A 133,569-nucleotide genomic window follows, 5' to 3' on the forward strand; every position below is an offset into this window, starting at 1 on the left:
AACCTGGGACCCCTTGTTTCGCAGGCTGATGCTCTGTCCATTGAACCAAACCAGCTAGGGCTATTCTTTTTTTTAAATCCTTGCCTATGTTTTTATTTTTTATTTATTATTATTATTTTGCCTATGTTTTTATTGATTTGAGAGAGAGGAAGTGAGAGAGAGAGAAACATTGATCTGTTCCCTCTGTAGGTGCCCAGACGGGGTGGGGGGAGTGGAGGGGTGGGGGGATGGAGGGGATTGAACCCGCCACCTTTTGGTGTTCCAGACGATGATTCAACGGAGTCACACTGGCCAGGGCTGAGAATTTTCATAATAAAATATGGGAGGAGCCCTGGCCGGTTTGTCTCAGTGGATAGAGCGTCGGCCTGCAGACTGAAGGGTCCCAGGTTCGATTCCAGTCAAGGGCATGTACCTTGGTTGTGGGCACATCCCCAGTAGGGAGTGTGCAGGAGGCAGTTGATTGGTGTTTCTCTCTCATGGATGTTTCTAACTCTCTATCCCTCTCCCTTCCTCTCTGTAAAAAATCAATAAAATATATATTTTTTAAAAAAAATAAAATATGGGAGGAAATATATGTTGAAAGCATTAGCACAGTCATTCATTGAATTATAATTTTTAATGATGAATTGCAAATTGTGTACCTATGGGGAAGTGGATTACAATCCTGATATATAATAACTGCTATTAATTGATGTGTGGGGCTCTGAACTGGAAACATTTATTTTATTATTTAAAAAATCATTAATTTTTTTTTTTTTGAGAGAGATTTGTTGTTCCACTTATCTATGTATTCATTGGGTGCTTCTTGTAATGTGCCCTGACCCGGGATCGAACCTGCAACCTTGGGATGTCTGGACAACAGGACGCTCTAACCAACTTGAGCTACCAGGTCAGGGAGGAAAAACTATTCATATTATTAAATAAATCTCTCCATCTCATCACACCACTCGTGTGAGGGATCTGCATTTTACATGGGAGGGACTGAAGTCCCGAGAGCTGATTAAAAGACCGACTTTAGGGCCTTTAGGGCGAAGGAGGAGTTTCAGGCGAAGTTGATTTGCGAAGGAGCCACGGCGGGGGGCGGGGGGGGCAGGGGGGATCACCCGCAGTTTTTGGAGACCCCCACGCCCCGCCCTTCTCGGGCTCCGCCCCCGCCCGGCCCCGCCCCTGGATACGGTCCTCGGTTTAGCTCCCTAAGGGGACTCGGCCCGGCTCCCGGGCGCGCCGCGGCCAATCGGAGCCCGCGGGTCGGTCCCGCCCGCGCCGACCTCGCCCTGGTCTTCACTGTTAATCGCAGCAGCTTCCGCCGAGCGAGCGAGAGCCACGCGGCGCGCGGGCTGAGCTGCACTGGGCTGGCAGCGGTTACCTCCCGGGGTCCCGGACCGCCGCCTTCCGCGCCCAGGGGCCCGGAGCTCCCCTCCCGGACCCACGAACCTGGTTCTCTCCCCGGAGCTCCGTTTACCGCCCCCAGACCCAGGCTCCCGAGGCCTCCGCTTCCAGGACCAGGTACTCCAGGTCCCCGCCTCCCGGATCCAGGAGTCCGGGATCTGCGCCACCGGGACCTGCGCCACGCGTCCTCCTTCCCGAGCCAAGGACCCCAGTCCTGCAGGAACTCCCTGACCCCCACTCCCACGGCCAAGAAACCCAGCTCTCGGGCTCCGGACACAGTTGCAGAGCAGGGGAGCCCCAGCGCCGGCCTCACGACCTCAGACACTCCCATCTGCCAAGAACCAGGAACTTGGGCGCCGTGAACACGCGCCTGGGACCCTGCGCTCCAGCCCCCAGCTGCTACCCAGCTCCGATCTAAGGGACGTCGGCTTCGTCCGAGGCAGAAGCCCCGAGCCCGCCCAGCTTCCAGACTCTCAGAAACCCCGGGGTGTTCACGATGGTGGCCGATCTGCCGACGGGAGACCCCACGTGGCCGGCCGCGAAGCCCTCCGCGAACGGGGTCCCGGCGTCGGTGCCCAAAGAGGACCCCGGCGCGGCGGGAGGCGGCGGCTGTTCCCGGGACCGGGTGCGCCGCTGCCTTCGCGCCAACCTGCTGGTGCTGCTGACCGTGGTGTCCGTGGTGGCGGGCGTGGCGTTGGGGCTGGGGGTGTCCGCGTCCGGCGGCTCGGCGGCGCTGGGCCCCGCGCGTCAGGCGGCCTTCGCCTTCCCCGGGGAGCTGCTGCTTCGCCTGTTGCGGATGATCATCTTGCCGCTGGTGGTGTGCAGCCTGATCGGCGGCGCCGCCAGCCTGGACCCGAGCGCTCTGGGGCGCATGGGCGCCTGGGCGCTGCTCTTTTTCCTGGTCACCACCCTCATAGCGTCCGCGCTCGGCGTGGGCATCGCGCTGGCTCTGCAGCCCGGGGTCGCCGGCACAGCCATCGGCACCGCCGCCGGCAACGCCTCTGTCCCGAGCGACGTCTCGCAAGACACGGCCCCCAGCAAGGAGGTGCTGGATTCCTTCTTGGATCTCGTGAGGTCAGAACCGGGGCGCCGCGGGGGAGGGGAGCGGGGAAGAGGGGACTTCAGCCACGTCGGGAGGGAATGGTGTTCGGGATGGCGGAGTGGGGGCGTGGCCACGAGCGGGGGTGGAGACCTCCAGGGCCTCGGGAAACTGTAGGGAGAGGGTGGGGGGAGCTCTGGTCTTATAAGGGGGAGGAGAGATTCCCCCGGGAAGGAGGCTTCTAAATGTGGGGGACTGGGGACATAAGGGGGGACCCCACCTGAGGGTGCTTACAGAGAAAAGGGAAAGTAACGCTTGGGGGACATAGAGGGGCTCTCCTCTCAGGGGAGGGGATCCTGAGGATTCCCGAGGGGAGTTTTGGTGGCCAAGGGCCCCCGGGGGAGGCTTCCGGATGAAGGTTTGAGTCCAGGGTCTGGATAGATCCCATGATCCCCACCAGGCCTCTTCCTAGTCTCAGCGCTTCCCAGGCCCCGGGCCACCCAGACCGCCGGGCTCTTTTCTCAGCCTCCCTTCCCACCCCGTTCAGCTGGGCCCGGGTGGCTGCCCTGACGTACACTGAGTGGCCAGATGATTATGACCACCCCATCAGTACAATGAAGTGAATTAGTTACGCAAATAATAATAATAAAACCTTGAGAGTATTTGCTTAGGAAGTTTTCAATATTCAGTATTTTCGGAAGTGTCAGTGAAGTGCCGATGGGGTGGTCATAATCATCTGGCCACTCAGGGTCTGTTCCTGGTTAAGTCCTGCCACCTTCCACCACTTTCCATTCCATCCCCTCCTCGGTGCCAGAAGGGGGCCAGTTACCCAAGGGGCAGATTCTTCTTCTTCTGGCCTCTGCTCCCCAAGCCCCTCCCTCCCTTACCCCCAAGAACGGTTCTCCCTCCTTGTAAAGAGGACAGACTGCTGGGTCCACATGGCCTCGCCTTGGGGGCCTGCTGACTCAGTGTCTCCGGGTTGGTGGGGAACTTCCTGGAAGTGGTGGAGGTAGATGATGAGTCACGGAACTGGGTTCCCCCAACCTCTTGCGGCCTCTGTGCCGCCTGAGATGGGAAACTCTCCCAGACTTGCAGTGGGTGGCACCTCCTGGCTAGGGGAGATTAGCTGGGGCCTGGCCCGCCCTGGCTGGCCAGGGTGAGCACCAGCCCACCTGCACACCCACCCGAAGGCTGTTGATGCCGAAGGGCCTCCCCATGTGCCAAAACGGCTGTAATTCTGTATCTGTTCTGGCCAGCCACTCCCAGACTCGGCTGAAATATCTCGAGCGACACAGCTGGACGCAGACACGCAGACACGCGGCCTGGGCTGTGATGTCGCACACTGACAGCTGGGCTCGCCCCAACTGTCACACACGCACGTCCTATCACGAAAGCGGCCGCGGGAACACGGATGCACATTCATGAGCACACAGCCCTCTCTTGTCTCCCTCTGTCCCCACCTCTTCCCAACGCTCCGAGCCGCCGGCCAGCCCCCAGGGCCAGCCTGCCCTTTTCTCGGAGGAAGTGGCTGATGCAAGATGTGCAGGGTATTAAGTTTGCGTCTTGGGGTGGAGCTGAGGCCAAAGGTGACCCTGCCCCAGCCTGCCTGGGGAAGCCAGCATTTCTGACCCGCCACGGAAATCCTTTGGGGCTAGGATGACAGCCTACTGGGGCCCTGGGAGACCAGCTCGAACTCCCACGCCCCATAAACGTGCAGGCCAGGTTCTGCTCTGCCTGACCGAACCTAGCTGAGGCACAGGGGGTGGGGGGCACACATTTGGGGGCAATGGGCGGGCCTGCAAGGTTCTGCCCACCTCAAGAGGCCAACCCAGCCCCGCAGATACTCCCCACTTCCCCCCTGAGGTATCTAATAACCGCCCCCATGTCTATCTTTACAGAAATCTCTTCCCTTCCAACCTGGTGTCCGCAACCTTCCGCTCAGTGAGTCCTGGAAGGGGCGGGGGAATCCCCACGGGGGAGGGGTGGGCAGGGAGGAAGACAGCCAGTCGCAGCCCCTTCGTGCTTGTGTGGGTGGTACCGGCTCACATATTTACAGGCACTATTTCAGGGTTCTGGGGTGACCTCTGAAACCCATCCACCCCCCTCACCCATAAATGAGGATACGGGCTCCCAGCGCCCACGGGGTTCTAATTCTAGCTGTGTGATGCTGGGCAAGTGCCTTTACTTCTCTGAACCTCGTTCCTGCCTCTGAAAACGGGGCATGAGCAGTCTTATCGCAGTGGGGCTGCTGGTGGGAAGGAATGAGATGATGTGTGAAGGGGCGTCTGGGCAGGCTTTGAGCGTTGTAGGAGCCAGTGGGGGTGGGGGGGCGCCTGGATGACTGTGACACTGACTCTTCCCAATCCCCTTGCAGTACTCTACCTACTACACAAAGGACAACGGAACCTATGTGAAGGTGAGGGCAGGAGAAGGGTGGGGGGCCCTAGCCTCTGTTTACCCCCTGGTCGTCTAGCATTTGGTGTGTAATTTGGTTTTAAACTCTGGGCAGCCTTTCTCCAATGTCAGTCCCTCTGCCTTTCTGGAGTCTCCATGTTGACCCCTCTTCTCTCCCACTATCCACTGTGGTCCAGGCTCTTGTCCCCCACCCCCACCCCCACCCCCGTCCCCACCTTCCTGGCCTCCTCCCAGATCTGCCCCAGGCCTGGCAGCTGAAGCGGTCTTTTCAAAGTTCAAACCGGTCCCTGCCTCCCCCCTGCTCAAAGCCCCGTCACACTCCCGGGTGCCCTCAGAAGAAAGCCCGGGCTCCTGGCCACAGATCATAGGACACTTTGAGGTCAGACCCCTGCCCCGTCGCCCTCCCAGTCTCATCTCGAGATTCTGTCCGACTCATTCCACTCCAGACACAGTGGGTTTCTTTCTGCTTTTTTTTTTTTCTTTCTGCTTTTTGAATGCCCAAGTTGCTCTCATTTCTACGCTGTTGCAAATTATTTCCTCTCTCTAGAACAGCGGTTCTCAACCTGTGGGTCGCGACCCCTTTGGGGGTCTGAACGACCCTTTCACAGGGGTCGCCTAAGACCATCGGAAAACACAGATATAATGACATATTGTTTTTGTGATTAATCACTATGCTTTAATTATGTTCAATTTGTAACAATGAAAAGACATCCTGCATATCAGATATTTACATGATGATTCATCACAGTAGCAAAATTACAGTTATGAAGTAGCAACGAGAATAATTTTATGGTTGGGGGTCACCACAACATGAGGAACTGTATTAAAGGGTGGTGGCATTAGGAAGGTTGAGAACCACTGCTCTAGAACTTTCTGCCACCCCTTCTTTACCTGGTTCACCCTTGCTGTTCTCCAGGTCTCCGCCCCTTCCTCCAGGAAGCCCTCCCTGATTACCCGCACCCCTGAGCTGGCAAAAACCCCTACCCCCTCAGTTCCCACACTCCCCAGGGTTCTCCAATTTCAACCCTGCCCACTCTGGGTGATTCATGGTTGTAGGTCTATCTCCCCTGGACCTGGACCCTGAGCCTTGGTAGGAAGGGACCTGAGTTGATGGGTCCCAGTACTGCTCAGTGAGTTTGCAAGTTGACTGAGCATCCCCCTTCCATCTCCATCTGTTCTTTGCCCAAAGGTGGAGGGTGAGGTGGAGGGTATGAACATCCTGGGCCTGGTGGTGTTTGCCATCGCGTTTGGCGTGTGCCTGCGGAAGCTGGGGCCCGAGGGGGAGCTGCTCATCCGCTTCTTCAACTCCTTCAATGACGCCACCATGGTGCTGGTCTCCTGGATCATGTGGTAGGTGGTGGGAGAGGGGGCTTGGGGTGTAGGATGGGGCGACCTGTGCACTTCTTAGAGCCAGAAGGCCTGGATTCAAAGCCAGCATTGACCATCCCAGGGCTGTGTGACATTGGGCAAGTGACTTACCCTCTCTGTGCCTCAGTTTCCTCATTATAAAATAAGGACAGTGCTGTATTCCATGAAAGCTTACTTAGACTGATACTAGCACCTTGATCTTACTGGAAGGTGACAAAAACACAGCCAAGCTATAGCCACAGCCTGGCGAACACATCTCAGTTTTAGATTTAAAGGTAATCACATATCTGCTTTTAGATCAATGATCTAAAATTGCACCCACTGCCCTAGCCGGTTTGGCCTTCTTGGATAGAACATCATCCTGCAGACTGAAGGGTCTCTGGTTCCATTGTAGTCAAGGGCACATATCTGAGTTGCAGGCTCCTCCCCGGCCCTGTAACTACAACTCTTACATTATGGGTTTTGTTAAATGCCCTTAGTTAATGAGAAAAAAAACATTTTCACAGGCCTCTGGCTTCCCTACTTGTCCCCTCCCCAGCCTCACACTGATTCTCAGGCCCCCGCCCTGGATCTAAAGGTCAGAAATTGGGAGGGGGGCCAGGGTTGCTGAATTTTAAAAACATATATTTTTATTGATTTCAGAGAGGGAGGGAGGAAAGTTAGAAACATCAATGATGAGAGAGAATCATTGATCGACTGCCTCCTGCATGCCCCACACTGGGGATCAAGCCCGCAACCCAGGCCTGTGCCTTGACCAGGAATCGAACCATGACCTCATAGTTCATAGTTTGATGCTCAACCACTGAGATACACGAGCCAGAAAAGTTGCTGCTTTTTTAAAACATATTTTATTGATTTTTTTACAGAGAGGAGTGGAGAGGGATACAGAGTTAGAAACATCGATGAGAGAAACATCGATCAGTTGCCTCCTGCACACTCCCTACTGGGGATGTGCCCGCAACCCAGGTACATGGCCTTGACCAGAATTGAACCTGGGACCCTTCAGTCCGCAGGCCAACGCTCTATCCACTGAGCCAAACTGGTTCGGGCTGCTGCTTTTTTTTTTTTTTTTTTTTAAAATATATATGTTTTTATTGATTTCAGAGAGGAAGGAAGAGGGAGAGAGAGACAGAAACATAAATGAGAGAGAATCATTGACTGGCTGCTTCCTGCATGTCCCCTACTAGGGATTGAGCCCACAACCCGGGCATGTGCCCCTGTCCGGAATTGAACCTGGGACCCTTCAGTCTGCAGGCTGACACTCTATCCACAGCCAAACTGGCCAGGGCAAGCTGCTGCGTTTTTAACAAGCCCTATACCCCCGCCCACCTGATTGCAGTGCAGCCGGCATCTAAGAAGCTGCTGTGCGGGAATCACTTTTCTGGAGAGGCGGTGATGTGTTGTGGGTCAGAGCTGGGTGGCCTGGGTTCCTAGCTGTGCCCGACAACCAGTTACTTCTCCCCCTGTACCTCAGTTTCCCTACCTGGCAAATGGGGCTGAGCGGACCAGGCACAAAAAAGTTAATACACCCACACAAAGTTAATACGTGTAAAGTGCCTGGGACAGTGCCTGGCCTATAGCAGGCTGGCAGAAAACCATGTTAGCTAAATATGTATCCAGTACTTGACTTATATAATTTCTTGGCACCGCTCACTGGCCAGAACGTGGGCATTTGGCCAAACCCAGGGGCACAGGTTGCTGGGACACGGTGCCTTTCTTCTCTTACTAAAAGAGGAAAAGGGTTTGGGGGACACCTGGTAATAGCGATCAAGCAGTCCAGAGGCAATCCTGGGGGGGCCTCCTGGCCGGGAGGCATAAACACCCGGGATCTTCACTCCAGGAGAGGGTGCTGAAGTTTATAGATGAATTATTAAAAAGCACTCAGCTCATTTCCACTGGCATCTCCTTTCGTCCTCTCAGCATTCTTATGAGGTTGGGAGCATTACTGTTCCTGCGTTTCGGGGGCCTAGCAAATGTTAATTCAGTGGCAGCTGTAAGAGACTCGAGAAAGGAGCTCCCTGGTGGGGAAGCTTCTGTCACACTCAGGGGCTCAGCACATCGTGCAGGCTTCACGCCGTGGAGCTGTCGTTAAGACGTGAGCCGTGGTCTTTTCCTTTTTCACGCTGTGGTGTAAGCCGTACCAGCTGCTGTAACAAGGAACCCGGGAATCATAAATGACTCACGCGTGGTGCGTGCTTCTCTCTCGGTCATGTGTTAAGTCCAGAGCTGGTTGGTGACTCTACTCCAAGTGGCGAGGGAAGCACCCAGGCTCCTTTGATCTCCTGGCCACACCATCTCCCAGGGGAGAGGGCACGAGGAGGGCAGGGGAGGTGCCAGGTTTCTACACACACACACTGCTCCGGGCGCCTCCTGACCCCGAGGGGGCCGGTGGCCAGGCTGTGTGTGGGGCCCCGTGCCTGGCCCTGAGTGGGCACGTGCTCAGAGGCTGCCCTCTGTCTCCTGGGTGTTAGGTATGCCCCCGTGGGCATCTTGTTCCTGGTGGCCAGCAAGATCGCGGAGGGGGACGACGTGGGGAAGCTCTTTGCCAAACTTGGCAAATACATCCTGTGCTGCCTGCTGGGCCACGCCATCCACGGGCTCCTGGTGCTGCCCCTCATCTACTTCCTCTTCACTCGGAAGAACCCCTACCGCTTCCTGTGGGGCATCGTGACACCGCTGGCCACCGCCTTCGGGACCGCCTCCAGGTGTGACCTCGGGCAGTTTAGAGCCAAGGGACCTGGAGCAGGCATCCCACGTCATGTCTGAAGGCCCCTGTGTTTGGGGACGTTGGGTCTGGGCACAGGGGCTGGACTTTCCCAAGTTTCTCCTAAGGTCCCGGATCCCAGCCCCCCTAAAATTAGGAAACTGCTGCCTTAGAGATCTCTTCCTCCCTGAGAACCCTTCCTTCCCGCCAAGACCTGGCCTGGGGCGGGGGGACGGCGGGGGTGCGGGGGGTGGGGGGGAGGGCGATGACTACTAGTGCTCCACTCCGGATCCAACCTCTGGGAGCTCTTTCCACCTTCTCAGCTGAGCCTGTCCCTCAGGAGGGGACCATCCCCGCGGTGGCAACCCCCAGGAAGAGTTAGTAATTCTCAGCTGAGGTCCATTCTTGGAGGAGAGAGCAGGTGGGAGTCAGTGAGCTCTGAGACATTATAGAATCTAGGTATGAATTTTTGTGTGTGTTTTGAGTAGCGGCGTGCCCAGGACGCCCACATGTTTCTTTGTTACTAATGTTGTGGCCCCCACCCCATAACAAAGAAACAGAATTTCCGGAGAATGAGGCCGGAGAAATCAGGATTTTAAAAAGATCCCCAGGTGATTCTCATGTGCAGCCAAGGTTGAGAACCACTGTTATACGGGATCCCTAGTACCCACTGGCCCTGGGAAGCCTGTGGGTGGAGGCAGGGAGGTGGTGGAGGCAGTGGGTGGGCGTGCCCAGGCTGGTGGGCGGGGCGTGGGCCGGGGAGGAGGGCCGTGTGGGCGGGGCCGTGTGGGCGGGGCGGCGTGGGCGGGGCTTGGTGGGTGGGCGGGGCCAGGCTGGTGGGCGGGGGGCGTGGGCGTGGTGGGTGGGCGTGCCCAGGGAGGCGGGGCTTGGTGGGTGGGCGGGGCCAGGCCTGGTGGCTGATCTGTGGTCCCCCGCAGCTCCGCCACTTTACCGCTGATGATGAAGTGCGTGGAGGAGAAGAACGGCGTCTCTAAGCATATCTGCCGCTTCATCCTGCCCATCGGCGCCACCGTCAACATGGACGGAGCCGCGCTCTTCCAGTGTGTGGCCGCGGTGTTCATCGCCCAGAACAAGCAGCTCCCCTTGGACTTCGTGAAGATCATCACCATCTTGTGAGTGTGGCTTGGCCCGCTGACCCCTCCCCTGAGGGTGGACACGGGCTGGCGGAGCAGGGCTCCTGCGGTAGCTTCTCCCACTGGGAGGCCCCTCCCTGACCTCCCCTCTCCCCCCTTCCCCCCAGGGTCACCGCCACAGCGTCCAGTGTGGGCGCCGCGGGCATCCCCGCTGGAGGCGTCCTCACCCTGGCCATCATCCTTGAGGCGGTCGGTCTGCCTGTTGACATCTCCTGGATCCTGGCTGTGGACTGGCTAGTGTGAGTGTGGGTTTGAGGCTCCAGGGGGGGGCCTCAGGGGTCCTCCCGGGGAAGCGGATGAGGACGAGGGTCATGGAGAGCCTCTGGGCAGAAGAGGAGAGGAAGGCAGGAGTTTTAGAGGCCAGGGGATGGGACCTTGAGCATCCGGTCAGAGGGAAGGAAGGAAGGAAGGAAGGAAGGGGTCTTGGGGCTTGTAAGAAGAACCCCAGAAAGGTAGTGTGTGTAATAGAGTGGACCCTTAGGCCAGGCTGCTTGTGTTCAAATCCCAGCGCCACCACTGCCAGCTAGTATGACCTTGGCTAGTATTTACACTCTCTCAGTTTCTCCATCTGTAAAATGGGGAGAGTAGCCCCTCCTTGAGAGTAGATGACTTAAACGCAACTTGCTTACGAGAGCCCCTAGTAAGTTGTAAATGCTGCAGACATAATTGGCAGCTGTCTGTGTCAAGCTACTAAGAGCATACAAGATTGGAAACAGTTTGGCTTCAAGTTAGGTAGAGAATTACCGTATGTCTTAGCAGTATCACTCCTAGGTTTATGCCCAAGAGACTTGAGAACATGTCCACAAACACCTGTACACAGATGTTCACAGTATGTTATTCCATTAATCACTATTCGTAAAAGCGAACAGGTAGAAACAGCCCAAGTGTCCACCAGCTGGTGAGTAGAGAGACAAAATGTCACCTATCCATCCAATGGACTACAGAATGGGGCACTGATACATCCATGTTACCTCGTGGGTGGCCCTGAGGGCATTATGCTGAGTGAGAGAAGCCACACTCAAAGGACCACTTGGCCTATGACTCCATTTCTATGAAATGCCCAGAATAGGCAAATCTATATAAAGTAGATTAGTGGCTGCCTAGGGCTGGGGGAATAGCTGCTTAATGGGTGTGGGGGGTTATTTTTGGAGTGGTAAAAATACTCCAGAATTAAATAGTGGTGATGGTTGCACAATTCTGAATACACTAATAACCACTGGGCTGTATACTTTTTTTGACTGATTAAGGTATTACATATGTGTCCTTATCCCCCCATTGCCCCCCCTTTTTAAAAAATATATATTTTATATTGATTTCAGAGAGGAAGGGAGAGGGAGAGAGAGAGATAGAAACATCAACGATGAGAGAGAATCATTGATCGGCTGCCTCCTGCGCACCCCCACCTGGGGATTGAGCCCACAACCTGGGCCTGTGCCCTTGACCAGAATCAAACCTGGGACCCTTCAGTCTGCAGGCCGACACTATCCACTGAGCCACACCAGCCAGGGCTGGGCTGTACACTATTTAATGGGTGATTTTATGATATGTGAATTGTAGCTCCATTTTCTAAAATGTCGCATACACACAGAAAGCATAAAGAGGAAAGAAAAAGATCCTTAGGATTCTGAGGAGAAAGGCCTGAAGGAGAACTCAGTGTTTCAGGGGGAAGAGGAGAGGTGGAGGTGGAGGGTCTTCTGGGGCCCAAGAAAAGGAGGGGGTGACTTTGAGGTTCCAGAAGGAACAAATCTTATTTTATTGGAAGAAGGAGCAATAGGGTCTGGAGAGGACAGAGGAGGAGACCTTTGGGGTTCAGAGGCAGAGGGAATATGATGGGACACTTTGGCATTCCAGAGGCGAGGGGGGTGGGGGCTTTGAGGCTCTAGGCCAGCGGTTCTCAACCTGTGGGTCGCGACCCCTTTGGCGGTCGAACGGCCCTTTCACAGGGGTCACCTAAGATCATCCTGCATATCAGATATTTACATGACGATTCAGAACAGTAGCAACATGACAGTGATGAAGTAGCAACGGAAATAATTTATGGTTGGAGGTCACAACATGAGGAACTGTATTTAAAGGGCCAGAAGGTTGAGAACTACTGCTCTAGGAGGAGGGATGCCCGGGGCCCAGGGCCATAGCATAGGGTTCTGTGTAGGACGGTGTGAGGGGGACTTCATGATTCCCAGGGGGGAGGGGGGGAGCTGGGCCTTGGCCCCACCCCTCCCACTCATGTCCCCGTCACTCCTCCCCTTTCAGGGACCGGTCCTGTACCGTCCTCAACGTGGAAGGCGACGCCTTTGGGGCGGGCCTCCTCCAGCATTACGTGGATCGGACGAAGCCCGCGAGCTCGGTGCCCCAGTTGATCGAGGTGAAGACGTGTGTGGATCCGATGCCCGTTCCCATTGAGGAGGGGAACCCCCTCCTCAAAAGCTACCCGAGACCTGCTGCGGATGCTGACGGCTTCGAGAAGGAATCCGTCATGTAAGCTCAGTCGGGACCTTCCCTGCCGATGGGGCACTTTGGACATTCAAATCACACGAGATGGATAAAGGGACACACCGGGGCTCTGGCGGCCCTGCCCGTACACTCCGGGGAGCCAGGGGCCCAGCCTCCCGCCCCTGCCCCAGATCGGTGAGGCTTTGCTGCTAGGACGTACGTGTATGTGGGTGTGAATGTCTCCCCAAACCTCCCTGATCTCAACCTCTGCCCCCACCCAAGGTTACCCAACAGCAAATGGCGTCCTAGCCCCCCATCTCAGGGTGTGGCCCAGGGCACAGGTCGCCACGTGGAACTGTGGCCTCTTTGATGGGATGATCCCACATGTGCTGGCTCCTTTGCTGGTTATTGTGGTGGGTGTGGGTGTGGGTGTGGGTGCTGTGACTCCACGTTATGCTCCACCCTGTCCCGGGACTCTGGGTAGGGGGAGACTGAGGACAAACACTGCTATCACTCAAGAGGACATTTTTTAGCAATAACCTTGCCAAGCCCTGACCAGTTTGCTCAGTGGTTAGAGTGTCGTCCCATGGACTGAAGGGTCACGGGTTCGATTCCGATCAAGGGCACATACCTCAGGCGCATTCAGGAGGCAACCAATGGATGTTTCTCTCTGTCTCTCCCCCTCCCGTCCACTCTCTAAAAATCAATGGAAAATATATCCTTGGGTGAGGATAAACAAAAAGAAAAAAGAGTTGTCAAGTATATCTAATCAGATGCTTTTAAGAACTTGACTAGAAGCACTAGCCACACAGGAATAAAAAACAAACAGGATATGCCCTAACCGGTTTGGCTCAGTGGATAGAGCGTCGGCCTGCGGACTGAAGAGTTCCAGGTTCGATTCCGGTCAAGGGCATGTACCTTGGTTGCAGGCACATCCCAGTGGGAGATGTGCAGGAGGTAGCTGATCAATGTTTCTCTCTCATCGATGTTTCTAGCTCTCTATCCCTCTCCCTTCCTCTCTGTGAAAAATCAATAAAATATATTAAACCAAACAAACAAAAAAAACAGGATAAGTTGGACTTCAGGGAAATGTCTGTCCGTCAACACTATGGGCAACTCAGGAGATGCCATGCACGCCTACCGGGATGGCAACACACACACCACGTCCTGTCGGGCATGTGGCGCAGCTGGACAGCCCGTGCATTTCTGGTGGCAATGCAGAATGGTCCAGTCACTTTGGAAAGTGGCTAGGCAGTCTTTTCTTTATCTTTAGAGAGGGAGAGAAACATCTATTTGTTGTTCCACTTATTTATGCATTCCTTGGTTGATTTTTTTAAAATATATTTTTATTGATTTCAGAGAGAAAAGGAGAGGGAGAGAGAGATAGAAACATCAATGATGAGAATCATTGCTTGGCTGCCTCCAGCACGCCCCTGCGGGGGGGTCGAGCCTGCAACCTGGGCATGTGCCCTTGACCGGAATCGAACCTGGGACTTTTCAGTCCGCAAGCTGATGCCCTATCCACTGAGCCAAACCGGCCAGGGCCATTGGTTGATTCTTATTTGTACCCTGACCAGGGGATCAAACCCACAACAGTGGCCTATCGGGACAACCCTCTAACCAACTGAGCCATGTGGCCAGGGCGGCTAAGGCAACCTTATCAAAATAAAACACACTTCTCATACAGCTCAGGAGCCCCACTGCTGGGAATTTACCCAAGAGAAATGAAAGCTTCTGTTCACACAAAAACCAGGGTACAACTGTTTATAGCTGCTGTCTTTATACTTGCCAAAATTCAGAAGGAAGTCTGGTACAGTCCTTGGATAAACTGGTACAATGATCATTATGCGATTGAAGGCTGCTTGGCAAAAAAAAAAAAAAGCAAGTACTGGTACACAGTTGATCCTCGAACAACACGGGTTTGAATTGCGAGGGTCCGCTTATATGTAGATTATCTTCCAGTGAAAAATGTTGTGCATCTCATAGGAAGAAATTCCTGTCGCTGTGATCACTGACGTAAGAAGGCGGGTGCCTCTTGATATCCGAACGCTCACTGCAAATAGTCCCAATAACGATTTGCTCTTTTAACCCCAAATTTGTTATTTAAATAAAAAAAACCTGCTGTGCAGCTAGTAGCCCATTGTACACCGTAAGTGTCTCTAGACCAGGGGTGGGCAAACTTTTTGACTCGAGGGCCACAATGGGTTCTTAAACTGGACCGGAGGGCCGGAACAAAAGCATGGATGGAGTGTTTGTGTGAACTAATATAAATTCAAAGTAAACGTCATTACATAAAAGGGTACGGTCTTTTTTTTCAATAGTTTTATTCATTTCAAACGGGCCGGACCCGGCCCACAGGCGGTAGTTTGCCCACGGCTGCTCTAGACGCAAGCGGCAGACCCTTCCCCACATGCCAGGCGCCTCTACAAAAATATTTTGCCTAAGTGGCAGCCCTGACCAACTTTTAAATCATTTTTCGGGAGAATTTTCAAGAACGCCCGAATTGTGAGTAATATATTTATTTTTATAATATTCATTGCAAATTGATTTTTTTAAATTATTATTAAATTCGAAATATCGTGGCGCGTGGGATGGTTTCCGTTTTGGACGCGTGGCAGTTAACTGGTGAGTCCCGGATGTGGGCGACGGCTGCTGCTCACCTGTTCCGACAGGACCCGGTCTTGTGTGTTACTGGAGGAGTTACACATTCTGATCTTATCTCCTGGGTCCCGGTGCTGCCAGGGCCTGGAGGCAGACCAGTCCCGGTGGATTACCTTTAGGATCCTCTCTTCCCCCATTTCCTCTCGCAATCATTGCCGTGTGGTAATTTACCTCCTATCTGATTCTGTGCAAACTTGCAGATTGCATACAAACAGAGCCAATTAATGAGTTTATTAGTGTCGGGTAGTTAAGTAATTGGGGTTTTTTCATGCTTGGTGGGTTGTTAGGGAAATATTTTAAGTGTTTGGTCAATATTTGGGGAAATTGGTGGTGGAGTTTTTGGAGGAAGCTGGGAGCGAGTGCATTCTTTCCCCCGCTTCAAATTGTTGTTTATCCTCAAATTTTCTATTGCATGTTTTTTGGAGGATGAGTTAAGTTTACGTTATGTGGGATGCCTGTTTAAAGAGGTACATACCTATATATGCAATATATTGCATATACTATCTACATACACAACATGTGTGTACAAAGGATATATAACCGGGCCACGTTCCACCAAACTACTTTAGCCGCCCTTTTCTGTTCCATTTTTTTTTTTAAATATATTTTATTGATTCCTTACAGAGAGGAAGGGAGAGAGATAGAGAGTTAGAAACATCGATGAGAGAGAAACATCGATCAGCCGCCTCCCGCACACCCCCCACTGGGGATATGCCCGCAACCCAGGCACATGCCCTTGACCGGAATCGAACCTGGGACCCTTCAGTTCGCAGGCCGACGCTCTATCCACTGAGCCAAACCCGTTTCGGCTTCTGTTCCATTTTTTAAATGACCTGAGCACATGCCACTAGTTTGCCTAAAACGATGATCTAAGGTCATAGAGAAAGACTGAAACCGCCCTGACCGGTTTGGCTCAGTGGACAGAGCGTCGGCCTGCGGACTGAAGGGTCCCAGGTTTGATTCCGGTCAAGGGCGTGTACCTTGGCTGCGGGCACATCCCCAGTAGGGGGTGTGCAGGAGGCAGCTGATCGATGTTTCTCGCTCATCGATGTTTCTAACTCTCTTTCTCTCTGTAAAAAATCAATAAAATATATTAAAAACAAAAAAAAAGGACTAAAACCATCCCAAGCCTCTTCAATGTAGACAGGGGCTTAGGTGGCTCCGGACTTGGTCCCTGCTAGAATGTGCGCTCCCGGAGGGAGGGGCCTTAGGCCTGTTCCCTGCTGTCTGCCCAGAGCACACAGGACCTGGCGCATAGTGGGCACCCAGTCAGTCTGCAGGATGAATGAACTGGGCCCCAGCTACACAGGAACTGCCTGGCTACAGGAGGCTGGTTCAGGTCCCTCGTCTGTTACCTGCCAGCGATGGGACTTCGGGCAAACAGGGCTGCCTTTCACTCCGGTGACAATGGCTGTTATGCCATACCCAAAGGTGAAGGTTGCATAAGAGAAGAAAAAGCACGCACCTTGAGGCCACTCCCTAGACCAGGCTCACCTCCCTCTCCCTTTTTCCATTGCCCAATCCTCTGTTATTATTGGGACAGCCCTCTTAAAAAAAAAAAAAAAATTATTATAGAGAGCCCGGCTGGTGTGGCTCAGTGGTTGAGTGTCGACCTATGAACCAAGAGGTCACGGTTCAATTCCCGGTCAGGGCACGTGCCCGGGTTGCGGGCTCGATCCCCAGTGTGGGGAGTGCAGGAGGCAGCTGGTTGATGATTCTCTCTCATCATTGATGTTTCTCTCTCTCCCTCTCCCTTCCTCTCTGAAATCAATAAAAAAATATATTAAAAAAAATTATTTTAGAGAAACATCGATTTGTTGTTCTACGTATCCATGCATTCATTGGTGGATTCTTGCAGGTGCCCTGACCGGGGATCAATCCCACAACCTTGGCACAAGGTCACCACACTCTAACCAACTGAGCTATCTGGCCAGGGACTGGGGCCACCCCTCTTGCTCCTTCCAAGGAGCCTGGCTGGGGAGGGAGGGCTCAGGCTGGGCCTGGATGGAGCTTGGGCCTGGGTTCCAGACTCAGAGTGGCATTCTGGGGGGCAGGCAGCACAGCGACATGACCCCGCTTTCTCTCTCCTGGCGACAGATCAATGGTTCCAGGCCTGTTGGCCTCCCTGCCCCCACCCCTACTTTTTGTGGGTCAACCTTGTTGAGGTATGTTACATACAATAAACTGCATCCATTAAAGTAGACAATTGGATGAGGTTTGACAGATGTAAACACTGGTGAAAATCCTCCACCACCGTCAAGATACATCAGGTCCCCATGTCCCCGCCACCCCAGACCTCCCCGCGCTCCTTTGCAGACCTGCCCGCCTCCGCCCCCGGGCCCAGGCAACCACTGATCTGGGTCACCGAGGATTCGAGTTTCACAGTGGACTCGGTATGTCACTTTTGGCGGCGGGCTTCTTTTACTTGGCGAGATGCTTTTGAGAGTTGGTTGTTCTTGCATAGGATCAGCGGTTCATCCTTTATTTTAATTGCGGAGGAGTATGCCTTTGTCCAGATGATGCACTATCTGTTAACAGCCCCCACTTGGGGGCCATTGTGTATAAAGGTGCATTTGATCACAGGTCTCACTTTCCATAGCACACATTTCGCAATGCCCAGGGCAATGCACACAATATTTACAGCTTAGTAAAAGCATTGTCCCCTCCAACAGCATCTGGGACGCAGACCCCTTCCCTCCTCCTGGGCCCAGTGTTAATCCCCTGGCTGCGGGGTCAGGGGGAGCCAGGAGGGTAACAATAGGGGACGCATGGCAGTGGCCATCTGCCAATGGATTCATAATCCATAATGGAATGTTTTCGTGTTTGTGGCCACAACAGTGCATGTGCCGGCTTGAATGTCAGCTCTGGGGAAGTCCCCTTGGCTCTCCTGAAATAAAGTTCCTGGATAATGTCACCAACCCACCTGCACACGATTTTAAAAACAATCTCACATTGCCCGAAGTGTGAGTGAAAGGAGAAATAAGAGGGCAGACATTTATAACGTGCATGTCAATTGGGAATGCCTATCCCCAGAGCCCAAGGAGGTAGCCCGATGTTTACACCTGCAGCGCAGGCAGCTCCCAACACGGCTGCAGACACGTGGTCTTGGTGTCTAATTGCCAGGAGCCATGCGACTGTGATGCTTCTGAACTTGTTGACAATCTTTGGCCAAGTTTTGAACAAAACACGATGCAGGCTTCCCTCATTTTACATGGATCTGCACTTCCTGGAAAATTCAGAACCTGTTCACGCCTTACAAAAAGCACTTTTGAGTCTGCAGGAAGAGGGAGTTAGGCTCTGGGCTCAGAGAATTATTAACCAGGCTTTACAAGTAAGGCCAAGATTTACTTAGCATGCGCCGGTAGGATGTGCTGGTTAAAATATTGAAGTACTTCTGGCTGATGAATGGTATGAGAGCAATTGAGAAAGCAGTAAAATGCAATAATGTCAAATTGTAACAGCAATTCATTAGTTCAAGTTCATGGTCGTGATGGGTTTTCTATCATATAATTAGTTGGTAATAAAGATAATATTGACAAGACAAAGCTATCAGACTGTATTATAAGGGCTAGAAAAGTTTTAAATGTAGCTGCTGTTATGTTCTGGAACAGTGAAGAGAAAACACCGAAACACACCATGGTTGACACTAAGAGCCATTTTTTATCTACTGAAATCTTAAGTCACCTAATGATTTGCAATTTTATGGGAAGTTGCTAGAAGCATTTGAATGTGATTCCCTTATCAAATCACAGCTAAGGCAAGACTAAACTGTATATAATATGAGTGTGTGTGTGTGTGTGTGTGTGTGTGTGTGTGCTGTGTCAATCAAGAAATCACACCAACAATTTCTAAATGAAATAAAATTAAATAAGTTAAAAATGAGCTGAGCTTCAACTTATGTTCTGTGCACATAACTTAAAGAAATATGAATCTATAGATAGATCATTTTGATTATTATTCTGAGAACTAAAAAAAAAAATACTTAAAAAATTTGATGCATGCTCTGACTGGGTAGGTTAGTTGGTTAGAATGTTGACCTGATACGCCACGCTGCGGGTTTGATCCCTGGTCGGGGCACATACAGGAATCAACCAATGAATGCATAGATAAATGGAACAACAAATGGATGTTTCTCTCCTCCCCCTTCACCTCTCCCTCTTAAAAAAAAAAAATCAATAAAAAATAAATATATAAAACCAAAAAACTGATGACTATATTGACTTATATATTAATTTATATTAGCATGCTAGATGCAAAATATTTTGAACATCACCTGCACTTCGTGAATGTCCAAGGGGACATTTGAGGACAGTTTGTGAGCTCTGGCCGGGCAGCTCCCTGGTTAAAGTGTCGGCCCAATACACCAAGGTTTCCGGTTTGATACCCGGTCAGGGCCCATACAAGAATCAACCAGTGAGTGCATAAATAAATGGAACAACAAATCGATGTTTCTTCCTCTCGCCCTTCCTCTCTCTCTAAAACCAATCAATAAACAAACATTTGAAAACGGCATGTGACCAGGGACCTTGCTTTATTGTGTGCAGGTGCCCTGCATATAAGACATCCTCCACCCCTGGGCTGTCTTCCAAGAGCACTGCCCAACCACAGGTAACAGCCAAGTCGCCACCATATTTCCAGAATGCTCCATGGATGGGAACCCAGCGGCCCCTTCGCGAGCTCTCTGCACGTTGAGAGGCTAAAGACAGAGGCTGCGTTCTAAGAAGTCAGGCTTTGACATCTGAGCCTTAGGAGACAGGGCCAAATTTGCATTTGTCTTTTCTTGCTGGTGTGTGAAGCCTCCTTCTGTAAGGGCTTCTTCACTCGCCCGATCTATAGGGTCGGAGGGGAAGGGACTCGCCCAAGGTCCCAAAGAAGGTAGTTGGCCACACCAGGACCCAAACCCAGCCCTGACTCCTGACCCTTTTACCCATCAGCTGCCTCAGAGCCCCCCTGTGGGGCGAGCAGGCTCATCACCCCCACCTCCCAGGGGCAAAGCAGAGAGGTACAGAGAGGCAGACTCACGGAGGCCCCGGCTCACAGCGGGAGGAAGCCGCAGCGCTGGGGCTTGAACCCGGGGCCTCCCACTTCAGGGCCTGTGGTTTCACAAGCCAGGTGCACACACCCAGAGGGTGCGGACCAAGTGGTTGGGATGAGGCAAGTCAACAAAACTTCTCTATTGGTTTTGAGTGTAAAAACGAAATAATTTAAGCCTTATGACTAATATACAGAATGACAGCAGTACCTGGATATCACTGATAAATACACACGTCAGGTTACATGCCCAAACAGTATTTACTCTGAGATGCATGACCACAGAAGGAAGGCAGCCACCACCTTCCCTGCTAAGAGACAGGGGGGCCTCTTGGGTCCCAGTAGTCAAGCGGGGCACACAGGCCCCTTCAGTGTGGGCCCCAGACGGACAGCCTGGGTGCAGGGTCCCACTCTGCCCCTTGCTAAGCTGTCTGGCCTCTGGCAAGTGACTTAACCATTCTGGCCTCAGTGTCCTCGTCTGTAAGGAGGAAATAATAGCAGCTCTCGCTTGGGAGGGCTGAGGAGAGGGACGGATCAGTTAGTCCGTGTGGAACACCGAGAACAATGCCTGATACACAGTAAGTGCTCAGTCGATGTGAGCTCTGAGTATTGATTCTGTGCCTTGCAAGCAGGCAAACAGGTGCAGGAAGCTCAAATAATGAGGTAACAGTTAAGAAGGACTGGGGCTCGGATCCAGAACCCCACTCTTAACCACAGCCAGTCGCACCTCGGCGCTCGGAGCCCGTTTCCAGGGCTCTCCCAGGAGGGAAGCGAGTGGCATTTTGGAAGAAGGGGAGATGGTCATTCTGTCTGGCCAGGCGTAGAAGCCCAAAGGCTCAGCAGATGTCAAAGCTACCGAACAGAAAGTCCTGGGGCCCAGGATCGGGCAAGGGCGCCCTCTAGTGGTAGAAGCAACCCCAGCAGCCGCGTGTCCCCGGGGCTCTTCCTGCGCGGAGATGGCGGGTAAAGCGAGTACTCACGCAATCCTGGCGGGAACCGAGGAACAGAGGAACCGGGACACCCGCCCAGGGCCACTTAGCAGGGTTTGGAATCACGATGATCTGGCCTCAGAACCTACACTCTTTCTCTTCCCAAAACTGTCCCAGCTCTGGGGCCCCGGGCACGACTTTGATGTCCTAGGCCCTGCAGGGCAGCTCCGTCTCCCTGGCCCGGCAGCGGTAACGTCAAAACAAAGGGCGGTCCCTCTGACCCCAGGCGCAGGGATCAGGGCTTCAGCTGCTTCCCGCCAAACTCAGGAGGGCCGGGTTGGGGTACTCGGGGCTCTCGATGACCCCGGGGCCGAACTTGAGCTCCAGAAAGCGGCGGTAGTTGTTGGGCGCCTGTGCCATGAAGCCGGCGAAGGGCAGGGGCACGAGGGGCTGCAGGAAGTGTTCCGGGAACTCCACGTCCTGCCGGTGGTCCAGCCACGTGTCCTTGGTCATGACCCCGTTGCGGGGGTAGAAGGGCCACAGGTCCACGTGCAGGTGGTTGCTCTCGCTGTACTGCACGCGGAAGAAGTCGCCCTCGATGGCCTTCTCCCACACGAAGCCGCGCTCGTCCACCACGGAGCCGGCCTCGGCCCCCCGCAGCTGCTCGCAGTTGCCCACGTCCTCCAGGTAGATGCCCAGGTCCACGTCGTAGTCCCACGGGATGATGTCCCCGTGGCGGGCCGCCCCCAGCAGCGAGCCGCCCTCCAGCCAGTAGCGCACGCCCGCCGCCTCCAGCACGCCCACCACGTAGCGGGCGGTCTCCCGCAGCGCGCGCAGGCAGCACGGGGGCGTCCAGCGCCCCTCGTACAGGTAGGACGGCGTGTCCCCCACCACCGTCCCGAAGCAGCGCGGGGTCTCCTTGCTGCAGCCGAACCATTCGAGGCGCCCCCCCTCCCAGCTCACCAGGCGGATGCCCAGCGCCCGCAGCAGCGCCGCCCGCCGCGCTCGCCCCTCGCGCTCCGCCTTCCAGCGCGCGTGGGCCGTGGTCAGCGGGGGCTGGCGCGCCGCCGGGAAGGTCACGTCCAGCAGCTGCACCGCCCAGCCCCGCAGGGCCGTCTGCAGGAAGAGGCCGGTGCCCAGCGGCCGGGCCAGCGGCGCCGAGAGGTTGAAGAGGTCCCGCGCGCGCAGGAGCACCACGGCATCCCCCTCCAGGGCGTCGCAGCGGGGCGCGGAGGGCGCGGGGGGCGCGGGGCCGTAGCGCGCACTCCACTCCCGCAGGCTGACGTTCAGGGCCAGGCAGCGCGCAGGGTTGGCCGAGGCCACCCGGGCGGCCACCAGGCGCGCCCCTCCGGCCCGGAGCACCTCCGCCATGCGCTCCAGCCGGCCTGGGGTCTCGGCCCTCGCGCCGTCGGGCACCAGGGCCACGAACTCGGTGGCCACGTAGGTCTCCGGGCGCGAGGCCGCGGCCGGCTGGTCCAGGGCGGGCTGAAGCAGTGCCAGGTGGACGTTGGGGACGCGGGGCAGGGCCAGGGGCGGGTAGGGGAGCACGTCGGCGGCCACCACCACGGGCTGGGCTGGGTCCTGCTGCAGGAAGGAGTCCACCAGCTCGGGCACCGCGTTGTCAAAGGCCTCGAACTCTCGCACCAGGACGGTGACGTGGGGGCCGGCGGCGGCAGTTCCGCGGCGGGGTCCCCGGGTCCGGGCGTTCCTGGGCTGCTGCTGCAGCCACGAGACATAGAAGAGGACCAGGAGGTTGACGGTGATGGCGGCTGCCAGGGCAGCCTGGCAGCGGGTGAGCCGCATGGGGCCGAAGTCAGGCCCTAGCTGGGCCTTGGCGACATCCTGGGGAGGTGGGAACGAAAGGGGAGGCTAGAGCTGGTTGTCAGCAACCCCTCCAACCTGAGCCTTGCCCTTCCTCCCAGCCTTTTTCTTATTTGGTTTCAGCTCTGACCTCCTCTCCTCCAGGAAGCCCTCCCTGATCTCTCAGACTGGGTCTTGCACTCAGCTCTGCACTCCTTCAGCGCCTCCCCCCAGTCTGGCACCCCCCCCCCCCCCCACCCCAGCCCCACCATTCCAAGTCATTGCTGTGTAGGAACCCATCCTGTCCTCCCACGTGTGAGACGCAGGGGGAGCCTGTCTGGGTCACTGCTGGGTCCCCAAGGCCACTCAGCACAGAGCCAGGTGCCCATTAGGACTGAGTTTTCATCAAATGAGTCACCTTCCCTTCTTCCTTGTTGGATCCCACCCTTCTATTCATTGTTAACTTCTCATTCATATTTGGGTTCAGTTATAAACACCCCAGCCCCCCCCCCCCCCTTCCAGGGTGAGACTGATGCCTCAGCCTGGGCCCTCAAGTCCCTCTCCTGCTGCCCCTTCCCACTTCCTCAAATCCTGCCAACCGGTCATCTCTTTCCGGATGGTCAGCCAGCTCGCTTTAGTTTTACAAGAAAAGTTAGAAATGTTTTCTTAAATCAGAATTATCCCAATTGGTATGTTGGCCACTAGTTTTTTTTTAATAGAAATGGGAAGTCGAATGGTGGCTGCCAGGGCCTGGCAGGAGGGGAAAATGGAGAGTTGTTTAATGGGTTTAGAGTTGCAGTTTTGCAAGATGAAATAGTTCTGGAGATTGTGTGCCTAAAATGCGAATATACTTAATACTACTGAGCCATACGCTTACAAATTGTTAAGATGGTGAGTTTTATGTGTGTTTTATCGCAATAAAAATGTTTTTTGTGTTGGATGGGATGGGCTGCGTTGAAAGAGGCTGCCAGTCTTAAGACTCCCCAGTTCATTGGCCAGACTCCTAAGCAACCCCCAGATGGCGCTGTCTCCCTGTCCCCGGTATAACTTGAAGTTTTGGCTGGTCTCCCGCACAGAAGGTGTAACTAACTCTGGGTTCTCAGTAGATACTTAAAAAAAAAAAGTCCCTGTGGATTTTTATAGCTTCCTTCTCCTTCCAGGGAGGGAGACATCAGCGATCCAGCTAATCGGCTGACCTTCCTAGCTCCTACACACTCTGACCCTTCCCCATTCCCACAATTCCCCCTCAACTGGGGTCCACCCAGAGAGGTCTAAAAGCGCAAATATGACCTCCCCCTCCCTGCTCAGAGGCTCCTCAGTGCCCTAGGGAGAAAGTTTAAGTTTCTTACCACATCCCACCAGGCCTTGTGTGACCTGGCCCTGGCCCACCCGCCCCCCCTTGTGTGACCTGGCCCTGGCCCGTCCGCCCCCCCTTCCAGCGCCATCTCTGACCAGGCCTCCTCAAACTCTCTGCCTAAGCCACCCCGGGCTTTTCTTCAAAGAGGTCTTATTTCTAAGCCTTTTCATATGCTGTTCCTGCTGCCTAGGACAGTCTCCTCTCAAACACCCCTTTCCCTGTGCCTTTTTCTGCTGGAGAACTACTTACGCTTCAAGGCACAGCTCAAATGGCCCCTCCTCCAGGAAGCCTTCCCGGAACCCCAACCTGGCTCAGAAGTCCCCTCTGGGCTCCCCCATCCCAGCCCTGCCCGTTCTGGTTCGGCACTGTCTGGGGATGAGTCTGTGGGCCCCGCTGGACCCGGGAGGGTAGAGCCAGGGCTGTCTCCATTACCACTGTGTGTTCCTAGCACACAGCTGGGCACTGAAAATGCACGTGGTGAAAAAAGGATGGCCCGGGTCAGGGTTTCTGTGTCTGTAAAGCGCCTTCAGGTCCCTGGAGCCAAACTCTGCAGGTGGCCCTGCGCCTGGGGCCCTGCACCAAGAATGTCCTCCCACCCCTCCCCACCCATCCCAGACCTGCTTGCCCTTTTCTGACCCGACTCAGATGTTACCTAAGAGTCTGAGTTGCACTTTAAGAGTGGCTTCTTCACCTTTAGAATCGTGGCCTTGCCTCTGGCCCTGAGGTGGATCCCTCCTTCCTTCAGTCCTTCAGTAGCTACGTGTGGAATTCCTACAACATGCCAGCCGCTGCTCTAGGTACTGGGGACACAGCAGTGGACACACAACACACAGACACGCAACATCCATGACCTCATGGAACTCATTGTTGTGGGCAGAAGGGAACTTTGGAACACAGAGTCCTCTGAGTCTTAAACATCTTAGAGTCTCGGAGCTTAGCTACGCGGAAGCACAGGCGATGCTTTTAGAACCTTCTAAAGAGAGAATCCTCACTCCACCCTTGTCCCCTCCAGTCTGTTCGTCACTCAGAGACCAGAGAGATCCTGCCGGAGCCTGAATTAGATCCTGTCCTGCGTCTGTTTAAACCCTTCTGTGGTTTAAAATCACTCGAAGGAGAGCCTTCACTGTGGCCCCCGAGGCTAATCACCTGTCCTCTTCCACTCGCTCCCTCAGCTCCAGCCACACCGTCCACCAAAGGCCATTCTCCAAATAAGCCTGGGCCAGTCCTGCCGCAGCACTGGCTGTTCCCTCTGCCGGATGCTCCCCCCTCCCCCAGGTGTCCACCTGACTCCACCCCATGGCCTTTAGGTCTTTGCTCAAATGTCACCTGTCCAGTGAGCCCTTCCTTTGGCTAACCTACTTAAAAATGCATCCCCCCCTCAAAAAAAAAAAAAATTAAAATTAAAAAAATGCATCTCCCTGTCATCCACATACATTCTCTGCCCCATCCCTGAGTAATTTTTCTCCCCTGGTAGTTATTACATAGATTTTTACTTATCTTTTCGATTATTTTGTCTGTTTTGTTCCCTGCTGTATGCCCAGAGCACAGCTCAGTGTCTGGCACATAGCAAATGCTCAATAAATAGGGGTGGAATGATCAAGTGACTACAACTGCTCAGATAGGAAATCTGTGGCTCAGAGACTTAAAGGATGCAGGGACCAGAACTCAGTTCTCCACCATCCATGTTGTCTGGCTGCTTCTGAGCCAGGAGGTACCCAGCAGGACAGAGGATAGAAACTGGGTCCTCAGAGACCAGAGGGTATGATGGCTTGATGAGGCGGTACCACCTACTGGGTGAGGGGACCAACGAGGAAGGAGAAAGGAATCCTCTGGTACCTTCATAAGATCAAGTCTTGGCTTCTTTAACTGTAAGGGTTCAAAACCCCTTCATGGAGGCAAGGTGGGTGAAATTATGACTTTTGCAGGTCTGAATGTTCTAGATCAGTGGTTCTCAACCTTCCTAATGCCGTGACCCTTTAATACAGTTCCTCGTGTTGTGGTGACCCCCAATTTCATTGTTACAAATTGAACATAATTAAAGCATAGTGATTAATCACAAAAACAGTATATAATTATATATGTGTTTTCCGATGGTCTTAGGCGACCCCTGTGAAAGGGTCGCTACCCACAGGTTGAGAACCGCTGTTCTAGATGCTCCTGATGTGCCAGCCCCTGTTCTAAGTACTCTACACATATTAACTTGTTTAATCTTTAAGTTATGATCACATTTAAAGATGAAGAAACTGAGGCACAGAGAGGTGAAGTCACTTGCTCAAGGTCACACAGCTGGAAAGTGATGGACCCAGGATTTGACCCAGGAAGCTGGCTCCAGCCCGGCCTGCGTGGCTCAGTGGTTGAGCACTGACCTATGTGCCAAGAGGTCATGGTTCGATTCCCAGTCAGGGCACATGCCCGGGTTTCAGACTCGATCCCGTGTGGGGCGTGCAGGAGGCAGCTAATCAATGATTGTCTCTCATCATTGATGTTTCTACCTCTCTCCCTCCCCCTTCCTGAAATCAATAATAAAAATATGTATTTTTGAAAAAGGAAGCTGGCTCCAGAGTTGTGCTTTAATGCAATCAATTCTGTCTCTCTTGGGCCTACCTTCCATGAGCCTTCCCTGGCTCTAACCTGACCAGTGCTTTCAAATCTGGCACATTAATGAATGCAACTCACTAACTCAACAAAGCTACTTACTGAGTGTCCTCTGTGCCAGACCATGAGTTCCCGGGACAGGAGATGAACTGGACAGTCACCGAGCAGGCCCTCCAGAGGTAGGAAAACAATATCCCAAAGGGGAAAGAAATGAGCAGGGGCGTGGCAGAGGAAAACAGAGGCTTGCTATAGAAAAAGGAGCCAGGGATGGAGAAGACAAGATGAGACTTTGTCTCTCCATCCGCCACAAAACGGTGTAAGTGGATCACTTCAGGCCTGGGCTCACCTGGTCTGAGCTCTCATCTGACCTGAGCCTCAGTTACTGCATATGTAGAATGGGAATGCAATGGGTAAAGAGGATATGTGGGGAAGCCTTTGGGGACGAGGAAAGGGCAGTGTGCACATGAGTACTGGTGATACTGAGAGACTCCTTACCTCCTACGTTGCAGGCTGGGTGAGCTTCAGGGGGGCGGTTTCAGCCCTACTCAGCTGCGCTGCTGAGGGAAGGAGAACCAGAAAATACCAAATCAGCCAATTTTGCACAGTAGAGCACAACTTCATCTTACCTATAAATCATTTTTCTTGAAGTCCTCTAAGTTCAGACACTACCTGGAGCACCTCAGGAATGGGTGGGAAGGATGTCAGTTACCATAGCAACCTATCACCATCCCTATCTCATGACTGTGTCCAGAAAGGTGGGGTTGGAAGTGATAGAAGCTGTTACTGTGACACCCACTTCCCTTAGACACACTCCATCCTGAGACAATCCTAAAAAACGTCTCCTACCTTCCTGGGTCTGGTTCCTAGGGTCACTGGAAGGGAGACTGCCTCTGTTACCATAGGAACCAGGGCTTAGCCTTGCCTGTCTTGCCTCCCTGGGGAGGGTCAGGCCCTGTAACCATAGCAACTACTCCTCAGCAGAGCATCTTCTCCTCTAAATAAAAATACCTGGTTGGTTTGGTCCATGGACTTCCCACCATGGGAAAGGAGGGGAGATGGTTACCATGGTAATGCCCACTGGGTGGTTAGGAGGGTGGGTTGCGAAAGCGGTGTTCCCCTCAGTCATCAGTGTCCTTGGGGCTGAGGGAGTGCTAGTTGAGGTTGCCATAGTAACCAATGCGGGTACGGGCGGAAGGACCACCAGGGACTTAGCAACCTCCTCCTGGTATAGGGACAGGGGAGGTTCGGGACCCCATAACCACCGAAGTGGAGGGGAGGAGAAGCTGTTTGTGTTCTAGGCTGGGGAGGCGTTACCAAGGCAACCAGCCTGGGCCAGGATCGGCGAGGATGGGGCCACGGCGGAAACCACCCGTGGTGGTCGCCCTTTCTCTCGGAGGGTGAAAGCGGGTCTGGGGAGGTTTAGACTCTTTCTTTCTGGGGCCAAGCGGCAGGAGGGGGGCAGAAAGCGGCTCCTCCCGCAGGTCCCGCTCTCCCTCCTCCGGGCGCGCGCCCCCAGCCCGCCCACCCGCGCGCGCGCCTGCGGAGTCCCCCCCGGGTGGGCGAGGCGCGCGCCCGGCCGCGTCCCCGTCCCCCGCCCCCCGCCCCCGCCGGGCGCGCGCGCGGGGGGTTGGCGCGGCCGCGCAGGCGCGCGAGGCACAGCGGGCGCGCGGGCCGGCCCGGGGCCTCCATGATGGAGGAGCGAGCGGCCGCCGCCGTCGCCGCCGCCGCCTCCTCCTGCCGCCCGCTCGGCTCCGGTACGGGCCCCGGCCCGACGGGCGTCGTCCCGGTCTCTGCCCCCGCTCCCGGGCCCGGCCCGGCCGCGAAGGGGGGCGGCGGCGGCGGCGGGGGCAGTCCCGGGCCCACGGCGGGGCCGGAGCCCCTGAGCTTGCCCGGGATCCTGCACTTTATCCAGCACGAGTGGGCGCGCTTCGAAGCGGAGAAGGCCCGCTGGGAGGCCGAGCGCGCCGAGCTGCAGGTGAGCGCCCCCCGGACCCCGACCCCCGCCCGGCCCGGCCCGGCCTCACCCGCCGCCGCCGCCGCCGCCATCTTGGAGCAATGGCCGCCGGGACGGCCGGGGGGGCGGGCGGGGACCGCGACCGGCCCGCAGCGGGAGTGGGGGGCCGTCCGAGTGGGTCCCGGGGGCACCGGGGCTCCTAGGGGCGGGCGGGCGGGGGCCCCGGGGCGGGAGGGCCGGGCCGCGGCCGGCGGAGGGAAGGGGCGCCGGGACCAGACGCGCTGGCAGTGGCCGCGGGAGCGAGCGGACCGGTGGCGGGGCCGGAGGGGCCCGGAGGACTCAGCCGCGGGTGCCGGGAGGAGGTGCCGGAGGGGCTTGGTGGCGGGAGCAGAAGCTCTGGGTGCAGAGGGACGCCCACCCCCGTCCGAGCCGGGGCGGGTGGGAGGTGGGGCGTCGGGGGGACCGGGGACCGGGGACCCGCCGCGGGCGGGAGCGTCGGGCCGGGATCAGGCCCGAGTGGGGAGAGGAAGTCGCGGAGCCGGGGACGCGGGGTGTTTCGGGGAGTTTGGACAGAGGGAACGCAACGATGGCTGTGTGAGGACCCCGGGGGTCACGGCGGGTGGGGTGGGGGGTCTGGAGGGGTTCCAGGATGATGGGGCGCGCCCTCCTCATTGGGGAGGAAACTTGGGGAGCCCTGGCATGTGTGGCTACCGAGTGTAGGGAAGTTGTCCCAAAGTCGTGCCCTCGGGAGCCCGTGCGGAAGAGCCCGAGAGCAGGAGCTGCAGGCCGGGGTGTGGAGGGGTGGGGGGTGGCCCGCAGATGGGAGAGGTGTGCGGGGTGGCCGGTGGAGAGCCCTGGGCTGGAGCGGGGGGCAGGCATGTGCACCGTGGAGACCAGGGCGCCTGGGAAGGGGGCGGTGGGGAGCCCGGGGCTCCCCGGGATGGCAGGGGGAGCGGTTTGTGGAGCAGGGAGGCAGCGGGAAGGAGCATCTTTGGGGCATCCCGAGGGGAGACGTGTTTGCGGGCGTCGTGGGAAAGGACCCCACGGTGCGTGGAGCAGCTGGGAGAGGAATGCGCCCGGAGATGGCGTGTGGGAGCCTGACGAGCTGGGCTGGACGTTGTGCCTTTGAGAAGTGTGGGTCCACTCGCGGAGTTGTGAGGGGTTGAAGGGGTCCGGTGAGGAGTTGCGGGGAGTCTGGGGTGACTCCGCTGGGGTGTTACTAGCAGAAGTCGGTGTCTTCTTCCAGCGCGTCTTTTCTCCTTCCGAGGTGCTGTTTCCCATCTGTGCGAGGTGGGGACCCAGATGAGTAACGGACTCGAATTTTGTCCGTAGGACGAGTAAAGACAGCAGCGCACAGTTCTCCCCGCTAGGGTCTTAGCTGTAGGTAGCCGAGGCCTGGGGTGGGGAGGACTCCTTATGTAAGCGCCCCTCGCTTTGGGTCCCACTCTACCCCGCACTCTTCCCAGCACACGGCCCATGAGATCATCCCCTACACGCACCGTGCAGGCAGCGCCAGTGTCCTCGCCCCCACGCAGCAGTAAGGCAGCAGCTGCTGCTGGCTGAGCACATGCTATGCACCAGGCACTGTATTCAACACCTTGTATATGTTATCATGTGATCCCTGCAACCTCCCGGGAGGGTAGGTGATATCTCCTCGCCCCCTTTTGAAATAATAGGTGGAAACGGAGACTTTGAGAGGGTCAGTGATTAGTCTAGGACCGTAGTCGGCAAACTGCGGCTCGTGAGCCACATGCGGCTCTTTGGCCCGTTGAGTGGGCTCTTCCACAAAATACCATGTGCGGGCGCGCACGTACAGTGCGATCGAAACTTCGTGGCCCGTGCGCAGAAGTCGGTGTTTTGTGGAAGAGCCACACTCAAGGGGCCAAAGAGCCGCATGTGGCTCGCGAGCCGCCGTTTGCCGACCACTGGTCTAGGATCACAGCCTGTGGGTGGTAGGGTTGGTCTGTCGGTCCTCAAGCCCATGCTCTCTTCCTCTGCCGTCCAATGCAAATGGGAAAACTGTTCTGAGCAAGCTCAGTGGCTCCCCAGGGTCATCCAAACAGTCACAGCGGAGCTGGGCTTGAATCTTGGTCTCTGGGACGTCATGCCACCACCACCTGCTCATGGAGACCAACGAGAGAAAAGATGTGCTTTTTCCCTCACTTAGTGGCCCTTCTTGCAGTTTGAGAGGATTTGTGGGAAGCACCCAGTTATGCTGTCCATGTCTTGGCTCCAGCATCACTTTGTACTTTTGTTCTGTTACTTTAGTAAAAACTCAAAGATCGCCCTGGCCGGTTTGGCTCACTGGATAGAGCGTCGGCCTGGGGACTGAAGGGTCCCAGGTTCGATTCCGGTCAAGGGCATGTACCTTGGTTGCAGGCACATCCCCAGTGGGGGCTGTGCAGGAGGTAGCTGATCGATGCTTCTCTCTCATCAATGTTTCTAACTCTCTATCCCTCTCCCTTCTTCGCTGTAAAAAATCAATAAAATAAATATTTTAAAAAAAACAAAAAACAACTCAAAGATCTTCGAAGTGTGTATACGTACATGTATAAGTGAAAGGGGAAAGTCCCCTTTGTCCCTCTCCTCCTCTCCCCCCCCCCTCCCAGCTATTATTGCTATAAAAAGAGGTCATTATATGTATCATTTTGTGACTTTTTTTTTTCACATACTCATGCCTGGTGATCCTTTCATTTCAGCACAGAGAGCTCTTTATTATTTTTGATAACTGTGGTCCATTGGATGTTCGCACCATAGCTCATTTGTTGATGGACTTTTAGCTTGTTTCCAGTTTTTCCCCCGTGAGAAATGGCTGCAGTGGATGTCCATATGGCCCTGTATGAATGTAAGTGGAATAGACGGTGGAATAGCAGAATAGATGTGTTTGTAAAGTGGTGGTTGGTGCTGCCAAGTTGCCCCATGTTTCCACTCCCATCAGCAGGTCACTTATCACTTACAGAGGTGTGACTTCTCCTGTGAGATTCATATGTGTGTGTGTGTGTGTGTGTGTGTGTGTATATGTGTATATATATGTGTGTGAACAAAAGCATGGATGGAGTGTTTGTGTGAACTAATGTAAATTCATATATACACATACACACACATATTTATTGATTTCAGACAGGAAAGGAGAGGGAGAGAGATAGAAACATCAATGATAAGAGAGAATCATTGATTGGCTGCCTCCTGCACACCCCCTACTGGGGATCGAGCCCGCAACCCGGGCATGTGCCCTTGACTGGAATTGAACTTGGGACCCTTCAGTCCACAAGCCAACGTTTTATCCACTGAGCCAAACCAGCTGGGGCCTCCTGTGAGACTTTTTAAGGCTTAGACCGAGTTCAGTGTTTCTGGTGAAGTCTGAATACCTTTTCTCTGAATGACAGTACAGCAGCTCTTCGCACAGGGCCTGCTGTGCAGTCAGGGCTCGGTGTGTATGGATTGGCAGAAAAGGCGGCCCGTCATGAGGTGCTCCCAAGAGGCACCCAAAGATTGGAGCAGGGAGGCGGTGTAGATTGGGTCTGATAATACAGTAAGCAGGACTTTGCCGGGGGTGTTAGTCCAAGAAGTAGGTGGTGTGGTTTCCGCCCTTCAGAAACTTACAGGCTAACAGGAGGCTACACAGAACGCTGCACGATGTGGTCGTGCCCGTGATCTGTGGCATTTCTAAAAGGGGAGCCCGTCCTTGAGGACGGGGGGACCCTCATGGCGGAATCTGAGTTGGACATTCATGTAGGAGCAGCCGCAGAGAGATGTGGCGAATATGGCAGCAGAGGAGGTGCGGGTCTGACCCCTCCCCAGTTCTAGCCTCAAGGAGCTTTGAGGGATCCATGGGTGCTCATCCTGGAGCTTGGGAAGGAGGAGATGTGGGGCTGGGTGAGACCCTCTGGGGAACCTGTGCCTGGGGGCTGGACGGAAAGGTCAGCAGAGGGATAGAGAGGCATCAGCTCCTTGGGAGCACTGAGATGCTAAGGCTCCTGGGAAGCCTTTGAGATGTTGCCTGGCTGGGAGAGCGAACAGCTGGAGGAGAGGCGGCAGCCATGCCTCAGAACTGTCCTGGGCTTGTGTACGTTCGAACAGCCTGGCCAGAGGAAGCGGCAGTGGGTGGATCTGCTGAGTAGAGAACTTCCAGATTCCAGACTTACCTGGCAGCCGCCGCGGCACTGGGAGATCAGGCAGTGGTGGCTGCTAACGTTTGCCAGCGAACAGGGACTGGCCACCAGCACTTCCCCTTCCCGTGGGATTCCACTGCCTTGGGATACTTCAGCCACATGTTTCTGGTTCTTTCTCCCTCCTTCACCAGAAGAACTGGGAAGCGGACACAGAGCAGAGTGGGCCGACTGAGATTCTCCACTTTCTTCACCCACAGACAAAAGTGGCTGGGTATTATCAGCCCCTCCCCATTACCTGAAATTCCCTCATCTCCTCGCTGCCCCAGCCCCAGCCCCAGCCCCAGCCCCAGCCCCAATCTTAATCTGGGCTCCTGGGATTTCCGGGACTGCCTCCTTGTGTGACTGGTCTCTCTGCTTTTAGCTTTGCCATCCCACCCTCCCACCCCCTTCCCCAGCCATCTGTTCTCCACATTATAGTTGAAATTACCTTTGTAACATTTTCATGTGGCCATACTGGTCTTTTATTTTTCTTTATGATTTCTTCTATATGCTCCTTTAAAAAAATGTTTTATTGAATTTATTGGGATGGCATTGGGTAATACAATTATATAGGTTTCAGGTATATAAGTCTATACTACATCATCCGTATTTTGTATTGTGTGTTCACCACTACAAGTCAAGTCTCCTTCCATCACCATTTATCCTCCCTGTAGTGTCTTCTGCCTCCCTCTATCTCCCTTTCGCTGGTAATCACCATACTATTGTCTGTATTTATGAGTGTGTTTTTTTCTTTGCTTAATCTCGTCACTTTTTTCACCCAGCACTGCGACCCCTCTCCCCTCTGACAGCTGTCAGTCTGATCTCTCTCTGTGAGTCTGTTTCTATTTTGTGTGTTAGTTTATTTTTTTCATTAGATTCCACAAATAAGTGAAATCATATGGGAGTTGTCTTTCTCTGACTGGCTTATTTCACTTGGCATAATGCTCCCCAGGTCCATCCATACTATTGCAAAAGTTAAGATTTCCTTTTTCGTGGCTGCGTAGTATCCCATTGTGTAAATGTACCACAGCTGCTTTATCCACTCATCTACTGATGGACACTTGGGCTGCTTCCAAATCTTCGTTATTGTAAATAACTAGAGGCCTGATGCGCGAAATTCGTTCTAGGGGCTCGGCCCCCACTGCCCGGCATCCGGTCTAATTAGCATGTTACGCTTTCATTATTATAGATGCTGCAGTGAACATAGGGGCGCACAGACTGGCTCTTTTAGAGTTCCTGAAGTCACCACGCACCTTTTGTCTGTCCTCTGCCAGCGGCACACCCACTGCCCTGGCTAACTTCGATGAGCCTTCAGGCCTTAGCCGCTGTCACTGCTTCTCACCTCCAGAGCTGGATTCGGTGTCCGTTTCCCCATAACAGCCTTTGCTCCCTCTTGGTGGCCCTCGTCACAGGAGTGTTGGCTGTCGCTGCTTTTGCCTGTCTTCTGCACTGGACGGAGAACTCTGTGGGGACAGGAACCCCTCGTCTTCTCCTTATTCCTCCAGTGCTCACACGGTCCCTGGCTTGTTACAGGCAGTTGCTGGTGTGGGATGTTGGGTGAATGTAGGCTCTCAGCAGGCTGTGCTGGCGCTGGGGAGCGGAAAGCTCTCTAGTGGAAGCCCAGAGAGCAGGAAGGATAGTGAGCACGTACCTCGGGGCTGTGTTTGGTGATCACCTCTTCCCCCACCTTCTAAAACGACTCTCGGACAGGTAGACTTGGGGGACTGAGAAGATACATAAAGGATGGAAATTCAGCCCTAGCCAGTTTGGCTCAGTGGATAGAGCGTTGACCTGCGGACTGAAGGGTCTTGGGTTTGATTCTGGTCAGGGGCACAAGCCTGGACTGTGGGCTCGGTCCCCAGTGGGGGGCGTGCAGGAGGCAGCTGATCAATGATTCTCTCTCAGCATTGATGTTTCCATCTCTCCCTCTCCCTTCCTCTCTGAAATCAACAAAAAAATATATATTTTTAAGAAGGATGGAAATTCAAACTTACAAGATGTTGATCACTGTGAATATGTATGTGTTGATTTAAACGGTAGAGAGAAAAAAGTGTGAAGGAGGGGGAAGAAGTTCCGTCCTCACAAGGGACAGATGAGGCTTCTTTTCCATGGCTCACCTGGTGACATGTATTTATTCGTTCATTGTTTGCCCCACATCCCCTCCAGAATGTCAGCCACGTCTTGTTCAGCACTGTATCTTCTGTCTACAACTGTACTTGATACATAGTTGGGGCTCAATTAATATTTGGGGAGTAGCACTGCCTGGTGTGGCTCTGTTGGTTGGGCATTGTCTCGGGCACCGAAGGTTGCCAACTCAGTTCCCTGTCAGAGAACATGCCCAGATTGTGGGCTTGTAGGGGTCAGCCAATCAATATTCCGTTCACATCGATGTTTTCTTCTCTCTCCCTGCCTCTCTAAAAAAAAAAAAAAAAAAAATCAATAAAATATTTTTAAAATAAAGTAAATATTTGGGGTAGGTGAATGAATGAATGATACTTTTGTCATATATTAATGCATGAGCGTCCCTTTTTATCTTTTCAAAAGGAACCTACCATTGCCATTGTGCCTGCAGGATAAATTCCTGCAAGTACAATAAGTTCCCATAATCCCTAGAAGTGGAACTGCCAGGACAAAAGGACTGTGCATTTAAAATTTTTATAGATCTGGCCAGATTGCCCTCCAGCAAGAGTGCATCAGTTTATGACCCCAGCGAAGGTGTATGAGTGTGCCTGTTTCCCCGGCCCCAGTCAGTGCCAGGCAGTACTCAGCTTGTGTTCAGTTCTCTGCTAAGCTGAGGTGAGACGTGGCCTTGGAGCAGGACAGAGGTGACAGCAGGGCTGTGCTGCACCCCACATGCACAGGCCAGAGAGGTCAGGGCCCTGCGAGCCCCAGGGAGAGGGAGAGCAGTGCAGGTGGCACCTGAGAGGCTGCCAGGAACTCGCAGTCCTGGAGCAAGGCTTTGAGAACGGGCTCGGCCTGGAAAAGGTGTCTGGGGCCAGACTGCGGCTTCTGGTGGGGGCACTGAAGTTCTTTTCAGCAAGCACATGATGTGCGGGGATTGGCTGCAGTAGACGCAGCTGTGCTGTGCATGGTGGCAGGAGGCCTGTAAGCCACAGACATCCCTGCTGATGGGTCTAGGGTCTCAGAGGGACCATAGCTCCCACAAAGGATGGGGCCCATGTCAACTTGTGGAAGGATGGACAGGGAGAATAAAAATAAGAGGCAGGAGTTGGCATGTATTGGCCCGTCTTCTGTGCTAGGTCTTGGACTGAGACAAACTTAACACGAGGGGCAGGCACTCTCATAAGCCCCATTTTATAGAAGGGGAAATGGAGGCTCAGAGATAGCCCATGACCTACCTGAGATTGTGCCGCAGGTGGGTGGGCGAGTGGGCCTGGAGCTGAGGCTGCCCCAGCCCAGAACAGTGGCGCCCTTGGGGAGAAGCCAGGGGCGAGTCCTGCACTCAGGGCTTTGGCCAGGGCCTCCGGAACGTGGCCAGGGGCCAGGATCCTGCCTCGCAGGTCGTTGGCCGAGTGTCTCCAGATGACCTGTTGACAGACCAGAGCAGACGGGGGCAGCCCGTGCCAGCAGACGGTGTGAAGTGGTTGGCAGGGGTCCTGGGTCATGTCTGTGGCACGTCTCCCTCATTCTGGGCAGACTCCAGTGGGACGATTGGTCCCCACAGTGGTAAAGCTTTGCATTGGAGCAGCAGCTGAGCCAAGCCACCCACTCTTGTCCCTAAACTCCAGAAGTAGCTTCCTACGCCTCCCAGAGATAGATGCTCTGGTAGGAATAGTGAGCCGCCTCCACCAGCAGTCTTAGGGACGGCACCTGCCTTTGGGTGGGGGAGGAGGAGGACCCCAGGGCTATTAACGCCTACCTTCCCTCCTTCATCCCCAAGCCCACTTCTCCCCCAAAAGGCAGGGAGAGATTACGCCCACGCTGGCCCCGCTTTGATTTCAGGGGTTAAGACTCTCATCAGCTCTGTCATTGTGGGTGACGTGCTAGGGACTCTGGCAGCAGATCTCACTTGCCCTCTCACAGGCCATCTAACCCTGGCTCAGGGTCTTCACGCCTGAAGAAGTGGCTGCTGCTGTCATTGTAGGGGTAGGAGCTGGTGCTCATTGCCCTGAGGGAGGGAGGGACACACACCATGAGCCTAAGCCCTGCTGTCTTCCTGTTGCCCTGTGTCCCCAGGCTCAGGTGGCTTTCCTCCAGGGAGAAAGGAAAGGGCAAGAGAATCTCAAGACGGACCTGGTGCGGCGGATCAAGATGTTAGAATATGCGCTGAAGCAGGAGAGGTGAGCCCTGCTGCCCGGTCCTGCCTCTGAGAAGTCAGTCCCCAGCAGAGGGTGAGAGGCCGGCTGCAGCCTTCCACCGAGGGAGAGTGGGGATCGGGCGTTCTCCCGTCACCAGTACTCTGCGGTTCTAGGAGAGGGGACGGAACGAGACATAGCAGGTGGATTCAGGTTAGACACCCGTGACAGTATTCATAGTGATGGTGGCCGCTGTGCCAAACACCATCTGTTCATAATGTCTCATCGCTTCCTCTGGCCTGATGGGTACAGTGGCTTCTGGAGAGTGAGGACTTCTTTCAGGACTCCTGGGGCTGGGATAGCAGCCCAGCCTGCCAGGCTCTGGAGAGAGGGTTCTTCACAGCCATGTGTGGCGCCCCCCCCCCCCCCCCCCCCCAGGGCTGCTTTATACTGTGGGCAGGTTGGGGAGCTCAGCCTCAGAGGAAGGAGAGTGGATTGGGGGGGCCTGGGAGTTTGGGATGCCTGAGGTGAGTGCTGTCGTGTCTACTCTTCTGTCTCATTTGTTACTCCTTTGCTCTTTTAGGGCTAAATATCACAAACTGAAGTTTGGGACAGACCCGAACCAGGGAGAGAAGAAGCCAGAACTGTCAGAACAAGGTGCGCCCCTCCCCCCCCCCCCCCCCCAACCTCCCTACTTGGCCCCTCTCCCCAACCGAACCGCCTCTTCTTCCTTTGCTCCATAGGAAGCAGCTTGGCGGGGGCTGGGGAGGGATTGACTCGCTCTCAGGGCCCCTCCCCACAGGCTGCTCTGTCAGGCAGGGGGCACGGGGTGGACCCCTGGGGAGAGGCAGGGTGGGTAGTGGTGAAGAAGCCCAGTCCTGCCTGCTGTCCCTGTGTGCAGTAGAGACAGACACACAGGCCCCATCAATATTTGATGAATAAAATGAACAGATGATCTCCTTTAATCCACACAACAATCCCAAAAGGCGTAGGTACTGCTGGCATTAGCTTTATTTCTCAGAAGAGGAAACTGAGGCTCACATAGGTAAGCTAACCCGCTCAGGGTCACCCCTGGGAAGTGGCAGAGCTGGGCTTGGACCCAGTTGAGCCTGCCCGTTCTCTCAGAATTGGGCCAGCTTCCTGTGTGGGAAAATAGCGTAACTAGAGCTGAGTCTGAAGATACTCTGGGGGTGGTTTGGGGAATGACCAGTCAGGAGACTAGAGATAAGGAGCGCGGAGGGAAGAGTAGGTTTCAAACACTCAGAAAGTGACTCTGCAGAACCCATGACAGTGACCAATTTGGGTTTGAGGGTGAGGAAGGTGGGGGTGGGGGTGATGGGTATGTGTGGTACCCTGACTACAACAGTCTGTGTCCTTTCTCTCCATCCCCCAGTCTCCAATGGCCCTGTGGAGTCGGTCACCCTGGAGAACAGCCCACTGGTGTGGAAGGAGGGGCGGCAACTTCTTCGACAGTGAGTGTGCAGTGGGACGGGTGTGGGGGCGGGGCGGGGGGATGAAGGCCATGCCTGGCTTGGGAGATAAGCCTGAAGCCTCCCCAGCCCTGCCTGTCCCCACTGGGACACAGCTGAGATGGCCTGTCACCATGTCTGTGGAGCCGCCTGGGGAGAGGGCGGGAAGATTCGATGCAGGAGGCAGGCGGGGGACCCCCACTCTTGGAATGCAATCCCAAATGCCTGTTGCTTTTCTTTTTTTAGCGGTAATGTTAAATTACTTTTTATTACTAAAGAGATTTGTGTTTTTCAGAAAATTTGGGAAATATAGGGAAACACACAAAAAATAGAAATCACTCATAATTCCACCACCCAAGGAACTTCATCCCCCAGAAACACTTTGGCATATATACTGTCGGTCTCTTCATGGCTGTGCATTTGTGTTTGTGGATGTGTTTTATAAACGGCTTCCCCTTCACCATGTTTTCTCATGCGTTGCTTTTGCTCAGTGTTGTGAACGTCTTTTCCTATCAGTTAGGTTGCATGGGTTGGAGAACTGTGTAATAGTCTGTGGCATGAGTAACCGTAACTTGCCATAGCCAGTCCCTTCTTGTGCATCTTATTGAAGACGTTTTTATAGACAGTGTAACAGACGTCAGGAAGTTATTTGTCGATGTCTTTGATTTCCTTAAGTTAATGTCTGGAAGTGAAATGGCTAACTTAAGTGTTATTGCAAACAATAACAACAACAAGATTGCAACAGGCAACACTTGCCAGCTACCTGGTATACGCCTGGCACTGTGCTAAACACCTGGCACACCCCGCTTCCTCACTGAGTCCCCGTGGGGCAGACCTGCCCGCTCCCCTCATTGTCACAGACGAAAACCCAAGGTGCAGAGAGGGACCTGCTCGCGTAAAGTCACACAGCTAACCGAAGCAGAGGGTCCGAGGGGTGATCTCGGTCAGTCTGCGCCCAGAGCCCAACTTCTTCACCCCATGCTTCCCTCCTCCCGTGGTGGGAGGGGAAGCCTCATGCACGCAGGCGCACAGGATGAGACGACAGGGAAGGCGAGTCCTGTCTAATGTGCGAGGGGCAGGGTCCCAAAGGGACAGGGTCATGGTGAACAGAAGGCTTTCAGGGAGCCTCCTGAGGACCAGCAGGCACTCACCGCACATCTTTTGAAGCCACCCCCTCTCCCCCGCTTTCAGACAGTCCCAGTGGGCTTCAGTTGTTTTAATTGTGGGATTAGCCCTGCAGATGGCTCAGTTGCTTAGAGTGTCGTCCTGTGCACCAAGAGGTTGCCGGTTCGATCCCCAGTCGGGGCTCATATGGGAGGCAACCAATCAATGTTATTAATGTCGCTCTCTCTCTCTCTCTCTCTCTCTCTCTCGTCAATAAACATACTTTGGGTGAGGATTAAATAAATAAGTTGCCGAAGTAATACATGCTCATTTGTAGAGTAAATAGAGTAAGTTCCAAAATTCCTCTATATCCCTAGCCCAGTGATGGTGAACCTATGACACGTGTGTCAGAGGTGACACACGAACTCACTTTTTTGGTTGATTTTTCTTTGTTAAATGGCATTTAAATATATAAAATAAATATCAAAAATATAAAGCTTTGTTTTACTATGGTTGCAAATATCAAAAAATTTCTGTATGTGACACGGCACCAGAGTTAAGTTAGGGTTTTTCAAAATGCTGACACGCCGAGCTCAAAGGTTCGCCATCACTGGTCTAGTCCCATTCTTTAGCGGTCACTGACGACTCTTAAGTTTAGTGTGTGTCTTTCTTGGCCTGTGGGGGCTACAAATGTGTGTGTGTGTGTGTGTGTGTGTGTTCTATACTTACATACTCATTAACACTTTATTTTTAATCTTTACGTGAGGATATTTCCATCGATTTAGAGATTTGGAGGGAAAAATGGAGGGAGGGAGAGAGAGAAACATTGACATGAGAGGCACACATTGATTGGTTGCCTCCTGCAGGGACATGCCCTTGACCAGGAATCAAACCCACAACCCTTTGGTGTGCGGGCCAACACTCTAACCACTGAACCACACAGGCCAGGGCTTTTTAACTTTATTATTATTATTTTAATGATTATCACCCTTTTAAAAAAAAACGAACACTTGAATTGTATGGAACATGTAACTTACAATTTTTGTTAAGCCATTTATGGCGGCCAGCTCCCCGTGGCGCTCTTCCTCGTTTAGTGTCTGCCTCGTGTCCCCACGGGGAATTTGCTCCCACAGTCCTCGTCAGTAGACGTGTCGGTCGGCCCCCGTGTTTGGGCCTCCTGCACAGCATCGCAGCGAGCATCCATGCCCCAGCACCGGTGTGTAACGCCACCACTATATTGAAAGTGAAACAGCGGGGTCGGGGGCTGCTTATTGAAATTTTTGGTGTGTAGTCTTAAGTTGCCCCTCCAAAAAGGCAATCCCAATGTGCTGTCCTTTCCACAAGCCCCGTATGTAAAGAGGGCTCAGGGCACCTGACCCTCCTGGCTCTGCTTCCATGCAGGTACCTGGAAGAGGTGGGCTACACGGACACCATCCTGGACATGCGGTCCAAGCGTGTGCGATCCCTCCTGGGACGCTCACTGGAGATCAACGGGACCGTGGAGCCCAGTGAAGGGGGCCCCAGGGCCACACCAGGCCCCGGGGGGCTCAGCAGTGGGGAGTCACTGCTGGTGAAACAGATCGAGGAACAGATCAAGAGGTGAGCCCTTGGGTCTGACGGTCCGTCCCTCTGTGCCTCCTCCCTCCTGCGGAAGCCAGTGTCGGAAAAGTGAGCCGCGCCCCCGGGGCCCTGCTGGCCACGTCCTTCTTAAACACATTGTGGGCTTGCTTGTTCCAGAACCCTCTGTCTGTTCATTGTGGGAGCCCCGATTTTGTCCGGGGTCCCCTGTATCTACTCTCCCAGGGCCTTGCCTCAGTGCTGATAGCACACCACGGCTCATCTCCCCCTGGCCCCTCTCCTGAGGCGCCCCCTTTGAGGAGCTCTTACTTGTTCATTCTCAGCCATAACTGTTACTCGTCAGAATCAGTGATGTGATGCTCGGTGCTGAGAAGAAAAGGAAAGGTAGTAAGAGAGTGACGGGAAGAATGTGCCGCTCTGGGTAGGGTAGGTAGTAGGACCTCTTGGTGGAGGTGATGTTGGGGCAGGGAAGCACAGGAAGTGGAGGACGAGCCACATAAGTAGTTGGAGCGAGAATGAGTGTTCTGGGCAGAGGGAACAGCACGTGGAAAGGTTCTGAGGCGGAGGAGACTTGGCATGTTCCGGAAGCAGCAGCAGGCCAGCGAGGCGGCGGTGGGGCCTGTGGTCTGTGGTGAGGCTGAAATCTCAGGAGTCAGATCAGACGGCCTCGCTAGTTGAGATAAGGAGTTTGGATTCTCTTCTGGGGTTGTGGGAAGCCCGTGGTTTCCAGCAGGGGTGTGATGTGATCTGATGCCCGCCGTCTGCTTCAGGACGGCATCGCTGCAGGGGGCAGGAGTGTGGGAGGGAGACCAGTTGGGGGACAACTGCAGCGCCCAGGCAGAGATGGCAGACGTTAGGTGGAAGGGCGAGAAGTGGTTAGCTTCTCAGTGGGTTTTTAGGGGAAGTCGGCACGATTTAAAGGATTGGATGTGAGGGAGAGAGACGAAATTAGAGCTGCCTCGAGGGCTGGTCTGAGCAGCTGGGAGCAGCACTGACCGAGATGGGGATGGCGAAGAGCGGCACACCAAGGGGGCTGTTTAGGACGGGTGGGGCTCGGGGTGCCTGGTGACCCAGTGTAGGTTGTGAGTAGCCAGCCTGGAGCTGGGGCTGGGCGCTTGATTCCTAAATGTACCTCTGTTCACCAGCACGCAGCGGTCTTTGCAGTCTCTGAAGGAGAGAGTATAGCTGGCAGCACAAACAGGAGGTCTGAGGACTGAGCCCTGGGGCTCTTGTGTCTAGAGGCCAGAGAAAAGCTGAGGGAGGCAGCAGCAAAGGAGGCTGAGCTCCGGCAGCTGTGGGAGGAACCCGGGAATGGTGTCCCAGCAGCTGAGCACAGAGATGTGCTGCTGGGAGGATACACATGGGGGGCCAGGAAGCGAGTGACGGATCTGGCTGCCTGGAGGAAAGCGCTCTGTACCGGGCCAGGACCATACACTGACCAAGTCTCAGGAGCAGGGGCGGGAAGGTCCGCCCGAGGGCCATATAAGGCCCGTGAAGTCATTGGTCTGGCCCTGCCAAGGCATCAGGGGTGAGTTAATTAAATGTTTGACCAAATATAGCAGGCCAATTTTTAAGTTGATAATTTTACATGGCTCGCAAATGGTGTTATAAATGGCCCCTGGCAGAAAAAAGGTTCCCCACCCCTGCAGGCATGGCATGGCCCCTGGCTGTAGGGCCCGTATAGTTGGTGACCAGTTTCCCATTCCTCCCGGGTGCGTCTCTGTCGCTCACCTGGCCTGTGCTTGTGGTTTGACTGGGCCATGGGAACGGCGGCTGCTGAGTCAGTGGCATCTTCTCATGCAGCTCTCCTGACTCAGCACACGTGGGGAGACCTGTGGTCAGGGTTGGGGGCTGGTCCCCTGGAACTCGGAGTCAAGCTCAGTGAGGAGTTGGCCCAGTCTGTGGTCCACAAGGGGGTTTGAGTCGGGTGAGCATCTGTTAGGCAGACATTGGGTTGAAGCCCTGTGTCTGATCACAGTCAAGGCTCCTCTGGCTCATGGTGGGTCAGCCCCCTGAGAGCTGGGCCCAGGCTCTGGCCACCAAGCCTCACCCTGGCATCTGAGCTTTGTCACATGGCAGGACTAATGCCCCCTTTACCCCCTGTGTGGGCAGGAATGCAGCAGGCAAAGATGGCAAAGAGCGCTTGGGTGGCTCGGTGCTCGAGCAGATCCCCTTCCTGCAGAACTGTGAGGACGAAGACAGCGACGAGGACGACGAGCTGGACAGTGTGCAGCACAAGAAGCAGCGCGTGAAGGTGCGCGTGTGAGCCGAAGGAAGCGCTCCTCCTCCTCCCAGGGGATCCCCCTGCCTTGTGTACCAGGAACAGGGTGCCCCTGTGGATGCTCTCGGGGCTCCCTCTGTGGGCTGTGGCCTGACCACACCCCAGGTCCCCGTCGCCTTGCCTCAGTCACCTTCAGAGGAGCCAGGTCTCCACTGTGAGGGCCGCCTCTGCCCGCCTGCAGCCTGTTCTCTCCATCCTCCCTCCGCTCAGGGCTTCCCGAGAGGCCTTTCCTGAACTCCAGACCAGGCCAGCCCCATGGTGCCCTCTGGCAGCGCTCTCTCCTTCGGGTTGTCTGATCAGTCATATGCAGATACTGTTTTTGGTGTGACTGTGGTTCTGTCTCCCACATGAGAGTGTGAGCTCCACTCTGGCCTTTTCACTGCTCTCTCTCCGCTCCCTGAACGAGTGCAGCTGGGCCGGGCTCAGCCTGGAGCCGGGCTGGAGTGCTTCGTGGGCTTCAGGGGACGCACGTGTCCCGTCTGCTGTTGTCAGGGACTCTGACCACAGGGTAGCGTCCAGATCCCCTCAGCTGGACCTCGAGATATGGCTCCCACCACATTTCACCCTCAGGACAGCACTGACCTTAGGCATGGCATAGTCTCACCTGTCCAGTAAACATCAGTGTGGGCCTTTGTGGACCAGCTCTGTGCTGGCAGCCGGGGTGTGGAGACATCGTTGCTGACGTGGAGGCGCTTGTGGGCATCGGCAGGCTTGTCAGCAACCGTGTGCCACAGTTGGGTCAGGGGCAAATACCTGTGAAGTGTGGGCCGGGGACTGTGGAGATGGCCTTTTATTCACCCAGCCTTTCCTCAGACTCCTTCCTTCTTTAGACTCACCTTAGACACACCCCTTCCTCCAGGAAGTCTTCCCTGACTCACCCTTGCTCCCCTTTCCTCCACAGGCTCAGGAGCCTCTTGGAGGTCCCTTGTCCCACCTGAACCACTCTGGGCCCTCCCTGTCTGGTATTGGATCTGTATCCCTCCTGCCCCATCCTTGTGAGGGGCCAGGTCTATCCTGGCCTCCACATTCTCTCCAGTGTGACAGCCCAGACTAGGTGCTCACTGCATTCACTGAGTGGAGGGAGTGCACGGAGCCAGACCCTAGGGTTGGGTTTACAGGAGAACCAGCAAGTCTCTGAGCACGGGCTCTCCAGCATTGTCCCCTGGTCCAGAATGCCTGGTCCCCACTGCCCCCCACTAGGATTTTCACTGCTGTGCACGTCTTACCTCAGCCTCCTCTGGGAAACCTTCCCACTCCTCTCTGCTCCTGCAGAGAAATTATTGCTGGCTTTTCATATTTCCTTAGGCATTTGCGTCTGCCACTGCCCCGTGCTACGAGCCTGTGGGTGGCTTATTGTCTAGGGCAGTGGTCGGCAAACTGCAGCTTGGCAAACCGCGGCTCGTGAGCCACATGCGGCTCTGTGGCCCCTTGAGTGTGGCTCTTCCACAAAATACCGGCTCTTCCACAAAATACCGACTTCTGCGCATGGGCCATGAAGTTTTAATCGCACTGTACATCCGCACCCGCATGTGGTATTTTGTGGAAGAGCCACACTCAAGGGGCCAAAGAGCCGCATGTGGTTCGCGAGCCGTGGTTTGCCGATCACGGGGCTAGGGTGTCACGCCTCCCCATGTCCACCCAACAGATCTTCAGTGACCAGACTGATATGAAAGACCTGCTCATGGCTCCCAGGCTGGCCCGGGCCTAGCTGTGTAACTTTGGGTACCTGATTCTCTTGTCTTAACTTTAGTTTCAGAGGATAATGGTCCCTGTCTCTGGATTGTTGAGCACATAGGAAGCCTTGGCTGCTGCGCTGAGTGCTCAGTGGTGGCATTGGTGGGACTGAGCAGGGGGAGCACAGGCACAGGCAGGGTGGCTGTTCAGGGCCCCTATACGGCTCCACAGTCCTGTGAGCCCCAACTCCCGCAGTGCCTCTCTGGGCCTGCTGTTTACAACTTGGCGCTAGGTCTCCTGGGAAGGAAGAGGAGGGCGCCCGCCCATGGTGCCATCCCTCTGGTCCCCTCACACAGGCCAGGGGCTGGCCCCTCACGGATGCCTGAAAGGTGTTGCCTCCAAGTGTGTACCCTCCAAACCCAGCTTGGGGTGCTGAGCCTGTGGGAGGGGTTCAGCATGCCCTTGAGGAGTCTGCAGTGTGAGTGAGGCTGGCCCCGTGGCTGCCCAGGACACAGTCTAGTCAGGGACCACTTAGGAAGGAGAAGAGGAGGCGGTTGAGTCTGGTGTCGTCAGGATCCCAGTATTGGTTGGGGTGTGTTCTTAATGTAGCACTTAAAACAGAACTCAGATGTCAAAATTGGAAAATTCTGGAAGTCCCTTACGCCTTAGGTGCAGTGTGTGAGGTTCCAAGTGCACACACACCCTGGATGGTTCTTTGTGTAAAATGTCATGATGAGAGGGAGAGAATCACGTGCTAGATGTCTTCCATAAGGCTGTGTCTAAAGGTGATGGGGATTGTACAATAGGCTTGTAAACTGAGGGAAACTGATGATTTGGTTCCTGCCCTCGGTTAGACCGGCTGTGGAAAACTTGGCAAACTCATTATTCGCTTGCCCAGCAGTCTGTTCTCAGAGTGGAGGAACTGTGTTGTTTTTTCTCATTCTAAAAGTAGCGTGTGCTGGTTATATAAGAAAACAAAAACTCAGCCAGTCTAGAGAGCTCTCAGGAAGACTTGGAGAACCTGGGGCAAGGAGCTTCACTTTGCTCAGCCCCATCCCTCCATGTGTAATGATGAGATAATACGTACAACAGTGGTAACTGTCATGTTCTGAGATGTGAAATCATAGGTTTGAGTCTTACTCAGTGCACTGAATAATGCAGAGGCCAGCAGCTTTTGATGAGGCTCTGTTACTCTTACTGTTACGTTCCTGGGTCTGTTCTCACTTTTATTTTTTCCTTTTTGTTAATCCTCACTCCAAGGATATATTTTTTAGAGAGAGTGGAAGGGAGGGAGAGAGGGATGGGAGAGAGAGAAAGAGAAACATCGATGTGAGAGAATCATATCGATTGGTTGCCTGCCTTTGTACATGCCCCGACCAGGCCTGACCCAGGGGTTGAACCTGCAACCGAGGTATGTGGCCTTAACTGTGAATTGTACCCGAGACCCTTTGGTGTGCGGGCCGGCCCGCTAACCACTGAGGGCACCAGCCAGGGCACTGTTCTCACCTTGTGCACCTCTGTACACTTGTAGACACAAACATATCACCCTCTCCCTGAACCAGGTTGTCGTATTGACTTTTCTTCATGAGAAAGACTGTGCTGGGGGGCAGGGATTGGAGGAGTGGGAACAGCCTGAGCAAAAGCCAGGAGGAGGGTTGTGAGGGGATCACAGCTGGAGGTGGAGGAGGGGCGTCTCCAAACTCAGGCTGGGGCTGCAGCAGGGAGCAGCCTCTGAGACTCCCAGCAGGGGGAGCACAGCCGCCACAGTGAGGCCTGGCGGAGGGAGCTGGTGGCTGGGGCGGTGGTTCCTCACAGGGGCCCTGGCTTCTCCGTTCCTGGAGGCCTGGGGGGCTTGGCTGTGGCACGAGTTCCCTGACTGTCTGCTTCTCTCCCTGCCCCAGCTGCCAGCCAAGGCCCTGGTGCCTGAAATAGAGGATGAAGATGAGGAGGACGACTCAGAGGATGCCATCAATGAGTTCGATTTCCTGGGCTCAGGCGAGGACGGGGAGGGCTCTCCGGACCCTCGGCGATGCGCTGGAGAGGGGGCCCACCATGAGCTGGGTGAGTGGAGGGTTTTCTGGCCAGCCTCACTGAGGGCAGCAGGGGCACACACAGCTGCCTGCAGCTGCTTCCTGCCCCAGGGTCTCCACCGGATGGACACACTTCCTGAGAGGAGGGGGGCCGAGGGAGAACAGGAGGGCCGCGCCACAGCAGCCAGGCCTGCACCCCTTCCCTGGAAAATCCCCGTGGGGACACAGGCAGGCCCGGTTCTTCCTGACGTGGGGCTGCCAGCCTTGTGCACGCGTGTGTCCAGTTCTTGCGGGCCTCAGGGAGGAAACAGGATGGGACCAGCGGGGAGAGGCAGTCAGGGCAGTGCTGCCTCTTCCTCCAGCCCTGGGACTCTGAGCTGGGAGGCCCTCGGGGTCACGGGACATGGCTGGAGACCGAGGTTTCTGCCAGGATGGTCCATGGAGGGTCCCCGCTCAGTCTCCTCTGTCCATCCCCACCCCACCGTGAGCCCCAGTGCACTCTGGGCCAGGCTCCCCAGCTCCCACGGGAGCGGCTTCTGGTGGGGAAGGAGGCGCCTGTGCGTGGCTGGGTTGAACGGGTGGTGACTCTGCCTGGTTCCGCATCCCTGTAGAAAGCCGGCGGGTCAAACTCCAGGGAATTTTGGCCGACCTTCGGGATGTGGATGGGCTGCCCCCCAAAGTGACAGGACCGCCTCCTGGCACACCCCAGCCTCGGCCACACGAAGGTAAGAGGCCCCTCCACCCTGGCAAAGGGAGGCTGCAGAGCTAAGCCCAGGGCTTCTGTGTCCTCAGGGTCCAGGCCCGGCCCCTAGTTTGCAGCCTCCCTGTCCCAAAAGTTCGTCTGTCTGTCTCTGTCTCCCCCTTTTTGTCCTGCCCTGTCTGCCTGCCTGCCTGTCTCTCCCTGTCTCTTTCTCTCCAGCTGTGATTCTTGATCTTGACTTCTCCCTGTCTCTCTCACACCTCACCTCTCTCTCCGCCTCTCTGTCTCTCTCTCTCTTCCCTGGCCCCTCTCTGCCTCCTCCCTCCCCTCCCCCCCACCAGGTTCCTTTGGCTTCTCCTCAGACGTTTTCATCATGGACACTATCGGGGGCGGGGAGGTGAGCCTGGGGGACTTGGCAGATCTCACCGTCACCAATGACAACGACCTCAGCTGTGACGTAAGTTCTCAGGGTGCCCACCCCCCACGACCCTCACTGGGCATTCTGCGCAGTGGCAGCATCTGCTGAGCGCTGGCTGTGCCCGGCCCGTGCTCAGTCCTTACACGTGAGGGCCGTGTGAGCCCTTCCGCTGCTCAGCTGTTAGACATGGGGGTGCGGTGCAGACAGGCTCACCAGCGGCAGAGCCTAGAAGACTCTGGAGCCTGTGTCTTAATCACGGTGCCAGGCTCCTTCTCCAGGGGTCGTCCCTCCCCGCCCGGCTTACTCATGGGCACCTCAAGTCCAGGACCCACCTGCTGGGGGCAGGGCCAGGGGGAGCGAAGCTAATGCAGCATCAGGAGGAAGGGGCTCGGCGGGCAGCAGTGCGGGTAAGACACTGCAGAAAGTCGGACTTGAGCAGACCTTTGGAGGGAAGATGGCCTCCAGCCAACAACCAAGAAATCAGGCCAGTCTGTGCGGGTGGGGGCTGGTGGCATAGTCGGGCGGGAATGAAAGGGAACTTGAGGGCCAGTGCTCTTAGCCTGAGACCCCTGGGGGACCCCGGCCACCTGGGAATGTGGGATCGGGCGCGTGTGCACTTTCCGGCACAGGTGACAGGACACCCCCCAGACCTTCTAGCAGGATCTCTGGTGGCTGATGACCCCAGCGCGTCGGGCACAGCGGTGGGAGGCTGGGAACGGGGCCAGAGCCGAGCTTTGAGCAGGGGAGCTGCCCTGAGTCTGACGCTTCCTGGGGAGTGTGTGAGTGAGGGGGCCGCACACGGCAGAGCCTGTGGCCCTAAAGAAAGTGGCAGAAGTGGCAGCTGGGGCGGGGCCGTGGGACGAAGCCTCGATGACAGGGTTTGTCAGGTGTGAGCTCTATGGGGGCGGCACTGAGCTTTGCTTTTTTTCTACAAGGTCCCTCACTCAGCGACACCCCCACCCTCCAGGGCATGTGCAGTGTTTCTGGGATTTTGCTCCCCAGTCTCTTCCCATTGGGTGTACTTGTCGCCATTTCCACACCTCAGCCACTCTCCCCCATGCTTCCTGCACCCAGGGCTCCTCTCAGGCTCTGGGTCCATCCTTGCTGCCTCCTGCCGCAGGGACTGTGCACATGCAGTGTCCTTCCTCAGTCCCTTCCCCCCATCTGGTTAAGTCCTACTTAGTCGTCACTTGCTTAGGAGGAAAGCCTGCTGACCCCGCAGAGGCAGTGCCTCCTCCCAGTACATTTTTTATTTTTTAATATATTCTTATTGATTTCAGAGAGGAAGGGAGAGCGAGAGAGAAACATCAGTGATGAGAGAGAATTATCGGCTGCCTCCTGCACATCCCCCGCCAGGGACTGAGCCCGCAACCTGGGCATGTGCCCTGACCAAGAATCGAACCGTGACCTCCTGGTTCATACGTTCATGCTCAACCACTGAGCCACGCCGGCTGGGCCTCCCAGTGCATTTTCAACTCGTAGCACTGCTTGTAGTTTATAAGCCTGTGCACAGGTGGGACGATCTGAGTGTCTCCCCAGCCCCCCCGCCCTCTGCGAAATCCCAGGGGTTTGGGCTCACCTTTGTCTCTTCAGAACCAGGCACAGCCCTGCACACAGTAACACCTTGTTGAGTGAGGGGCTGCTGCAGGGCCAGGAAGAAGAGGGGAGCCTCGGGCTGGAGGCCAGGCTGTGGGGTGCTTCACCTGGGTCTCGGTGGTGGAGGACGAGTCCTTGGAGTCCTGGATGCGAATATCTGTGCGACTGCTGGGGTGGAAGAGGAGACACTGAGGCAGCTCCCCCATCCCCCAGCTGTCTGACAGCAAAGATGCCTTTAAGAAGACGTGGAACCCCAAGTTCACCCTTCGGTCACACTACGATGGCATTCGCTCCCTGGCTTTCCACCACAGCCAGTCGGCTTTGCTCACCGCTTCCGAGGACGGCACGCTCAAGCTCTGGAACCTGCAGAAGGCTGTCACCGCCAAGAAGTGAGGGCACAACCCCAAGGGTGGTGGAGGGGGCATTGGGGCCCAGGAACAGGTGATGAGGGGCTCTCGGTGACACCTGTCTCCCACAGGAATGCTGCACAAGACGTGGAACCTATCCATGCCTTCCGGGCTCACAGGTAGGGAGGGAGGTGCCCCCAAAGGCAGGGAGGGGGTGGTGACAGGAGGCGGGGCAGCAGGAGGGTTGAGTCCCTGGGGCTCTCTGCACACACACCCCTGGCCCTGGATGCTCTGCAGTGCCCCCACAGTTGGCTCCCAGCACAGCCTTTGGAGGAGGAAATAGACATGGGGTGAGGGAAGGCAGAGGACGGGCAAGTTGCCCGGGTGGCACAACAGAAGTCCCAGAAGCTGAATTCCTGTCGGCCACCCCCGAAAAACGCTGGTAGAGAAAGAACAGCAAGGTCCTGGGGAGGGGCGAGCATTGAGTTTTTCGTTTCTCCCCACTTTGAATCCTCCAGGGGCCCCGTGTTGGCAGTAGCCATGGGCAGCAACAGTGAATACTGTTACAGTGGTGGGGCAGATGCCCGCATCCACAGCTGGAAGATTCCAGACCTCAACATGGACCCCTACGATGGTTACGGTGAGACAACTCTTGCCCTTCCTTCCCCCACCGTCGTCCCCTGGGGCCTCTTCCCTCTGCACATGTAGCCAGCATCCGCCCATGCCTAACACGGCAGGGGCTGGCGGGGGGTGCTCAGCCTGGTTGAGCATGGAACAGCGAGACTCAGCATGCGGCAGTCAGACGAGATGGCTGAGCTGACTCGGCATCAGCGTGGGGGCCAGGGCAGCACATGTGAAGGCTAGGGGGGCCCTGGCAGCGCTCTGCGTGTCTCTGAGCGGGGCAGGCAGGAGGAGAAAAGAGAGCAGGCGGCCGGCTTGCAGGCACCTTTAAGAGTTCAGTGGAGAAGTTACCTCTGCTCAGGGTCTGTCCCTGCTCCCTGACCCCTGTTTTGATAACCTATTTGATCACACACATGGCTCCATGCAGCATCCTGTTGTGGTAGAGTTCAGAGGTCTGTGTCTCCCTTAAGGAGCTACACCGTTTTCCTGAGAGCAGTCCAACCCTGGGAGAGGTCAGGGGTGGGTCGCTGGCAGTGTGTGCTCTGGACCAAACAAACTGCCACCCATGGGGCATCAGCATGGCCCGACCAGACACCCCTGTGTTGACACAGTGACCAGAGAGGCAGTGGTGGGAGTGACCAGAGGGCTTTGGAGAGACAGCAAGGCTGGTGCGCGGGGGCAGGAAGGACTGCAGGGCCCGGGGTGGGGCCAACCCTCAGCGCCCAGGCTTCAAAGAAGGGTCTGGGGCCAGGGGCATCATTGTCCCTTCTCCCTTAACTAGGTTTTAAAAGGAACCTGTCGGGTGCCCACTTTAAGTACTACGATGGGCCCCAGGGGACAGCAGGGAACAGGCATCCCTGCCCTCTGGAGCTTCCATGCTGGGCTGCCTTCAGAGCCCTAAAATCTTCCCAGATTAGCGGTCAGAGTGTGAGCAGCCACTAGGGTGCTTGGCGGTGGTGCCAGGCCCAAGGCCTGGCGGTTTGGGGCTGAGGCTGGGTGAGTGTGGCAGAGCTTGTGCTCCAGGCTGTCCACGATGGGGCTGGCGGCCCTGACACAGTCCATCTCCCTCCTCCCCCGCCCCCGGTGGGTCCAGACCCCAGCGTGCTGAGCCACGTCCTGGAGGGCCACGGGGACGCGGTGTGGGGCCTGGCCTTCAGCCCCACCTCCCAGCGTCTCGCCTCCTGCTCCGCCGATGGCACCATCCGCATCTGGGACCCCAGCAGCAGCAGCCCGGCCTGCCTCTGTACCTTCCCCACAGCCAGCGGTGAGTGAGGGACGGGGACAGTGGGGACCCTGACGCCTCACTCAGGAGCCGTATGGAGCTGGAGGCTCTGCGAGGAGGGTGACGCCTGCACCCCAGGCCCAGGGCAGGACCGGTCTGTTAGGCAACCGTCCATCCCCTCCGCCCTCAGATCACAGGATCCCCACCTCAGTGGCCTTCACCAGCACCGAGCCTGCCCACATCGTGGCCTCCTTCCGCTCTGGCGACACCGTCCTGTATGACCTGGAGGCTGGCAGTGCCCTCCTCACGCTGGAGTCCCAGGGGAGCAGCGGTAAGGGGCCCCGCCAGGGCTGGGATCTGAATGCCTCCAAGGCCACAGTTCTCCTGTGGCTTTGGTGACAGCCTCGGTCAGCTGCAGATGGCTCCCCACCCCTTTGGGGGCTCTGAGTGGGAGGGAGATGAGGCCTCAGCCACTGCCCTAATGGACAGCCCCGAGTCCCGGGAGGGCTAAGTGGAGGGAGAGTGTCAGGGACTTGCCTGTCAGCCCACTTGGTGGCATGGACGAGCCACCTCAACGTCCGTCACCCCTCCTGCCCACTCCAAGACAGGCCCTGTGCCCATTGTGCAGAGGAGACACTGGCCTGAGAAGGGCGTGGCCTGGGTGCAGAATGGTCCTCCTCTTGCCTTTGTCCTTGTCCCCCAATTTCCCCCTGATGTCCCTCCTCCCTGCTTTCCCTTCCAGGCCCAACCCAGATCAACCAGGTGGTGAGTCACCCAAACCAGCCCCTCACCATCACCGCCCATGACGACAGAGGCATCCGCTTCCTGGACAACCGGACAGGTGAGGCCCTGCCTTCCTGGCCCCCCAACTCCCTGTGCTTGTGGGAGGTGGGTGGGCCAGGCTCAGACACAGAACCCCTGGTGTCCACATTGGAGGCTCTGAGCACCCTTTCTAGGCCCCACCTTCCCGGGTGAGGCCGACCGTGGACCGTAACCCGCCGCCCTCTGCCCTCAGGGAAATGCGTGCACTCCATGGTTGCCCACCTGGATGCTGTCACCTGCCTGGCTGTGGACCCCAATGGCGTGTTCTTGATGTCAGGAAGTAAGTTGCTCGTAAGGAGCAAGGGCATGTGCCTTCCCCGAGGGAGTGCTCGGTGGACTCCTAAGGCGGGGCGGCTGGGCAGGGAGCCTTAGGGCAGGAAGATGGTGGCAGCAAAGCCCTGTGAGCAGAACCCATCCTAGGCACTTTCCTACATCATCTCCTTTCCTCGGAATAACCCGACGAGGTTGGTACTTTTATCCCCATTACACAGAAGTGGAAACTTACGTCACTGGCACAGCCCAGTGGGTTGCAGGCGTTGACGTTCTGGTCTATTTGATTCGGGCCCCACGAGCTTTTATAGCATTTGCTGCCGCCCTGCTCTGTGGTTAGGGGCACTGAGGCCCAGCGACTGTGCTGCGGCCCCTTGAAGGGATGGGGTGCGATGTGGCCACTGGAGAAGGGGCCGCAGCTCCCCAGGGGGTGATGGGTGTGGGCTGGTGGGAACGGGGCTGCCGTCTGCCTCTGCTCCGCAGGGTGGGATCTCCGTGGGGTGTGAGCGAGGGAGTGCACAGAAGGGTGAGCAAGGGTGGGGGAGGGTGTGTACGGGCCTGGACTTCTCCTGCTCTCTGTCTGCCCGTGATGGCAGCAGCTGCCTACGAGGAGGTGGGCGAGGGTGTGGTCAGGGAGATGTAGCCCTGGCAGAGGGGACTCAGTACAGGGGCCAGCACCCTCCAGCCTCCTCCGCAGCCTGGTCCTTCTAACACAGTGATTCTCAACCTTCCTCATGCCGCGACCCTTTAATACAGTTCCGCATGTTGTGGTGACCCCCAATTTCATTGTTACAAATTGAACAGAATTAAAGCATAGTCATTAATCACAAAAACAATATGTAATTATATATGTGTTTTCCGATGGTCTTAGGCGACCTCTGTGAAAGGGTTGTTCGACCCCTAAAGGGGTCGCAACCCACAGGTTGAGAACCGCTGTTCTAACACCTCAGTCAGGCCACCTCCCTCTGGTGGCTCATGGCCCCCAAGGCCCAGCCCAGCTCTGACCACCTCCTCCCCCGCCACCGCTGCTCAGGCTGTTGCAGCCCATGTGCTTCCTGTCAGTCCTCAGGCCCCCGCCCCCCGGCTGTGCCCACTGCTTGGAAGGCTTTTCTCCCTGACTCCCTTGGCCATTCTGTCCTCACACTGACCGACTTACGCCCACAGCACTCGCGACCACCTGGCGTTGTTTATTCTGTTTTCTTGTTTACTGTCTCCCACGGGGGGAGGGAGATTTGCCTGTTTTTCTCACTGTAACCCCAGGGCCCCATACACAGTAGTTGTTCAGTAAACACTTGTGACTAGATGGAGGGTGACAGGCGGGGATGTCAGGAGGTGACTGGGCAGAGGAGGCAAGAGAAGAATTGAGCCTCCACCTGACTCCGAGGCCTTGGGACAGGCCAGCTGAGAGGTTGGGGGTCGGATCTGAGCAAGGAACTGTGGGTCCGGAGCTGCTGGGTGACCGCTCGCTCTGCCCACACCTGCACAGGCCACGACTGCTCCCTGCGTCTGTGGAGCCTGGACAACAAGACGTGTGTGCAGGAGATCACGGCCCATCGCAAGAAGCACGAGGAGGCCATCCATGCCGTCGCCTGCCACCCCAGCAAGGCCCTCATCGCCAGTGCGGGCGCCGATGCCCTGGCCAAGGTCTTTGTATGATGCCCACCTGGCCCCGCCCTGGCCGGGGAGCGAGGCTGGGCATGTGGGACTGAGGTGAGGAGCTGGGCTAAGAGGGAGGCTGGGCCCAGGAGGGCAGAAGCCCCTGTGTCCTCACCCACACTCTTTGCCTGGCCCTTCCTAGGGTGGCAAGTCCTGCAGTCACAGTTGGGGCGTCCTGTGTAGTCCCTGGGCATTCAGAGGGCTGAGGCCTGGAGTGACCCAGAGCTGCCTTACCTCTTGTGCCCTGCAGGTCATGGTTCAGTCTCCCCTCCCGTCTGTCTCCCACAGGTGACAGCCTCAGCCTGGAGGCCCGGAGGCCCAGCCTCTTCCTGCCTGCCTTGAGTCTGGTGGTGCTAAAGGCCCTTTCTGCAGGAGGCCCTCCCCCATGGCCTGCCCTTCCCCAGCACTCAGCCTGGGGAGTTGCCTCCTTCAGGAATCACCCTCCAAGATGGCCTCCAGGAGTTTCATCTCTGCCCTGACACCCACTCCTGGTCTCCTAGCTGCCTTCTGGGGGCAGCATAACCAGGGCTGGGTGTCCTTGGGGATCAGCTTTTCCAAGATGCCAGAAGGTGCCAGGTTCTCTCTTTGAACCCCCATTCCTCTCCATCCTTCCAGACCTGGGTGGGAGCTGTGCTGGGAGGAACCCCAGATGCCCTGCTCTAGGTCCACCAGGAGCCATGGAGCCAGCTGGGCCCAGGCTGTCCTCAATGGGAGTGCTGGGCCTGGCCCACCCAGAAGCACACCCAGTCCACCACCTTCCCTCCAGTTCCCTCAGCACAGCTTTCCAGACACTACCCAACGCCTCCGGGGCCAGTAATGCCCAGGGAGCAGGCGGTGCCCTCTGGGGAGGCACCTGCCCCTACCTTCCTCAACCCTCCAAGGGCAGTCCCCTACCCCTCACAGGGTCACCCATGGGGAGAGATGTCCTCTTCTTGCCCCTCCCTGGGGCATGGAGGATGGAGTGGGGTCCCCCAGGATCCCCCATAACTCCCTGTATATCTGTATAAATAAATGGGATTTTAATGGAGCCCCCCTGCCCCCATGTCGTTATCACTGTGTGATAGTCTGTCTGTCTCCTCTCTTGGCCCTCCACTCTCTCCCTCTATTTATTTCACTCTTTTTTGGATTCCACCTGAGCCCTCAGATCCCTCCCAGACTCCTGTTTATAAACCTGCCCCCTGTCCTGGACGCGTATGTGAAACTTGCCTCAATAAACCCTTTGGAGTAAGATGGGTGGCGGTGCTGACTGTTGTGGGGATGGGGACTTTGGGAGGAGTAACTGGTTCTGTCTGGAGTGGGTGGAGCTTGGAGAGGGGATATGATGACGGGTTGGGGTTTTGTGGTAGGGCAAGGGGGACGAGGGGGGGGGCCAGAGCCTGGGCACAGTGGGTGCAGGAACGGAAGTCAAGGCACAGGACCGAATCTCCCCGGGCCCCTCCTGTCCCTGAGCGCTCTCCCCAGGGGCCGCAGCAGCAGCCTGGGCAGAGCCCACAAGCTCATGGTATGATTGACAGTGTAGCTCAAGACTCCTCCCCCTCCCCCCACCACCCGCACCCCTGGGATGTGTGATGGAGTGGTGAGGCCGAGGGCTACCCTTCCCTCCCTGGTCCACACCCGGGCTGACGTGGAGCAGGGAGAGCTGGGAGCTGCCTGCACAGAACACTCCCCCGTGCTGGGAGCTGCTGGGAGGGGTGGGGGCCCAGAGTCCCTGGAGGTGGTGGCACCGCAGTGGTCAGCTGTACACTCAGCAGGACCCAGACCAGTGTTAACACAGGCCGTCTCACTGGGTCCTCACAGCTTCATAACGTAGGGAGCAGTATGGATGCTCTAACAGAGAAAGAGAGGGTGGGGTGGGGGGAGGCTCAAGGCCTCCAGCAGTGACCGGAATTGGTATCCTGTCCCTTGTCACTCCCTCTGCTTACTCAGTCCTCCACCTGCCAGCAGAGAGTGCTTGGGCAAGTCCCAGCACCTCCTGGGTTGTCGAGGGCTGCACCCCAGTGTCTAGAATCGGGCCTGGCCCTGTGAGCACTTAAGGGTGAGTCCTGCAAACAGCACACTTGGGCCGCGTTCGCATTTCAAGGAGAAAGGGTGCAGGGGGCCGTCAGGTGGCACTGACAGGAGCCGCTGCGGGCTCCATGTGGCCTCGCTCCCCCTCATCCTGGGCTCGGAGCAGCTTCACCAGGTGGTGGTTTGGGTTTTCGTTCCAGCCTCAGACTTCCTTCCCCAGCCCAGCCAGCCACCCCCCCCCGCCCCCCGGATGTGGTGACAGAAACACTATTGTATCAACCTCAGCTGCCCCAACAACCCTTCAGCAGGAAGGGGGCTCATCTCACGGCCCCCACCCCGGCCACCCCTGCCGGTCTGGAACCCAGGCGGAGTGTGGCCCATCTCTACGGGGCCTTCGGGGCTCAAACCCGGCCTTGACTTCTTGATGAAGGGGGTGGGGTGGTAGCAACTGGCTGGATCTCGGACAAGTCCTTTTGCCTCTGAGGGCTAAGCTTCCTGTCTGTAAATTAAATAGTAGCCACTCTTATTATCTGGGGAGGAGACATCAAGTATGAATTGCTTCTGAAGGAACTGGAAGGCGTTTAACAGACTGGTACACAGTGGGCTGTCCAATGTTGGATGACTGAGGGCTTGAGGTGCCCACCCCTGTAATCCCTGCAAATTACAGCGACAGCCACCATGTACTGAACTGTGTTCCAGGCACCACTACACAATCTCATTCATCCCCACAAAGACCCTCTGAGGTCAGATATATCAGCAGATGGAGAAACAGGCTGGGGAGGGGAAGTCGCATCCCAAAGGCACACAAAGACAAGTGCCCATCTCCCCAGAACAATCCGTTTTCCATCTATGAAACCGTGCGGGTGCCTTGTCCTCGCTGGTCGCTATGGCCCTTCCAGGCACCCCAAGCCTTTGGCTCCCCCTTCCTGAGGATGGGGCGGAGTGGGGAGCGGAGGGAAGGGAATACCCGCGGCCGCCTTCTGCCCGACTCTCCCGAACAGGTGGCCCAGGCCTGGTGCACCTCATCACCTGGCCCCCGGCGGCTGGAGACAAGCCTGCGGCCAGGACCTCTGCCCATCTGGCCGCTCCGGTCTCCCCACCCACGGCAGGGACTGGGGGTTCTGGGTGGTGAAAGGGGCACAGCTGGCTGGGGGGGGGGGGGGGCGGGGCCCAGAGAGCCGACCGGACCTGACACCCAGTTTCCCACCCTTTCCCCTGCGGTGGGCGCCGGATGCAGGCCAGGCGGGAGGGCCCCCTTCCTTAAAGGGCCAGGCACCACCTCCGCGCCCGCCCCCGCGACCTGTGGTGGCGGCGAGGGTGGCTCGCCCCTCCCTCCGCGGCTCCAGGAGAAGTTAACTTTGCAGACTCCGGTGTGTCGTGGGGAGGGATCGGTCCTACCTCCCGGCCCCGCATCTCCCACCACCGGCCCCCGGATCGGCTCGGAAGAGGTGCCGCCCCCAACTCGGAGGTGCGGGGCCCGCCCTCCCCTTCCGCCCCCTCGCTCGCCCCGCCCTCCCTCTGGCGTCACCGAGGCCGGCGCCGATTGGCCGACGGCGCCGTCGCTCCGGACACTTCCTCCTGGGCCGCGGCAGCGGAGTTAAACTTTGGCGAAGGAAAAAGAGCCACCGGCTCCCGGCGACCCTCCCTGGCCCCACCTCCACCGCGGCTGGTAACGCCCCCTTCTCCGTGGGTCCCCGACCGGGCTTTTTTCCAGCTTCCGAGATCCGAGGAATTCCCTCCTGAGCACCGGGCCCTCGGGACCCCTCTGCCCATCCCCGGGCCCGTCGGATCCCTGGGATCCACTCGATCCCCGGCTCAGAGACTCCCGCCCTCCATCCCCAAGGTTTGGCGAACCCCTCGGCCCCCCCTTAATTGGGTCCTCCTCTTAGAGCCCCTGGGTTCTGGGGTCCCCCCTGCTCCTTTTCAATCCTTTTTCTTTCCAAGGGGCCTTTGGATCCTGGGCTGTGCTGATCTCTGTGACCCCGACCTACTAGATTTTCTTCTTTGATTTCTTGGAAACTCTCAATCGCCGGAACACCCCCCTCCCGCCCCCCAAACCATTTCTTTTATCTGCTCGTCTGTGATCCCTTGATTCCCGGGCGTCTAATCCACTAGATTTCTTTTCTCTGATTCCCCAGGATCCCGCCATCGTCGAGTCCCCTCAACCTGCCAGATTCCTCTCCTCGGCCCCCGAGATCCGCGCTCCCACTCCCCGCGCACGAGTTCTCCCTGGGAGACAGCGTGTTCCCCGGGCCCTCCAGCCGGATCCCAGGCGGGCGCCGGGCGGCCGCTCCCGGGCCTCCCCATGGCTGCCGCCCCCTCCCATCCCGCCGGGCTCCCGGGCTCTCCGGGGCCGGGGTCTCCGCCGCCCCCCGGCGGCTTGGACCTGCAGTCGCCGCCACCCCTGCTGTCCCAGGTTTCGGTCCCGGCCCCAGGCCCCGGGGTCTCCTTCCACATCCAGATCGGGCTGACCCGCGAGTTCGTGCTGCTGCCCGCCGCCTCGGAGTTGGCCCATGTGAAGCAGCTGGCTTGCTCCATCGTCGACCAGAAGGTGAGGGCGCAGGGTCCCCCAACCCAGCTTGGGGAGCGGCCTGGAGGAGGTGTGCGCTGACCTAGGCGACCTGCAGCCTGGCACAGGGGAGGGGGAGGAAGGGACTCTAAGCCTTGGGAGAATGAGGGATGGGGGTAGGGCATTGGCCCCAGCTGCCTCTTTACCCCACTACCCGTTTGAGGGAGGCCCGGGCAGGGGTGGGGTGCCCCAGAGGCCTCCCCAAATTGCGAGTCCTTGCATGTTGTTTTCTGCAGCCGGCAGGGAGGAAGGGAGGGGCCCACCAGGTGTAGAAGGAGGGAGGGGGAGGGGGCAGGTGGGGGCATCCGATGGGGGTGAGGGAACACCTCCCTGCCCAGGCCCATCCCTGACCTCCCATTTGGTGGAAAATAGAAATTGAAGCCAGGCTGGCCAAGGCGATCGGATGACATGTGTGGGTGTGGGTGCTTGCACTAGCTGCCAGGGGCAAGTGAGGTCTCCGAGCCTAATCTCTGCCCGCCCCCAGGCCTGAGGTGTGTGTGGAGGGATAGGCACCTCTTCCCAAAGTTCAGAGGCTCTGAGGACTCCCTCCCCCTCCCCCCGACACACACACACACACACACACACACACACACACACACTGATGCTGGCCTATTAAAACCGGCCTTCCCCAACCCCGCCCCACTCTTAGCTTTGGACACCAGGGTCACCAGGGTGGGGGGCTGGGGGTCATGGCAAAAGGGAATCAGGTGGAACTCCGTGCCTGAATCCTAGAACATGAAAAGTCAGAATAGTGAGCTTCTCTGTTGTTCGAATTCTAGACTGTCAAAATGTTAGACTATTATAGACTTCTAAATGGGAATATGCAAGCATAGGTAATTGGATTCCTCTGATATAAAGCATTCAAACATTAGAATCCTAGCTGGTTGAAATACTAAAACATTAAAATGTTGGAATATTAGATTCCTGGGTTGTTGGAATCCTTCAGTGCTAAGATATTCAACTATTCGAATCCTAGTTTGTCAGAGTCCCAGAATATTAAAATACTAGCCTACTGGTAATCTAGGCTGTTGAAAATCCTAAACGCGATGAGAATAGGTTGAACTCTAGAATGTCTGATCTTCCTATAAGGTAGGCAAGTTAGAATCCTCAAATCTCCAAATGTTAGAATCTTCTGACTCCTGGAAATGAATTCTTTGGGCTTCAGAGAAAATCTGGAACTGGGCCAACTCCCCCATTTTACAAACAAGAGCTTAGAGAAAGACTTCCCAGGCAGTCAGCCCCAGGCGGCCTGCTCACCTTGGACCCCCTCCCAGTGGGCAAGAACAGATAGGGCTTCCTTTGCCCCCCTCCCCCCATCCCCACCCCAAAACTAGCAGCCCCAGCTCCCACGCCCAACTGAGCCTGCTCTTTGGGAAAACAGGCTGGGGGGGGGGGGGGGGGGGGGGGGGGGGGGGGGGGCAGAAGGTCCTCTGGGTGGATGCTTTGTGCAGGGCTTAGGTCTTCAGCCGACTCCCTCAGGCCTCAGCCCGGTTTTATTTTCTGCCTTCTCCTCCAGGTGTGGTAGGGCCCCTTTCCTTCCTTCCAGCGGCCCCACCTGGGCTGTTTCACTTTCTGTTCTACCGGGTTTCATTTCCTGCCCCCTCCCAAATTGGGGACCAGGACACCTGGGTCCTTTGGCCTTTGGGTGGGGAGCACCCTCCACTTTCAGCTCCCTTAAGCCCTAGCCATCCCATAGCCCCCCCACCCCCACCCCCACCCCCAGTCCTCAAGTCCCTCCTTTCAGCTCGCCCTGCCCCAACGCTGGGCCTGGAGCCAGGTAGCAGGGACAATAGATCCAGGAAGGAAGCTGGAGGGGGGGGGGGGGGCATAAGGAAAGGGGTGCTCATTTAGACCCCCACCCCGATCTCCGGGAAATTCTAGGTGTCCAGGCTCCGGGAGCTGCTCTCCCTCCCACCCCAGTGCACCCATCCAGCCGCCAAACTCTGGGCTGCGCTCCCTCCAGCACACCTGGGGCCCTGGCACCCCGCCAGGCTCGAGCTGGGCCTGGGAGGGAGCAGCAGGAAACGAGGGGCTGCAGGGTCTCTTGAGTTTCCGGGGGAAACAGGCGGCCCTGCCCTGGGAGGGTCCCAGACCGCTGCTTTTCCGTCACCAACTCCCTCTCCCGCCTCTCAGTTCCCCGAGTGTGGCTTCTACGGCCTTTACGACAAGATCCTGCTCTTCAAACATGACCCCACGTCCGCTAACCTCCTGCAGCTGGTGCGCTCGGCTGGAGACATCCAGGAAGGCGACCTGGTGGAGGTGGTGCTGTCGGGTGAGAGGCCAGGCTCGCCTAGGGGCGGGGCCTCGCGCGGGGGCGGGGCCTCTGAGGGAGTGGAAGGGAGGTGGGCCCAGACTCTTGCTCTTTCTAGTTCGGAGCCGGTGGGTCTCAGCTTCCCCGGAACGGGTACAGTGATTGTTGTGCGCACACGCTGTGGAATTCGCGGAACATAAACCATCCACAGCAACACCGATGAATTTCCCAGACCCAATGCTGAGAGACACCAGGCCCCATTCTGTATAATTCCATTTGTGAACGGCTGCAACCACTCTACGGTGTTAGAAGCCAAGAGTCGGGGCGCCTCTGGGGAAGAGAGGGTTGGGTGGGGGACACGAGGGAGCTTCCTGGGGACTGGTGTAAACTTCCATTGACCCATCAGGGGGCTGGTGACACGGTGTGTACAGTTTGGCAGTGCACGGAGCCCTGCACTTCTGTGTCCTTTTCTGGATGTGTGCTACGTGCTGATACGAAGTATAGTGAAGTGTTTGGATGTCCGTTCCTCCTTCCCAAGGAAACGCTAAATGCAGCCTGACCCTGCAAGGTGTGAGGTGCCCCTGGCACCTGCATTTTCAGCCAGAATCCAGCCCACCCTCTGGCCATTCCCACGTTGCGATGGGCAAGCTGTCTTTGACAGTTTATGAACCTTGGTTCTTTGGGGGGGGGTGGGGAGTTTGGCGGTATCTGCCTTATTCATGGCTGTATCCCCCACCCCGCACACACGCTGCCCCTTGCATGCTGCAGTGCTCAGTGCAATTTGGATTTAATCCCCTGGTAAGCTTATCCAGGTTTTAAATACCCTCATATAGACTAGCACCTCTTAGATTTTTATCTTCACCCTAGTCCAGTGATGGCGAACCTTTTGAGCTCGGCGTGTCAGCATTTTGAAAAACCCTAACCTAACTCTGGTGCCGTGTCACATATAGAAGTTTTTTGATATTTGCAACCATAGTAAAACAAAGACATATTTTTGATATTTATTTTATATATTTAAATGCCATTTAACAAAGAAAAATCAACCAAAAAAATGAGTTCGCGTGTCCCCTCTGACGCGAGTGTCAGGTTCGCCATCACTGCCCTTGTCTCTCCCCTAAGACCAGGTCTTATTCACGTAGCTGTCTCCCTGACACTTTTACTTGGCATCTCCAGGCGTTTCAGACACGGCCTGTCCAAGATGGAAATTGTATTTCCCCTTCCAAACCTGCTCTTCCTGCAGTCGTCAACCTCCTGGGGAAAGGCACTACCCAGGTGCCCGTGCCCCAAACCTGGAGGCATCCTTGCCTCCTCTTTTTCTCCCACCCATTCACGTTATCTGTCATCAAACCTCCTGGTCCTACCTTTGACATACATGCTGAATGTATTTTGGGCCACTGCCACTGGTCCAAGCCGCCATCACCTCCTGTCTGCATTATTTCAGTAGCACCTAAGTCAGATCGTGATACTCCACTGCTCAGAATCCTCCCATGGCTCCCCATTACCCCTGGAGTAAAATACAAACTCTTCAACGTGGCTTCAAGGCTGCCCCTGCTAATTCCATGAATTCATCTCGTAACACTGCCCTCCTTACTTTCTTTGGTCCAGCCATGCTCGCCTGCCCTCTGCCCCTGGAACAAACCCAAACTCCCTCCTACCACAGGGCCTTTGCACTTGCTGCTCTTGCTGCCTGGAATGCTGCCCCGATCTCCCCTTCTCATAGCTAGCTCCTTCTTGTTATTTGGATCTCAGCTGAAATGCCATTTCCTCCCTTGTCTGAAATTTCCTCGTTTATTTATGTGTTTATGTTTCGTTGTCTGTCTCCCCAAAAGAATGTCAGCTCCTTGAGAGTAGGGTGTAAATCTCTCTTATTTATAGTTTTATCTTGGGTGTGTAAATAGTGCTTGGCTCACAGGAGAGAGTCCCCTTTCTGCTGCATAATACAAAGAAAAATAGCTTAATAGTCGGCTGAAACTTCGTCCAAAAATGAGGACAAATGAGACTTCGTCCAAAAATGAAACCTCTGAGATAAGAGCTAACATTTATTGAGCACTTTCTCTGTGCCAGGCACTGTTTTAAGAGCTTTCCGGATATTCGCTTAATCCTTAAAGAACCCATAAGGGGATACGATTATGATACTAGTATGTTCTTTCCTAGACACCTGCTACCTCCTTCAGGCCTTTACCGTAATATCACCTCGCAGAGGCCTTCCCTGCCCACCTATTTCAATTTTTACCTCTTGCACCTTCCCTATCTCCCTTCCCTGTTTAATTTTTCTCCTAAGCACTTACTGACTTCTAACCAACTCTATATTTTACTACTTAAGATTTTCAGAGAGGCAGAAAGTATGGTGCTAAAAGCATGAACTCTAGAGCCACACTGGCCTGGGTTTGTGAGTTCTGCAACTTGCTAGCTGTGTGACTTCAGACAAGTTGCCTCATCTATCTGTGCTGCAACCGCCTCAAACAGAAAATGGGGATGTAACAGGATGTACCTGATAGAGTCTTGAGAGGGCTAACTTCATTAGTGGTGGTTTTAGTTTGTTTTTTAATTGATTTGAGGAAGAGGGAGACAGAGAAACATGGATTAGTGATCGGTTACCTCCCATATGCACCGAACCCTCAACCCAGATATGTGCCCTGATCCAGAATTGAGGTGTCTTGGACAAAGCTCTAACCAACTAAGCCACACCTGCCAAGGCTAAATTCATTAGCTTTTTATTTTTATTTATTTTTTTAAATGTATTTTTATTAATTTCAGAGAGGAAGGGAGGAGAGAGAGAGAGAGAGAGAGAGAGAGAGAGAGAGAGAGAGGGAAACATCAATGATGAGAATCATTGATTGGCTGCCTCCTGCACACCCCACACTGGGGATTGAGCCCACAACCCAGGCATGTGCCTTTGACCGGAATCGAACCTGGGACCTTTCGGTCCGCAGACCAACGCTCTATCCACTGAGCCAAGCCGGCCAGGGCTCATTAGCTTTTTTTTTTTTTTTTTTTTTTTTTTTTTATTTTAATTTTTTTTAATTAAATCTTTATTGTTCAGATTATTACATTTGTTCCTCTTTTTTTCCCCCCCATAACTCCCCTCCTCCCAGTTCCCACCCCACCCTCTGCCCTCACTCCCCACCCACTGTCCTCATCCATAGGTGCACGATTTTTGTCCAGTCTCTTCCCGCATCTCCCACACCCCTTTCCCCCCCAGGAATAGTCAGTCCATTCCCTTTCTATGTCCCTGATTCTATTATAATCAACAGTTCATTCTGCTCATCAGATTATTTATTCACTTGATTCTTAGATTCACTTGTTGATAGATGCATATTTGTTGTTCATAATTTGTATCTTTACCTTTTTCTTCCTCTTCCTCTTCCTCTTCTTAAAGGATACCTTTCAGCATTTCATATAATCCTGGTTTGGTGGTGATGAACTCCTTTAGCTTTTCCTTATCTGTGAAGCTCTTTATCTGACCTTCAATTCTGAATGATAGCTTTGCTGGATAAAGTAATCTTGGTTGTAGGTTCTTGGTATTCATCACTTTGAATATTTCTTGCCACTCCCTTCTGGCCTGCAAAGTTTCTGTTGAGAAATCAGCTGACAGTCGTATGGGTATTCCCTTGTAGGTAACTGAGTTTCTTTCTCTTGCTGCTTTTAAGATTCTCTCTTTGTCTTTTGCTCTTGGCATTTTAATGATGATGTGTCTTGGTGTGGTCCTCTTTGGATTCCTTTTGTTTGGGGTTCTCCGCGCTTCTTGGACCTGTAAGTCCATTTCTTTCACCAGGTGGGGGAAGTTTTCTGTCATTATTTCTTCAAATAGGTTTTCAATATCTTGCTCTCTCTCATCTTCTGGCACCCCTATAATTCTGATGTTGGTACGCTTGAAGCTGTCCCAGAGGCTCCTTACACTATCCTCGCATTTTTGGATTCTTTTTTCATTTTGCTTTTCCGGTTGGGTGTTTTTTGCTTCCTCGCATTTCAAATCATTGACTTGATTCTTGCACTCCTCTGGTCTGCTGTCGGGAGTCTGTATAATATTCGTTATTTCAGTCCGTGTATGCTTAATTTCTAGTTGGTTCCCCAATATAAGATCGAGGGTCTCATTAGTTTTCTTGTAGATCTCATTAAGTTTATCGACGGCTTCTAAACAGTTCTTGAGAGACCTTAAAAGTGTGGTTCTGAACTCTATATCTTCCATTGACAATTTTGTCCTGTTTCTTTGTCTCCGCATTATGTTATGCTTCCTTGGTGCACCCCCTAGTGGTTTTTGTTTGCAGTCTTATAGTTAAATCTTGATTGTTGTAGCTAATTCCAGGGAGGGTTTGACCTCCAGGCCAAGTGGCTATGCGAATCAGCTGTGTCAGCAGTGAGAGAAGTTCTGTCCTCTAGGGAGGTGCTAATCTAGCCTTTGCCTGAGGCTATCCGGCAAATGCCTGTGTGCAGGGCTTGGGCGGGGCGGGTCGCACAGGATCAACAGGGTGGGCCGGAGAGAGCAGTTATGGCCGCTCTCCGTCCTGTCCCCAGGGGCTCTGCCTCTCTGAGTCCCAGCACCCGCTGCAGAGCTCAGAGAGAAAGCTGCACTCGCTCTGACCGAAGCCAGACAGTCCCGCTTCTCCCGTTTGAGTCTGGGTCCCTAAAGACTCGCCCGGATCTGGAGCTCAGAGACTGGGACTCCCTCCCGATTGAAAACGCCAACGGCGCCCTCCGCCGCCAGCCCGCTCCGCACACTCCGCACCTCAGAATTTGACTTCAGCACTGCGCCTCCTCTGAGTGTCCGTATGCGTTTCTCTTTCCTCCTAGTTGTAGGACTTCCACTCAGCCGGCGTTCCTGTGGTTCTGGGTGCTGTCCCTTCTGTTTTTTGGTTTCACTTTTGAAGTAGTTGTTCAAAGCAGCAAACTCCGGCGTTAACCTATGCCGCCATCTTGGTTCTCACCCTCATTAGCTTTTTAAAGTACTTAGAGCAGTGCCTGGCACAGAGTGACTGCTGGCCTGGGTGATTGTTAAGTACGAGTGTTTCTTGTATTTACTTTGTCTGCTGCCCTCACTGGAGGCGAGGCAGGGATTTTGTCTGATGTGCTACCCCTACTGCTTAGAACATTTTAGAGATGAAAAAGCTGAGGTGCACGGGTGTTTGTCTTTTCCTCTTGATAATCAGGCTCTACTCCAGACCAAGTAGATCAGAAACTCTGAGGGTGGGGCCCAGGCATCTGTATTTTTTTATTTTAAATTTTTTAATTGTGGTGAAATATGCATAAGGTAAAATGCACCATCATAACAATTTTTAAGGTTTTTTTTTGTTGTTGTTGTTGTTAATCCTCATGCTAGGACACTTTTCCATTGATTTTTAGAGAGTGGAAGGGAGGAGGAGAGACTGAGAGAGAGAAACATCGATGTGAGAGAGACACGTGGATTGATTGCCTCCTGCATGGGGCCCCCGAGGGTGCCTTGGATCAGCCTGCAAACCGAGGTATGTGCCCTTGACCAGAATCAAACCGGGACCCTTCAGTCCGCAGGCCGACACTCTATCCACTGAGCCAACTGGTGAGGGCCATGACCATTTTTAAGTCTACCGTTCAGTAGTGTTAATTACATTCACATTGTTGTGCAACCAATCCCCAGAACTGTTTTCATCTTGCAAAACTGGAACTCTATACCCATTCACCAACTCCCCCTCCCCCTCCCCCCAGTCCCTGACGTAAGCACATAGCTGCTTTGCCCAGTGGTGGAGCTGGAATATGAATCCAGGTAGAATATAATATGTGAGCAAATGAAGGAAGGAAGGAACAATTAAACCTTGCAGCTGGGCCCAACCAGCGTGGCTCAGTGGTTGAGCGTCGACCAATGAACCAGGAGGTCACGGAGATTCCCGGTCACATGGCACAAGCCCGGGCTGCGGGTTCGACCTCTAGTGGGGGGGCATGCTGGAGGCAGATGATCACTGACTTCCTCTCATCATTGATGTTTCTATCTCTCTCTCTCCCTCTTTCTTCTTCTCTGCAATCAATAAAAAGATATTTTGAAAAAATCCTAGAAACAAACAAAAAAAACCCTTGCATTGTCAGGGAGGATTGTAAGCAGCCCGGGAATGCGGGGGCTGAAATGGCCTCCGCTGGCCCCGGCTCAACCACCCGCCCTCCCCGCTGCCTGCAGCTTCGGCCACCTTCGAGGACTTCCAGATCCGCCCGCACGCACTCACGGTGCACTCCTACCGAGCGCCCGCCTTCTGCGACCACTGCGGGGAGATGCTCTTCGGGCTGGTGCGGCAGGGCCTCAAGTGTGATGGTGAGAGGCGGGGCCGGGGGCGGGGCTTGGAGCGCATGCAAGGGGGCGGGGCTTGGGGCGGGGCTCGGAGGGAGAGGTCCGGGCTGGAGACTGAGCCGGGGGCGGGGCCTTGGGCGGAGCGCAGGCCAGGGGGCGGGGCATGGGGCGGGGCTCGGAGGGAGAGGTCCGGGCTGGAGACGGAGCTGGGGGAGGGGCCGGGGGTGGGACTCGGCTGGGATGGGGGATAAAAAGGGGCGTTCACAGGGGAAAGGGCGGAGCCTGTATCAAAGAGGGATGGACCGGAAAACAGCCAGCAGGGACTTTTGGAAGGAAGGAGTTTACAGGATTGTTCGGGTGGCGGGCTGGCCAACTCTTAATCCGTAGGGCAGCCAGCCGGTCAGCAAGGGCAGCTGGAACTCAGACAGGAGCTAAAGCTGCCACCCACAGGCAGAAGTTCTCCATCTGGGACGTCTCAACTCTGCTTTTTAAACCTTTCAACGGACTGCAGCGGGCCCGCCCAGATGAACTAGGCTAATCTTTCTCACTAAAAGTCCGCTGACTGTGGACTGGAATCACATCTATCAAATACGACACAGCAACACCTCGAGTGTTTGCATAATGGGGGGTGCTAACCCAGCCAAGTTGACACGTGAAGCTGGTTGCCGGAGTCCACCCCTGTCCACTTGGCACCTCAGTCTGCTAGGGCTGCCAAAACAAAATACCTCAGGCCGATGGCTTAGACCACAGACGTGCGTTTCTCGCAGCTCCAGAGCTGGAAAGTTTAAGATCAAGGTTCCGATGTGCTGGGGTCCAACCCCAGCAGGTCCAGGGGTTCCCAAAGGCGTAGACGGAGTCGGCGAAGAAGGAATGACACGGAGACAGCGTTCAGTTGATCAGCAGCCTAGCCAGGATCTCCAGCCAAGTTCTGGTCTGGATCTCCAGAGAGGTTCTGCCTAGGATCTCCAGCCAGGTTCTGTCCAGGTTCTCCAGCCAGGTTCAGTCACCAGGTTCTAGTCAGGTTCTCTTGCCATGTTCTATAGTCAGGTTCAGTCCAGGATCTTTTGCCATGTTCCGTCTCTAGGTTCTCTAGGTTCTGTGTAGGTTCTGTCTTCTAAGTTCTGTCTTGTTACATCTGTATTTATACCAGTTGATTCCAATCCTATCAATCTCTATTCCAAAGGTTAGGGCGTTTCTTATCTCCATTCCAGGGAGTCAAGATTATGTAGCTTAAGCATGATTGTTCATAGTTAAAGTGATTAATTACCCGCCTGGCACTTAGTTAAGAGGTTTTATTCCCTCCCTAACTTCAGGGGAAAATCCCTACCTGGGGAAACAACCTTTCTCAGAGAGGAGACCTTGGTTAAAACACATAGTGCCAAGAAGGTGAGCAAACATATTAAGAACAGTATGCCATATATGCCAGGTCCCTTGAAACAGCAAGCATGGACCGGCTCCCGGCACCGACGGGGCTTGTTTCCCGGCGAGGACTCTCTTCTTAGCTTGCAGATGGCTGCCATTTCACCATGTGCTCGCAAAGCGTGTGAAGAGGGGGAGTTCTGAAGTGTCTTCCTTTATAGAAGGGCCCTAGTCTCATGGAGTCAGGGCCCCACCCTTATGACCTCATTTCACCTCACGGCCCCATCTCCAGATGCAGCTACAGTGCAGGTTAGGGCTTCAACATGTAAACTAGGGGTGGGGACACACAAGCATTCAGTCTGCGACAAGCTCCGTACACATCTCCTTAAACCTTACTTAAAAAAAAGGAACACAATGTTCCTTTAGCCAAGATGTCTCAAGGTTAAGCAGGTCCCTGCCATCCTGGATGCTTCTGAGTGAGAATGTGGAGGTCTCGCCCTCCTGCAACTGAAGCCCACACCTCCCGCCTTGGCTCTGCTCACACAGAAGATGGGGACCGTCCACGCTGCGGTGAGGACCTGCGGCTCCATTCAGCGTGCCAGCTTCGTGCCAGCGTGCCATGCTCACATAGAAACCCAGAGTCTTTGATAACCTGTGGTCCAGGTGACCAGCAGCATCGACTACGATTGTTACCATGTAGCCCTAAATACATTATGGCATTATTTAAGGACCTGGACCAACAGCCACAGCAGGCCTGCAGAAAATGGACTCAGTGCTTCAAAGCTGCTATCAATATCCCATCATCCACACAGCACATCCAACTCTTCATGTCTTGGCATATGTAACCTTTGTCATGGCACAACCCTGGTGTCATCTGGGCGGGGGGGGGGGGGGGTGAGGTTGGCAGGGCTGTTGTTTTTGGTCATCAGATTCTAATGGGCAATCATAGCACGGACTTCCGTGACCCAGCTTCACAGATGGCAGTCCGAGTTCATATGGTTCCAGAAGAGGCCAAATGACTGTAGTAAATGCCACTGACATTGGACTGTACTGCGGCACTCACTGGGAGTCATGAGTGAGGTTCTGAAATTCTGTTCAGCGAACACAAGGCCCAGACCGGGAGGTGGAACCTGTAGGCGAAGGCCATTTGCCATCCTAGCTCTCCTCGACGGGCCAACAATGTTCCATGCGCCTGTGCAGCGGGGCCGCACGAGTCCCAGGCAGTGCCTGGGTGGATGGATGGATGGATGGATGGATGGATGGATGGGGAGTCGCTGAGCTGGCAGGTCTGCACAGGCGGCCCACCAGGAGACAGGCTTAGCGGAGCACCTGCAAGAAACTCCCAGGGGCTGGAGGGACAGTGTTCAGAACAGCCAGCCATCCGGAGTCAGGCGGGATGCCGGAGATGGATGGGAGCGAGGGTTCAGGAAGCCCCGTGGAAACCACAAAGCTGGGCCTGATGCTTTCATGGACGACGATTTAAAAAAATTTTTTTTTGAAAGAAAAAACAATAACACAGTCATGCTTCCACCTGATAGGATACCACCATCCTGGGTACAAACGAAAACATGCTAAGCTGTTCTTTCCCCAGAAGACGGCGTGTGTCCTTGAGACCCTGTGATGGAAACGCCATGCTGTACAGCCAATTATCATCAGCATCTTATGTTAGGTGACAAGGGGATAGGAGAAGGAAGAAAACACAAGGATTTGATGTACACACACATTCATCAAAGAAGGAGGAAACGCTAGCGATGCTGGCTCCCGTTTCTGCAGCGGGTCGCACCGGGTGGCTTCCTTCCACTCCCCAGTCCGCGCGCTCTCTGCCCTCAGCAGCATCTCACCTGCTCGTGGTGCTTTGCCTGGTGGAATGGCCCGAACCTTCGTTTCTGAACGCTCTGGGGCTGTGCTGCCTGAGTTGGGTTTGTGTAGATTCCCATAGACTTTAATTACACACGAAGCGTCCTGAGGGATGTACAGTGCTCCAGATCTGAAGGAAAGGAGAAGGGGGGTGGGAGGGGTTGGGCGCCAGGGCAGTGGAGGCTGCGTCTCTGACCGTTTGGCGCCCCCCGCAGGCTGCGGACTGAACTACCACAAGCGCTGCGCCTTCAGCATCCCCAACAACTGCAGCGGGGCCCGCAAGCGGCGCCTGTCGTCCACGTCTCTGGCCAGTGGCCATTCGCTGCGCCTCAGTACCTCGGACTCCCTGCCCTGCACGGCGGATGAGCTGGTGAGGGGCGGGGGAGTGGGCAGGTGGGTGGCTGGGGGGTGACAAGGCCCCGGTGGGCGTAGGGCAACACACTGATGTGTCGCGTCCGCTCTCGCTGACCCCTAGAGCCGCAGCACCACTGAGCTCCTGCCTCGCCGCCCGCCCTCCTCCTCCTCGTCCGCCTCCTCCTACACCGGCCGCCCCATCGAGCTGGACAAGATGCTGCTCTCCAAGGTCAAGGTGCCGCATACCTTCCTCATCCACAGCTACACGCGGCCCACTGTCTGCCAGGCTTGCAAGAAACTTCTCAAGGGCCTCTTCCGCCAGGGCCTGCAGTGCAAAGGTCAGGGGGTAGAGGGCATGGAGGGGGGCACAGACAGGGTTGGGACCCCGCCCCACGCACACTCAGAAGCTTGGGATCTCAGTTGGGCTTGTGGCAGAACACACGAGGCCTGCCCTGAACCTGTGGCATTCTGGAACCCTAGAACCTGGGAGTCCTAGGACCTTAGAAATCTAGACTCATAAGACAGCATAGGATTCTAAAAACTATAGGACTTGAGAATTCTAGAATCAGAGGACCTTAGAAACACAGGATTCAAGAATTCTGGGTCGTAGGATTCAGCTAAAACAACCACAGAATTTTAGCTATATCCTAGAACTGCCAAATTGTAGATTCTCAAAAGATTAGAACTTTAGAACCATAGGATTTGAGAATAATAGAGCCCTACAAACATCAAATTTGAGTCCTAGAAGTAGAACCATGGAATCTTAGGGTTCTAGAACTCTGGAATGTTGTGATCAATGGCTGGAATACCAGAAATCTAGATATGTAGAAACTTAGAGACACCCGATTCTAAAATTCACCAGAACAGTCAAATGCTAGAATCTTCGATGCTGAGAGCTGAAGAACAGTAGTCACATTAAGTTCTAGATTACAGCTGTGGGCAAACTACGGCCCGTTTGAAATGAATAAAACTAAAAAAAAAAAAAAAAAAGACCGTACCCTTTTATGTAATAATGTTTACTTTGAATTTATATTAGTTCACACAAACACTCCATCCATGCTTTTGTTCCGGCCCTCCCGTCCAGTTTAAGAACCCATTGTGGCCCTCAAGTCAAAAAGTTTGCCCACCCCTGTTCTAGAATCTTGGATGTACAGAAACCTTGGAACCATAAGCTTCTGGAGACTTAGAAACCCAGAATTGTAGAACTCAAGTCACTGTAAAACCTTGGACATCAAGGGGTCATAGTAATCTAGAACCAGAGGACCAGAGATGTGTGTTGCGTTCTAGAAACTTGGACATTGAACTCGGCGGGGGGAGGGGGAGGTGGTGTCTTAGAAATCTAGAACATAGAACCTTAGAAAAATGGGTTTTTACCACATTCTAGAACCTCTGATGTACAGCAACCTAGAACCTCACACTGATCACACTCTAGCAGCGGTTCTCAACCTTCCTGATGCCGCGACCCTGTAATACAGTTCCTCATGTTGTGGTGACCCCCAACCATACAATTATTTTCGTGGCTACTTCATCACTGTAATGTTGCTACTGCTATGAATCGTCATGTAAATATCTGATCTGCAGGATGTATTCTCATTGTTCGCGACCCACAGGTTGAGAACCGCTGCAGAGCAATGGTTCTCAACCAAGAGCAGTTCTGCCCGCCCCCTCCCCCCAGGGAGGTTGGGAGACATTTTGTTTATCACACAGGGATGGTGCAACCGTTATCTAGTGGGGAGGAGTCGGGGTGCTGCTAAACCTCCTGTGATGCACAGCACAGCCCCCCACAACAAGAAACTAGCCAGCCCCAAATGTTCATAGTGCCAAAGGCTGAGAAACCCTGCCCTCAAGTGTTCAAAGTCTAGAATCACAGGACGTTAGATCCTGCTGCATTCCAGAATTTTACAAGTCTGGGGTAATGGGTATTTATGCATTGTTTGAACCTCGGATGCTTAGAGCCACAGCACTTCGTCTGCACACACACCCCCCACCCCACCCACACCCCCGGTTTACTCTCGTCTCTCCATAGTTGGAGAAACTCGCTCAAAAGGGGGACAGCCATGGAAGGGCCAGCCAGTTTCCTGCCCCTCCACGGCAAGAGTAGAGACTCTTTTGAGACGGGTGGTTGGGGGTCAAACTCAACCCTTCCAGGTGACCCCTCTTCCCTCTCCCTCCCGCCTCCTTGTTCCCTGTCCTCCTCCCAGACTGCAAGTTTAACTGCCACAAACGCTGCGCCACCCGCGTCCCCAACGACTGCCTGGGAGAGGCGCTCATCAATGGAGGTAAGAGGCTGTGGGCTGAGCCAGCGGGAGCTGGGGTCCCGGCTGGGTGGAGGCCCCTCTGACGCCCTGTCCCCCTCAGATGTGCCGATGGAGGAGGCCACTGATTTCAGCGAGGCTGACAAGAGCGCCCTCATGGATGAGTCCGACGACTCCGGGATCATCCCAGGCTCCCACTCGGAAAATGCCCTCCACGCCAGTGAGGAGGAGGAGGCCGAGGGAGGCAAGGCCCAGAGGTACCCCGGGCACCCCACTGGGATGCCCTTCCCCGTCCCTACAATGGGTTACCCTCACCCCCTACTTGAACATTACCCAGGTTCCTGAGGCAAATCTTCTCAAGTACCCACACTTCATTTTCCAACTGAACACTTTTTCCTGGTTTACATTTTTAAAAAATATTATTTACTTAAAAAATATATATTTTTATTGATTTCAGAGAGGAAGGGAGAGGGAGAGAGAGATAGAAACATCGATGATGAGAGAGAATCATCGATCGGCTGCCTCCCTCACACCCCACACTGGGGATCGAGACCACACCCCGAGCATGCGCCCTGACTGGGAATCGAACCCTGACCTCCTGGTTCATAGGTCGACACTCCACCACTGGGCCACGCTGGCTGGGCCTGATTTACATTTTTAAAAAGTTTTCATGGAAGCATGTTTTTTGGTATTTTTAAAAAAATATATTTTATTGATTTTTTACAGAGAGGAAGAGAGAGGGAGAGAGATTTTAAAACATCGATATGAGAGAGAAACATCGATCAGCTGCCTCCTGTACACCCCCTCCTGGGGATGTGTCTGCAACCAAGGTAACATGCCCTTGACCGGAATCGAACCTGGGACCCTTCAGTCCCCAGGCCGATGCTCTATCCACTGAGCCTAACCGGTACGGGCTATTTTTTTTTTTTAATATATTTTTATTGATTTCAGAGAGGAAGGGAGAGGGAGAGAGAGATAGAAACATCAGTGATGAGAGGGAACCATTGACCGGCTGCCTCCCGCACGCCCTCCACTGGGCATGGAGCCCACAACCCGGACATGTGCCCCTGACCGGAATCGAACCCGGGACCCCTGAGTCCGCAGGCCGACGCTCTATCCACTGAGCCAAACCAGCCAGGGCAGAAGCATGTTTTAATTGACGTTATATTTGTTTGGAACTGGTGACACAGCCATTGAAATCCTCCCACTCCCTGCCTCCCGGCTGCCCCGCTCCTCCCCCTGGAGGGTGCCAGTGGGGTAGTTTCTGGTGGGCCCTTCCAGAAACAATCTGTATCGCAACTGACAGAGCAGTGTGAGGAAGAACATGAACTCTGCAGCCAGACTGCTGTGAGGCCTTGGGCAAGAGATTAACCTCTCTGAGCCTCAGTGTCCGCATCAGAGAGGTTGAGTCCCTTGCCCAGGGACACACACCTGGCTGCAAGACCCCTGGGCTCAGTAGTAATTAGCACTTCAAGGCCCACCGTGTGCCAGGTACTGTGCTCAGCTCCTTAGGAAGGTGTTCACTCCTCAGCACCCCTTTGGGGGGAGACATTAAGGCATGAAGAGTTGGGTCATTTACCAGGCAGCCTGAGTTTGGAACCCAGCCTTTCAGTAACAGCCTCCTTCCTCATTATGGGAGATCTATAAAACAGGGCGGAAAGTGTGCCCTCCCCCAAACAGCTCCCAAGCTGCCCGGAGATGCCCCTTCGGTGATTTTCTTCTTGTAGTAACCTCCCGCCCCTTCTCCTGCCCCCTCAGCTCCCTAGGGTACATCCCCCTAATGAGGGTGGTGCAGTCAGTGCGACACACGACACGGAAATCCAGCAGCACGCTGCACGAGGGCTGGGTGGTTCATTACAGCAACAAGGACACGCTGGTGAGTGGGCGGGGCGGGGCAAAGAGGGCGGAGCCAGAGCTGGAGGCGGGGCCGGGAGGGGTCGGCCGGGCTGTGCCAGAGTGAGAGGTGGGACAGGGGCGGGGCAGGAGTCAGGGGGCGTGGCTAAGGCGGGCTCGGGGGCGGGGATAGTCTTGGGGGCGGGGTTTGGCTGGCGGAAGGTAGGAACCCCAGCGACACCCTCACCTCTCAAACACCTCTCCCTACAGAGGAAGCGGCACTACTGGCGCCTGGACAGCAAGTGCATCACACTCTTCCAGAACAACACGACCAACAGATACTACAAGGTGGGCCAGAATTCGGAGATTATGTACCTACAAGAAGCAAGGAGCTTCGGGCCGGGCATGTGCTAAGCTCCCGTAATTATGAACTTGTTATCATTATTACATTATATTTAATTTATTGAATTATTTATATTCATCACCACAGGCCCTGTCAACTTCCTTCTCGATCTCCTGTCTCATTCCATTTCTCTCCCATCCACTCTTTTTAAAATTTATTTGTTATTTTTTTATTTATTGATTTGAGAGAGAGAGAGAGAGAGAGAGAAACATCAGTTTGTTGTTCACTTACTTATGCATTCATCGGATGCTTCTTGTATGTGCCTTGGCTAGGGGTCAAACGAATGGGGACGATGCTCTAACCAACTGAGCTACCCAGCCAGGGCTCTCCCTCCACACTTTTTTTTTTTTTTTTAATCCTTACCTGAGGATATTTTTCCATTGATTTTTATTTGTATTTATATATTAATTTTAAAAATATTTTTATTGATTTCAGAGAGGAAGGGAAAGGGAGAGAGAGAGACAGAAACACCAATGATGGGAGAGAATCATTGATTGGCTGCCTCCTGCACACCCCACACAGGGATCGAGCCCGCAACCCGACATGTGCCCTGGCTGGGAATTGAACCATGACCTCCTGGTTCATAGGGTGATGCTCAACCACTGAGCCCTGCCAGCTGGGCTCCATTGATTTTTAGAGAGAGGAGAAAAGAGGAAGGGAGGGAGGAGGGGAGAGAGAGAGAAAAACATCGATGTGAGAGAGACACATTAATTGGTTGCCTCCCAACCCAGGCTGGGGATTGAGCCTGCAACCAAGGCACATGCCCTTAACTGGGAATCGGATCCATGACCCTTTAGTCTGCAGGCTAACGCTCTAACCACTGAGCAGCAGGCTAGGGCTCCCATCCACTCCTGACACACAGCCAGAGAGGTAGCTCTAAACCCTTCCGTGGCTCCCAGGGCCCTGGAGACAGAGCCTGGGCCCCTCCCTGTGGCCCATGAGGCCGTGTGTGGCCTGGCCTTAACTCATTTCCTTCATTTATTCATCAAACACGGCAGCCCTACTGTGTGCCAGGCACCATCGTGAGATGGGGATATGGCCTTTCCCACCTCAGGCCTTTGCACGTGCTGTGTCCACCGGTCCTCTAGCAGCCGGCCTCTCCTCTCCTTTCTGGTCTCTGCTTCAGTGTAAGTCCCACCAGGCGCCTGTCCTGACCGCTCCATGGCAACCAGCTCACCGCTGACCCTGGACTCTGTGTGCGTGGTGAGCGGGGAGCTCCAGGGCCTGCCAGGCGAGCTCACCGTGCCGGCTCTGTGTCCTCCCAGGAAATCCCGCTGTCGGAGATCCTCACCGTGGAGCCCGCCCAGAACTTCAGCCTTGTGCCACCAGGCACCAACCCACACTGCTTCGAGATCGTCACTGCCAATGCCACCTACTTCGTGGGCGAGACGCCCGGCGGGGCCCCAGGCGGGCCCAGTGGACAGGGGGCCGAGGCCGCCCGGGGCTGGGAAACGGCCATCCGCCAGGCCCTGATGCCCGTCATCCTCCAGGATGCGCCCAGCGCCCCAGGCCACGTGCCCCACAGTAAGCCCCCCGTCCGAGAGGACGGGTCGGGGAGGGCTGGCGTGGGGTCCGGGGAGGGAAGAGCCAGGGGAAGGCAGGGAGTGGCACAGGACACATGTGGCTTCTGGACTCAGAGGCCTGGGCCCAAACCTTCACGAAGGCCTGTACTTGGTGGGTGGCTTCGGGCGTGTCACTTTCTCTTTCTGAGTTTTGTCGGGTGGTGACAACGTCTCCGAATTGTGAGTTTAGACTTTTTTATTTAAAATATGTTTTTAATGGTTTTGAGAGAGAGAGAGGAAGGGAGACAGAGATAGAAACATCAAGGATGAGAGAGAACCATCAATTGGCTGCCTTCTGCACACCCCCCACTGGGGATTGAGCCCGCAACCCGGGCATGCGCCCCTGACTGGAATCGAACCCGGGACCTCCTGGTTCCCGGGTCGACGCTCAACCGCTGAGCCACACCAGCTAGGCAAGTTTAGACTTTTTATTTTATTTATTTATTTATTTATTTATTTATTTATTTATTTATTTTTTGCTTTAAATATCTGAGGTGCTCCCCTGTCTTTCTCTTTTTTTTTTCTTTCTTTCTTTTTTTTTATTGCTTAAAGTATTACAAAGGGTATTACATATGTGTCCTTTTTTTCCCCCCCGCCCTTGACAGTCCCCTAGCCTCCCCTATCCCCCAGTGTCTTATGTCCATTGGTTATGCTTATATGCATGCATACAAGTCCTTTGGTTGAAGTTTAGACTTTTTAATTCATACATTTACTGAATGCCCCCTCTGCCTGCCTCTGTTGGATAGTGTTGGGGACACAGCTGTGGCCAGGGCAGCCCAGCCCCTGCCCTCACGGGGGAGATGGAGCTGCCTGTAGGTGTGATGCCTCATAGCGAGCAGCAGGGCTGGGATATGGGAACCAGAGGGCTGCAGAGGGCCAGAGGAGGTGCCTGGCCCAGACTGAGTATCCAGAAGGGCTTCCTAGAGGAGGCAACATCTGGGCTGAGACCTGGAAGCTGAGGAGGGGCGAATAGGGGAAAGCAAATGGGAAATGGTGCCGGGCAGAGGCGAAGGATGATCACAGAGTGCCAGGTGGCCAGCCTTCTGGAGCGTATAATCCAGTGTGGGTGGCAGACATTAATCAGATCATCTGGTACAATGACAGCTGAGACACAGAACACGCGCTAGAGTCATCGGCCCCAGGAGTGAGACTGAGGCTGAAAGATGAGGAGGATTTTTAAAAATGTTTTTAGCCCTGGCCGGTTTGGCTCAGTGGATAGAGCATCGGTCTGCAGACTGAAGGGTCCCGGGTTCGATTCTGATCAAGGGCACATGCTCAGGTTATGGGCTAGATCCCCAGTAGGGGGCGTGCAGGAGGCAGCCGATCAGTGATTCTCATCATTGATGTTTCTATCTCTCCCTCTCCTTCTCCCTCTCTGAAATCAATAAAAAAATTAAAAAATACATAGTTCTCTCTGTCTTTCCCTCTCTCTTCCACTCTCTCTAAAAATCAATGGAAAATATCCTTGGGTGAGGATTAAAAACGTTTTTATTGATTTTAGAGAGAATGGAAGGGAGAAGGAGAGGGCGAGAGAGAAGCATCAATTGATTGCCTCCCGTATGCACCTTGATCAGGAATCGAACCCGTATGTGCCCTGACTGATAATCGAACCGGTGACCTTATGGTGCATGGATGATGCTCAACCCACTGAGCCACACCGGCCAGGGCAGGAAGAGGGTTTTTAAATTAAGTCCATAACAAGGGAAAGGGGACATTCCTGGCAGAGGGAACAGCACGTGCGAAGGCCTGGAGACAGGACAGAACTTGCTATACCTGAGGCCCAGCAAGGAGACCACTGTGGTGGGGACACACAGCAGCATAGTAGGGCTTCAAGTCAAAGAGGTAGATGAGGGACCAGACCCTGCCTGAAAGGCCATGAAAGGTGCCTGGGCTTCTCCTGCGGGTACTGGGGAGCCAGGGCAGGTCCCCAGCAGGGGATGGACAGGGTCAGGTGTGTGCTTCAGCAAGGTCCCTCCGGCTTCCCTGTGGAGGGTGGTTAGGAGAGGGCAGGGCTGGGGCAGGGAGGTGAGGGGAGAGACATTGAAATGGCAGAAGGACCAGGACTTTGGAAATGTCTGGTCTCGTTGGGCGTGTCACTTGTGGGCAGGGGGGGCAAGTTCAGGGGAAGATGCTGGAGTCAGCTTGGACTTTCCCCCAGAGCCTCAGTTTCCTCCTCTATAAAATGGGACCGGCAGGCCTTGCTTGGCGCTGAGATCACAGGGTGAAATGCTCAGCGAAATCATTCATGACATCACTTCTCCCTCCAGCCCCTCAGCACATGGCACTCACCCGCCCTCTGGTCCTGAGAGGCAGGTCCTCATCTTATACCCATTCTCCAGATGAGGAGACAGGTTCGCAGTGGACAAGTCAGTAGCCTGACGTTGCGCCTTGGACGCCTGGATTCGGACCTGGGTGGTCTGGCTCCAGAGACTGCCTTTGGAGTTATGGAGGAATGGAATCCTGAGCCCGGGGTCCCCTCACCTCCGCCTCTCCCCTCCTCTCTCCCCCCAGGACAAGCTTCTCTGAGCATCTCCGTGTCTAACAGTCAGATCCAAGAGAATGTGGTGAGACTCCTTCCCACACCCCAGGGCCCCAAGGATGTCTTCCCCGTTGCATACTCCCCCCTTCTCCCACCCTCCCCGGTCTCCTCGAGCCCCATCTCCACTTGCAGCCCTGACACCCCTGTCCCGCCCTGCAGGACATCGCCACTGTCTACCAGATCTTCCCGGACGAGGTACTGGGCTCGGGGCAATTCGGAGTGGTCTATGGCGGTAAGGACACTTCCGTGCTTCCCCAGAGGGTCTGGGGGTTTCTGGGCTCCAGACCGTCCCGTCCGATGGGCCCGTGTCACCTCCTGTTCTGGTTGATTAGGAAGCTAGATCCTGGGGACAGAGTCACGGGTCTCCTTTTCCACCGGGAAACGCCAGTGCGCTTTCTCCTGGTCTGAACGGGGAAGACAGTCCTGTGCTCTGACTGGCTGCAGAGCCAGAGCCTAGATTCTACACCGGCCGTGGCCGGTTTGGCTCAGTGCATAGAGCGTCGGTCTGCGGACTGAAGGGCCCCAGGTTCGATTCCGGCCAAGGGCACATGCCCGGGTTGCGGGTTCGATCCCCAGTAAGGGGTGTGCAGGAGGCAGGCGATCAATGATTCTCTCTCATCATGGATGTTTCAATCTCTCTCTATCCCTCTCCCTTCCTCTCTAAAATCAATAAAAATATATTAAAAAAAAAATAGATTCTACATCGATTGGCTGCCTTCTGCAACCCCTCTCCGGGGTCAACCCTGCAAATCGGCGTGTGCCTGGCCAGGAATCGACAGACTGGCAGCCTCCTGTGCAAGGACTGCTCCTCGCAACCAACAGAGCCGCACGGGCCAGGGCTAGACCTAGATTCTGATTGGTTGTCAATCTAGTGTCCCATGTAATAGAGTCCCCTCCTTAGAAACCTGTCATTACCTTCCTTCAGTCCACGTTCATTCCCAGGGCCCCCCGCCCCTTACGCCTCCCCGAGGGGCCCTTCAGAGCCACCTCCATGGCCTTCCATGCCCTCCGCCCAGTGCTGGGTGTGTCTCTGTGGGTGGGGCGGGGCCCCTCCTGCCAGGACTGCAAGGTCCTGCTCCCCTCATCCTCCGCCTCCCTCCCTCCCTGCCCAGGAAAGCACCGGAAGACCGGCCGGGACGTGGCGGTCAAGGTCATCGACAAGCTGCGCTTCCCCACCAAGCAGGAGAGCCAGCTCCGGAACGAAGTGGCCATTCTGCAGGTGACGGCCGGGGCCCGGGGTCCAGCGCTTCCCCTCCCAGGAAGGTGCTTCCTCCTCACTTCCTCCTTCCAGGGGCCAACCGCCCGGTCGGGGGGTAGTCAGGGAAGGCTTCCTGGAGGAGGGCATATGCGTGTTGACACTGAGGGGTGGACCAGGTGTTCTGAGCAGAGGCCCAGCCTGTGCACAGGTCTGGAGGCGAGAGGCAGAGTGACATCTTCCAGGCACGTGAAGGCGTCCGGGGTTATTAGGTGGCTCATGGGGTGGGCGGTGAGGCCAGGGAGGCAGCTGGGTCACACACCGAGGGCTTCTCCTAAGGCAGCGGTTCTCAACCTGTGGGTCGCGACCCCTTTGGCGGTCGAACGACCCTTTCACAGGGGTCGCCTAAGACCATCCTGCATATCAGATATTTACATGACGATTCATAACAGTAGCAGCATTACAGTTGGGAAGTACAATGAAAATAATTTGATGGTTGGGTCACAACATGAGGAACTGTATTTAAAGGGCCAGAAGGTTGAGGACCACTGACCTAAGGGGACTGGGGAGCCATGGAAGCATCTCCAGCAAGTCAGGGGCAGAGGCAGGGTGGGCGGAAAGGGGTGGGACTGGAGCCCAAGGAGGAGGCTGGGTGGGGACCTGGGTGGGGGAGATGGGCTCAGGCCAGGCCAGAGCTGGGGGAAGAGGGAGGAGGCACAGATTTAAAAGACAGATATACAGAGATTCTTCCCATTTCTCCACACTCCGCCTGCCTCCCTCCCACCACCCCGGCCTTCACCAGAATTGTGTGATGTAAAGTGCGATCCTTCTGGACACCTGGGGGTGCAGACCGGCCGTTCGGACTGGGCCCCTAGGAAGCCCCTCACCTCCCCCAGCGACACCCCCAGGGGGCGAGCTGCTGTTCAGGCACATCCTTCTTCTTGTTTGTCATCCCTCTGTTCCCGTAACTTGTCCTCTGGGGTCCCAGTTCAGGGGTGACCTGGGCCCTGACCCCCCACACGCCCTCCCGCCCACTCCAGAGTCTGCGGCACCCGGGGATCGTGAACCTGGAGTGCATGTTCGAGACGCCCGAGAAGGTGTTCGTGGTGATGGAGAAGCTGCATGGGGACATGTTGGAGATGATCCTCTCCAGCGAGAAGGGCCGGCTGCCCGAGCGCCTCACCAAGTTCCTCATCACCCAGGTGCGCCCACCCTGCCCCCGCCACCTCCCTGCGTGGCTCCCACCCGCCCTGGGGCAGCCGTCCCCTGGGAGAGGCCCCCTGTGCCCAGAAGGTCGGGCAGACACTGGGCGGGAGTCACAATAGTGGATAATAGAAAACTATAACAGACTAATCATAACAACAGGAAAAATAGCGGAAATAATAATCTATGATAATAAAAGTATAATATGCAAATCGACCAAACAACCGAACGACAGAACGACCGTCCGGATGACCTTCCGGACGACCACGCTGTGACATGCACTGGCACCAGGCCAGCCAAGGCGGGTGCGATTGGCCGGGGGGTCCCTGCCATCGCCCCACGATCGCCCCACAGAGGGAGGCCCAGGCCATCCTCTGTGTGGCAGTCGATCATGGAGGGCCGGCCTAGGGACCTTACCTGAGGGATCCCGAATTGCGAGAGGGGAGAGGTCACAGGCCGGGCTAAGGCACACTGGACCTCTAGCTGTAAAGGAACAGAGTAAACATAGGACAGACCATGGAGCAAGCATAGAAACATAATAGGAAATAAGTAGAAAATAGTAGTCATCATAAGAGTTGTTACCACAGTCATGCCCCCCGTAGCGACGTGTCAGTCATCAGTGGACCACATACACGACCGTGGTCCCGTAAGATGGCAATGGGGCTGAAAAGGTCCTACTGCGAGTGACATAATGTCGTAGCGCCATGCAGTACCTCGTGTGTGGACAGGGCTGGTCGTATGAAGGCACAGCACCTGCAGCCATGTATGCCGCCCAAGACGATATTGTTACTGGTTTCTGTGCTTACTGTGCTACACTTTTTATCATTATTTTAGAGTGCACTTTTTCCTCTTTCTACTTATAAAAAAAGTGTGCTGTGAACCAGTCCGCCGTGTTACCCGGGCAACAGCCTCATACATCTCATGTTTACCACATCTTTTCAGCACATCGTTTTTTTGTTTGTTTGTTTTAATATATTTTATTGATTTTTTCCAGAGAGGAAGGGAGAGGGATAGAGAGTTAGAAACATCGATGAGAGAGAAACATCGATCAGCTGCCTCCTGCACGCCCCCTACTGGGGATGTGCCCGCAACCCAGGTACATGCCCTTGACTGGAATCGAACCTGGGACCCTTCAGTCCCCAGGCCGATGCTCTATCCACTGAGCCAAACCGGTCAGGGCTTCAGCACATCGTTTTGTCTTGTGTCTGATTTAATCTCAGGTTGTTTTGTACAGTCACAGGCTGTAGACCAGTGGTTCTCAACCTTCTGGCCCTTTAAATACAGTTCCTCATGCTGTGACCCAACCATAAAATCATTTTCGTTGCTACTTCATCCCTGTCATGTTGCTACTGTGATGAATCGTCATGTAAATATCTGAAATGCAGGATGGTCTTAGGCGACCCCTGTGAAAGGGTCGTTCGACCGCCAAAGGGGTCGCGGCCCACAGGTTGAGAACCGCCGCCGTAGCGGTTTATAGCCGGGAACAATGGGCTGTACCATGTAGCCGAGGCGTGCAGCGGGCTGTACCACCTCGGTGTGTGAAGGGCACTGTGACGGTCCCACAGCCACGATAGCGCCCACGACACCTTTCTCAGAGCACATCCCCGGCGCTAAGCGGAGCGTGACTGTATTCGGGTTCAGCGCGCAGTCAGCAGCAGAACTGCATGTTTCCCTGGATTGGACTCCATGATAGATATCACCAAATCCCCCAATTGTTGAGCATGTAACTTGTGTGGGGGTTTTTTGTTTGTTTTTTTAAGTATATTTTTGTTGGTTTCAAAGAGGGAGAGAGAGATAGAAACATCAATGATGAGAGAGAATCATTGATTGGCTGCCTCCTGTATTCCCCCCATTGGGGATCAAGCCCACAACCCAGACAGGTGCCCTTGACCGGAATCGAACCCGGGACCCTTCAGTCCACAGGCCGACGCTCTATCCCAGTGATGGCGAACCTTTTGAGCTCAGCGTGTCAGCATTTTGAAAAACCCTAACTTAACTCTGGTGCCGTGTCACATATAGAAAATTTTTTGATATTTGCAACCATAGTAAAACAAAGACTTATATTTTTGATATTTATTTTATATATTTAAATGCCATTTAACAAAGAAAAATGAACCAAAAAAATGAGTTCATAGGTTCGCCATCACTGCTATCCATTGAGCCAAACCAGCCGGGGCCATGTCGCCTGTTTTTACTTTCCCACTATTACAAGCAGTATTCTGTGAACGTCCATCTACAAACAGTACAGTTTCTGGCGGGAGAATTTCGGTAGAACACACTCAAATAGTAGACTTCTGAGTCCAGGGGAACGCGCTTTACATTCCCTTCAACGTGCTGTCCTGTCATCCTCTAAAATCCCTTTCCGTCTTTGCTGTGGCCAGCAGAGCTTGTGGGTGTCTAGTTCCTCACTCCTTCCTAACCACCAGTCTGATGGGTGGGGAAATAGTACTTCATGTGGCTTCATGTCATAGTTTAAAAACCATGAGTGAGCTTGACCATATTTTCATGTTTACTGACAACCTGGGTATGTGCCCTGACCAGGAATTGTACCTTTTTTTTTCAATTGGATTATTCTTATTGAATTGTAAACACTCTTTGTATATGAGGGACATTGGATCCTTGTCATGGTATTCGATTCTTTTATCCCAGATTTCTTTTCCCCGGCCTTTCACCCATGGCTTTTATGTGCCATAGAGAGTGTAACTTGTACGATGTTAAATGTTGCCTTCCGTGGCTTCTGCATTTCACAGCCTCTGAGAAAGGCCTTCCCATCTGGCTGGTTGCTCACCTGATTCTGGGACATGTTCTCTGTGGGTTGCAAAGTCCCCCGTGCTCTGCTTCTTTACCCAGGCCCAGCGACCTCGCTCTCCCAAGCTGTGTGCCTGTGTCAGGTCGGCCTGCAGGTGGGGACAGAACCCACTGGGGCAGGCTCATCGGACTTCGGGCGGCGAGGGGGCCCTGCTGCCTCCTGCGGCCCAGGCAGTCTCTCTTCCTGGTCATCCATCTCTTCTCTTTTTGTCTGCGCTCTTTCTCTCTCTCTGCAGATTTCTGTTTTTCTGCTTCTTGCCTGCCCCACCCCAAGTCCTGGGTTCAGCCCTTCACTTGTTTAGGCCTCACAACCGCCCTTCGAGGTAGGTATTCCTAGAACCCGCCTTACAGGTGAGGAAACAGGTGGAGGGGGGTTCCCGGGACTTGCCCACAGTCACACGGCCAGGTACCGGTCCGGGGAGATTGGACCCGGGATCTCTCTAGCTTCCGACCTGCCCTCCTTACTCCTCACATTTAATAGGTGCGGGGAAATCACCAAACAGGATTGCACAAGTGCCTGCTGGGACCGCAGTCTCCCTGTCTGTAGCATGAGGAGGCTGGACCTCAGCAGTGGCTTTCAAATAGCTTTTCTGTCCTCACAAGTCATCCAGCGGGAACAAATATTTACATTCTGAGACAGAAATTACAAGTTCATGCTTACATCTCTCTACTTCCTGTGTGTGGTGTTGGTTTCACAGACTCGAGGAAAACCGTGGTTCCTACAGATAAATGCTTACAAATGGTATCAGGGTTTTGTGTGTTGTTTTTTTTTAAGCAGCTCACTTTGCCACATAGAAGACTCTTTTTTTTTTTTTTAAATATATTTTATTGATTTTTTACAGAGAGGAAGGGAGAGAGATAGTTAGAAACATCGATGAGAGAGAAACATCGATCAGCTGCCTCCTGCACATCTCCCACTGGGGATGTGCCCGCAACCCAGGTACATGCCCTTGACTGGAATCGAACCTGGGACGTTTCAGTCCACAGGCCAACGCTCTATCCACTGAGCCAAATCAGTTTTGGCTCTTTTTTAAAAATTATTTTTTAATCCTTTCCTAAGGATATGTCTTTATTTATTTATTTATTTATTTGAGAGAGAGAGAGAAAGAGGAAGGGGGAGGGAGGGAGAGAAAAAAGAAAAAAAAGCCATGGATATGAGAGAGAAACCGATTGGTGGCCTCCTGTACATGTCCTGACTGGGAATCAAACCCAAACCTGGGCATGTGCCCTGACCAGGAATTGAACCATGGCCTCCTGGTTCATAGGGTGATACTGAACCACTGACCTACACCGCCCTGGCCAGAATACTCTGCAGTTAACAGATAACGGCAGGAGAGGCTTTATCTGAAACACAGAAATATGTTCACCCACAGGCCATCACACAAATAATTACCGAGAACAACAACAATAGTGATAGCTGACATGTAATAGTAATAGCTTGCTCCGTGCCGGACACTGTCCTAAGCACTTTATACGCATCCACTTGTTTAAGCCTCACAGCAACCCACGAGGATGGTACCGTCATCACCCCCATTTTACAGATGGGAAAACTGAGACCCACAGAGGTAAAGTGACTTGCTCAAGGTCGCCAGCTACTAAGTATCGAGCCAGGTTTTCCGCCGGGGAAGACTGGCTCTGGCATACCCCCCGCCCCTTAAGAGTCGTACGTTTGGTGTATAACGCATGTCGCATGGGTATTGTTTGTATTCGTTTCATACTGGATGGAAAAAAGCTGCTTTAACTGAGTCACACAATAGTCCCTCCTGGAAAGCCACTGCTGTGTTAGTAGCTCCTTTTTAGCAAGTGCTCACCACGTGCCGGAGGCTCTCGGGATCTTCCCAGAACCACCGCCCAGGTCAGCCTTTCTAGAGCCACGCGTTCAACTCCTATCTCAGGCGCACATGGTCCTGGGCTCTGAGATTTTCCTTGGGTGTTCCCATGCCCCCGTTGGCCCCAGCGGGCATCCTTAGGGGCGCAGAGAAGGGCATGGATGGGGTTTGGAGGGCGGCTGCTGAAGGCAGCATCGGGAGCAGGCACCCGTCCTCCTGTCTGACCGGCTCCATCTCTCCTCAGATCCTGGTGGCTTTGAGACACCTGCACTTCAAGAACATTGTCCACTGTGACTTGAAACCAGAAAACGTGTTGCTGGCATCAGCCGACCCATTTCCCCAGGTCAGTTACGTCCCCTGAATTTGGAAGTCCGGCCCACGCTGGTGGCAGGTGGGGATGTCTTGTATTCATCGAGATAACCCTGGCTAAAATGGAGGCTTGTTTCTCACTCAAGTAGGGTCCAGTATAAGCATTCTGGGGCTGAGAAAGTAAGTCCCGTGGTGCTGGGGGCCACGGCGTGGCTGTCTTGTTGTTCTGCCCTCTCTGTGGCATTGCCTGGTCTTCAGGGTCTGTAATGACTGCACACTATGTGAGAAGCTAATAGGGACGGGAGGAGGACAGACACAGGGTAGAGGAAATGGACACACCCCTTTCCTTCTCTAAGGTGATACCTGGAAATAGCATATATCACTTCTCCTCACCTCCAATGGCCAGGACTTGATCACATGATTCTGGCTGGATGCAAGGGAGGCTGGGAAATATAGTCTATTCTGTGTAACCATGTGGGATTTTTTTTAATTGAGGATTTTTTAAAATATGCTTTTTTGATTTCAGAGAGGAAGGGAGAAGGAGAGAGAGGTAGAAACATCAATGAGAGAGAATCATGGATCGGCTGCCTCCTGCACGCCCCACACTGGGGATCGAGCTGCAACCTGGGCATGTGCCCTGACCAGAATCGAACCTGGGACCCTTCAGTCCGCAGGCCAATGCTCTATCCACCAAGCCAAACCAGCTAGGGCGGGGTTATTTTTTTTTTAATTGGTTTCCAAATATTTTCTCTCTCTCTCTCTCTGTCTCTCTCTCTCTCTCTGTTAATTCCCAGCTGAGGATATGTTTTTTATTGATTCTAGAAAGACAGGAAGGGAGAGGGAGAGAGAAACATCAATGTGAGAGAGAAACATTGATCAGTTGCCTCATGCACACGCCCCAACCAGGGATGGAACCCACTACCTGGGTATACGCCCTGACTGGGAATTGAACCCGTGACCCTTCAGTGCACAGAGGATACTCTAACCATGGAGCAACACCAGCCAGGGCTATTTTCTCTTAAAAATTTTTTTCTTTATTGAGGTATCATTGACATACATTATGTTAGTTTCAGGTGTATAACATAATGACTCAATATTTTTACATATTGTGAAATGTTCACCACAGTCTAGTTAACATCAGTCACCATACAAAGTTTTAGAATTTTTTTTCTTTTTTTCTATATATTTTATTGATTTTTCACAGAGAAGAAGGGAGAGGGATAGAGAGTCAGAAACATCGATCAGCTGCCTCCCGCACGCCCCCCAGTGGGGACGCGCCCGCAACCAAGGCACATGCCCCCGACCGGAATCGAAGATTCCGGGAACCTTGAGTCCGCAGGCCAACGCTCCATCCACCGAGCCAAACCGGTTCGGCTAGGATTTTTTTTCTTGTGACGGAACCGTGTAAGATTTATTCTTCTTAGCAACTTTAAATACGCAATAACATATTATTAACCACCGTCACCATGCTGTACATTACATCCCTGGGACTTATTTATCTTATTCCTGGAAGCTTATACCTTTTGACTCTCTTCACTAGGTTTTTACTATTAAGAGAAGCAGAGAACAAATATTGGGGGGTGATGGTCATTTCTTCTGTGAGTCTGTTAAGAAAACAGTTTTTACGACCCTCCCACTGACTAGGTGATGAGAACTCCCCTAGGGGCAGAGCCAGACTCGGCAGGGGTGACGATTGTAACAGCTACGACGTATTGAGAACCTGTTACGTTTAAGGCCTTCAGTTGTCCTTTCTCATTTAGCCCTTCCACATCCATGTGCAGCTTTTGCTTTATTATCTATGTTTTACAATTATTTAGGTAATTTCATTTCAAAAACTAAAGATTCGCCCGGCGGATGTGGCTCAGTGATTGAGCGTCAACCCATGAACCAGAAGGTCACAGTTTGATTCCTGGTCAGGGCACATGCCTGGGGTTGCGGGCTCAATCCCAAAAGAGGGCGATAATTCTCTCTCATCATTGATGTCTCTCTCTCTCTCCCCCTCTCCCTTCCTCTCTCTAAAATCAATAAAACAACAAGCATAACTTGAGAAGCAGAGGTTCCGTCTAGTCAACTAAAACTTATCGCGTGCCTGCTGTGGGCCAGGTTCCACGTTGGGACGTTAGGGTCTTTGGTAAACAAAGATGTTGGGGTCCAGCCCCAGCAGGTCCAGGGCACATGCCCCAGTTGTGGGCTCCATCCCCAGTGGGGGGCGTGCAGGAGGCAGCCGATCCATGATTCTCTCTCATCATTGATGTTTCTATCTCTCTCTCCCTCTCCCTTCCTCTCTGAAAACAATAAAAATATATTCCAAAAAAAAAAAAAATACTCAACCGCTGAGCCACACCGGCCGGGCACCTGTTTCTGTCTGGATACTGCGGTCGGTAGCGAACCTGCCCAGTCCCACTGAACCCCGGGCCGCCTCTCGGGTGGGGACCCTGAGCACCCCCATCGTGCAAACCGTTAGCACCCCCATCGTGCAAACGAGAGAACGGGCACGTGGAGGTTCGCCAGGCCTGTCCCCCATGACAGGGAGTGGCAGGGAGCGCTGACAGCTCGCACTCCGAGCCGGGCGTCTCTGGTCCCGTGAGCTTTAGGTGGATTAACTCGGGGAACGCTCATGGCAGCCCGTGAGGTCGGTGCTGGTAGCCGCCTCCTTCTCAGAGAGATGAGGAAACCGAGGCACGGAGAGCGGAGGTCCCTTGGCTAGAACAGAGCGGAGGAGCCTGCATTCACACTAGTATCGCCAGTCCCCGGGATACCGCAATGGGGGGACCCTGGGTGGGGCGCAGCCTCAACCCCCTTCCGCCCGGGCAGGTGAAGCTGTGCGACTTCGGCTTCGCGCGCATCATCGGCGAGAAGTCCTTCCGGCGCTCGGTGGTGGGCACGCCCGCCTACCTGGCGCCCGAGGTGCTGCTCAACCAGGGCTACAACCGCTCGCTGGACATGTGGTCCGTGGGCGTGATCATGTACGTCAGCCTCAGCGGGACGTTCCCCTTCAACGAGGACGAGGACATCAACGACCAGATCCAGAACGCGGCCTTCATGTACCCGGCGTGTCCCTGGAGCCACATCTCGGCGGGAGGTGTGTGGAGGCGGGCGAGGGGCGGGCCCGCGGAGGGCTGGGCGGGGCGAGTGGGCGGAGCCACGAGGGGCGGGCTCTGAAACAGCCCGGAGCCCTGGGGGTGGAGCCAGCCATGGGGTGGGGCCAGGGGGTGGAGCCTGGCCAGGGGGTGGGGCTGTGGGGTGGAGCTAGCCATGGGGTGGAGCTTAGCCATAGGGTAGGGCCATGGAGGTGGAGCCTAACCATGGGGTGGGGCCATGGGGTGGGACCTGGTCATGGGGTGGGGCTTGGGGTGGGACCTGGTCATGGGGTGGGGCTTGGGGGTGGAGCCGGACCATGGGTTGGGGCCTGGCCATGGGGTGGAGCTTAGCTGTAGGGTAGGGCCATGGGGTGGGGCCTGGCCATGGGGATGGAGTCAGGGGGTGGAGCCATGGGGTAGGATATTTAAACTGTAAGGCTCCCAGGACTTAGAACTTTGGGGCAGGGACTCAGGCCCCAGACTCAGGCCTAGACTAGGTTATGTGGGTTGGAAACAGTGCCAGAAGCGCTAAGACAGACCCTTGGTGCCTTGGGGGCTAAGCTAAGCGTGGCCAGTCTGGGACCAGACCAGGAGGGACTGGACCTGAGGAAGCCAAAGGGCTGGGGTGCCAGGAGAAGAGGCAGATCCTCCCGGGTGTTAGCTAGGGCCTGTAGTCTTTGGGGTTATGACCCTGAAAAGGTTGGCCCTGCAAAAGTGGGGTGGGGAGGGCAGGGGACAGGCTTGAGGAACAGGGCTTGGCTAATTTGCTGTGTGCTGGGGTGGACTAGGGATGGGGGCTGGGGCGGGCCCAGTGAGAGGGGGAGCTGGTTTAGGGGTGTGGCTAGAGGAGGGCTGGGCCATGGAGGGTCTCTGAAGCTGCCTGCGAAAGCACCACCAGCCTAGAGACCAGTCACACCTGGGACCTGGGAGCCGCGGGGTGGCCAGGAGAGGGGAGTCGACCAAGGCGGGCCTTAGATATCTGCAGTAGGGGCTTTGGTGTGGCGGCCAGGTAGTGGCGCTGGGCCTTGTGACTTGGGCCGCTGCCTTGGAGACTTGCCTGGGAAAGTTAAGTCCTAGTGCCCTCAACTTTGGGGGCCGAGCCGGGTGTCGGGGTAGGGCAAGGGCAGGGCTAAGAGAAGAAGCCCTAAATAAGTTAGAACAAGGGCCAGGTCCTGTAGCCCGAGCTCCGGACAGAGGGAGTATGGGAGGAAGGTGAAGAAGACAATTATTTATTCTCAACGATTTGTTCAGCAAGGACATGTTGAGTGCCTACTATGTGCCTGATTCGGACTGTCCTAAATTCTGGGAATACTGAGATGATTCCGAGAGAAAGGATCATGAGGAGAGAAGGTTGAGTGGTCTGTGAACAGTGGGAGGGGGGAGGGTCCTGGAGGGGTGTGACCTCATGGAGCAGGCAGAGAGGGGGTGACTGGAGGGTTACCAGTGCAGCTGGAAAGAGTCGGCGGTGGGGCTGAGAGCCGTAAGCACTAACCGGTGAGAATGAGAACTCCCGGAGGCCTGGAGTGATCCTGGAGGGCCTCAGAAGTCACTCAGCCAGTCGTGTGCGTGAGTGAATTTGAATGGGCGGATGTGCGTGAGGGAGCCTGTGGTGTTGACCGGAGCGGAGGCCCCGCAGACAAGGCCTGCACTCAGAGGGGCTCACACAGTGAGGCTTTTGTCCTTCAGGCTTCGGATCAAGGAGAGAGCCTCGGACAAGTGCTGGCTTGTCTCGAATGCCTGGTACTTGCGAACCCCCCTTTTCATAGAGAACAGGCCCTGGTCTCTGGGCTCCGCAGGAAACCAGTGACCATGACCATCTACTAACACTGTTTATTTTCATTTGCTGACTGTGGATGTGCAAGTGATCTTTGGATTTCCATTGACCAGGCTGATGTGAAGTTTCCATTTTATATAAATTAATTTTTACCTTATAAAGTGAAGTGATTTACAAAACTATCGATGTTTACTTAGGTTAAATACATGGTTCAAAACTTTTAAATACACAAAAGGGTCTGCAGTGAAAATTCTCTTTCCTTTGTCTGCCATTCTCCCCAAAGGCAGTGGCTATTGCAAGTCTCTTTTATAGTATATATGCAAATATGTGGACATATATTCTCTTATTTCCCCTTTTACACAGATGGCAGCATATGTGTTGTTTTTCTTTTTTAAAAAATATATTTCTAGGGGACTGTCTAGGGCGGGGGGATAAAATGGACACATATGTAATACCCCTTGTAATACTTTAAGCAATGAAAAAAAAAAAAAGATGGAATAAGATAAGGAACCATAGAATTGCCCACACTTCCTGACAACATTCAATCCAGAAAAAATATATATATATATATATTTTATTGATTTTAGAGAGGGAAGGAGAGGGGGAGAGAGAAACAACAATGATGAGAGAGAATCATTGACTGGCTGCCTCCTGCACGCCCCCCACTGGGGATCGAGCCCACAACCCAGGCATGTGCCCTTGGCCGGAATCGAACCCGGGACCCCTCAGTCCACAGGCCGACGCTCTATACATTGAGCCAAACCAGCTAGGGCATTGTTTTTCTTTTTAAAAATATATGTTTTATTTATTTCAAAGAGGGAGAGAGAGAGAAATATTAATGATGAGAGAGAATCATTGATCGGCTGCCTCCTGCACGCCCCATGCTGGGGACCAAGCCCACAACTTGGGCATGTGCCCTGACTGGAATCGAACCCCGGACCCTTCAGTCCACAGGCCGATGCTCTACCCACTGAGCCACGCCGGCCTGGCAATACGTGCTGTTTTTCTTTCTTTTTTTTTTTTTTTTAAATATATTTTATTGATTTTTCACAGAGAGGAAGGGAGAGAGATAGAGAGTTAGAAACATCGATGAGAGAGAAACATCGATCAGCTGCCTCCTGCACGCCCCCCATGGGGGATGTGCCCGCAACCCAGGTACATGCCCTTGACCGGAATCGAACCTGGGACCCTTCAGTCCGCAGGCCGACGCTCTAGCCACTGAGCCAAACCGGTTTCGGCATCGTGCTGTTTTTCAACTTGCTTTATCCACTGCACATCATATCTTGGACAAATGAATTGGCTTAAAGAAAAATATGAAGTGAAGAATAGTACAGAGGTACCTGTATCTGACTGTGAATGACAAAATTTATGAAGGTGACATAAGAGTGGGGAAACCGAGGTAGAGACTTGGAATGTGTGTGCCACATGTGTGTGGGGGAAACACATTTGTGATTTAATGAGGAAACGGGTGGGTGAGGGATTGGTGCAGGTGAGGCCCTGCGCCACCTGGGCCAGAGCCAAAGGAAGGTCTGGGTGGGCAGCAGGTGGGCCGGGGGCCTGTTGGCCCTCACCCCGCAGGGCTTGACTGTCTGTCTTCTCCCTCAGCCATAGACCTCATCAACAACCTGCTGCAGGTGAAGATGCGCAAGCGCTACAGTGTGGACAAGTCTCTCAGCCACCCGTGGTTACAGGTGATGCGGGGGGCGGGGCTGGAGCTAGATTTCTTATTGGCCGCGCCGGTAGTGAGGGGTGTGGCATATTACGGTGGGTAAGGAACGGGGCTGGGCCGCTCATTGGCTGGGCTGTGGGGTAGAGCTAGATCTCTATTGGCTGCGCAGGCTGTGGGGGTGTGGCCTCACTCTCCTAGGTAACTGGACCCGCGTCGCTAACCCCTGTGTTTCCGGGCCCAGGAGTACCAGACCTGGCTGGACCTCCGAGAGCTGGAGGGGAAGATGGGCGAGCGGTACATCACTCACGAGAGCGACGACGCGCGCTGGGAACAGTTCGTGGCGGAGCACCCGCTGCCCGGACCGGGGCTGCCCGCCGACATGGAGCTCGGGGGGGCCCTGCCCCCTCAGGATCACGAGATGCAGGGGCTGGCCCAGCGCATCAGCGTCCTCTGAGGACCCGCGCCCCCGCCCTGCTGCCTCCGGACGCTGACCTCCCGCCCTCCCCTCGGGAAGCGGCCCTCCTCACCTTCCCGGCGATGGACTGCTCTAGGGGAAGCGACTCCTGCCCCAGCTGGATGGGACACGCCCCGGGGAGGAGCCTGGCGGGGATGCGGGCGGGGGTGGGGGGTAGGGGGTGGGGGAGGGGGGTTTCCAAAGTTCATTCCCCAACAATTAAAACGGACTCATCTCTGGCCCCCTGGCCGCGGCCTCTGGCCACACCTCTGGTATCCTCGGTCTGTTGTTCACCTGGAAGGAGGGCTGCCTGAAAAGGAGGGGGTGGGAGAGGTGGGGGGGAGGGGGCAGGGTGAGGGAGGTTTGGAAGGAGGGCTAATGATGGGTAATACAGAGGGAGGATTGCCAGGAGGGGAGGCTAGGAGGGGGAAGGTGTGGAGGTGGCATAAGGAGGAGAGGGGAGAGCAATAGTGCTCAGTAGTTGAGCGCAGACCTATGAACCAGGAGGTCACCCTTCAGTTCCTGGGTGGATCACCTGAGTGGGGCGTGCAGGAGGCAGCCGATCAGTAATTCTCTCTCCTTCTTCCTTCCTCTCTGAAATCAGTAAAAATATATTTTAAAAACGAGTTAGAAATGGAGGAGAGATGGAAGGAGTATGGAGGGGGAGAATGGATAGAGGAGTGAAGTATTTAGAGAAAAGCAAGTAATCTCATGGCTTGTTTGATGCATTTTATATTTGGTGTTGTCATGACTAATCACAACTATTAATAAGGACAACGCAGTTAGCAGAGGTCTGGCCCATAGTATAAACCTGGCACACAATATTTTCTATTTTAAATTGATGTGATGACTTCTCCACACTGCATGTGCTCATTCCCTGGTTCCTCCATTTGTCACACTGTGCAGGGTGATTGGTGCTGGGGACATGGGTTTGGTGGCGACCGAGACACCCCAGGCCCTGCCCTTGGTGATTCACCATCCAGTGGGGAGGCAATCCTGTGCCCAGGCAGTGATGGCCCAGAGAGGGCAGGGCTGGGAGGGGGACCCCAGGAGCGCAGGGCAGCCTACAGGGAGCCTGGGGGTCAGGGAGGACCAGTCTTCTGAGCTGGCGTCCAGGCCCTGAGGTTGTGAGTGGAGGGAACATCTCTCCACCTTTGACCCCTGCCCTCTAGCTCCCCACTTGCTCCCACAGCTGAGGGCGAGTGATGCGATACAGGGGCATGCACCTGGACACGTTCTCTCCACCTTGGCCACGCTCAGGCTTACATACCTTCGTTAGAGGCTTGTCCTGCTCCCTGTAGGACCATCAGAGTTTAGCAGCCGATTTAGGCCCGTCGGCGCCTGGAGCTTGCTCTTCAAATCCTCCCTGTTTATATCAACTAGTCCACCTGCCGGCCGGGGTTCCGGAGCTGCAGCTTTGATCTGAGGAAGCTAAGGCAGCCTTAGTCCATGAGGAGCTCCGGATGAACCAGAACACCTCTGAGACGTAACCCAAGCTCACACGAGTGGCGACTGTCTCTTAGACTCCATCCTGAGGGCCTCTCCCTCTACAACTGGCCTACGATCCAGGAGTGTAAACAGTAGAGGGACAAAGCCATCTCCAAGGGTAGACCCCGTCTGGGAAATGTATGGAAGACTTACTCAGGCCTGATCCTTAACAGTTCTGTGTTGGCCACTAGGTTTAATATTCTGAGACCAGAATTAGAGACATGAAAAAAAACAATGTTGTCCTAGTGCTGGGGTCCAACCCCAGGAGGTCCAGGGGTCCCCAAAGGTGTGGATGGAGTCAGCGAAGAAGGAATGACACGGAGACAGCGTTCAGTTGATCAGCAGCCTAGCCAGGATCTCCAGCCAAGTTCTGGTCTGGATCTCCAGCGAAGTTCTGGTTAGGATCTCCAGCCAGGTTCTGTGTCCATGTTCTCTTGCTAGGTTCTCCAGCCAGGTTCTGTAGCCATGTTCCCTCACTAGGTTCTCCAGCCAGGTTCTGTCACCAGGTTCTAGTCAGGTTCTCTTGCCATGTTCTATCCAGGTTCTGTAGCCAGGTTCTGTCTCTAGGTTCTTCAGCCAGGTTCTCTTGCTAGGTTCTGTCTCTAGGTTCTGTTGCCAGTTTCTGTCCAGGATCTTTTGCCATGTTCTCTCCAGCGAAGTTCTTCTGTCTCTAGGTTCTGTGTAGGTTCTGTCTTCTAAGTTCTGTCTTGTTACATCTGTATTTATACCAGTTGATTCCAATCCTATCAATCTCTATTCCAAAGGTTAGGGCGTTTCTTATCTCCATTCCGGGGAGTAAAGATTATGTAGCTTAAGCATGATTGTTCGTAGTTAAAGTGATTAATTACCCGCCTGGCACTTAGTTAAGAGGTTTTATTCCCTCCCTAACTTCAGGGGAAAATCCCTACCTGGGGAAACAACCTTTCTCAGAGACCTTGGTTAAAACACATAGTAAAAAAAAAAAAAGTAAAAAAAAAAAGTAAAAAAAAAACCAAACAAAAAAAACAAAAAAAAAAAACCACATAGTGCCAAGAAGGTGAGCAAACATATTAAGAACAGTATGCCATATATGCCAGGTCCCTTGAAACAGCAAGCATGGACCGGCTCCCGGCATCCTAGCCCAGTGGTCGGCAAACTGCGGCTCGCGAGCCACATGCGGCTCTTTGGCCCCTTGAGTGTGGCTCTTCCACAAAATACCGACTTCTGCGCATGGGCCACGAAGTTTCAATCGCACTGTACGTGTGCGCCCGCACGTGGTATTTTGTGGAAGCGTCACACTCAAGGGGCCAAAGAGCCGCATGTGGCTCGCGAGCCGCGGTTTGCCGACCACTGGTGTAGCCGGATGACAATCTAAACTGAGCTATCCAGCCAGGGCTCCCAGCCAGTTTTTTACTCAAATTACTTCAGTAAATCTTTTCAGAGATGATAGTCTATAAACCTGAAATGTTAACATTTTCCATTTATGAGAGAGCTTGTCTCTCACAGTCCCTGACTGCTCCTGTCCATCTTGGTCCACTACCCTTCCTTACCTCACAAGCACACAACCCGACCTCACCCTCAGGCCCACACACCACGCCATGCTGACCTGCGTTTCCGATTCTCTCTGGGCCTCCAACTCAACAGACGCAGGTGCATCTCGGAAGCCGAACCTCTTAAAGTGGAAAGAGATCTTTTCATGCCGCTCCTGAAACTTCCTTAGCATGTTCTGATGCCCGAGGCTCACCAGGGCCTCCCACCCATCACTCATGGCCTTCTCATACCTTCCTCCAGCCCCTGCAACACTCCCATCTTCTCCACCAAGGACCCCAACGTTACCATTGGGATATGGTTAGTCCCACCATAAGCTAAAAATAGTCAAACCCAGGTTCCCATGAGTGCCCAATCCAACACCAACCGGGCCCTACCTATCCCTCCGACACCACCCGCTGTACGGCATTCGCACCCCCCTTGCTCTCTCACATCCGCTGCGTCTCCATTCACAGTCTCTGCTTGCTTTCACCTGGGAATGCCGTCAGGACACACGGACGGATGGTTACGCCTCAAGGTTCCACTGAAGTCCCTGCTTGCTTTTCTCGGACTCTAAATGCTCATGTGAAGGGTCTGGTTTTTCCTTGCAATTCCTCTCTAACCCCGGATGTGGGTGGTCTTCCTGTCTGCTCCGTTCATTTCAACAAGTCACTGACGCTCAATATCTACTCCCAAGCCCTTGCTCCTAGGGACACAAGGAATCTAGGAACATATCACCACCGTGTCAGTCACAATTCAGGACATGACCTTGCACCTGCAGGTAAAACCTTATCCGCAGCGTGCATTTAGCCCATCATTAATGTCATCTTTACCCAGGACTAAAATGCAACTGCAATGGTCTGGGCCTGATAGGGGTTGAATTGTGTCCTCCGTACCCCCACCTCCCTGAAAAAGATATGTTGAAGTCATCCAATACCTCAGTGACCTCATTTGGAAATAGGATCATTGCGGATGGTTTGAGCATTGTCCCACATCCCTCCTCAAAAACTCCTCCCAACTCCATGCGCCACTGTTGCAGGAACGCCTTCCTATTCCTACCATCTACTAGTAGGAATCGGGATTTCTCTGTTTCTTCCACAACTTCCCAAATGGCCCCTTCGTGGGACTCAGTTTGTAATCACTGAACTTTTTAAAAAATATTTTTTAAATTGATTTTTAGAGAGAGAGGAAGGGAGAGAGAGAAACATTGATGTGAGAGCAAAACATCAATCTGCTGCCTCCGATATGCCCCGACTGGGGATCAAGCCCAAACCCAGGCATGTGCCCTGACCGGGAATCAAACCAGCAACCCAATCAACTGAGCCACACAGGCCAGGACAATCACTGAACCTTTTAAAAAAAAAAAAATTTCTTTATTGATTTCAGAGAGAAAGGGAGAAGGAGAGAGAGAGAGAAACATCAATGATGAGAGAGAACCATTGATCGGCTGCCTCCTGCACACCCCCCACTGGGGATCGAGCCCGCAACCCAGGTATGTGCCCTTGGCCGGAATCGAACCTGAGACCCTTCAGTCCGCAGGCTGATGCTTTATCCACTGAGCCAAACCGGCTAGGGCGAATCACTGAACCTTTTATACAGTAAATGACACTGTAACAACCCTAATGGCTTTGAATCCACCTCCTCATCGAATTCACCCAGGTTTTCCAGCTTTCAAAATATTACCCATCCTCCTAAGTCAGCTGATGCCGCGGACAATCTCTTTTGGTGTCAGTGGCATTGCTCCCTCTTGTGACTCATCTCATGGTCGCGGTGTTGTCCCTGCATCTTCTCCTTGGTTTTCCACCTCTCATCAACCTTTGTTTTTTGACCACTCAAATTAAAAGGACAATTATCTCCATGAGACTTGGATCTCCCTCAACGGCGCATACTTCCTGTGTGTGAATTTCGCTGACTGCTGTCTACCTACCAGCTGGACTGCCTCCTGTGATCTTGCCCAAATGTAAGCCCTTATCCGAGTTTTGATGCCCCTAATTCCATCATACGCACGTTTCACTCGTTCTCCTCTCAAACCACAAACTCCTCACAGATGTAAGGATCCCGCGAAGGCTGAAAATCACCGTGTAGACAAGATCCAGGCTGACTGTGATCTCCTTTTACAGCAGGATCCAAAGAAGCCGTGGGACAGGAAACCAGGTGCCTGGGAGTGAACTCCGAGGATTCGGCATGGCCTCCACCATATGTGGGCAACTTCTGTGCCCAGGTTAGGGGCTGCCAGGGGAGGGACTTGCGGGCTGTGGTTGGCAGCAGTGCTGCAGGTGTATTTCCAGGAACTCTGCAGGCATCGGCATTACCAATAAGAACATCTCGAGGCCGAAAAGGAAATCTGCAGAATTGCTACCACTTTTCCAACTCCAAGCGGCTCTCTCCACCTCCTTCTCAGAACCCTCCCAACTGGCAGCCCTCTGGCTTCAAAATGTAGTTTTACTCTTTAATTCAGTGATTTTGATTTCTCTTCCTAGGAACACCCATCGTCAAAGGCCTGCTAGACCAGAACCCTGAATCAGCTTGCGATCCAATAGTTCATACAGCAAATGGTGCAACCGGTCTTGCACAAACAACGGGGGTGAAAAACCCGTCCTGATATCACCCCAGACGCTAACTCCTGAGGAGGTCTCGTTTGAAAGTGAGCTCTCCAGATCCCCCTGTCATCGATCCCAGTCATCTCCCCACGTTGGAAAATTAAGGCCACTGAGGATAGATTAAGTCTGTCTTACGCAAGACGGAGATTGAGTAAAGTTTGTCTCCACTAAAGTCCAGACGTATGTTTTCCCTTTGGACTCTCAATTATTTTTTACTTATTTATCAGATCCTTCTGTGGCTCTTCATACCTGGAAGGCACCACTTCAAGCACTTGACAAATATGTCACTTAATCCCCATAACAACTCTAGGAGGTAGGCAGTATTCTGATGCCCAGTATACATATGAGGGGATTGGGGCACAGAGAGGTTAAGCAAGTTTCCTAAGCTCACACAGCTGGAAAGTGGTAGAGTTGGGGCTCTCTCGTGACAGTCTTCGCTCTCATTCTCTACTATTGCCTCTCCAGCAAAGGACCAGGAGGTCACTCATAAAAAGATGGAGGTTCTCACATGATCTTTTGGGCCCTGGCTTTTGTTGTTGTTGTTAATCCTCACCCAAGGATTTTTTTAAAATTGATTTTTAGAGAGAGTGGCAGGGAAGGGGAGGGACACAGGGAGAGAAACATCAATGTGTCTCATATTAATGGATTGCTTCTGGAGATGGAGCCTGCAACCCTGAAACATGCCCTTCACCGGAATCGAACCCGAGACCCTCCAGTTCGTGGGTCGACGCTCTATCTATCGAGCCAAACCGGGTAGGGCTGGGCCCTGGCTTTTAAGAAGTCAAGGATTGCCGGGACCGGTTTGGCTCGGTGGGTAGAGCGTGGGCCTGCGGACTGAAAGGTGCCAGGTTCGATTCCGGTCAAGGGCATGTACCTTGGTTGCGGGCACATCCCCAGTGGGGAGTGTGCAGGAGCCAGCTGATCGATGTTTCTAACTCTCTATCTCTCTCCTTTCCTCTCTGTAAAAAATCAAATATATTAAAAAAAAAAAAAAAAAAAGAAGTCAAGGACTGTCTGAAGAATGGGTGTGAATATCGGAGCTAGATCTCCTTGAAGATTGTAGGGACGCACACTAGGCGCAGTGACACAGGCTGGCCGCCCGGGGGCGCCGGCCCCGCTCGCGGAGCCTGGAGCGGGAGGAGGGAACCTCGGAAACAAATGTCAGGCTCAGACTGATCTCAGGACCACAGAACGCGGAGAACACAGCATCCTAGAAGCTGAGAACAAAGCCTCTTAGAACGTAGAACAAAGGGCCCTGGAATCGTAGAATGGTGAGCGCAGAGCCTCGCCGCATCTGGGAGACAAAAGACGCTTAGATTCTGTTCTGGCCGGATCATAGCGTCTCCACCCAGGTTCTTATGATTCCAGAATTTGGGATATAACCGATCTTAGACTCTTAGAAGCAAGACTGGCTTCGTAATTTGCGAGGCCCAATGTGAAATGAAAACGCGGGGCCCCTTGTTCAAAAATTAAGACTTTCAAGACAGTAACAGCAGAACATGAAAACTAAGCGCCTGGATCTTCTTAGCTGGCCGCATGCAGCTGTGCCCACCCCACTTAGAAGTATAATTTTATGGGAGGCTCTTGATCTTAGCTAGACTGGCCCTCTAGTTTTACAGCCGAATGTCTGGGAAGGCTTCGTGGAAGAGGAGGCAAAATGAGGGCTCGACTCTTTAACCCTTTCCTCCCCCTGCTCAGCCTCAGAAGCTGAAGGTTGCGAGGAGTTGAGGGGAAAGGAACATCTGCCAAACCGTCACTTGGACCCGTTCTCTATTTATAGAACACCTCTTTCCCTGCTGCCAGACCGTCCAATGGTAGCCAGAGCTCGCCCGCAAGGGGGCGGAACCCGCTGCGGGAACGGAGAAGCACGGACCAATGATATTGGAATAAGGGCGGGCTTGTTTCATTGTGACGCGTGGGGGGCGTGGTCACGGACCAATGGCAGGCTAGCGTGGGGGGGCGTGGCGAGGCCACCAGAGAGCAAAGCAAGTAGGCAGCCGCGAAGCTGCGAGCATGCGTCGCGTGGAGGGAGTGGGGCGGCGCGTGAACGGCGGAGCAATAGGTAACGGTTGCTGTGTGGAAGGGGGCGTGGCCATGCAGATGAGACGCGGGTGGGCGGACCAATGGGCGGGCGCCTATGCAGATGAGACGGTGACAGCCGGGCCAGCAGGCGGGCGGGCGGGCAGGCGGGCTGTTGGGGCGGGGAGGTGGGACCGGCAGAGGGGTGGCCGCGGGGCCCGGCTGGGCTGGGGCGGGGGGCCGCAGCCATGATCCGGGCCTTCTCGTTCCCGGTGAGCCCCGAGCGGGGCCGGCTGCGGGGCTGGCTGGAGGGCAGCCTGGCCGGGCTCTGCGAGTTGCACTGGCTACGGGAGAGGCAGGAGTACCGCGTGCAGCAGGCGCTGCGGCTGGCCCAGCCCGGAATGGGGGGCGCCGAGGCCGAGGACGAGGAGGACGCCGACGAGGACGAAGATGCAGCGGCGGCGCGCCGGGCCGCGGCGGCCCTGGAGGAGCAGCTGGTGAGGGGCCGCCTGTCCGTCCCTCCCTCCCCCCGCAACCATCTGTGTCTGTCTGTCTGTCTGTCTGTCTGTCTCGGTTAGATGCTCATATACCCATCCCGGTGGGGGAGGGGGACGGGGGGAGGGAGAGGGGGTGGGGCTGCAGACCCTGGAGTCTGGGCGGCGGGCGGGATGTGGCCTCCCCACCCCCGAACTGGGGAAGGAGGCACTGCATCGCCCCTGCTGGAGCCCATAGAGATGCACGGGCCCCATCCCGTGCACCCCTTCCCCAAAGGAAATGTTTTTGGGCGCCAAGTATGTGTCAAGCCTGGGGACCAGTACTGGGCATGCGTTGTCTTTGTGCAGCGTGGATGATCAGAGGGGATAGTCCCCATTTTACAGAGGAAGAAACTGAGGCTCGGAGAGGGCAAACGACTCACCCAAGGTCACACAGCCGGGATCCAAACATGCCCCGCTCTGGGGCCCGGCTGCCAGGGCTCCACCTTCCCTAAGTCCGGGTGTGCTTGGAGATCTCCGGAGGGGCCGGACCAGGGGGAGGGAATCTTAGGGTCCCCCGGAGGGAAGCTCACAGACCCCGAGGACCCCACCGTGATCTTGACCCTCCGGTGGCACTTCCCCTCCTTTCCTACCTGGTCCCAACCCTGGTTAACCCAAGAGGAGGCAGGTGGAGGGGGCCATGGGGGTCTGACTTCTGGGCTCTGGGCGCTTTAATGGGGGAAGACGAGGCAGAAGTCTGCAGAATGACTCTCTTGTCATTCTCCACTCTCCCTCTCGTCATCTCTTGATTCTCGCACCGCTTCCTGGGCTCCTCGCACTCTCCCTCCTCATCTCTGCGACTGGCTGTGTGCTTCTGTCTCTCTGCTCTTCCCTTCTGCACCTCTCTTCCTGCCCTAGGTCCCCGTCCCTGTCTCTCTCTCTCTTCCCCTCCCCCCAGCCCGCCAGGCCCCAGACCCCAGCTCCCCGTGCAGATCCCATCCCCGAGCCTGTGGGTGGTCAGAGCTTCCCGTTTGGGGAAACCTGAGCCGAGGTGGCGGGGGAGGGGGCGCTCCCTGCTGCTGACCTCGACTGCCCCCACCCCAGATGGGGACTGGGGAGGGGACTGAAGCCAGACTCCCAGGCTGCACGCCCAGCCCCTCCCCGGGCCGGGAGTGGGACCCTGCACATTCCTTCTCTGGAAACAGAAACAGCTGTGGGAGGCCCCACCCCCTCCCAAAGTTAGAGACACATTGTGGGGGCCTTCACCAGCTCCTCCACCCCACCCCCGGCAGGCTGGGTTTGGGCAGGCGCCTCCCACCTCCACGAGGAGAGAGGAAGACATGGGGATGGGCAAGCTGTGTCCTTCCTCGCCTCCCTCAGTCTCTCCCTCTCTCTGCCTCAGTCTCCCCTCCCTTCCCCCTTCCCCTTCCCCATCTCTGCCTCTCAGCCCCCCCCCCCCCGCCCCCAGGCACCACGAGGTGGTAGTAGAGAGGCCTCTCCCCCCACCCATACCCATCTCACACACACACACACACACACACACACACACACACACACACACACACAGTCTCCAGGCGAAGCTCTGTCCCAGCTCAGGGAGGAGGCGGCAGGCAGGGGAGGGAGACAGCCCCGCAGAGAGGAGCGGAGAAGCGCTAAATATAAATCCCTCTGGTGTTAGGGGTTCCTGGGTCCTTCTGAAGAGGGGGTGGAGGTTTCTACTCACTCCTGAGCCTCTGTCTTACTACTTACCCCTCCCAGTCCCTTTGAAGCAAGAACACTGAAGCCAGACTTCATTAGTTTCTAATAATCATGATGGGGATGCAGGAACAGGGTATGGCAGAGAGAGCAGGCAAGAATCCTAGGGGGGGTGGGAGGGTCCTAGTCTCTCCCACCAAGGGAGAAGGTCCCCTTCCAGCAAGGAAGACTTAAGTTAGACTCGCAGAAGGACTTCCTAACGGAGATCAAGGGAGTTGGGCACAGACTAGGGGAGGAACAAAGGTCTGAAAAAGTTTGGGCAAAGGGGTTAGGTCTCCAGGAGCCCTAACCACACTCATGTTAAACCTGCTTGAGCTCGACACCCTCAAGCCCATTAGGCATTGTGGGCAAATGGGGAGCCAGATTCAGACCAAAGACCTTCTGGTCTTTTAAAGATTCATGCCTTTGCAGCTGAAAAGAATGAGGTCAGACTTAGAATAGACTGAGGGAGGGAGAGTTGGGGGGGGGGGCGTCCAGGCACAAAGAGGAGGCCTCTCCTTTCTGTCCCCCAAACTCCTGCCTTCCCTGCAGTGGCAGCATTGAAATTAGACCTGGAGAACTCACCAGCATTTATTTTTAATTACACAAGTAAATGTGATTTTATATTTTCCTTGTTGGAAATTCAGAGCTTTCATGTGACCATAAAAGCTAGCATTTCTTAAGTGCTTAACAGGAACTGCTGTTTTAACTCATTGCATTCTCACAACAACCCCATAAGAGAGGGGGTTGAAGGATGCCCTGTTACAGATGAGGAGACCGCGGTCCAGAGAGGTAAAGTGACCTGTTCAGGGTCACGCAGCTGGGAAGCGCCAGCGTTGAATCTGAACCCTGGTAACTAGGACCAAAACGATGCCTCCTCCACCACTTCCTTCTCCCAGCCGGGACCCTGATCCCTCGCTTGACTCCCTGAATGCATCCTCTCCCCTGAAATCACCTCTGGGCCACTTGTGCGTCCCTCCAGACCTCTCTGATGCATCTTCTGGCAGAAACGGTTTACATACCCAAAATATCAAGTTTTGCTTTGCTTTTGTACAAACTCCAGTGACGTAGTGGGTGAGGTCCCAGAGACGATGTCAGTGGTTTTCAAAGTGAGGCCCACTGGACTAGAGCATTACACAGGGACCGGTTAGCAATGCTATTTTGGGGGCTCCTGCCTGGAACCAGAAGTTCTGGAGGGATCCAGCAATTCGGGTTTTAACATGCTCTCCAGGTAATTCTGACCCACCCTCCCATTATACATCCTACCCTTCCCTTTCTCCCCTCAACGCTCTCATCTTGGGGATGGTTCCGTGCAGAAATGGCTTCCTTCCAATCTTCCTGTTGTATAGCATTCTGCTCTACACATTCATTCCTTCGCGGAAACTTTCCTGAGCACCTACTTCGTGCCAGCCACTGTTCTAGGCACTGGAGGTTGGGAAGGTGCAGGAGTGAACAAAACAGTTAAGTGTCTCTGCCCTCCAGGGCCTGACATTCTAGTGCGAGAGACAATAAACAAATGCCAGCCTGATCTATAACTTTAAGCCGGGAGGGCATTGCCGCTGTGTAGGGAAAAAGGCAGGGCACCCGGAGTGCAGCATGACAGGGAGCTATTTTGGAGAGAGGGTGGGAGCAGGGATGGGGTGAGCGAAGTTTCTGAATGAAGCAAGGGAATGAGGCAGAAGGAGATGCGGGGGACACATGCTCCTGAGGTTGGAACACGCCAGGCGTGTTCAGGGAACAGCGAGGCCAGTGTGGCTAGTGCAGTGAGCAAGGGGGCGACTAGTAGGAGGCATGACACGGGGCATGTGGGCAATTCTGATTTGTTTGTTAGCTGCCCCTGATGCTGCACAAACTTGCCTGCTTTTCTGGGTTTGGCTCACAGATGACGCCACCCTGAGCAACTCTGCACAGCCAGAGCAGGAGCCCAAAGTGGACTGTCTTGTTGCCTTTCTTGCCATAAACAAGCCCAGATGGGGGCTTCCGTTCGGGGGGCGGGGGGGAGAGTAGAGGGGGTGGGGCCCAGGAGAGCAGTCACCGGAGCGGGAAGCAGGGGGGAGGGGGTGTCTGCAACAGAGCTGGCCGGTCTTGCTGCCTTAAATAGGCAGCGCTGGGCGCCTGCCCTCCCCGCCCCTCCTCCCTCTTCCCCTCCCTCCCACCGCCCAGACAAGCCGCTTTTGTCTGAGGGTCAACCGTCAGCGCCCGCTGCTGCCACCTCTGGCCTCACCCAGACCCTGTGGGACTCTTCCCGGCTTTGGCCCCATTTCCCGAAATGGTGTTAAGTTCTAGTGTCTTAGAGACCCCAGTGGTGTCGGTTCAAGCCCTGCCCTCACCCACAGTCCCTGTCACACTCCCCTCAAAGCGTTTTCACCGTCATTTCTTCACACCTGATAGGAAATGGTCTCTTCCTGCAGCAAGAAGGGGCCAGGGTAGACTCCACAGACATTCCTTATGGGGATGAGGAGCGGTGGGTGGACACTGGGGGCTTGTGGGTGGGGAGGGAGCAAGAGCAGGAGGCAGACGTGGTCCCAGGGGTTAAAGGAACCACTGAGGCCAGGATGGCCTTGCCGCTAGGCACGGGGGTTCTTTCCGAAGTGAGGAGCAAAACATATGAGTCATAGCCCGCCAGTTTATCCCTGTGAGGGAAGGGGTCAGTGTGCACCAGAAAGGACTCAGGAAACTTGCAAAAGAACTTTCTATCGGTGGCAAAGGGGCAGTAGGAGGAGAGGAGAGCATCTGAGAAGAAAAGGTCAAGAAGGCAGACCAATGGCTAGGGCAGGGGTGGGCAAACTTTTTGACTCGAGGGCCACAATGGGTTCTTAAACTGGACCGGAGGGCCGGAACAAAAGCATGGATGGAGTGTTTGTGTGAACTAATATAAATTCAAAGTAAACATCATTACATAAAAGGGTACGGTCTTTTTTTCCAATAGTTTTATTCATTTCAAACGGGCCGGATCCGGCCCGCGGGCGGTAGTTTGCCCACGGCTGGGCTAGGGGATCTGCTAGGTCCTGGACCCCAACTTTTAGCAATGAAGTGCCTCTAAAGCAAGAAGAACTGAAGTTAGACTCAAGGGGGGACATTCTAATAGGGGTCAAGGGGCCACGAGCACAGACGGAAGAAGGCAGCGGGGAGGGGTGGGACCTAGAAGGGAGTGAGGTGGCTGCAGCGAGGACTGGGTTTAGCCAGAAGGACTTTCTCATGGATAAAGGGGCAGAGATCTTTGAAGGGGATCCTGGGACTGCGGTCCTGCTTTTACCCTTTTGAAGTCAGAGCCTCCTGGTCAAGGTGAAACTCTGCCCGTGAACTCCTGGAATAGGGGACTGGGACGGGCAGAGGCCTTGGGGGTGACTTCTGACCACCCTGCTCTTGCCACGCCCTCAGGAGGCCTTGCCCGGACTCATCTGGGACCTGGGCCAGCAGCTGGGAGACCTGAGCCTGGAACAGGAAAGTGGGCGCAGCTCAGGTGAGCATGGGTCAAGGGAGCAGGGGCTGCTGGGATACCCCAATGTTTTCCACTGTCCCCCCCCCTCTCTGGCTCCCCTGTCTCTGTTGCTTGGTCTCCTCCTTTCTCCTCCCCCTGGTTTCCCCAGCCAAGCCCCCTTTTCCTCTCCCTTTCTCCCCAATCCAGGCTTCTACGAAGACCCCAGCTCCACAGGAGGTCCTGACTCTCCACCCTCGACCTTCTGTGGGGACAGTGGCTTCTCTGGATCTGGCTCCTATGGACGCCTGGGTCCCTCTGAACCCCGGGGCATCTATGCCAGTGAGAGGCCCAAGTCCCTAGGTAAGGTGGGTGGGTGGGGCCCCGACAGCCAGGGAAATGACCGTGAGAAGATGGTCTTGAGCACACTTCTGAGTCAAACCAACCTGAATTCGAATTCTGGCCGCGACATTCCCTTTCGCGTGGTGTTGAGCCTGTCGCTTCTCTCTGGGCCTCTGTTTCTCCATCCGTTCAAATGGGGTCAATAGCAGCGCCTGCCTCCTGGGGAACCTTTGAGTATTCAGCGAGCCTCGGCCTCAGGCATTGAACTCGGCACAGAGAGCCTCTCAGTCATCAGGAACTGCTGCTGTTCATTTACACCAGTTCCTGCGCCCCGACTGGGTGCTGTCCTAGCCCTGTCCTGGGCGTGAGGGGTACAGCAATGAAAAAAGCCCTGTCCTCACAACTGACACTCTAGTGCAGGGGTCCTCAAACTACGGCCCGTGGGCCACATGCAAATACAAATATTGTATTTGTTCCCCTTTTGTTTTTTTTACTTCAAAATAAGATATGTGCAGTGTGCATAGGAATTTGTTCATAGTTTTTTTTTTAAACTATAGTCCGGCCCTCCAACCGTCTGAGGGACAGTGAACTGGCCCCCTGTTTAAAAAGTTTGAGGACCCCTGCTAGTGGGTGAAACAGGTAACATACAAGATAAGTAAGTGTACTACATGGGGTATTAGACATTGACAAGTGCAATGAAAAGGAAACTGGGGAAGGGGACTAGGGCATGTCACTCTGAGTTGGGGAGAGAATCGCAATTCTACAAAATATGCTCAGAGACTGTGACATTTGAGTGGCACCACGAAGTGAGGGAGTGGACCAATCAGGTTTCCCGGGGGAAGAGCATGGCAGGAACTGGTAACAGCAAGTGCAAAGGCCCTGAGGCAGAGTGCGACTGGCCTCTGCATCGGAGGTCACTCTGGCTGGAGACCTATAACCGTGGAGGAGCGGGTTAGAGGCGGAGGTCAGCGAGCAGAGCAGGGCAGGTCACGCAGGGCTTTGCAGGCTGCTGTGAAGATGTTAAGAACCGGAAACAAGGGGAGGGGTGGGGGCAGGGCTCCTTCCCTTCCACTTTGCCTTTCCTTTCCTATTTTATTTCTTTTATTTTATTTTTTCTTCCTTTCCTTTCTTTGTGATGGGAATGGGACATGGTGGGGAAATGCCCCTGTAGGCGCACTGGGAAGGGGCTTGAGAGCCTCTCCCACTCTTCCTTTTACATGTTGCTTCCTCCACCAGGAGACGCCAGCCCCAGCGCCCCCGAGGCGGCGGGAGCCCGGGCACCAGTCCCGCGGTCCTTCTCGGCGCCCTATCCGACGGCAGCGGGGTCTGGGGGCCCGGAGACCGGCTCCTCAGCGGAGCGGCGGGCCCGCGCGGGGCCCTTCCTGACGCCCAGCCCCCTGCACGCCGTGGCGCTGCGCAGCCCGCGGCCCTGCGGCCGTCCAGCGGCGGACTCGCCCGACGGCCCGGGCGCGGGGCGGCCCCTGGACGGCTACATCTCGGCGCTCCTGCGCAGGCGCCGCCGCCGGGGGGCGGGCCAGCCCCGGACGAGTCCCGGGGGCGCGGACGGGGGCCCGCGGCGCCAGAACAGCGTGCGCCAGCGGCCGCCCGACGCGTCCCCGCCCCCCGGAGGCGCGCGGCCCGCGCCCGAGCCCCCCGTGGAGCGCGCGGGGGGTCGTCCCGCGAGCCCCGCCGCCCTGGGCCGCCCCTGGGCCTCGCCGTGGGAGTCGGAGGCGGCGCCCGAGCCCGCCGCGTCGCCCGCCGCCCCCTCGCCCCCCGACAGCCCGGCGGAGGGCCGCCTGGTGAAGGCGCAGTACATCCCGGGCGCGCAGGCGGCCACCCGGGGCCTCCCCGGCCGCGCGGCCCGCCGCAAAGCGCCGCCGCTGACCCGGGGCCGCAGCGTGGAGCAGTCCCCGCCCCGGGAGCGCCCCCGGGCCGCGGGCCGCCGCGGACGCATGACGGAGGCCTCGGGCCGCAGGGGCTCGCCCCGGGCGCGCAAGGCCGCGCGCTCCCAGTCGGAGACCAGCCTGCTGGGCCGCGCCGCCGCGGCTCCTCCGGGGCCCCCCAAGTACCCGACGGCGGAGCGCGAGGAGCCGCGGCCCCCGAGGCCTCGCCGGGGCCCGGCACCCACGCTGGCCGCGCAGGCCGCGGGGTCCTGCCGCCGCTGGCGCTCCACGGCCGAGATCGACGCCGCCGACGGGCGCCGCGGCCGCCCCCGCGCCCCCGCCGCCCGGGGCCCCGGCGGTCCCGGCCCCTCCCCGTCCGCTCCTCCGCGCCGGTTGCTCTACGGCTGCGCGGGCAGCGACTCCGAGTGCTCGGCGGGGCGCCCGGGGCCCCTGGGACGCCGGGGTCCGGCGGGCGGCGTGGGCGGCGGCTACGGCGAGAGCGAATCCAGTGCCAGCGAGGGCGAGTCGCCCGCCTTCAGCTCCGCCTCCAGCGACTCGGACGGCAGCGGGGGCCTCGTGTGGCCGCAGCAGCTGGTGGCCGCCACCGCGGCCTCGGGGCCGGCAGGGGGTGCGGGTGGAGGGGCGCCCACCGGCCCCGCCAAAGTCTTCGTGAAGATCAAGGCTTCCCACGCGCTCAAGAAAAAGATCCTGCGTTTCCGCTCGGGCTCTCTCAAGGTCATGACTACAGTGTGAGTTCGGGGTGGGCTGTGCGCGCCCTCCATTGCCTCTGCACCACCACACTCCCCGTCGCCGGCCCTTCAGCGCCTCCCTTCCAAAGACCACCGTTTTCTTGGCTTCCAAAGACCCTCCCTCGCTGCCCCCTCCGCTGAGGTCCTGGTTGAAAAGGCTCCCCTCCACCAGAGGGAGGAATTGGGGGGGAGCCCTGTTTGACCCCCTTCAGCTGGCGGCCCGGTTCTGCAGCCCGTGGGCAAGAAGGTCCCCTCCCTCTGAACCCCACTTTCTTCTTCTGTACTATGGGTACACTATGGTATGCTGAAGGGGGAATTCAGTGTGAATTTCCCCGTTTAGTTTAGACACTTAGTCTGTTTGATGCCCTTCACTGCTCTCACGGAGCCCTCTTATTCCTCCTTTCCATGCCCGGATATGGCCCCCTCATACACAAAATGCCCCCCATCCATGTCTCTGGATCCCTAGGATTTCCCCTTGGCACATGGCTGGAGACTCTGTCTGACCCAGGCGGTGCCTGCGGAGTGCCCTGGGAAGGCAAGGAGCACTGACTTTGGGGTTTTGAGGGTCGAATAGGAGTTGATAACACCGGGGAAGAACTCTTTCATCTCCATCCATGGACAATTATGGAGGACTGAGAAGTGGAAGAGGGGAAGGAAGATGGCTTCTATCTTGTGACCCCCTCCCTGGTGAGAGGGAGTGGGGGAGCTCAGGATGACCCTCAGCTGTTCCAATCCAGTATTTTTTTTTCTTTTTCAAAATTACTGTATTTATTATGACGATGGTGACTCCCCGGTGCACAGGGGGGCCAGATTCTGTGTGTTTCTCTAACCTCTTTGTAAATAAATGTACAATGTTACTTATGTGGTGGGCTCTACTTCTGTGTTAGAATGGGAGACGTGCTTTCCCTTTGGACTGACATTTATGAAGCGATTGTTGTTTGCTGTGGATGTGGCAGTGCCCTGAACCAGATGGCAGATGCCAGGTTGGTCTCAGCATCATTTTCCTACCATTGGCCATTTTACCTCAGTGAAGCTGGCCTTCGATGGAGTTTTGTTTGGCCATAAAGATGGTTTCATAAAAGCAGAAACAATATAGGTAAAAGGACAGTCCCAAATCCCCTTTCTCAGAAGTCATTGTAATCAGTTTGGTATGCATCCCCCTCATGTTTTCCCTTTATGTGTTTGCATACATATATGGTTTTAGTAACCATGTAAATATAACTATATATGTGCATCTAGATATTGTTATACTGTATATGTAAAACTATAGTTACATACATTGAACTATATGTATGCATTCTTTTAAAAAATATATTTTTTATTGATTTTTTTTTTTCTTACAGAGAGGAAGGGAGAGGGATAGAGTTAGAAACATTGATGAGATGCCCTAACCGGTTTGGCTTAGTGGATAGAGCGTTGGCCTGTGGACTGAAAGGTCCCAGGTTCGATTCCGGTCAAGGACATGTACCTTGGTTGCGGGCACATCCCCAGTAGGAGGTGTGCAGGAGGCAGCTGATCGATGTTTCTCTCTCATCAATTCTAACTCTCTCTCCCTCTCCCTTCCTCTCTGTAAAAAATCAATAAAATATATTAAAAAAAAAAAAAGAAACATCGATGAGAGAGAAACACTGATCAGCTGCCTCCTGCACACTCCCTACTGAGTATGTGCCCGCAACCAAGGTACATGCCCTTGACCGGAATGAAACCTGGGACCCTTGAATCCGCAGGCTGACGCTCTATCCACTGAGCCAAACTGGTTAGGGCTATGTATGCATTCTTTATCAATTTTTTTTTTTTTTTTTTGTTAAGTCATCTGTGCCTGGAGATTTTATGGGAAAGATTTTCATTACTAACTGAATTTCTTCGATGGGTACAGTACTATTAAGCTTTTCTATTTCTTCCCGTGTCAGTTTGGCTAAGTGGTGTTCTTCTAGGAATTTTTCCATTTAATCTAAACTTAGATGACATATATTCCTATTATTGCTTTAGCTGCATGAGAGTCCACTGTAGGGAGTCCCATAATCTAACCCGACTGTCAGCTCTCCAGTTCCTTTGCTATTATGGCCCTTGCTGCAGTAATGTCCTTGTAGGAGTCTCTTTGTGCTTTTGTGTATGACTGTCTGTAGGATCCACTCCTAGAAATAGAATTGCTTCGTCATTATAGTCTGATCATTTAAAAACTTGAAAAAAATGCTCACCTAAGGAGATTATATATATATATATATATATATATATATATAGGCTAATCCTCACCTGAGGATATTTTTCCATTGATTTTTACTAGAGAGTGTGGAAGGGAGAGGGAGAGACACACAGAGAGACACACACATTGATTGGTTGTCTCCCACATGCTCCCCAACCAGGACCTTAATGGAGCCCGCAACCAAAGTATGTGCCCTTGACCGGAATCGAACCCAGGACTCTTCAGTCTGAAGGCCAATGCTCTATCCACTGGGCCAAGTCGGCTAGGGCCTGAGGATATTTTTTCCATTGCTTTTTTAGACAGAGTGGAAGAGCGGAATGGTGGGGGTAGAAGGGAGAGAGAGAGGAGAGAGAGAGAGGGAGAGAGAGAGAGGGAGAGAGAAACATTAATGTGAGAGAGGCACATCAATTAATTGCCTCTGGTGCACAGACTGTGGAAGGGGGTGGGGGGAGCAGGGGTTGGGTGGGAAGGGGGCGGGATCAAACCACAAGGGAGGTACTGTGCCCTTGACCTTAACTGGGAATCAAACCCACAGCCCTTCTGTGTGAGGGCTGACATTCTAACCACTGAGGAACACCAGCCAGGGCTCATTTAAAAACTTTCAAATTAAAAAAAAAATTTTTGTTGTTAATCCTGAGGATATTTTTCTATTGATTTTTAGGGAGAGTGGAAGAGAGGGGAAAGACAGAGAGAAACATTGATGTGACAGAAACACATCAATTGGTTGCCTCCTGCACGAGTCCTGACCAGGGCGGGGCAGGGAGGAGCCTGCAACCAAGGTATGTGCCCTTGACCAGAATTGAACCCGGACCCTTTGGTCCACAGTCTGACGCTCTGTCCACTGAGCCAAACCGGTTAGGGCTAGAAACTTTTTTTAAAAAATATATGTTTTTATTTATTTTGAGAGAGAGAGGCATAGAGAGAAACATCAATGAGAGAAACATCAACTGGCTGCCTCCTGCACACCCCCTACTGGGGATCGAGCTAGCAACCAAAACCCAGGCACATACCGTGATGGGGAATCAAACAGGTTATCTCTTGATTCCTGGGTCGATGCTCAGCCACTGAGCAACACTGGCAGGACCCATTTAGAAACGTTTCATTGGCACGGCCACACTTCCTTTCACTGAGACTGCCCTCAACTGACATTTGCAACAGCGCCCGGCTGGTGTGGCTCAGTGGTTGAGCCTTGACCTATGAACCAGGTCATGGTTGATTCCCAGTCAGGGCACATACCCGGGTTGGAGGCTGGATCTCCAGAAGGGGGCATACAGGAGGCAGCCAGTCATCACTGAGCGAAACATCATTGATGTTTCTGTCTCTCTATCCCTCTCCCTTCCTCTCAGAAATCAATAAAAATGTGTTAATATATATATATGTATTAAAAAAAAACACACAGCTATTTTTAAGATGCCTGTTTTTCCACTCCTTTCCCGAACAATGGTTTGAGAACTGTTGTTTTAATTAGCATGTCTCCCTCCCTGTTTCCTAATGAAATACATCTTTTTGTTTGCTTATTGAACCACTTGTGTTTCTTCTGCGAATTAATTGCCTGCTCACATCCTTTGCCCCTTTTCTATTGGGTAAACCCAAAAGTTATACTAATTTCAAGGCTGGATTAACAGAGGCTCAGAGAGGGGCCATCACTTGCCCTGGTCACACAGCAAGAGGGAGGCCCCCTTCCCCCCAAAAAAGAGGGACCCAACTGCCACCAAGTCCAGGTCTGAAGGGTGGGTATTTGTTGTTACTTTGACCTTTGTGCCTACATGGGTGGGTCCACCTCTCTGTCCCTTTGAGATCTGAGAAGCGGGGACCAGACCTACTGTGTGCCTCTGAATCTCTCCTGCTCAGTAGGGCCCTGTGGACACCGCAAGGAACAGAAGAGAAAAGTCTCTGGCCTGTGGAGCTCCCATTCTATGTGTGCAGATAAACATGTGTTTCTTTTAGAGTATAATAAATCAAAGTTATTTTTAAAAGTTTGTCAGGCCCTTGGGAATATTCGCCCATCTCCATTCTATGAAAGAGGCAGCCGAAGCCAGAAAGGGGAAGGGACTTGTCTACGCAGGTCACTCACTGGTCAAATGGTTGCAGTAAAAATGGATGACCTCCCTTCCTTTCTAGCTTGCTAGGGTTTGCTGTGAAAAAGAACAGCTAGCACGCCTGGCGCCCATGCCAGACTCTATTCTCAGCACTTTATATACGAGTTTAATTCGTTCCGTGACGGAGCTCGTAACTCAAATTACTCGTATGTCAAATCAATTTTCACCATTACAATGACACATGATGCTGGGCTGATGTTGTGGCGTTCACTGTGACGTTCGCTGCGCCAACTAGCGGTGGGATATCTGAAGCTGGCTTGTAACCCGAATTTTAGCTCGCAACTCAAAGCAAAAAATTGGCCGAGGTATCTCGAAAAACTCGTTAGTCGGGACACTCGTAAGTCAAGGCCCCACTGTATATTGACTCATTTAATCCTCACAACCTCCTGGGGTGAGATACTGTTATGATCCCATTTTACAGATGGAGAACGGAGGCATGGAGCGGTTAAGTAGCTTACCCGAAGCTCAAATAGCAAAGTCGGAATTTAAGTTCCGGTTGCCTACGAGTTCAGGCCCTTAACCACTGTCCTGCATAGTATATTTGCAAATGGATTGTCTCTGGAAGGATATACAAGGAACTGGTCACAGAGATGGAAGCTGGGTGGGGAGGGGAGTTGACATAATAAATAATTAAATTTTATAATCTTTTCAAGGTGGCAAGGCCTTGGCCAGTGTGGCTCAGTGGTTTGAGTGTTGGCCAGTGCACCGAAGGGTTGCAGGTTCGATCCCCGGCCCTATCAGGGTGTGTGCAGTAGGCAACCAATTGATGTGTCTCTATCAAATTAATGTTTCTCTCTCTCTGCGCCCCCCCCTTTTCCCTCCCTCGCACTCTTGCTAAAAACGAATGGAGCCCCAACCAGTTTGGCTCAGTGGATAGAGCGTCGGCCTGCGGACTGAAGGGTCCCAGGTTCGATTCTGGTCAAGGGCATGTACCTTGGTTGCGGGCACATCCCCAGTGGGAGATGTGCAGGAGGCAGCTGATCGATGTTTCTCTCTCATCGATGTTTCTGACTCTCTGTCCCTCTCCCTTCCTCTCTGTGAAAAATCTATAAAATATATTAAAAAAAAAAAAAAAACAATGGAAAAAATATCCTCATGCCCGGCCAGCATGGCTCAGGGGTTGAGCATTAACCTATGAACCAGGAGGTCACAGTTGGATTCTGGGGTTGTGGGCTCCATCCCCAGTGGGGGGCGTGCAGGAAGCAGCCAATCAATGATTCTCTCTCATCATTGATGTTTCTATCTCTCTCTCTTCCTCTCTGAAATCAATTATATATATAAAATCCTTGAGTGAGGATTAACAAAAATGAATAAATAAATAAAAATAAAGGTGGTAGGACGATGAGGGAGCACTGAGCAGAGCCATGAGGGGACTGAGTGGGCTGGGGAGCTGAGCAGTCTGTCATTTGAAGTTGAGTGATCAGGGATGGTCTAACTGGGAAGGTGACATTTAATCAGAGACCTGAAGGAGGAGTGAGGCTGCGGAGACCTCGGGGAAGAATATCCCAGGCAGAGGGGTCTGCCGGTGCAAAGGCCCTGAGGCCAAAACGGTGCCTGGTGTGTTGGCAAAAATAGCCGGGAGTCCAGCACCTCTGGGGTGGTGGGCGAGGGCGGGGAATGGGAGGGCGCACCCTGTCGTGTGTGGGGGGCGGGCCTCGGGGGCCATGGTGAAGATTTTGATTTTTCACTTTGAGGGAGGTGAGAGCCCTGGGACATTCTCAGCTGAAGAGGGACGTAGGTTTTGGGGGAGAATGAGGTAGTTAACCGTTTTATTGAGATATAAGCCACACACCATGAAATTCACCCATATAGAATATAGACTTCAAGGGCTTTCTTTTCAAAAAAAATATTTTCTGCCAAAACCGGTTTGGCTCAGTAGATAGAGTGTCGGCCTGCGGACTGAAGGGTCCTAGGTTCAATTCTGGTCCTGGTCAAGGGCATGTGCCTGGGTTGCGGGCACATCCCCAGTAGGAGATGTTCAGGAGGCGGCTGATCGATGTTTCTCTCCCATCGATGTTTCTGGCTCTCTATCTCTCTCCCTTCCTCTCTGTAAAAAATCTAAAATATATTAAAAAAATATTTTCTTGTGGTGGGAACTTTTAAGATCTGCTCTCCTAGCAATTTTCAAATATGCAGAATAATCACAATATTCTTAACTGTTGTCCCCATGCTGTACCCTCATGGCATTTATTACTGGAGGTTTGTAGCTTTGACCACCTTCCCCCTTCCCCCCACTCTCCTTCTGGCATCCACCAATCTGTTCTCTGTAGCTATGAGGTCTTCTTTCCTTCTTCCCTATAAGGGAGATCATAGGTATTTGTCTTTCTCTGTCTGACTTATTTCACTTAGCATGATACCCTGAAGGCCCATCAATGTTGTCCCAGAAGGCAGTTTCCTCACTTTTTATGGCTGAATAATATTCCATTGTGTGTATGATATAGTCTTTATCCATTCATCCATCAATGGATATTTAGGTTGCTTCCACAGCTTGACTGTTGCAAATAATGCTGTGATGAACACAGGGGTGCACATATCTTTCTGATTTAGCGTTTTCATTTTCTTTGGATACATACCCAGAAGTGGAATTGCTGCATCGTCTAGTGGTTCTATTTTAAATATTTTAAAATATATTTTTATTGATTTCAGAGAGGAAGGGAGAGGGAGAGGGAGAGATAGAAACATCAATGATGAGAGAGAATCATTGATCGGCTGCCTCCTGCATGCCCCCACTGGGGATGGAGCCTGCAACCTGGGCATATGCCCTTGACTAGAATGGAAACCAGGACCCTTCAGTCCGCAGGCCGACACTCTATCCACTGAGCCAAACCAGCTAGGGCTTTATTTTAAATATTTTGAGGAACATTCATAATGTTTTCTATATTGGCTGCACCAATTTACATTCCCACCATCAGTGCAGAAGGGTTCATTTTCCTCCATATCATCATCATCAACACTTGTTATGTCTTGTCTTAAACATATATATATATATTTCAGAGAGGAAGGGAGAGGGGGAGAGAGATAGAAACATCAGTGATGAGAATCATTGATCTGCTGACTCCTGCATGCTTCCTACTGGGGACCAAGCCCACAACCCTGACCAGGAATCAATCCATGACCTCCTGGTTCATAGGTCGAAGATCAACCATTGAGCCACACCAGCTGGGCAAGTCTTGTCTTTTTATAGTAGCCATTCTAACAGGTGTGTGGTGATATCTCTGTGGTTTTGACTTGCATGTCCCTGATGACTAGTGATGTTGAACACCTTTTATATCTCCATTGGCCATTTGTATGTCCTTTTTGGAAAAATGTCTATTCACATCCTCTGACCATTTTTTAATCAGCTTGGTTCTTTGCTAGTGAGTTGTATGCATTCTTTATATATTTCAAACATTAACCGCTTATCAGATATATGATTTACATCCCTGGCGGGGTAGCTCAGTTGGTTAGAGCATCATCCTGATACACCAAGGTTTTGGGTTCGACCCCCAGTGAATGCACGGTGGGTGGAGTAACAGATCAATGTTTCTTTCTTTCTCTCTCCCTTCCTCTCCCTCTCTCTCAAATCAACAAATGAGCGAACAAGAAGATATATTATTCACAAATATTTTCTCCCATTCGGTAGGTTGCCTTTCCATTTTATTGCTGAATGGAAGCTTTTTAGTTTGTAGTTTCACTTGTTTGTTGCTTGTGTTGCCTTTGCTTTTGATGTCAAATCCAAAAATATCATCACCAATTTGGATGCCTAGGAGCTTACTGCCTGTGTTTTCTTCTCGGTGTTGTATGGTTTCAGGTCTTACATCGAGGTCTTTAATCCATTCTGAGTTCAGTTTTGTGTCTGTTGTAAGAAAGTGGACCAGTTTCATTCTTTTGCATATGGCTGTCCAGTTTTCCCAACCCAATTTGTTGAAGGAACTGTCCTTTCCCCATTGTGTATTCATTCTCCTTTGTCATAATTTAATTGGCCACCATATGTGGGGTTGATTTCTGGGCTCTCTATTCTGTTCCATTAATCTATTTGTCTGTTTTTATGCCAGTGCCATGCTGTTTTGATTGCTATAGCTTTGTAATATAGTTTAAAACCAGGGAGAGTGATACCTCCAGCTTTGTTCTTTTTTCTCAAGATTGCTTTATCTATTCGGGGTCTTTTGTGGTTCCATACACATTTTAGGATTGTTCTATTTTGGTGAAAAATGCCATTGGAATTTTAATAGGTATTGCTTTGGGTCTGTAGATTGCTTTGGGTACTATGGACATCTTAATGATGTTAATTCATTCAACCCAAGAGCACAGAATACCTTTCCATTTATGTGTGTCTTTTTCCATTTCTTTCATGAATGTCTTAATAGCTTTTAGTATAGTCACAGAGTTGTGCAACTATTGCCACAGTAAATCCCAGAACATTTTTATCACACCCAGCAGAAACTCAGCACGCTTTAGCTGCCAGCCTCCCGTCTCCCCAGCCTTTGGCAACCGCTAATCCACTTTTGTCTCTACAGACTTGCCTGTTCTGGACATGTAAATGGAGTCGTGGGATATGTGGTCTTTTCTGGCTTCTTTCACTCATTGTTTGGGTCGACCACTTTTAGTTTATCCATTCATCAGTTGATGGACATTTGGGTTGCTTTCACTTTGGGGCTATCTATAATAATAAAAGGGTAATATGCTAATTAGACCGGACGTCTTCCAGATGTCATTCTGGATGTCCTTCCTGACGAAGGGGTGGGGGGAGCCAGCCCGGGTCCCGGGTGTCGGAGGGAAGCTGGTGCTGGCAGCGGGGGGTGGGGGGGGGGGGGGGAAGGGGGGGAGGACCTACTCTTGCACGAATTTTCGTGCATCAGGCCTGTAGTTATGAATATGCTGCTGTGAACATTCCTGGACAAGTTTTTGTGTGGACATATGTTTCCATGTCTCTTAGGGAGATACCCAGGTGTGGAGCTGCTGGGTCATGTGGTAACTGTTTAACCTTTTGAGGAACTGCCAGACTGTTTTCTAAAGTAGCTACACCGTTTTACATTCCCACCAGCAGTGCCCGAGGGCTCCGATTTCTCTACATCCTCACCAACACTTGCTATTATCTGAGGACTTGGGCTCACGCAGGGTCCCTCTGGCTGTCCTGACGGGACCAGGCTGAGGGAGACAGGAAGAAGCTGGGGACCCCGTGGGGAGCCACCAGGCTAGTCCAGGTGGGAGAGCCTGGTGGCCGCACCAGAGCGGGGCAGCGGGGAGGTGAGAGTGACTGGATTGTGAGGGCGCTTTGAAGATGGAGCTGATGGATTTGTTGCAAGATCATTTGTGGGGTGGGAGAGAGGGAGGGGCGTGGAGAATGACCACGGAGATGGGTCAGGCTGCAGCGGGAGTGGGTTTGGCGGGTGGAACCCGGAGCTGGGTTTCGGAGGCACTGAGTTTGAGATTCCCAGCAGACACCCCGGTAGGAGTGTGCAGTGGGCCACTGGGTATGTGATGTGAGAATTACTGTTGGCGTTCAGTGCACGTTACTTTTTTTCTTTATTGATTAAGGTATTACATGTGTCCTTATCTCCCCATTGCCCCACACCCCACCCCCACTCATGCCCTCACCTCCTGGTGTCTGTGTCCATTGGTTATGCTAATATGCTTGCATACAAGTCCTTTGGCTGATCTCTCCCCCTTACCCCCACCCTCCCCTACCTTCCCTCTGAGGTTTGAGGGTCTGATCATGCTTCTCTGTCTCTGGATCTGTTTTTGTTCATCAGTTTATGTTGCTCATTATATTCCACAAATGAGATCATGTGGTATTTATCTTTCTCTGACTGGCTTATTTCGCTTAGCATAATACCCTCCAGGTCCATCCATGCTGTTGCAAATGGTAAGAATTCCTTTTTTTTTTTTTTACCGCAGCGTAGTATTCCATTGTGTAGATGTACCACAGTTTTTTAATCCACTCATCTGCTGATGGGCACTTAGGCTGTTTCCAAATCTTAGCTCTCAGTGCACGTTTCTTTTCTTTTCTTTTTTTTTTTTAATATATTTTATTGATTTTTTACAGAGAGGAAGGGAGAGGGATAGAGAGAAACATCGATGAGAGAGAAACATCGATCAGCCACCTCCTGCACATCTCCCACTGGGGATGTGCCCGCAACCCAGGCACATGCCCTTGACCGGAATCGAACCTGGGACCCTTCAGTCCGCAGGCCCACGCTCTATCCACTGAGCCAAACCGGTTTTGGCAACGTTTCTTGAATAATTAAAGCCAGACCTGAATCTGAAGCCAGGGTCTCAGTTTCCTAGTGGGAAAGATGGGGATAATAATAGCAAGACTGCTGGGTTACTAGGTTGTCATGAGGCCGGGCTGTTCCTGTGCAGCACAGAGCAAAACTAAGGTCGCGCGCAGGGTACAGAAGAGCCGAGGGCCGCAGCCTAGGAGAGAAATGGAGGTTACGCTCGGTCCAGGCGGCGTCCGTCACCCCGGCCCCCAGCCTCTGGGGAGGGAGAGGGGAGGGTGGGTTGTCACCCTGTCTGCCCGCGCTCTAAGCTGGGTTTCCTTTCGGGGTCTGCCGGGGCCAGAACTGCTGATGGAAACCAGCTGCGGGAGGCGCGCGGAGGCTGGAGGCTGGGCGCACGCCCAGGCCCCTCCCCGGCGCCGGCGGACCTCGCTCGGGGGGTGGGGTGGGGTGGGGGGACTAGGGCGCCCTAGCTCCCCGCCCCCCTTCCGCCGCGGCCCGGGGCCCTGGCACGTCCGGTGCGCCTGATGCTTTCCAGATGTGCGCCTGGCTCCCCTCCCCCACCTGGCTCCTCGCTCCCGCGGAGCAGGGAGGAGAGGAGCCAGGGTCCGACACCCCCGCTCCAATGGCTACACCGGGGATCGGGGCCGGCCGTGGACCCCGCCCCGCCGGCCTTGCTTCCCAGACCAGGTCGTAAAAACCGAACGGGGATGGGCTGACTGCGGCAGAGACTCTCCGTCCCCCACCAACCCCGCCACCTCTTCCCTGAGCTCCCGCCGCCCCGCCGCCCCGCCGCCACCCCGCCACCGTCTGGGGTGGTCGGGGCACGCCCCCAGACCCCGCCCCGAGCCCCGCCCATAACCCCGCCCCCGAGGCCGCCGGACCACGCCCCCGAGACTCACCTCTGCAGGCCCCGCCCCCGCCCCTTGCAAGGCGCGGTCTGAGTGTCTGTCTCTCTGGCCGCCTGTGTCTGTCCGGGTGTCTCTTGTACCCTCGTGTCTCTGTGTGTCTGTCTCTCCGCTGTCCTCTGCCTGTCCCTAGGTCTCTCTCCGAATTTCTCTGTCTCGGCGTCTTTCTGCGTGTCTGTCTCTCCTTGCATCTCTCACCCTCTCTCGGTGTCCCAGTCCCTCTTCATCTTCTCCCTCGAGACCCCTCCACTCTCCTACATCTCTTGTTCTCCAATGTCTGCACCCCAACCGGCCGCGGGGGCGCCTTGCCCTCCGGATTTGAGGACCCAGGGCTTCGGCGCGGGCTCGGCGGGCCGCGGGCGCCCCCACGTGGCCGGCAGGGGACTGTCAGGAGAGGACCGAGGACCGAGTGTGCACGCAGGGGTGCGCTGAACGCCGGAGAGACCCGGTGTCCGTGGGTGACTAGGGGCGATGGCCTGTAACCCCGAGAGACTGTGAGTGTACAACTGCGAGACGGTGCGTGACGCCAGAGGCTGCGTGGGGCTCTGTGACCTGGGGAGATGTTATGGAGAGTATGGCTGAGAAGCAGTGTGTTACACCTAGAGTAGTGGTTCTCAACCTGTGGGTCGCGACCCCTTTGGCGGTTGAACAACGACCCTTTCACAGGGGTCGCCTAAGACCATCCTGCATTTCAGATATTGACATGACGATTCATCACAGTAGCAACATGACAGTGATGAAGTAGCAACGAAAATAATTCTATGGTTGGGTCACAGCATGAGGAACTGTATTGAAAGGGCCAGAAGGTTGAGAACCACTGATCTAGAGATTATATGTGACAGTACATGTGAGAGGAGAGAGAGGACATGCATGGGACGGCGTGTGACGCCATGAGGTTGCCTGTGCCAAGCGGGGGCGCTGTTTGTGGTCCCGAGAGAACGTATGTGAGAGTGAGAGACTGTGTGTGACAGCGTGCGGCCTGGTGAGGGATGAGTGTTGTGTGAGTCACCTTCGCAGACGAGGTGACTCTGAGTGAGTGCGATCCACAGAGGGGGCGTGAGAGGGCAGCGTGAGGGGCCCGGGGGCCTGGGTGTGACGCAGAGACCATGTGAGTGGGAGACAGCATGCGTCAGCCACACGATGGACGGTGAGGGCGGTGTGTGACTGTGACACAGATTATGTGGGAGCCTCACAGACTGGCACGGCATTGTGACCGCGCACGAGAGAGCGTGCGACTGTGCAGGGCACGCAGAGACTAGAGCACCAGAGAGCCCTGGCTGGTGTGGCTCAGCGGGTAGAGCGTTGGCCCGGACATGGAAGGGTCTGGAGTTCATTCCCGGTCCAGGGCACGGACCTGGGTTGCAGGTTCTACCCCCTGCCCAGGTGGGGGCGTGTTTGGGAGGCAACCATTCAATGTGTCTCTCTCACAGCGATGTTTCTCTCTTTCCCCTTCCTTTCACCCTCTCTAAAATCAATGGAAAAAATACCCTCTGGTGAGGATGAACCAAAATAAATTAAATTGAAGCCGAAACCGGTTTGGCTCAGTGGATAGAGCATCGGCCTGCGGACTGAAGGGTCCCAGGTTCGATTCCGGTCAAGGGCATGTACCTGGGTTGCTGGCACATCCCCAGTGGGGGATGTGCAGGAGGCGGCTGATCGGTGTTTCTCTCTCATCGATGTTTCTAACTCTCTATCTCTCTCCCTTCCTCTCTGTAAAAAATCAATAAAATATATTTTAAAAAAAAATTGAAAGACAGAGCCTGAGAGAGACCTTGTGTGCGTAAGTGTGCCACACTGGGAGATTGCTGTGTGCGGGTGACAGCCATGTGTGACAGATACCAACTGTCTGAGGCTCAGCCAGAGATTCTGTACATGACCGTGGGGAGGGGGCGGTGACTGTGTGTCAGGGAACGTGTAAGATTGCGTGTGACATTTAGAGATTGTGCAGGAATGCGTGGCCTGTATGTGGGAGTCGCTGGCTATCCCTGTGTAATCATATACAATATTATGTGACAGTGTTTCACAAGGAGGGTGCATGAGTAATTACATGTCGCTGTGTGGGACACAGAGAAAGTTCGAGGCTGAGACCGGATGGAAGAGAAGCTCTGATCGCCGGTGAATGTGTGTGGCATCTTGAGAGACTGTGTGACCGTGAAACCGTACAATTCACCCCGAGAAGGTATATCTGACTGCGGTTGAGCAAGATGTCATCGGTGATGACGCGTCACTCTCCAAGTGCTTGTGAGGGACTGTGTGTGGCGTGTTGAGAGGCCATGGGACTGGGGCACCGTGGGAGGTGGTGTGTTGAGCACAGATCGTGTGTGAGAATCTGTGGCGATACCGGTGACACAGTGAGGCACAGTGCGTCCCTGAGAGAGGGGCTGTGCGTGTGAGGCTGTGTGCCCAGAGGGGTCGCTGTGATGGGGTGACCCCGAGGCAGGGGGTGGCAGGGTGGGAGAGCATGTGTGATGGAAGGAGAGGCTGTGTGGGGCACGGGGGAGATGCGTGTGACTGTAGAATAAAGGCAGAGGGTATGGACACACCTTGAGAGGCTGTCTTCCCAGGAGTGAGTGTGAGTGAGAGAGACGAGAGAGACGGGCAGAGACAGAGATCGAGAGGGGAGACGGAGAGAGACAGAGCGAGGGAACGAGACAAAGAGGGGGACAGACAGACAGAGATAGAACGCCCGGAGACAGAGCCGAGGCAGTGAGAGAGCAGTGGGGCTGGTGGTGGCAGCCGCAGGAGCAGGCAGGTCCTCAGGGGCTGCCCCAGGGGAGGGGGCGGGGCTGGGCTGGGCTGGGCTGGGCTGGGGGACCTAGCAGCTGCCTGTCAGCCTCACCTCCGCCAGCAGCCCGCCATCCCAGCCCTGGGCAACAACAGGTAGGAGGCTCCGGTCCTGCCCCAACAGGTCGGCCCTCTGTCCCCTCTCTGCCCGTGGGTCTGCCTGGGAATGAATGAGTGAGTGAATGAATGACTTTATATGTCTGCGTCTCCACCAGCCTGTCTCTCCTCAACCCCTCCACCTCCCTCTCTCTGTCCCCCTGTCCTCTGTCCCCTTGTCCCCCGTGCCTCTCCCTGCCCCTCTATCTGTGCCCCTTCCTCTCCCCCTACACGTGTCCCTATCTCTATCCTCTCCCCATCACTCCATCTCCCGTCTCTAACCCCTCTCCCCAACCCGTGTCACTCTATCCCTTTCTCTACTCCTCTATTTGTGCCCCCAACTCCGTCCATCACTTCATCCTCCCCCGTCTCCATCTCTCTCCCCAGCCCCAGTCTCTTTATTCCTCCTGTGCCTCAGTCTCTCCCTCCGTCACTGTCTCTCCCTCTGCCCCTCCATTTGCCCCTGTCTCCATCCTCTCCGCCTCTCTCCCAGTCGTGTCTGGATTGGCCCCCCTCCTCCCCCTCTCTCCAAGTGCTAATGAGCAGAGGAGCCTTTGAGGTAGAGGGCTGGGTGGGGGAGCTCCCGAGGGGAGCGCAGGGGGCAGCTGCGTCCGAGGCCCTAATGAGGCCCCCTCTGCGCCCCTCCCGCCGAGATCTTAATTCCTTGTTCTCCCTGGAACCACTGCTAATTGGCCTGGGGAGGGCCCCCTCCTGGCTCGCTGTGTCCCTGGGGGCCGAGGACACCTGGATCGTGCTCCGGCACCTGTGGCCCTGTCCTTCCGTCCCTCCCTCCACCTGCCTCAGCCTTGCATCTGTGCTCCCTGCTGCCTTCCTCTGTCCCTCCCTCCCCCTGACTCTCGGTCCCCATCTGAGCGGCTCTTCATCTCCACTTTCCCTGTCTTCCCGCCCCTCCGACCGCCTCTGGGCACCCTCGCGCTCTCTTCCACCCACGCCCCGGTTGCTGGGTCCCACCACACCGCCACCCTCTCCGGGGTCCCGGACGCCCCTAGCCTGCCCCCTTCGCCCCCATTCCCACCGGCTTTTGACTCCTTGCCCGCCGCAGCCATGTCCAACAACATGGCCAAGATCGCGGAAGCCCGCAAGGCGGTGGAGCAGCTGAAGCTGGAAGTGAACATCGACCGCATGAAGGTGCGGGGTCTCGGGTAGAGGAATGCGGGGGCTGCGTCTGCCCCGGGCACTGTCGGGGGTGGAGCCAGGAGCCCGGGGTGGGGGCGGGTAAGATCCCTTTCTGAACTGAGCTGGACCCGAGGAGGGCCAAGGGGCGGGGCCTGAGGGAGGGGGCAGGACCCTAGACAAGGGGCGGGGCCTGAGCGGAGGGCGGGGCGGAGAGGGGCGGAGCCTTAAATAAGGGGCTGGGCATGCAAGATGGGCGTATCAGAGGCGGGGCCATGGAGGGGCGGGGTCTTAGGCAAGGGGCGGGACCTGGAGGGCGGGCCCAGAGGGGCGGGGCCTGAAGGACGGGGAGGGTCAGAGGCGGGGCCTGAGAGGGGCGGGGCCTTAGGCAAGGGGTGGGGCGGGACGGAGGCGGGGCCTGGGGGTCGGGGGGCGAGGCCCTAGATAAGGGGCGGGGCCTGAAGGGCGGGGCCCTAGACAAAGGGCGGGGCCTGAAGAACGGGGCGGGGTGGGGCCCGAGTGGGCGGGGCCCGGGCATGGACTTCACCGCGCGCCCGCAGGTGTCGCAGGCGGCGGCCGAGCTGCTGGCCTTCTGCGAGACGCACGCGAAAGACGACCCGCTGGTAACGCCGGTCCCCGCCGCCGAGAACCCGTTCCGCGACAAGCGCCTCTTTTGCGTCCTGCTCTGAGCCTTCCCGACGGCTGGCCCTGCTTTGCCAAAGTTTGAATCCAATAAACGTGGTGATGGTGGTACCTGAGGCCTCGCTGAGCTTGGGCCCCCCGCGGGGAAATCTGATCCCGTCTCACATCCGGAGTGCGGGGTGGGGGTGAGGGTGCGGAGGGCGCCTCGGAGGAAATGAGCCTCCTCTACCCCCGAATTTATTTAATCATCCAACAGTCCCAGAGGCAGCTGGCTGCTAGGATGCCACCTTCTTTACAGATGAGTCCCTTACTCGGTCACACAGCTGGGAGGTAATAGGGTGAAGGCTGTGGGCTCCCAGCTCCCTGCGCCCTCAGCTGGCCCCCTCCCCTCCTCCCTCCTGGGTTGCAGATCCCGAGGAGGCCCTGCGCCCGTCCCACCTTTCTCATCCCTGAATAGTTTCACCCCCTTTCTTCACATTTGGCTACTTCCCGCCACAGGCCTATCTCTGTCCTTAGCACTGAACTCTGTCCATTCATTCATTCATTCGTTCATTCTTCCAAACACTCCCTGAGTACCTGCTCTGTGACTGGCCCTGTGTTGCGTGAAGCTGGGGACATGGCTGTGACCAAGACAGCCTGGCCCTGCCTCCTGGGGCTCAGAACCCAGTGGGTGAGACAGACCTGTCCCCAGTAGTGGCAACCCAAGTGGGCAGGGCTGGGGTGGGGAAGTCAGAGGCTGGAGCCCCTGACTCAGCTTGGGGGTCAGGGAGGGCTTCCTGGAGGAGGACGCTGGGCCATGGCGGTAATAACACGTGGGACCTAGGGAAGAGAGGAGTGTGGCGAGAGAGAGGAGACATCCCTTCCTTCAACAGTCATCATCTTTGTTCTGGGGACACAGGGTGACGGTGACAGCTCTGGTGTCTGCGCTGTTTCCCACGTCCCATATTGGTGGCCTGCAGGACATATATAGCTGGCAGTTATATATTTTTTGGCTTTTCTACTTTTGGCCTACATAATGTTTATTTTTTAAAATTTTTTTTTTTTTTTTTTTTTTTTTTTTTTTTTTTTTTGGTGTATAAACTATTTATTAACAGACGAGGCCTACAGACTTATTTCTTCTTGGACACACCCACAGTGCGACCCCGGCGGCCTGTGGTCTTGGTGTGCTGGCCTCGAACACGAAGACCCCAGAAGTGGCGCAGCCCTCTGTGGGCCCGAATTTTCTTCAGCCGCTCCAGGTCTTCACGAAGCTTGTTGTCCAAACCATTGGCCAGGACCTGGCTGTATTTCCCGTCCTTCACATCCTTCTGTCTGTTCAAGAACCAGTCTGGAATCTTGTACTGGCGTGGGTTCTGCATAATGGTGATCACACGTTCCACCTCGTCCTCTGTGAGCTCTCCTGCCCGCTTGGTGAGGTCGATGTCTGCTTTCCTCAACACCACGTGAGCGTATCTTCGCCCTACACCCTTAATTGCAGTGATGGCAAAGGCTATTTTCCGCCGCCCATCGATATTGGTGTTGAGTACTCGCAAAATGTGCTGGAACTTCTCAGGAATCACTAGAGACATGGCGGCAGCGGCGTGCAGGCCTCCTGTGGAAAAGCTTAAAAAATTTTTTAAAAATTGATTTCAGAGGGGAAGGAAGAATGAGAGAGAGATAGAAACATCCATGATGAGAGAGAATCATGGTGGATCGGCTGGCTAAACTGCAAACCCCCCACTGGGGATCGAGCCCACAACCTGGCCATGTGCCTTTGACCGGAATCAAATCTGGGACCTTTCAGTTCACAGGCCGACATTCTATCCACTGAGCCAAACCGGCTAGGGCCATGTTTATTTTTTATTTATTTATTTTTTAAAAATATTTTATTGATTTTTTACGGAGAGGAAAGGAGACCAACAGAGAGTTAGAAACATCAATGAGAGAGAAACACTGATCAGCTGCCTCCTGCACACTCCCCACTGGGGATGTGCCCGCAACCAATGTACATGCCCTTGACCAGAATCGAACCTGGGACCCTTCAGTCCCCAGGCTGACGCTCTATCCAGTGAGCCAAACCAGTTAGGGCCATAATGTTTATTTTTATTTTATTTTTTAAAAATATCTTTTTATTGATTTCAGAGAGGAAAGGAGAGGGCGCGAGAGAGATGGAAACATCAATGAATGGTGAGAGAGAATCATTGATCGGCTGCCTCCTGCACACCCCGCACTGAGGAATCGAGCCCCCAACGAGGGCATGTGCCGTTGACCAGAATCAAACCTGGGACCAGTCAGTCTGCAGGTCGATGCTCTATCCACTGAGCCAAACAGGCTAGGGCTGGCCTACATAATGTTTTAAATGTTCTTGCCCTGCCCTGACCGGTTTGGCTGAGTGGATAGAGCGTTGGCCTGCGGACTGAAGGGTGCCAGGTTCGATTCCAGTCAAGGGCGAGTACCTTGGTTGCAGGCACATCCCCAGTAGGAGGTGTGCAGCTGATCAATGTTTCTCTCTCATCGACGTTTCTCTCTCTCTCTCTCTCTCCCTTCCTCTCTGTAAAAATCAATAATATATGTTCTTGCCCTGGCCTGCGTGGCTCCATTGGTTGGGCCTTGTCCAGTGCACCAAAGGTTGCAGGTTCTATTCCCAGTTATGGCACATGCCCGGGTTTGGGGCTTGATCCTCAGTAGGAGGCATACAGGAGGCAGCCGTATGCTTGGCTCTCACATCGATGTTCTGTCTCCCTTTTCCTGCTTCTCTCTCAAAAAAAAATCTATAAAATGTTCTTGACTTGATTGCCAAATTGAAAAATAGAGTACTCGCCTCAGACTCCGTATTTCCGGCTTCTTCGGAGCTGGAAGATCTGGTGACCTCAGACCTACCCCCCCCCCCCCACCCCCCAGGGACCACAGGCTGTGAGCTGGGACCGGGGCTTTCCGACTCATGAAGTCCCCACCCTGCCCTTTTGCCTCTCGGTCGAGGAGGTCGAGGTCCAGTTGCTATTTGACATGGAGCCTGTGTCAGGGGCTTCTTACCGTGGGATGAAGAGAAGGCGGAGCCCTAGCCAGTTTGGCTCAGTGGATAGAGCGACGGCCTGTGGACTAAAGGGTCCCAGGTTCGATTCCGGCCAAGGGCACATGCCCAGGCTCGATCCCCAGTAGGGGGCGTGCAGGAGGCAGCCCATCAATGATTCTCTCTCATCATTGATGTTTCTATCTCCCTCTCCCTTCCTCTCTGAAATCAATAAATAAATATATTTTTTAAAAAAGGGAGAAAGCGGAAATGTCTGTTGAAAATGAGGAGATGCAGATGAGCTGTGAGTTTGGTTAATTATTTTACCTGGTTGGCCCAAGACCTCCTCCCCTCTCTTCACCCACCTCCTCTCCGCCACCCCAAATGGGTCTTTGGGCATCTACCTGCTTCTTGCCACTGTCCCAGGGGCTTCTGCTCCTGCTCGGTGTCCCTCCCCTGCCTTTACCTGGGCGGTGCCCCTCACCTGGGATCCCCTCCCTTCTGTCCTGCAGGCTCCCCCACAACCCCTCCAGCCCCTCCTGAACACATCCATCGGCCCCCCTGCACCCTCTGCTCCCCAGAGTGAGGCTGAACCCCTGAATCTGGATGGAGGGAGATGGATAGCTCACTGGGCCTCCCCTCCCCAGAGGGGGGCGGGGCGGGCATGTGCCTAGCAAGTGTTTCATTATTCACATCGGATTAGGGTCCCCTGGGCCCCAACTCTGAGCTTCCTGTTGAATGGAGGCAGGAGAGGCTGTAATTACATCTCCTGCTGCCTCCCACCTCTTAGCTGGTTGCATCATGTCTGTGGGAGCCCCGGGGGACGCAGGGGACCGGAGAGCCAAGGATGAGCTGGGGGTGGGGTGAGGTGGGGCTGGGAGGGATGCTGGGACGGAAGTCCCCAGAAGGATTCTGGAATTTCTCAGGTCCTGCATCCTTGCATCTTAGAACCCGAGATGCATGGGAATCTGTAATCCCAGGACCCTGGAGGGCTGGAATTCCTGTCTCCCCATCCTGTGGCGTCAGGATTCCGGGTCCTGCCCCCTGCCCAGCACTTCAGGAGTGTAAGCATTCTTTGCACCTAGACTGTTGTGATTTAACCTTCTCGGCCCTGGGACCTGGGAGCTTCTTGTTTCAAATTCCGGGTGTTGGGAAAGGGAGGCTGAGGGGGAGCAAGCAGGGCTGGCTGGCCTGGGGTGGGGGAGGGAGGAGAGGTCCGCTGCAGCGGGAAGGGAGGGGTCCGTGAGTCTGGCCCCGGAAGCCGGTCAGGACTGAGGCTGGCGGGAGAAGCCAGAGGGACAGGGTAGCTCCTGGTGACCAGCCTGCATGTGCGCAAATGTGGATAATCTTGTTAGCGGGTATGACGCTGCGACAGCCGCTTCCGGCCGCCGCTGCTCTTTCCTGACACCCCAGCTGGGAGGCCAGCTCCGGGGTCAGGGCCTGGCCAAGGGCAGAGAGGGGATCGCCTGGGGAAGTACCTGCTCTCAGAAGGACCCTCCCACGTGCTCCAGACCCTGAGGGCTGCGGGCTGCCCCTCCCAGGCGGCCTCTCCTCCCGCCCTGCGCCTGCACCCCAGTGCTCAGACCCCTGCACCCCCAGGAGAGCCACCTCAGTGGCCATCGCCTCCTGGGAGTCCTGTTTCAAGGCTCCATCTCACTCAGTTCTCCGAAAGCTCCATGGGACTGTTCATCCTTATTTTGCATCCGGCCAACAACAGGCCCACAGAGGTGACGTCACCTGGCCAGTTGGGGCTTGAGCTGCAGCGGGACCCAGGCATGTGCCCGGGAGGGGCTGGAGGGGTTGTGGGGAGCCTGAAGAACAGGAGGGAATGGGTTCCCAGGTGAGGGGCACGGCCCAGGACACAGAGAGCAGAAGCCCCTGGAACAGAAGCAGACAGATACGTAAGGACCCGTTTGGGGTGGAGAAAAGGGTGGGGGGCTAACGAAGCCCCGGCTGTGGGTGCTGGGACCTGCCGAAGAGGGACGGTCGTGGCGGGTGAGCAGCTTCCCTGGGCAGCGGGGGAAGCCCCGTCAGCAGCACATCAGAGGCCGCCTGGCCCGCTGGCTGGGTGGGGCCAGCTTGGCACTTGCCCTCAAGGCCGCTGGTCCAGATGTGAGTCCCGGCTGGGTGTGGGGGGACGCAGCTGCGGGCCGGCCAGCAGGCCCCCATCAGAGGAGGTCCTCTGAGCCTCTGCGTCCCAGCCCTCGGCACACGGAGGCAGGTTAGCATGTGTTGAGTGAATAGTAACACCAGTGGCTTTGGGGGCCTTCCTGGAGGCGGGGAGGGGGGGTTCCATCTCTAGTCTTTTTTTTTAAACATATTTTTATTGATTTTTTACAGAGAGGAAGGGAGAGGGATAGAGAGTGAGAAACATCGATCAGCTGCCTCCTGCACACTCCCTACTGGGAATGTGCCCGCAACCAAGGTACACGCCCTTGACCGGAATCGAACCTGGGACCCTTGAGTCTGCAGGCCGACGCTCTATCCACTGAGCCAAACCGGTTAGGGCCCGTCTCTAGTCTTCACACAGCAGCCCGACAAGGGCAAGGCTGCCATTTGATGATGACATCAAAGAACGCCCTCCCACACCTGCCATCACAGGCACGGTCCCTCGCACACGCCTCTGGGGCCCATCCCTCCCTCCCCACGCTGTGTGTCCATTCCCAGTGGCCCCTGCTGTCCTCCTGTCCTGGGTGCCTGGGGCGGCCCCTGCTCCTAGCAGTGGTGGGGGGTGAGGAGAGCTGCTGACTCACCCACCAGAGCAGTTCCTTCCAGAGTCCGCCCCTCCCTGCCCCGGAAACCATCCCCCCCTCCCCCACCCTGCCCAGCGGGGTGACCTCTCACCCACAGGCACCTGGAGGAAAGAGGAACCCTTGTTGCCCTTGTTGTGGGCGGCCTGTGGCCACAGCTGGGCAGGAGGCCCTAGGCCCCCAGAAGGTGTGTCCCGCTGGGCAGGGGCTTGTCTGAGGTCCCACGGGGCGCCCCTGAGTGCTCAGGGGTCCCTGGCGGGGGCAGGAAGCCAGCGAGAGGGAGGCTGCCGGAACCGGAGCTCTCCCCACCCCCCCACTCTCCCCAGATGCCGGGCATGGCGCTAGCCTGCCAGGCGTCCTCCTGCATTAATAAGATAGAACTTCCTGAGCTCCCTCTGCTCTGCCTGGCAGCTGCAGGGCATACGCCGGAGGGACCACATGGCCCGGAGGTCTGATTCCGCACACACAGGCACCCCAAGGGCAGGGCTGTGTGGTCGCTCCTGCAGGCCCTGGTGTGGCTGGGGTTGGGGCACCCATCCTGCAGGAAACTGGGGGTGCCAGCTGGGCACGGTGATAGGGAGCTATGGTTATCAGGGGACATGGACCAGAGGGGAAGCCCGCAGCCCCGAAGCCAGGGGTGTCGCTCCTGGCCTGGGATGGACACACCACACAGGCTCCCTCCTTGTTACAGAGGCTCTGGGATGGGCCCAAGAAGCTGCTGTCACCCATTGTACAGATGGGGAAACTGAGGTACACCAGCTCCCATCCTTGCCCCAGACCATCACAAAGCACGGAGGTGGTCACATTGGGACAGAAACTCAAGACAAATGGAAGTGAGACCCCGAGTTAGTAATCTCTGTCCTGAAACTGCTCCCTGAACGATGAGGGGTGTCTGAGAGGGTCTCCCAGGTCCCGTCTGGCCCTGTGGGCGGGAGGCGGCCTGGGAGCGCGGGCTCAGTGGGAGCAGG

The 133,569-nt window shown here is 54.8% G+C and overlaps 7 protein-coding genes across 14 annotated transcripts; 5 read left to right on the forward strand and 2 right to left on the reverse strand.

Moving 5' to 3' along the window:
• Window positions 1-1,249: 1,249 nt before the first annotated feature.
• Window positions 1,250-13,438, forward strand: SLC1A5 (solute carrier family 1 member 5). Of its 2 annotated transcripts, none has more exons than XM_036302875.1 (8): window positions 1,250-2,463; window positions 4,327-4,369; window positions 4,803-4,844; window positions 6,033-6,193; window positions 8,683-8,916; window positions 9,854-10,048; window positions 10,177-10,308; window positions 12,323-13,438. In XM_036302875.1, the coding sequence occupies exons 1-8, from the start codon at window positions 1,886-1,888 to the stop codon at window positions 12,549-12,551; spliced, it is 1,614 nt and encodes a 537-aa protein (XP_036158768.1). In that variant the 5' UTR covers window positions 1,250-1,885; the 3' UTR covers window positions 12,552-13,438. The 2 variants fall into 2 exon arrangements, with proteins under 2 accessions (XP_036158768.1, XP_036158769.1); XM_036302876.1 differs by lacking the exon at window positions 1,250-2,463 and adding an exon at window positions 3,957-3,975.
• A 6,239-nt stretch (window positions 13,439-19,677) lies between these two features.
• On the reverse strand, window positions 19,678-28,949 carry LOC118652756 (fukutin related protein). 2 transcript variants are annotated; one of them, XM_036302852.1, is made up of 3 exons: window positions 28,900-28,949; window positions 27,371-27,432; window positions 19,678-22,965 (listed from the first exon to the last, which is right to left on the reverse strand). In XM_036302852.1, exon 3 carries the CDS (start codon window positions 22,924-22,926, stop codon window positions 21,427-21,429), a length of 1,500 nt encoding a protein of 499 aa, XP_036158745.1. In that variant the 5' UTR covers window positions 22,927-22,965; window positions 27,371-27,432; window positions 28,900-28,949; the 3' UTR covers window positions 19,678-21,426. The 2 variants fall into 2 exon arrangements, with proteins under 2 accessions (XP_036158745.1, XP_036158744.1); XM_036302851.1 differs by lacking the exons at window positions 27,371-27,432; window positions 28,900-28,949 and adding exons at window positions 26,978-27,121; window positions 27,222-27,263.
• STRN4 (striatin 4) lies at window positions 28,528-56,254 on the forward strand. 4 transcript variants are annotated; one of them, XM_036302846.1, is made up of 18 exons: window positions 28,528-28,850; window positions 37,178-37,281; window positions 37,820-37,893; window positions 38,630-38,708; window positions 41,211-41,408; window positions 43,500-43,641; window positions 47,244-47,403; window positions 47,984-48,097; window positions 48,414-48,529; window positions 50,300-50,475; window positions 50,565-50,612; window positions 50,952-51,073; window positions 52,148-52,318; window positions 52,467-52,607; window positions 53,019-53,117; window positions 53,292-53,378; window positions 54,855-55,078; window positions 55,313-56,254. In XM_036302846.1, exons 1-17 carry the CDS (start codon window positions 28,563-28,565, stop codon window positions 55,022-55,024), a joined length of 2,289 nt encoding a protein of 762 aa, XP_036158739.1. In that variant the 5' UTR covers window positions 28,528-28,562; the 3' UTR covers window positions 55,025-55,078; window positions 55,313-56,254. The 4 variants fall into 4 exon arrangements, with proteins under 4 accessions (XP_036158739.1, XP_036158740.1, XP_036158741.1 ...); XM_036302847.1 differs by having other exon boundaries at window positions 48,435-48,529; XM_036302849.1 differs by lacking the exon at window positions 28,528-28,850 and adding an exon at window positions 31,562-31,674.
• Window positions 56,255-58,568: 2,314 nt separating this feature from the next.
• PRKD2 (protein kinase D2) lies at window positions 58,569-94,751 on the forward strand. 2 transcript variants are annotated; one of them, XM_036302920.1, is made up of 19 exons: window positions 58,569-58,700; window positions 59,170-59,582; window positions 61,734-61,872; window positions 67,994-68,125; window positions 71,533-71,687; window positions 71,793-72,009; window positions 73,873-73,950; window positions 74,030-74,183; window positions 75,685-75,802; window positions 76,030-76,107; window positions 77,428-77,686; window positions 80,236-80,288; window positions 80,423-80,495; window positions 81,376-81,482; window positions 82,499-82,660; window positions 87,543-87,641; window positions 90,422-90,689; window positions 94,067-94,152; window positions 94,372-94,751. In XM_036302920.1, the coding sequence occupies exons 2-19, from the start codon at window positions 59,337-59,339 to the stop codon at window positions 94,582-94,584; spliced, it is 2,637 nt and encodes an 878-aa protein (XP_036158813.1). In that variant the 5' UTR covers window positions 58,569-58,700; window positions 59,170-59,336; the 3' UTR covers window positions 94,585-94,751. The 2 variants fall into 2 exon arrangements, with proteins under 2 accessions (XP_036158813.1, XP_036158812.1); XM_036302919.1 differs by having other exon boundaries at window positions 58,594-58,874.
• A 7,635-nt stretch (window positions 94,752-102,386) lies between these two features.
• On the forward strand, window positions 102,387-111,653 carry DACT3 (dishevelled binding antagonist of beta catenin 3). The gene is made up of 4 exons (XM_036302991.1): window positions 102,387-102,694; window positions 107,786-107,867; window positions 108,033-108,185; window positions 109,401-111,653. Exons 1-4 carry the CDS (start codon window positions 102,446-102,448, stop codon window positions 110,798-110,800), a joined length of 1,884 nt encoding a protein of 627 aa, XP_036158884.1. The 5' UTR covers window positions 102,387-102,445; the 3' UTR covers window positions 110,801-111,653.
• A 13,361-nt stretch (window positions 111,654-125,014) lies between these two features.
• On the forward strand, window positions 125,015-127,107 carry GNG8 (G protein subunit gamma 8). Of its 2 annotated transcripts, XM_036302961.1 has the most exons (3): window positions 125,015-125,086; window positions 126,150-126,235; window positions 126,781-127,106. In XM_036302961.1, the coding sequence occupies exons 2-3, from the start codon at window positions 126,152-126,154 to the stop codon at window positions 126,907-126,909; spliced, it is 213 nt and encodes a 70-aa protein (XP_036158854.1). In that variant the 5' UTR covers window positions 125,015-125,086; window positions 126,150-126,151; the 3' UTR covers window positions 126,910-127,106. The 2 variants fall into 2 exon arrangements, with proteins under 2 accessions (XP_036158854.1, XP_036158855.1); XM_036302962.1 differs by lacking the exon at window positions 125,015-125,086 and having other exon boundaries at window positions 126,049-126,235; window positions 126,781-127,107.
• Window positions 127,108-127,925: 818 nt separating this feature from the next.
• On the reverse strand, window positions 127,926-128,461 carry LOC118652819 (40S ribosomal protein S18). Its single transcript, XM_036302973.1, has one exon. The coding sequence runs from the start codon at window positions 128,428-128,430 to the stop codon at window positions 127,972-127,974; it is 459 nt and encodes a 152-aa protein (XP_036158866.1). The 5' UTR covers window positions 128,431-128,461; the 3' UTR covers window positions 127,926-127,971.
• Window positions 128,462-133,569: the final 5,108 nt, after the last annotated feature.

The sequence above is a fragment of the Myotis myotis genome, unplaced genomic scaffold (genome assembly GCF_014108235.1).
Source record: "Myotis myotis isolate mMyoMyo1 unplaced genomic scaffold, mMyoMyo1.p scaffold_m19_p_34, whole genome shotgun sequence".
NCBI classification, from domain to species: Eukaryota; Metazoa; Chordata; class Mammalia; order Chiroptera; family Vespertilionidae; genus Myotis; species Myotis myotis.

What these genes read in the sequence shown, in the direction of transcription:
- GNG8 (XM_036302961.1), top strand. Translation starts at nt 126,152, where the DNA reads ATGTCCAACAACATGGCCAAGATCGCGGAAGCCCGCAAGGCGGTGGAG. An exon ending in TGAACATCGACCGCATGAAG is followed by an intron (nt 126,236 to 126,780) that starts GTGCGGGGTCTC and finishes GCGCGCCCGCAG; the next exon opens with GTGTCGCAGGCGGCGGCCGA.
- LOC118652756 (XM_036302851.1), bottom strand. Translation starts at nt 27,001, where the DNA reads ATGGTCTGGCACAGAGGACACTCA. An exon ending in TCTGGCACAGAGGACACTCA is followed by an intron (nt 22,966 to 26,977) that starts GTAAGTAGCTTT and finishes CCACCTCCCCAG; the next exon opens with GATGTCGCCAAGGCCCAGCT.
- STRN4 (XM_036302846.1), top strand. Translation starts at nt 28,563, where the DNA reads ATGATGGAGGAGCGAGCGGCCGCCGCCGTCGCCGCCGCCGCCTCCTCC. An exon ending in GGAGTCCCAGGGGAGCAGCG is followed by an intron (nt 52,608 to 53,018) that starts GTAAGGGGCCCC and finishes TTTCCCTTCCAG; the next exon opens with GCCCAACCCAGATCAACCAG. An exon ending in CTTCCTGGACAACCGGACAG is followed by an intron (nt 53,118 to 53,291) that starts GTGAGGCCCTGC and finishes CTCTGCCCTCAG; the next exon opens with GGAAATGCGTGCACTCCATG.
- DACT3 (XM_036302991.1), top strand. Translation starts at nt 102,446, where the DNA reads ATGATCCGGGCCTTCTCGTTCCCGGTGAGCCCCGAGCGGGGCCGGCTG. An exon ending in CGGCCCTGGAGGAGCAGCTG is followed by an intron (nt 102,695 to 107,785) that starts GTGAGGGGCCGC and finishes CCACGCCCTCAG; the next exon opens with GAGGCCTTGCCCGGACTCAT. An exon ending in GGAAAGTGGGCGCAGCTCAG is followed by an intron (nt 107,868 to 108,032) that starts GTGAGCATGGGT and finishes TCCCCAATCCAG; the next exon opens with GCTTCTACGAAGACCCCAGC.
- SLC1A5 (XM_036302875.1), top strand. Translation starts at nt 1,886, where the DNA reads ATGGTGGCCGATCTGCCGACGGGAGACCCCACGTGGCCGGCCGCGAAG. An exon ending in TCCTTCTTGGATCTCGTGAG is followed by an intron (nt 2,464 to 4,326) that starts GTCAGAACCGGG and finishes CTATCTTTACAG; the next exon opens with AAATCTCTTCCCTTCCAACC. An exon ending in ACAACGGAACCTATGTGAAG is followed by an intron (nt 4,845 to 6,032) that starts GTGAGGGCAGGA and finishes CTTTGCCCAAAG; the next exon opens with GTGGAGGGTGAGGTGGAGGG.
- LOC118652819 (XM_036302973.1), bottom strand. Translation starts at nt 128,430, where the DNA reads ATGTCTCTAGTGATTCCTGAGAAGTTCCAGCACATTTTGCGAGTACTC.
- PRKD2 (XM_036302920.1), top strand. Translation starts at nt 59,337, where the DNA reads ATGGCTGCCGCCCCCTCCCATCCCGCCGGGCTCCCGGGCTCTCCGGGG. An exon ending in GGTGGAGGTGGTGCTGTCGG is followed by an intron (nt 61,873 to 67,993) that starts GTGAGAGGCCAG and finishes CGCTGCCTGCAG; the next exon opens with CTTCGGCCACCTTCGAGGAC. An exon ending in GAGCCACATCTCGGCGGGAG is followed by an intron (nt 90,690 to 94,066) that starts GTGTGTGGAGGC and finishes CTTCTCCCTCAG; the next exon opens with CCATAGACCTCATCAACAAC.